The sequence below is a fragment of the Pocillopora damicornis genome, chromosome 5 (assembly GCF_964200805.1).
Source record: "Pocillopora damicornis chromosome 5, jaPocDami1.2, whole genome shotgun sequence".
Classification (NCBI taxonomy): domain Eukaryota; kingdom Metazoa; phylum Cnidaria; class Anthozoa; order Scleractinia; family Pocilloporidae; genus Pocillopora; species Pocillopora damicornis.
This window is the reverse complement of record NC_142674.1, coordinates 9,448,227-9,565,766: the sequence shown is the minus strand read 5'-3', so window position 1 is coordinate 9,565,766 and position 117,540 is coordinate 9,448,227. Positions and strand designations below refer to the sequence as shown.

General features: G+C 37.6%; 8 protein-coding genes, 2 long non-coding RNA genes and 1 pseudogene across 17 annotated transcripts; 4 read left to right on the top strand and 7 right to left on the bottom strand.

Annotated features, from left to right (window-relative positions):
- Window positions 1-4,149: 4,149 nt before the first annotated feature.
- LOC113665619 (regulator of nonsense transcripts 2) lies at window positions 4,150-32,869 on the bottom strand. Of its 5 annotated transcripts, none has more exons than XM_089207632.1 (35): window positions 32,541-32,869; window positions 28,621-28,651; window positions 28,033-28,110; window positions 27,854-27,929; window positions 27,259-27,335; window positions 26,951-27,031; window positions 26,785-26,820; window positions 26,106-26,234; window positions 20,012-20,407; window positions 19,429-19,521; window positions 19,254-19,293; window positions 18,531-18,595; window positions 17,703-17,789; window positions 16,419-16,509; window positions 16,158-16,232; window positions 15,515-15,624; window positions 15,052-15,137; window positions 14,720-14,828; window positions 14,519-14,576; window positions 14,326-14,381; window positions 13,522-13,638; window positions 13,052-13,153; window positions 12,557-12,640; window positions 11,709-11,750; window positions 10,860-10,961; window positions 10,367-10,426; window positions 9,654-9,792; window positions 9,038-9,174; window positions 8,365-8,548; window positions 7,273-7,556; window positions 6,830-6,991; window positions 6,298-6,430; window positions 5,559-5,693; window positions 5,128-5,248; window positions 4,150-4,766 (listed from the first exon to the last, which is right to left on the bottom strand). In XM_089207632.1, the coding sequence occupies exons 1-35, from the start codon at window positions 32,729-32,731 to the stop codon at window positions 4,757-4,759; spliced, it is 3,777 nt and encodes a 1,258-aa protein (XP_089063758.1). In that variant the 5' UTR covers window positions 32,732-32,869; the 3' UTR covers window positions 4,150-4,756. The 5 variants fall into 5 exon arrangements, with proteins under 5 accessions (XP_089063758.1, XP_027037137.2, XP_089063759.1 ...); XM_027181336.2 differs by having other exon boundaries at window positions 6,830-6,946; XM_089207633.1 differs by having other exon boundaries at window positions 28,621-28,648.
- Window positions 32,870-32,903: 34 nt separating this feature from the next.
- LOC113665620 (uncharacterized) lies at window positions 32,904-38,849 on the top strand. Its single transcript, XM_027181338.2, has 4 exons — window positions 32,904-33,882; window positions 35,779-36,042; window positions 36,435-36,824; window positions 37,437-38,849. The coding sequence occupies exons 1-4, from the start codon at window positions 32,929-32,931 to the stop codon at window positions 38,388-38,390; spliced, it is 2,562 nt and encodes an 853-aa protein (XP_027037139.2). The 5' UTR covers window positions 32,904-32,928; the 3' UTR covers window positions 38,391-38,849.
- A 565-nt stretch (window positions 38,850-39,414) lies between these two features.
- Window positions 39,415-41,161, bottom strand: LOC113665622 (mitochondrial intermembrane space import and assembly protein 40-B). Its single transcript, XM_027181340.2, has 2 exons — window positions 41,022-41,161; window positions 39,415-40,949 (listed from the first exon to the last, which is right to left on the bottom strand). The coding sequence occupies exons 1-2, from the start codon at window positions 41,041-41,043 to the stop codon at window positions 40,507-40,509; spliced, it is 465 nt and encodes a 154-aa protein (XP_027037141.2). The 5' UTR covers window positions 41,044-41,161; the 3' UTR covers window positions 39,415-40,506.
- On the top strand, window positions 41,156-54,769 carry LOC113665621 (G-patch domain and KOW motifs-containing protein). Its single transcript, XM_027181339.2, has 14 exons — window positions 41,156-41,321; window positions 41,482-41,609; window positions 42,845-42,978; window positions 44,149-44,255; window positions 44,769-44,892; window positions 45,130-45,214; window positions 45,698-45,759; window positions 46,054-46,113; window positions 47,421-47,490; window positions 48,133-48,199; window positions 48,694-48,853; window positions 49,186-49,255; window positions 49,901-49,986; window positions 52,083-54,769. The coding sequence occupies exons 1-14, from the start codon at window positions 41,164-41,166 to the stop codon at window positions 52,209-52,211; spliced, it is 1,440 nt and encodes a 479-aa protein (XP_027037140.2). The 5' UTR covers window positions 41,156-41,163; the 3' UTR covers window positions 52,212-54,769.
- A 1,318-nt stretch (window positions 54,770-56,087) lies between these two features.
- On the bottom strand, window positions 56,088-70,066 carry LOC113665629 (uncharacterized). Of its 3 annotated transcripts, none has more exons than XM_089207630.1 (12): window positions 68,206-70,066; window positions 67,654-67,722; window positions 66,837-66,970; window positions 66,357-66,431; window positions 65,885-66,043; window positions 65,471-65,593; window positions 64,713-64,874; window positions 61,408-61,478; window positions 60,510-60,753; window positions 59,514-59,748; window positions 58,786-58,879; window positions 56,088-58,455 (listed from the first exon to the last, which is right to left on the bottom strand). In XM_089207630.1, the coding sequence occupies exons 1-12, from the start codon at window positions 68,432-68,434 to the stop codon at window positions 56,484-56,486; spliced, it is 3,567 nt and encodes a 1,188-aa protein (XP_089063756.1). In that variant the 5' UTR covers window positions 68,435-70,066; the 3' UTR covers window positions 56,088-56,483. The 3 variants fall into 3 exon arrangements, with proteins under 3 accessions (XP_089063756.1, XP_089063755.1, XP_089063757.1); XM_089207629.1 differs by having other exon boundaries at window positions 58,786-58,882; window positions 68,206-70,064; XM_089207631.1 differs by lacking the exon at window positions 64,713-64,874 and having other exon boundaries at window positions 58,786-58,882; window positions 68,206-70,061.
- A 5,730-nt stretch (window positions 70,067-75,796) lies between these two features.
- Window positions 75,797-77,564, bottom strand: LOC149045063 (uncharacterized). Of its 2 annotated transcripts, XR_016187302.1 has the most exons (3): window positions 77,399-77,564; window positions 76,322-76,994; window positions 75,797-76,153 (listed from the first exon to the last, which is right to left on the bottom strand). It is a non-coding gene; the product is annotated as an uncharacterized LOC149045063 (long non-coding RNA). The 2 variants fall into 2 exon arrangements; XR_016187301.1 differs by lacking the exon at window positions 77,399-77,564 and having other exon boundaries at window positions 76,322-77,339.
- Window positions 77,565-77,668: 104 nt separating this feature from the next.
- On the top strand, window positions 77,669-82,627 carry LOC149045062 (uncharacterized). Its single transcript, XM_089208409.1, has 4 exons — window positions 77,669-77,915; window positions 79,703-79,749; window positions 81,322-81,480; window positions 82,427-82,627. Exons 1-4 carry the CDS (start codon window positions 77,894-77,896, stop codon window positions 82,625-82,627), a joined length of 429 nt encoding a protein of 142 aa, XP_089064535.1. The 5' UTR covers window positions 77,669-77,893.
- Window positions 82,628-89,494: 6,867 nt separating this feature from the next.
- LOC149045061 (uncharacterized) lies at window positions 89,495-96,519 on the bottom strand. The gene is made up of 13 exons (XM_089205835.1): window positions 96,390-96,519; window positions 95,654-95,892; window positions 95,141-95,319; window positions 94,604-94,703; window positions 94,400-94,496; window positions 94,070-94,302; window positions 93,820-93,937; window positions 93,517-93,612; window positions 92,717-92,824; window positions 92,304-92,480; window positions 91,590-91,763; window positions 91,244-91,311; window positions 89,495-90,641 (listed from the first exon to the last, which is right to left on the bottom strand). Exons 2-13 carry the CDS (start codon window positions 95,717-95,719, stop codon window positions 89,706-89,708), a joined length of 2,352 nt encoding a protein of 783 aa, XP_089061961.1. The 5' UTR covers window positions 95,720-95,892; window positions 96,390-96,519; the 3' UTR covers window positions 89,495-89,705.
- Window positions 96,520-98,586: 2,067 nt separating this feature from the next.
- Window positions 98,587-99,865, bottom strand: LOC149045060 (uncharacterized; the record flags this gene model as incomplete). Its single annotated transcript, XM_089205834.1, has 1 exon — window positions 98,587-99,865. A coding segment is annotated over one exon (540 nt), but the record flags the coding sequence as incomplete, so codon positions are not given.
- A 430-nt stretch (window positions 99,866-100,295) lies between these two features.
- Window positions 100,296-101,936, bottom strand: LOC149045059 (uncharacterized). The gene is made up of 2 exons (XR_016186566.1): window positions 101,354-101,936; window positions 100,296-101,102 (listed from the first exon to the last, which is right to left on the bottom strand). It is a non-coding gene; the product is annotated as an uncharacterized LOC149045059 (long non-coding RNA).
- Window positions 101,937-111,417: 9,481 nt separating this feature from the next.
- On the top strand, window positions 111,418-114,751 carry LOC149045058 (uncharacterized; annotated as a pseudogene).
- Window positions 114,752-117,540: the final 2,789 nt, after the last annotated feature.

Genomic DNA, 117,540 nt, shown 5'->3' with positions numbered 1-117,540 from the left:
TTTCTATGCAATAACTCTAAAGGGAAAATCATAACATTTCTGGCAAAAGTAGGTTGTATTTCAATCTCGAAAACTGTAACCTTCAAGAGTTTATCTGTTGTTGGTATTCAGTTTTAACCTTTTCTCCCAACTGTTAGGATAATTGGTCTATAACGTTTTTTTTCTATCTTAAAATTCCTGCGATTTTGAGGATTTACTTATCAATTTCTTTGATAACATCAAGTAAAACTTTATTTTGCAAGAACATTGTCCTGTTCCAATAGTTAAAACCGCGTGCATGATCAGCCAGTTAATTTCTATGTGGGTTAAGTCTCCGAGACAGTTCGTTGTGCAAAGAGAAATTGCGGTGCCTATCTGGTTGAAACTTACCCGTCAAAAGTGAGGGCGGCTACACTTCACTAACGAATCTGATCAGTTGGGGTCTGAAGGTTCATTTCATATCTAGCTTGGCGTAATTCCAAAAGATTGTAGAAAATTAATTACGACTTATAGTTCGTTACTTTAAGGCCTTATTCCCTTGTCCAGATATAGCTAGCGTTTTCTCAGCAGTTTGGTCAACATCTCTCGGAACTGAGCTGTGCGTATTATTTAAAAGGGAAAAATTACCTCCGCACGTAAGTTTCATTTCACGTAATATCTGAAGAGAAGCTAATAATTCAAGCTCCAACAGGATTCGAGCACGCACCTTAATCGCAGATAGAAGCTGGGCTCTACTACTACTACTTACTGTGTTATATTAGCAGCGAGGCAAATTGCTGTAGTTTCGTTGTTGCTGTAATAGAAACTGATCCCAGTCTAGTAAAGTAAAGAAATAGCCTTCATAGGTACGCAGAAATAACAAGCATTTCTGAGATGAGGCCAAAAAAAATTCACGCTTCGACGTTATTGTAATGGAGGTCGGAGCTCGAATAGTGTTTTAGATCGCTAAATCTAAATTACAAACAGAAATTTCAGCAAGATCATAGATGTTATATTTGGTGTGTTAGTTATTTTGATGCGTGCGTTTTCTTTCAAAATGCTTCTTCATTTACTCATCCTTCCCTTGCCATTATTATTTAAATCCCAGCTGGTTCAGTATAAACGGGGTGGGCTAAAATCAAGTTGAATCTTTTTCATATTCCTTGTAGGGTCGACCAAAATACTCAAAGGTACTTTTATTTTCATTTAAACCGGGATTTTCAAAACAGGCCATGTGTAAAACTGAAAGAGATTGCTCCCACAATGAATGCTGGGCGTTTATGAAGACGGAAATCGTAATAGTAACCAGAAAAATATGTTTGTCTGGAGAAACATGCAATCCATACAAAAAGGTGAGGACTCCTTTAAATTTGGTTTTAACTTAGTCTTTACATTTCTTTTTAATATGAAAAGTAAGGATTTTGAAAGTCGCAAGGTGAAACAGCAGTTTGCCTTATCGTACCTGGGAACTTATACTTTTAAATTATGTGTTATATTTTTCGAGTCATTTTTACATTTATAGCTGTTGAGGCTTGGCGCTTTCAGGAAAAATCGGGTCGCTATGTTTGCGATTATTTTATGTCATTGAAATAAACAGCACAGTTTTGCTAAATAAAATAAAAGTTTAACAAGTGTTTGATGTCTGATGACATTTGGAAACAAAGGTTGATGGTAATCAACCGCAAAGGAATTGGTTCAAAATTGAGGACAACATACATAATTTCCACAAGCTAACAAAATACACACATGCACTTACACATGTGCAAACTTCTCAAATTCTTACTGAATGACAGATGCACAGCTGCTACCATTATGTTTCGATATTATCGCAAACTATTTGCTGTTTCTTATCTACTTTAATAGGAAGATATTACCAAATAGAGAAACAAACAAACAAATTATAGCAGAATAAAAGAAAGTTACAAAACAACAATGAAAAATGAAATCGCGATCAAAATTAAATCTATAAATCTGGAAGAATGCTGGTTGCTTGTTTTTTTTTTCCTTTGAATTTCCCCCAAGTCCAAGTTCTCCCTCTGTTTGCAAAATTTCCTGACATTATGACTTTTCCCAACAATATGAAAGCATCTTATTCAGTCTCCACCTTAAGTTCTTAATCCAGGGCAGCACACGGTGGCACATCACTCCCTCTACAATCCCAAATATGCTTCTGTGATTAGTGACTGATAGTGGGATTAAAATTATAGACCAATAAACATAAGGTCCTCAAGGCGTAATGTCGTCTTTGAAAAGTAATGAAATGATGAATGCATTATCAGTTATGATAATGAGGTGTCACCGACAATATCGTTCAGCCCGAGCTACAGAAGGCCTTTTAAAATAGACAGAAACAAAACAAAACGATACAAATGAAAAAAAGGTTTAAAGAAATATGTTTTTCATTTTGTTACGAGTGTTAGACAGAGATATTTGAGTCCCCATGAAGAATATAATCATAGACCTTCGGATTTCGCGCCCTATTACAGAGCTAGGCCATTGCTACCTGTAGGTTTATAAGTGACACACGTCTCGCATGTTGCTCGGATCGACAATGTCGAAAGTGTCGTGTAAGTGGTAATTGGTGAATTCGCAATTACCTTTGCGAGATCCCCCCTTAATATAAAATGAGTTCGCCCCCAAGTCATTCAACATCAAGTTACGGGGCGAACTTGCAGGGGTGGTTGTGGGCGATTTTGCATTGGGGCGAATTCACCATAAACCGTGTGGGTTTTGCCTTCATTCGTTTGTCCTCATGATTAAATCTCGCTGAAATTCATTCAGGCATCCCTGAATTCTGGCCACCTCTTTAGAAGTTCCTCGGAACACAAAAAGGATAAAAAGAAATGCAGTCAGTTTTCGTTGCGTCATTTGCACTTCAAAATATGAATACCATCTACATCAAAACTGTCTTCAAACATTTTCATTACCGCTGAAAATTCAAAAGCAGGCCCAGCCTTAATGATAAACCTGTTAGTCCTCTAACATCGTATTTCTAGTAGTTGATTGCCAATAATGCACTGACCTTCTCTTTACCTATTCCATTTTGTTTACCGGATGGAAGTAATGAAGAGATAAAGACCAGCTGAAGGATGAGAATTTATTTGATTTTAGTTCCACTGCCATAAATAATAAGCCCTCTGGAGGAAAAATATATTGAAAGCTCAAACACTCTATCAAGTGTATTTGAAATGTCTTTTTTTCTGTTTATGGCTGGCGTCGAGGGTGCGCTCTGATTGCCTACTCAAACTCCGAATATCCCAGTTATTCACCTCGACGAAACTTTGTACGTCTCATTTGAGTTAAAATGAAATTTTTGGTCCCTCGTTTCGATAGGCACGAAGAGCTAACAGCGAAATGCACTATCAGTGGAGAACTTAATACGGGTTTTTAATACAATGTACATAAACAATTACCGCGCTTCTGATTGGCTGAAAGCGATTGCATTCTCGTGTAACACGAGTGCAAATTACAAACAGCGCGCACACTCTTTAAAAATTTCTTGACTTTCTGTGACGTTTATTCGTGTACATTATTAACAAATATTAAAATGATTTCTCTTGCAATTTGGTGCAATAAGCACTTATAAATTTTTGAAAGATGCCGAACGGGTTCGCGCAATTTTTTTGGTGTCTTCGAAAAATTTTCTTGCGCTGATTAACATCAAAATGCACTTTAAATCATGTTATTACCAATACAAACTTCTGATGAGCACAATTGTTGTTGGACCCATCAGCCATCATTAAAATTTTAAATAAGGGAACACTGGAACTGGCTGTCGTAATAGAAGAGGCTTCATGACCAGAAGTTACTTTGAAAATATTAGAGTTTACAACGGCGTCCTACTGTATCATAGCCACCTCTCAAGCGAAGGGGCTGCAATCGTGTGGTTTCACGCGGGAATCCATCTGGGATGGGACAGTGGGACGGATCTAACCAGTAGGAGAGTCTCTACACGGCTGAGTAGTTTAAAATTTTAAGGTCAACGAGCGAAGAACACTTAGAGCGCCTTTTGCGAGAGCCACACTGCTAAACTCTACGCCGTCTGGGACGACACGGCAGTGACGAAAATCTGGGTCTGTAAGCGCCAGCAAGCTGAGGAAAACAGCATACCATATCTCCGAGGCAATTCCTTCGAAGACTACGATCTATTATTTCCGAGCAATGTCGAGTGTGATGTATCAACCAACAATGTGAAATGCAGCGTAATCAACCTTACGCACATTTATTTTCTTTACAATTTTTACATAAGACTAGATCAAAAAACAAGTGCATTAACTCAGAAATACGCTAATATATTTTTTAGACAAACTATAACTCGGCTATTAATAATGGTTAAATACGATATCAAAACGTAGGAACGTAGTCAAAAGTTTGTCTTATGCTCCTTTTATAAAGAAATTTTCGTAGCTCAACCAATTAATATCAAGACAAACACGAAAAAAGTCTTGGCAGCTAATAAGTATCCAAAACGTTTGAACTCAAAGCCTTCGCACGTTCAAAAGACTTTATTGACTAAAATGAACGCAAGAGTGACTACGTTCTATTTCATACTTAGCAGTTTGCTTTTGACAGAGCCCCTCTAAAATTCTTCCTGCGAACGGCATGAATTTTGGTAATAGTTTGCAGGCATTCAAACAATTCCCCCGAAGACTTTGTATGATATGACAAACCACGAACGGATAACCTGTGGTGCAGACTGAGTGACTGACCAAGCCGGGAGACATGGGTTGCTCTCGTGCTGCGCCCATGGGGAGTCACTTCAGTGGTTACGCGCCACACTTCACCCCTTCCATTGTGCTCAACGTCTCCTAGAACACGAGAATTTAGAAGGAATTTATATCCGTTGACTACAAGACGCAGTCATCAAGCATCTTACGGGAAGGTTCTACGCTTACTATAAATGATTTTTCCTAAAGCAGTCCGTTGTAACACCATTAACAGTTGCCTGAGAACAGAGAGCTTGACTACGAATGAAAAACCGTTTAACAAGGTTAAATCAGGTAAGTGTAACTTTGCACATCTTAACGGCTTAAATATTCTTTACAAATAGATTAGGAGGTCCTCTAAAAGGAATGCTTTATCGTGGTTACATTTCTATCTGAAAACATTGCGGTAAAAATTGTTCATTAAATTCCTAGTGCTGTGTTAAAATAATGGAACAATTTCTACCTGGTTAAGTTTGCAAACACAAGGCTGGTGTCATTGCCCTCTGGAGGTCGTCTCTTGTTATAGCGATGGTGAGACCTTGACGACTGTTCAGAACCAGCCTGTCTTTGCTGAGCTAGCATCTCTACGGAAAATCAAAATACAGCCGTAAGAAATACATTCAATCAGTATTCTTGAATTACTTGGGAATCTTATGCCACGCAGATTCAAGTTTTGAAGTAAATTGAGCGGTGTCAAAGCACTCCATTCAGTGCTTTCGTTTTTCGCTCTTTTCACAATATTAATATTCTCAGCAGGTCTTTGTCTTGTACTGCCATCTTTGACACGAGTCAAAAGTCAGATTTCCCGGTTGCCCCGAACAAGAACTAATTCTTACATATTACAACTGCCACTAGTGTAAGATGGAGAATGATAGCAGTGGTTGAATACAATACCATTATAAATCTCTTCTTCTTGTCTCTGATTGTAATCTAACACCAATCTCTTGACCTCTTCCTGTTCCTGTTGTTCAGCCATTTGTCTGTCCCGGATGTTTGCCGCCAGACCAGAACTAAGAGGAATCTGAAGATCTGTTCATTCGGGGAATAAAAACCTTATTATTGTAAGGATCCTCTTATTATAAAGACTACGTCGAGTTCTATAGGGCAGCATTGGTGAATTGCCCTTATACGTTAAAATATACGACTGAAGATATACATAAATAGACGGCTGAAGCAATAGCAAAATGGAGCAGAAGCAAACACTGAACAGCCGCTGATTTCACTAATTATTAATTAAAAAAGGTGTGTTGCCAGGCATTTCTATAGGCATTTTCAATCTAATTCTACGGAATAATAGTTCGGGTCTTAAGCTCAAAAACCAGTTAATTCTATGTCATTTCCTAGTATTGCATTTCAAAACTCGATTTTGAATGAGACCCAGCAAACAAAATTAAACTTTTTGGGCCCTTAAAAGATAAACGAGGAAAAGGGCCCAGCTAGTAACCAAGTTAGATAATAAGATAAGACATTTTGTCAGTCTGAGCTCGGCTGCTAAGGTAATAACGTATTCTTTAAGGTATGTGCCATTTCAATAGAATCACGGAAGTGAAGAACCTTAGTATGAATCCAAACTTGAAACGCGCTACAACTTTTAGATAAATAAATATAATTCTCACGAAAAGAACTTGCTTGCCTTTAAATTGTTGTTTATTTCCCTTTTTCAGCATGACAACAAAGTTTAGGTTTTCGCTCTCTTCAGTCAAACTGTTGTGACGAGCTCTCTGTCCTTTCAGGTGCATTGGAACTGCTACATCCAAACTCGGCACCTGAGAGATAATAAAGCGAATTAGGGCGACAACAAAAAGAGAAAGAAACAGCAACAGCACGACTGCAAATGGTTCAGTTATGGTCTCTTTGAGCCTTGCAGATAACACCAATTTCTTCTAACCTTGAAAAGCCCGCTACAATACCCGTTTACAGTTTGTCTTCTCGCCATTTGTCATCTAACAGGGTAACCAATATGGGATAGGGAAGGAGGAGAATATTACCGTACTCGAAAACGCGAAAACATCAATCGTTGAGTCAGAAGCAGAGAAGACTGACAAAATCAAAAAAAGATGACACATGTAACTTTAATTACACTTTCTACAGGCTTGGTAGGTAATTGAGCAAAAGGTGGAAAGATAAAAGGACATTGCAGCTGGTGTTTGCTTCATTCTAAATACCTTGGGGTTTTCTTCCCGGCGATTCTGAATGTCATCTAACATCAACTTATCAAAGGCTGCAAGAAACGCCTTGTCTTCGACGGTTTGTTCCTGCTTTGGAGGACTAAGGACTTTCACCTGCAGGAGAAGGCCACGGAACGTAGTAAGGTTCACACTTCTCAACTAAGAAAGTAGGATGATCGCAAAATTACATAAAAATCGAAAAATCTACCCGACGTCTTTTAGAGCAAACTTGGAGAAACACACGGCTCAACTGTTTTGTTCTTCAAGGAAGACGATGAAAAGGAAACAGTAGCCTAACCCTACTTTGCTGGTCGAACGGCTCAGACGTTTGGGGTCTGACCTGCTGATAACATCTATTTGACCATAAACAGTTGTTACATCTCAGACTACTATTTTTGTACAGAAGTTATTCAGAATTTGAAGCATTTACGGCAAAACACCTTGTTCATATCCACATCATTTATGTCCACTTCAGTAATTTCTTTATCATTTTCCGTCCCATGGGTACCACGTCCCTCATCGTCTTCTTCGTCTTCACCTTCACTCTCCCCAGTCTCACTGTGTTCATCTTCTTCGCGCAGCATAGGGGACTGGCAAGGAGAGTTACTTAGCGAGGCAGCTGGAGATTCTGTGACAACTTTGCTGTAAGACATGCTAGGAATTGGCATTGGAGTTGAATCGTGTTCTGGGATGTTAGTGTCTTGCTCAATGGGAGTGGCTTTCTCTACAGAGAAATGAAACAACAGCTTGAATCAGCCATATTAAACATTGATTTCACGGCCTTCATTGGAATAAAGTGCGGATGATCTAAGGCTTCGTCTATCTCGCAAATAAGTTTCTTGACTGGCAGGAAAATAAGAGCCGTGCCGAGCCCTGATGACTGTCTTAAATATAAGGGCCATAGGGGTATTTGCTCAGTTGATTGAGCACTGGATTAATATCGCGGAAAACCGATGGGTTTTGGTCCCTGAGTTGTTTTTATAGGTTTCTTTCACTCAACTGCTGAAGTGTCAAGAACTAACCAGTCGTATACTACTACAAAAAAAATCTAATATTTTTTTCCGTCTACTCTTCTTATTTCAAAGTTGACCGAACTCACAGTAAAAAAGATCTTTTTTCCCCCGCGGACAAGCGGACAAAAAAAATATCACGTTTGCTTATTTTTGTAAGTAGCCTTATACCTGTTTATTAAAACATACCATAAGAACTCAAAACGTTCTATTTTTGGAGCAACTTACAATTGGGTGTCGAAAAGGAAAAAAAAAAACCCTCGATACAACGGTTTTGCATCACTTTGCCCCTTGCAAAACTCGCACTAGCTACTCAACCAAACAGAGACAAACCTAATCAAATGCGACATTATTATTTGCGTTCCTCTCCACTTAGGTCGTTTACATCTGTGCATTTTAAATTCCCAATGGCTTCTTTGGATGTTGTTCCTTATTTTATAATATCCAATCGAAAAGCGCCATAAAGGCGATGTGAAATTTAAACAGGATACCATTTAGCTTGAATAACCACACCACACTAACCTATCTGTTCTTGATGCTCTTTGTTCAACTTTTCAAGAGTTTCAACAGCTTGCTCCAGGCTTGCAAAGATGGTGAGTTTGGGGCGAAGAGACTCAAGAGTGTCAGCAATCATGTAATCAACATCACGCGGAAATGGGTGTCCTTCATTCCATATGGGATCGGCTTTCTTCTTCAGGATGTAGCACTAGTAAAACAATCATGACGCTTTCTTATAAAGCTGTATGGTGCAACCACACAAGGCGAACACCTAACGTTAGTGTCCACCATGCGTCACAATCAATCAAGATTAACTTTCGATTGTAAAAAAATTCGAAACTCTTGTACTAAGCGATCACAGAAACTGACATTGTAGAGATTTAGCAATTAACACAGAGATATTTGATGACCAGCGCGCGCAAAAAGTGATTACGCTGTCCCACTAGGAACGAACGTGACAACCTACACAAATGGCTTTCTTGAATTCTAACCTTAGACGTCAGCTCGAACATCGACAGCTGAAATTAGTGATGTCTCGTCTCCATTCTACGTCATGTTGTGTTTCGTAAATGTACCAGTCACTTGCGAAAGGTTCACAAGGTATTTGAAAACGCAAAATCAACATATCTTTCAAAGAAAAAAAGATAATTAAGCCACTGGCCTACAATTGAAAAAGTAGGCTCAGCTTTCATCTTACTTGAAAGTAGACAAGAAAGCAGTCAAGTTTCTTCTTATAATTTCCATGATCAAAATACTGTCCACAGGTGTCGAGTAAAGTACACATCAGACGGATACGGAACAGATGTTCAGGAGGATCCAGCACTGAAACAACACCTGTTGTCAAGAAACAACACCGGATTTACCTACTGTAAGTAGACAAGGATAGTAAGCCCTAGAAAAGGATCAAAACCCACGGTAGAGAGAAAGGAAAAAAAATCAATTCAACCTTATTAAGCGTGATCCCAAGCCGCGCGTTTTTAATATTGCTCTTTTTAAAAATTCACTTGTGGAAGTCCCACGCAGTTGTTATCGCTCGTTGAGTTTGTTGCGTTTTTGGCACATAGCTCTGATAGTGATTGTCACGATGTTACAAGAAAAAGAATTTGGGCGCAATGAGTTTGGTGACAACACTGATAAGAATGAGAAAAGGAAGATGCGTGAAAATTTAAGCGCAAACCCCTAGAAAATAGCTTTAGAATGAATGCAACAAGTTATTTTATGACGTACTTTTTGCACCATATTCCTTCGTTGTCTTAGGGCAATTAAACTTAGCATTGTTTAGGCATTTATTTTAAGTATTACTTCTCACTGACCTTCCTGGTTGTTTCCAAAGGTGATAAAGGAATAAAGGGTGCTGAATATGACACGTGACTCCACTAATCTGTAGTTATAAAGCTCACCCAAAAACTTCACACAGCTCACACGACGCTGGTTCATCTTCTGCAGGTTTGTCTAAAGGGAAATCACGTTTGTAAAATGTGTAAAATGAACGACAATGTACGTATACTGTAAGCCGGGAATGAACAGGGACCGACACGCATAGCTGCCACAGCTTATACAACTGAGATTACGCAGCATTTAGCGACTAGGAAAGTGTTGCTGCTCCTCCAGGAAGGGATACTGGTTATCGCAACCCCCACTCCCCCCCCCCCTCAACATTCCGTCACAACCATTAACATTCCTACACGGAGAGAAAAGCATTGTGAAAGTAGATTATACCGCTCTTGAACACTGCTCAGCAGGGTGAACTTAAGCTTTTCATTAAGAAATGTTAAAGCACAAGGGAGGAGTTAAAGCCAAAGAATTCTCCAATCTGTTAGAGTTAGAGCCTGAAGAAAAACGAAGATAGTGGTGAGGATTCTGTGCCATTTAGTAGTCCGCTCTTTGGAAACGAAACAAAATAAGGGCTCTTACGAGGGTGTGAATTTCTTGTTTTTGGTGCATATTAAAAAAGACCCTGCTTCTCGGCATTTCAACCGCACCAATAGAGCCAACTCATTTTAAGGCATTTAGACTGACTTTTTACCTCCATTCCAAGACGAATCTCTTCCAAAACTCCATCAACGACATACAGGCCAAAGTCCTCCTAAAATTGTGGTAAAATTACTTTATATGAGATAGGCATCAATCATGCCCAAAATCATAAGCAGGAAAGAGGGGTGGTTTAGAGAGTAGAGGAGACCAGATGAACAGAGGGGACAAGAGAAAAGCAGCGAGGAACAGAAGAAAACAAGGAAGGTACACCAAAAATCAGAGTCAAGAAGATAGCGAAGGAAAGAAAAACTCTGGTTGCCACGAACAAACTGACTTTTTTTCAGCTGGCAATAAAAATTGCAAAGCAGCAAAATAAAAAAGAAAGAAAGAAAGAAGAAAAAAAAAGATAAAAAGAAAACTGCTGTCGAAACATCTAGAAATACATATAACAGTCATAAAACTATTTGGTTGTTGGCTTTGAGTGTATTTCTCATGCAAAAATGATCATGAGACAAATGGATAAGATAAGATCAATGGTTACTTACATAATACTGTGCTAAGCCTGCCAACAGATTGGCAGCGCAGTGTACACTGTTGTATTTGATGTTCCACACACGAATCAGACACTTTATTACGTACAAAGCAACCTGAAAAGTCATCAAACCAAACAAAATGCACGGAGTAAAGAGGATTCATTACAAGAAAAAAATTTCATATTCGATATGATACATCCTACTGTAGAAGATACTGAAGAATAGCGAACATAAACAAAAAGTTAATCTAACTTTGTATCGTACTCCAAAACGACAAGACAAGTTTTGCTCAGCTTTCATTATGTTCTTACTTACGCGACAGAATGAACAGAATGCAGTTTAAATCAAACCCAGAAATTAATTGACACATACATTTATTAAAAAAAACACCCTTCATCCCACAACGAGCAGGCTTCTTTTTTCTGACTATTTTGAATGTGAAAAACGAAATCTAACGAGTACAAGTATGAATTCATAACTTCTCCGAACATTAATCGCTCTTATGACATCAAACTCATATACAAGAAACGGTCATCTGCAGCACATTCTTCTCAGTTATTATTTTTAATATCCCAATCGTTCATCTGTCCTTGGGCTCGGAAGTGAAGATTCAAACCTGGTATGTAACGCTCCTAACCCCCAGCAATTACTGAGTCAACTGTTAAGTTGGTAAGCATTAATTAGGTTTTGAACTCCAAGCCACATTTCAGCTCCGCGCTCAATTTTTCTCCACACACTGCACGGTCCAGCTCCTCGCACTTATCACAGTTGGCTCAGTAAATGAATATATATTTTTTCTATTATTCAAACTTTTCTCAAAATGTTCTGATAACGCCTCAACAACCAGATTTACAGATATACCTGTGGTTCATTCCAGGGTAGTTTTCGTATTTGTCGTAGTACCTGCCGGAAAATAATCAAAACTAACGTAATCAACTGAGTATTTTACCTCATATATCTAAATGAATCAGGGCATAGTCACAAAGACTACAGCTGAGTAGTGCTCATGTCACAACTCTTTTCATATGTTTAAACCTTCTCGATCTTCTGGTAAGTTGACAGCGAACTTTTGATCCTTTAACAGAATTTACACTTTTTTAAATTTCCAAGGTGCGTAAATAATCTTGAATTAGCAAAAATCTTTTTACAACTGCATTCATACCAAACCTTTAAAGGAAGTCAAAGCTTGCCTCTGTACAACTATCTTAAGTTCTTTATGGTAACATCAATCTAAAGAGCTGCTTCAGCCGATCGATTTCTGTGATTTTATACCGAGTGATCCTGAAAAGTACTGTTTTTATGGCGGCTTCGACAGTCTAAGCAGAAGTAAACTGTAATCACCAAATTTAAATGAAAAACTGTCTGTCAGTCGAGGTCTGGTTTATGAAACTGACTTGTGCCTTTTTCCGAGATAATCATGTTCCTTGCATTAAGACTGTAGCAGCGTTTGTCAGCTGTGATTACCCAGCCTTGAAAGCAAAATTAAAAAATCTGACAAAGAACCCTTCAATTTACTCTGATAGTGACTATCACTGACTTCCAATCATCAGTCACTGTCACTAACAACACTACTTTTCAAAACGATTCTCACGAGCACTATTATACCCCTCCACCTCACACAGTGTACTCTATACCACTATACCTTCTCTTAAGAAAAGTCTTTATTTCATTACTGAACTCAAAATTTCCATCTTTCTCATTCTATATACCTTCTCTGTTGTGGTTTTGGAGAGGTCTTTGTAGAGTAATTTACGGATGTACTCCTGCATCGGAGGACGCTCTTTCTGAGCAACCTATAGACAATAAACCATATCTTATGATTTTTATTAATGCCAATTGCTCAAGGAATTGAAACTAACCAAGCAACGAGTTGTGGTTAGCAAAGTGACATAACATCAGCTGAAATTATACGAAATATTCTTTCTTTGACTGTTTTGTACAACAAAGTACACTTTTAAATTTATCATACTCGACAACGAATATATAAATATCAATAGGAACAGCCCAATACCCTGGGCAGTTATTATTTATTATTACGGTCCTAAGAAAAACAAAGATGGTTACAGGAGAAAATTAAGCAAATTATAACACACTTAAACTATGTATATAACATGTTGAAGACCAGCTTTAAAATATGCGAAGATTAAACTTCTCTCATATGAGGCACTAAGATGTGAGGATGAAAGCTTTTTGATAAGAATCACCTTTTGCCTTTCTGGAGGGTTACAGTAGAAGAACGCATTCTCAATCAAGGTCAACTGACGACTGTCCAGATTCTGGACAGCTTTCTTTCTCATCATCAGCTCCTTGTGTATGGAAGGGAGACAATAAGTTACGGACGGTAAGATAACTTCATGTAACTTAAAGAGTTATGGCTTTATGTGAAGTCACGTTTATTCAAAAATACAAAAAATGGAGGTTTATGAAGCTCAAAAATAACAGCCAGCTTATTTGTTATATGATTACATGCACCTGAAATAATACATATTCCTAACCTTATCAACATTTGTCCAAACAAATGAATTTTATCAGTACAATCACGGATAGGAAGGCTCATTCATTTCCTCACAAAAATGATAAATATTATATGAATCTAAATAACTGAAAAATAGATAATCAATAAAAATCATTACTATTACAATTACCCAACAAAATCTTGCAAAACTGAACTCACCAACAAGTTTTTAGTTCTGATATGCGAGTCTGGTGAGCGGTACAGAAATCTGCCACACACTTCCAACAAGTTACAGGCCATCTCAATGTTATGGTGGGTAAAATCTTCCAAAAGCATCTAAAATAAAAAATCAAAGAGTTCATTTCATGTAACTTAGACAGAAAAAAGTTTACAATTGAGAGGAGACCAAAAATAAAAAATCACTATTACCCAGAAAGCTCACCCAATTAAATTGTTGATTGATGAGAAGTGATCAAAGGGCTCTGTAATTAAAAACCAGCTGACAGTGACCCTTCACTATGTAAATTTTTACTCAAAGTAAATTACATTGTTCAAAACTTAGCTTACCACGGAAACCTGAATAAAAACTGTTTCAAACATCAAACAGTTTTTCATTCAATAGTAAGAAGTTTCAAGTGGCTGATTTTCAAACCACAGAATGTAGTCTTATACACAATCATGACTCTTACTGAGCTCTATTTCCTATCTGTAAATGGCAAGCTCAGGTTCTAGAGAATCATTATCTTCTTATTTATATGATTTTGACAACTCTTGACGGCAGTGACCAACTGCTGGAAATCTAACGTTGAGCAGACCTGAAGCTGTTTAGACAGGAGCAAAGGATTTAAGATAGTCATGAAATAGAGGATTAAGAGTCTTCATATATTAATCAACTAAGTGACTGATGTACCCTTAAATTCTAGGAGAGGATGGATGTTGCAAGAAAAATATCCTACTGTTAAAGCATTTGGCAGAGTGAGGCAACAGTGGGGTACAAATGGGATGAACAAAATTTCATCTCACCTTCAAACAGTGTAGAGCTTCTCCTTTTGGGAACATATGGAACTTAGTTAATTCACCTACAGGAATAATGAAAGAAAGTGCAAAATACATGGTACTATACTATAATTATATTTGCTAATAATTATCTTAACAAATATTCCATTTTGGAAGGGTTGCTCTAGAAGCAGTATGTGTTAACATAAATAGTTCTTACCTATGAATCTCACGGTCTTTATTTTTGACTCAACATTAATCTGATCCTTTTTACGCACCTATAAAACAACATGGAACCGCTAGAGTATCTAAATAAAACAAAGAATAAATCACTCAACTCATATCAGTAGTCAAAGTATTTATGAGACATAAAAAGCTGCCATAATTTTTTTTAAAACTATTTTTCCTTCAACTTGCTTACACGAAATTTGAATTCTCCTTTCAGCTGCTGCATAAGCTCAGGTGCAAGATCAGGAGCACAGGGATCAAGAGTGGCCACCAGGCGAGCGTACATTGGTAACAGATCCAACCTTACAAGGAAAAAAGGCATTGGATTATATATGTAGTACTAATTCTAAAACTTAGAAAAAACTCAAGCATTTAATGGTCTATTTCATTTCTCAAGACAACATACTACAAACAGAAAACAGGTTTCAAATTTGTTCTTACTCTGTATAGATTTGTGCACACTTGACTAACCTTAACATTTCCCCATTACTTTGCAGTCTTTTTCATTAAACACATAATTCTTACCGTATCCTTGGAACACCAAAAAGTGCATGGCAAAGCCTTTTTCTGTTTCCCTTGGTGTTGCATGTTTGCATAAACTCTGTTGCTACCTAAAAAAACATACAACATATGCAAAAGACATTTATTTGTTCTCACATAGCAGGTAGTTCCAAAGGTATTGTTAACCCAAAGTTTTGAGTTTGGGTTCATGCAGGTCACAGCAAATTCATCCCACTCTGTTTCACAAATTTTTATGGCATGCCTAGGTGTTAATCAGAAAATTAAATTTCACGAATTACTGTTGGGGAACTACTCTAGAAGTTAACTACGAGCGGGGCATAATTTTTGTCAAAATGGATGATTAAGATTTTGGATGGAACATCCACTTGCAAGGTAACAACCAATGTGCTTACACAGTGTGATGATTAAACATCCAAAACAACGACTTAACATTAGTAGAAAAACATGAACTGTGCATTACATGTACCTCATCAATAAGGTCCTTGTTGACACATGTGGGTAGTCTTTGTATAATTGCCTCCAGAGCTTGTCCAGTGGATGAGCTTAGTGTTTCTCCAGATAAACTGTCATCTTCATCTGATATTAACAAAAACATTTTTGAATTCTAATAAGTTCTATCCCCCAACAGTATTAGATAATATATGCCTGCATGGGATGAAAAGATAGCAAACTCTTAATTTCCAAAAGTTAAGAAACCAAACCCTTGTGCTATATTTTTAGGAGGACCAATCAGCTCACAAAAGGTAAATTTTTTTTTACTAGGAGTTGTTCACTGTCAATGTAAAAGTGTGCCCTTACTACTTATGTGACATAATGAAAAATATCATCACTTTAAGTTCCCTGGATGTTGAGCATTTCCACACCACCATCAGATATTAACAATAAAAAGAAGCCTAATGGTATGGAACATGTACACTAGAGTTAAAGTACATGTTACAAGCTAACCATGTAGCATCATTACTGCAAATAGCTTTGATAACCACTAGCTAAATAGAGCTTATATTTTTATGACATCAGTCTCATAGTCATAATTATGAATGTGTGAGTTACAGCAGCAAAGGAACTTATGAATGACTCTAATTCAAAGTTAAGTGCATGTAAGTATGTACCTTCTTCACTTTCTTTTCCACTGAATTCCTCATCACCAATGTCATCACCTAGCTCTTCAAACTCCTCAACTTTCACTAAAAAAAATCAGAAATATGGCTGTTGAAGTTTTATGAACATGATACAGGAAAATATCCTCCTACCAGCAAGGGGTTAAGAGTAAATTTTTCAGTAAACATATTTACAAAACTAATAATCAGACCTAAATACCCAAAACTGCCTTGCTGGTTACAAATGTCAAGAACACCAGAACTAAAATTTACTTTCCAGCTCTTGCATGTCTAGTTTTTCATCTGCAACTGAATTTGTTTCATCATCTTCTTCTTCATCTTTCCCAACATCTTTGTACAAGATCTGACAATAAGATACAGAAATGTACTGTTGCTGGTGAAATCAATAGCTTTCATTTACTTGCGGGTGTCCTGTTACTAATAATCATGGTAACTTCAAAATGCATTTGCCAATTATCCCTGCAATTAGTATGACCTGAGCTTACCACTTGCCTTACTACCAAATTGATGGCTGAGATCTCTAACATTTCTAAAAAGGTGCCATTCACAAATAGACTACATCACCAACACTGCCAATTACTATGCACAAATTACCTTTTTCAATAACAAAAAATGAAAAGTGTTCTTTGATTGAATTAGTCAGTAGTTTGAAATACTAGGTGTATATATATATATATATATATATATAGATATAGCTCTTTGGCACACAAAGCTTTGCTTTCATGTCCAAATTGAGCACTCTACTAGGATGAGTCATTGCTGCTGGCATTATGCATGCTCACTAGTTTATCTAGTTTGAGCACTCTGGCATGGCTTAGATGATACCACACGTGTGAGATCACTTAGGGTGGCTATATAGCCTTACCTCCATCCTAGCATCAGCACTGCACTGATGAGGCCCAGAAGGCCGAAACAGTACTGTCTGCAGTTAGTTGTATGTATATATATATATATATATATATATATATATATATATATATATATATATATATATATATATATATATATATATATATATATATATATAACTGCAGACAGTACTGTTTCGGCCTTCTGGGCCTCATCAGTGCAGTGCTGATGCTAGGATGGAGGTAAGGCCATATAGCCACCCCAAGTGATTGCACACATGTGGTCTCATCTAAGCCATGCCAGAGTGCTCAAACTAGATAAACTAGTGAGCATGCATAATGCTAGCAGCAATGACTCATCCTAGTAGAGTGCTCAATTTGGACATGAAAGCAAAGCTTTGTATGCCAAAGAGCTATATCTAACTGCAGACAGTACTGTTTCGGCCTTCTGGGCCTCATCAGTGCAGTGCTGCTGCTAGGATGGAGGTAAGGCCATATAGCCACCCCAAGTGATCGCACACATGTGGTCTCATCTAAGCCATGCCAGAGTGCTCAAACTAGATAAACTAGTGAGCATGCATAATGCTAGCAGCAATATATATATATATATATATATATATATATATATATATATATATATATATATATATATATATAGTGTTATCATAGAATCAGTTTTTTCATGTACCTTTGGTAAGAAAGCCTTGAGGTCTCTGAGGTTTTCATAAAAGATCCTTGTTTCCTCATCTTCCCACAGGCCTGCACTTCCATCATACTGTTTAGAAGATCAGTAATTACTTTTTTTAAATTAAAGGTCTGAACTGATCTATATTAAGTTTATACCTTACCAATACTGATTTTTATTGTTAAAATGAAGTAAAAATAAAAAACTTATCTCAGACCAAAGCTTTGCAATTGGGTAGGAAAATTGTCTTGAGGAAACTAAATTTCCCTACTCTTTACACAAAAATTCCACCCTGATAACAAATGAAAGCAATGCCATCTAGTAACTAACTATTTACACACTTTCAGCAAGACTGAAGTGGGTTTGAATCTCTGAACTGTTCCTAAGTATAATTTTAAGTAATTTTCTTGGCTTTTTACATGGTGCATTAAGTTCAATACTTGTCACCACTGAAACAGTTAGCTCCCAGAAAACAAGAAATTTTTACATGACTGTATAAAACCCTGACATTTTCTGCCATGACCAAGGAATTCCCCTCAGAAATAGGTCAGACTCAAAGGATGGGCTGAGAATACTTCAATAAGTCCACTTGGAAAGCTTTTAAATATGAGCTGATAATAACTTTATCTACTGTAAAAAGTGTTATGGTGTAGTAGCAATTGAACAAAGTTCCATTAGAGAAATGTTAGGATTTGTTTCAAACTCTATAATTTCTAAAGATCAAGCAGTGAACATTTATTTAATCAACAGAAAGATGGAAGAAAAACAGGGAAGTCATATGGTGAATGTGAACTGTGCTCGACTTGAAGTTGATTTCATGCCACACTGTACCTCTGATTGTTTAAAAGGGTTAAACACATCGATTGTGCTTCCCTCAGCCTCTTGCTGGACAAACTCTATACAAAGATGAAACAAATAATGAAGTCTTTGATTCTTGAATGAGAAAAATAAGAAAATATGAAAGTTAAGTGCGTTCCACACCTTACTGCTCAAAGGTTATATATTACACCAGAGCTCAAACTACTGTATATTAAGCAGATGTTCATGGAATTGACAGTAGGGGCCTTTCCACACTAGCGACAAAATTGTTTATTTAGACAAAGTTTCTGTCATCATCAACATTTTACAAGTGCAGATGGTTTGTTGCAGCTTGACAAATTTTGGTAAATGCACCTTCAAATGCACCTTCTACAAAATTTTTCATGCATAAAAACCTGGACAAAAGCGACTTAATAAACATAACCATGATAAACTTGTTGATCATTAATTGTCCTAAAAGCTATGACAAGCATGTAATTGCACTGAAATCAGTTAACTAGAAAGGCAAAAATTGTCCCTTGTTGCAAAACTTGAGGTTAACAGAAGTTAATTTTCCATCACAATAACACACTCTTCCTAACAAGCTTCTAACTGAATAATGTCCTGAATTTACAGGGAGAAGTTACAAGTTACCCAATTTGAGGATTTTAAAAGTTAATAGATCACTTCAGAACAGAGCACAGCAGAGTAAAACCAGAATAAAAGGAATAGCTGTTGTGACTGACAACCACTTACCATTCTGGGGCAAATCAGGCATGTCTTCATCCAGTATATCCTAAACAAATCATAGCAAACACACAAAAGTCATTAGCAAGGTAAGATAAGCACAGAGGTATAAGGGTCTACACTGCTGTTTATGTCAATACAGAAAAAGAAAAACATCTAGCATGTTATGATTAAAAATGCTCACTGCTAAAGAGGATGTATTGGCTAGCAGCTTCTCATATGCCTTCTGTGCCTTTTCAAATGCCTCCTTTCGTTCAGGGTGTAATTCACCTTTTGTCTGTGGGAAAATTTGAAACATTTGATAAATATATTTTACAACACTGTGTTTCACAGGTAGACTACTTCAGTCTACTTTTAGCTATTATAAAGAAGTGCACTTTTCATCTTCCCAATTCATATCTCTGGTGACGTGAGGTACTGAATGAGAGTAATTTTCTTGCCTTTGCAAAAACACAATAAGTAACAGCACTGTATAGCTACAGTACAAGTGTGATCATCATTGCCAATATATTTTGTTGTGAAGAAATCTGCACTGAACACTGCTGAAGCTTAAATCAGAATTTTTTAAAAAATTCGCATTAGACCATGGGATATTCTAGGGTGTCAAGGTCTAAACATTTGCTTGAATGTGAAAAGCTGAGATTGAGGTGCTTTACATTTACTGGTAATTGTATTTAAGTAATCAATGATAACTCCAAAAGTAAAGCAATAATGGAAAACAGAACTACATTTTAGCTCAAAAGCAATAAACAAAGTATAACACCAACCATTAAAGTTTGGCGATTCTGCCTCTCCCTGTTTTGAAGATCCTTATGAGCTCTAAGTAGATGGATGGAAAGTGACTTGTAATAAGATAGAAAGTGTTGATGAATAACTGCTTGATCCTCATCAGGCACTATACCACACTTTGGAAATGTTACTTTGTGTTTCTCAGACATCAACCTTTGTTTCCTGGATGTGAAGCCTGCAAAGTCTTCCCCACAATGACGAGCAAAGCTGCTTATCACCTGTACATACACATGGCTTTCTTTATCACAGTTTACCATGTTACTAAGGATTGCACTGAGTGTCTTAATGCCTTCAGACAATTTTGGAAAAACTCCACCAATAATCAACTCCCCCAACAGTCTCATGGTGACACGATACTTGCTTACATTTGCAAGCTGTGGAAACAATATGGACAAAATTATCAAATAAATACAGAGACCTTATTAATAACACACTGTTTGTTTTGTTGTGTTGATGTCCCATAACAGATAAAATCATTGCACTCAGAATTATTTTCTCTTGAAATTTGATCACACCTATGCCTGTCTGCCTACACTGTAGTTACTTTCCATAAAGGAGAAGCACCATATCTTGAAAGGATCTAATGAGATCCAAAATGCTAACACTTTTGCTGCTGTTGATATTGCTTTTTATTGGTGTTTTCGAGCCTAAAGCCAAAGGGTTAGTCTCTGTAATCTTAATATTGCTGATTATGTAAACTTGGTTCATAAGTGTCTGGTAATAAAAGAACAATTCCTTTGATCCATCTGCTTTGGAAGTCAAGAAAGTGCAACAACATTTTGGTGAAACAAAGTCAAGAACAGACGTAATAATAATAATAATAATAATAATAATAATAATAATAATAACAATATTAATGGTACATTTAATATCCACATTCTTGCATACACATGAATTACAATGTTCTTACATTAAATTTTAAAACCAGAAATAATTTCACAAATCAAATATAGAAATATGCTCTATAATTAAACAATGTAATATAATTTTGATTATTAAAAGATAAAATTGCACTTGAGAAAAAAACTATGACAATCTTTTAATTCTATGCTTTGGTATTGTTTAGTGCTTTGAGTTTCTTGTTTGGTAATGGTGTGCAGATGCCCTCATTATAGGAAGATGTTTGAAGAGTGGGCCCCCTCTTGGTATCTTCCATTTCATTTGGGTAGTTTAAGATATTGGAGAGCTTCTCTGTATGAAAGTGCAGGTACAATGGTCTTCAAGGTGCATTTCTATGTACAGTCTTCAGAGTCGTAAGAGGGAAGGGTGCAGTGCCATACCACACAACAATATTCAAGTGCAGATCGCAACAAAATACTGAATATTAGTAAGTGACGGCTGAAACAACTATTATTTAGGTCACATTGCCATATTTTTGAGTAAATTTTGGCATCTTTTGCCAATGCTTATTTTGCACAGTTTCTACATACACTGTTTGCTTCCATAGACAGCTTTTGAGGTCTTCCCAATCGAGGTAAATTTACCACGAAACTGGTGAGATGCAACTTTCAAATGATGCGCGTAGTAAAACCTAGTAACCCATCGCGTTTCAACGCTTTCGGTATTTCAGCTGGATGGAGGCCTTGCTTGTGGAGGGGCTTTTTTGTTTTTTTTGTAGAATAATTTGAAACTTTGGCCACGATAACTACCAAAAGTAGAGTACGTAAATGATCCCAAACGCATCGACACAATTAATACACTGAGTGTTGCCATGGTTGCAAACAACATAGGTCACGCGGAGGACTCAAATCGTTGCGGGAAATTCCATGGGAGTTTTACATAGAGCAGTACTGAACCACAAATTCAGCCAAATCTTTTGGAAAGAATAAACAATTGCAACGAATTATCGCCCTAAATATTCGCTGCATAGAACAAAGTTTCGCTCTAAATTTTGAGTCGCATTCGAATATGTCGCCAAAAGTTCAAGCCGTTCAAAACAATACATGCCTCGAAAATTCGCAGAAATGTTGTCGAAGTTTCGTTTCGGTCAAGAATTCGTTGAAAAGCTAGGAATTTCGTCGAATTTCATCGACAGGTGTTTGCATTACTTTTGCACAATACTGTACTTTTTTAATATCTGCAATTTTTATTTACTTTTAACAATTTAATATTATTTTGGATTAGGACCTCTCTGTAGATCACCAACAGGTGAGAGAGCTTCCTGTTTAAATATCATCATCTAATTGTTGACCATCACTAGTGACAATACTAGACCAAGTTTTGATCCTTGAGGAACACCTACTTTACACCTTTTGCTGTTCATTTATACAAAATGTACATTTATTTACATCAACAGCTGAAGCTATATGGCAAATATATGTTCATTAGCATTTTCATGCATAGTATGACAATCAATGGCATATTAGAGAGATACAATAATACAATTTGCACGGAGAAGCACAATCAATTGCACCTTTGTATAAACATTAAATTCAAAATGGTCAATTGTTAACATGAACTGACAAACACTGGCGTTTTTAGAATAAACAATTGAAAGAAAAAATATTCATTAGTGTCATTCATCATAGTTACATGTATATTAAAATACTGAACAAAAATACAAGAGTATGTACATTATCATTTAAATTTTATGTTTATTTTTTCACAACATTTTGCTGAAGCAGATATTAAATGAAGAACATTTTACATGTGCAGTTCACTGTAAGAAACAGAGTACCCTGTATGAACAAGTAACAACAATTGGAGACAGAAATAACCGAAGAAAATCATGCCATCAAGAAACAGAATCCAACTTGAACAGCGACAAAGAATTATTCAAGCCTTCAAAGATGGTACTGAAGATTACTTGATGGTTGCCGCTACTATCAGAGTGAACCAATCAATGGCAAGAAGTATCATTGCACAATACTTGTGAGAGGGAAGGATTGCGGAGAGACCATGAGGAGGAGCAAATCATGTTCGAGTAGATGATGAAATGAGGAATTGCCTGAATAACATTTTAGATGAAAATTGACTGCTAACACTAGCACAGATTAATCAAGAATTGAGACAGCATCTTCCAAGAAAACCAACAATCTATGACCGTACACTGTAGCAAGAACACTTGAAGGTATGTTGTATCGTGTAAAATTGGCAAGGCCACTCCCAGTTGAATGAAACCACCCTGATGTCCTGCAAAAAAATTGACTATGCCAACTGGTTCATGCACCATTCTGTAGTGAATCATAGAATATTTGTAGACGAGTGCAGGTACAATACTTGGACAGCAAGAAGTCATGGATAAGCAAGGATGGGAGAGAGGGCATATTGACCCATATGTGGTCAGCAAGGGAGAAAAGTTACTGTAGCACTGGCAATTTCACCCACTATTGGACTCCTTTTTCACTCAGCATTTCTCGGTGGAATGAATGGACAAAGATTTAATGATTTTCTGTCACAGGCAAGGCTAACTCTCAACCCAAATGAACATGTGATTTTCATTTATGATGGTGCACCAGCCCACAACAATCCTGCCATTCCTGGTCCTAATTCTGAGCTTAAAAAGCCACCACCATACAGCCCCTTTCTAAACATTGTAGAGCAAGCAACAAGTGTCTTAAAGCAGCCATAAAAGTGGACATAAGTTATCCAGAGCAGCAAGAACAGATGAATGACAGAGCAGAGGAAAGACGACAAGGAATTGCATTAGGCAATTACAGCACTCAATTGCTACATCAGGTCCTGCAGAGAAACATAGGCACCAACACAGCTGCTAAACATGGGCAGTGGTACAGATTTATGCAAATGTATATTCCAAGATGTTTAAATAATGAAGAAATTGAAAGAAAATTACAAAACATTACATTACAGTACACTGTGATAGAACAATTTTGAAATTTCTTTTTCCCTAGTTGATTGTTATTACAGTCTGTCACTTCACATTAATGATTGACCATTTTGAATAAGTGATTGTATGAAGGTGCAACTGATTGTGTCTCTAAGCAAATTGTATTATTGTATGTCTCTAATACACAATTGATTGTCATACTATGCAATTGATTTCCTGTGGGTGTTAATGATCAACCATTGCACAAGATTGAAAGTATATTTGTTATGTTTGATTGTCCAAAGGTGCAATTGTTCATCTGTTGATGCTATTGAATGTTAATACATAATGCAAATTGCATTATTGAAAGTTCGTTCACATTAATGAAGTTCATGAAAGTGCTAATGAATGTATATTTGCCATATAGTTTCAACTGTTGACGTAAATAAATGTACATTTTACGTAAATGAAGAGCAAAAGGTGTAATTGGAAGCCAGTCAGAGATCAAGTTAGGTACCTTAACTCTTTTTCACCCATTAGTCAAGAAACTTATGTGTGAACTCCTAGGTCCAGAATTTTTTCAATTGGCACATTATTGTGTCCAATATGGTGGACTGCTTTGGAATATCAAAAAAGCAAAGGCAAGGATGGTACCCAGATGAGTCAAGGTGCAAGAGCCAAATATGAATCGTGTCAAATAGACAATATGCTGTGTAAGTTCCCTTCAAGAAACCAAACTGTTTTGGATCAGTTTCATCTTTGATTTCCTTCATCAACCATGTCACTACCTTCTGGTATTGCCCTTATGAGAGGAAACCTGAGCTTCAAAACATACCCTTCAAAAAAGACCCTCGTAATTGGGCTGCACACTTTGACTCCATGCTTCCAATACAAAGGAGTCATGAATTATGCAGTCATGGATACAGGTATATTATTCTAGGAGTAATAACTGAATACATAAACATGAACCATTGATGGATGTTATTTTGAGTTTCAGCAATTTTGAAATATATGTAATTGGGGTTATGTAGTTTTTATTACTTTTTACCTCTTAATCATTGTTAACTTACACATTTTGTTGATGTATTTTATCTTTTTTTCAGTCGTTTACCCACACGGCCGATTACCCGCACCTGCCGATTATTGCATATGGCAAAAAAAAAAAAGTCAACAGATTACCCGCACTGGTGGATAACCTGAACATTGTGTTATTCAACTTTTTGGTGGCGAAAACGTGACATTAGGGTGATACATTTCAGTCTTTTAAAAGTTGTCTGATCCAACTTTCAAAAACTTGAAAGTATCTTTGTCAAGTTTAAAGGTCAAAGAAATTCAGACACGTGCACAGTTCTGTGTCAATATTAGCATGTACTTTATTGATAAAATTATACAGTAAAAACACTAGTGGCCCATGCCCAAATCTCAACGTTTCATACTTGACAGAATGCGAATTTGTGGCCACATTTTGTGCGAGTGATTGTTCAGCGCCATGTTCATTTGTTGAAAAAAAGCTGGGTGAGTGTTAATACTTGAATTAAAAAGTACTGTTGGCAATTTCTGAAAAAAATCGATATCTCTGGTTCTATTGGGCCTAACAAGTTCCTTAAAACGGGAAAATTCTCTTTAGCTCAAGCTATTGTTAAATGGAAATTTGTTACTGATGCGCCAGATATCTTTGGATTATTTTTGTCAGCATCAAAGGTTTGGTTTTCACACGTGCCGATAGCAATTTGTTCATCGTGCCACTATTTATGCATGAAATAAACTCGAGTCAGCATCATGTTTTCATGCCACTTTGCAGCACTCTTAATACAATAAAATTCATTTGAGAGGTGGAAATGCATGTTGGTGATAATTTTTTTCAATTCAACTACCAGTAGATTTTAAAATTGTCACATAACCTGCACCTCCCTATTACCCGCAGTGGGGTGCGTTTAATGCAAAATCAACAGATTACCCGCAGGCAAATGGCCGAAAATTACGGCATCTTCATCATCATCAAATGTACTGAAGTATCAGTTTAATACGTACTCATTATCTGAGTGAGAGGGCAGTGGGAAAATATTTGGCTCCAGGTTAAGACACAGTGTATGGATCAAGCACAACCAATGACCAAGGGCCAAATATTTTCCTGTACAGCCTGACCAAACTCAGTCAATAAGTAGTTTATGATATGACCACCCCAATTTACCAATTGGCTGTTGAGGAAACACAATGTTAAGACACTATAAATTTGAAGTACGAAAGGTTAGTGTCACAGTACTAAGTAACTAATATAAAACAGTTGTAATTGCTCTAGGAAATACCTTTTCCTCATCTTTGCCACCATATCCATCAAATATCTTAACAAGTCCCTTTTTCAGTGGTTCACTGAAGTCACCATACACTTGATGAATTAAGCCACAGACATGACCTGCACATCTCACATCAGCTAGCTTTAAGAAAATAGAGAAATACATTTTATTTGTCTGTTAACAAAAATCACACTTCTGAATTAATTTATGAATTAATTCAAGTTTTGGAAGGAAGTCTAATCCTTCCACATTATTTGTGTGTACCAGAGATTTTCAAATTAAACCAATTTCCTTTACACCACTAATCAGATGGATAACAAAAAAAAGACAGATTGTAAGGCATTTGATATAATACAGCTAGTAATGCCTTTGTTAATTAATTCCCTGGCCTTGTAGCTATGATTTAGTGGCTTTAGCAATTACTGAGAAACAATTTGAATGTTTTTGATCCACAAAAATATTTCTCAAAGATTTATTCAAAGAGAGGAACAAGGACTAAAACTTTCAAACATTCTGAACTCATAATTATCAACAGACCAGTGTTCTGTCCATTTGTTGCTTGTTCCTTTATTATATTTTTTCTTGAACACCAATTATCAAAATAGAGTTTTTTCATTTTAATTCACCATCATGTAAATTTGGATCAAAGCAGTTCTATTCAAAGATAAAATTGTTGGTAAGATACTGGTACCTTCAATTTGGGTACACCATCGATAACTGCAGCAACCTGTTGAAAGAAACAGTAAAGAACCTTTCAGTCTTTCAGACCAAAGAAAGCTGCACAGGAACAATAAACCTCACTGAGGGATAGGATTAATATTATTGTGTTGATTTATAATGAAAAGTGGAATGCTTACCGCTTCCTGAACATATCTTGAGAGGTTCAAACCAGCAAATTCCTGCTCCAGAGACTCACGCTGGGCTTCTGTGATTGTCCTCTATAATCAAAACACCCCTAACTATTATTCAAAGTAGGATAAGATTCACACTTTGAGCTCCTGCAAATGATTTCAGTTGGATTTTGAAAAGCTAGTAACCAGCTAATATGAAATTTGTTCAGGCTCTATACCTTTTTTTATTCTTTTCATAAGAAAAAAAGGAACAAAATAACTGTATAAAGTTAACAATGTTGGATTACTAGTCTATATAAAATGAAAGACCATACCAATTTCTTGATGAATGCAGAATTTTTCTTCACAGAAGAATCTTTTCCTTTAAAATAAGACTCTTCAGGTCGTTGGACTGACAGAAAAATGATGTTGCAAAATTTAAATAATTAATACCCATAATTCAACAAATAAACTATTTTACATAAGCTAGAATAGCTTGTGCATATAAATAATTAAAACCAATTATATGCTGGCGACTTTTATAACTATTAAATTAGCTACACCTTATAAGTAATTGAGAGATGTGTCTATGAAAGATTTGAAATTAATTAGTGTGCACTTTTCAGATCATTTCAGTGCAGCCTTCCTACCATAATTACATTCATTGGTATAGTACATGTAATACAGTGTACTAAGCAAGAGCAAATATTGGTTAATCTAACTGATGTACATCACAAGTTTGCTTAGCCATTATTACCTTGCTCTGATATCTTATAATTCATTGTTAAACATTTCATATATCTGTGATGTACTGAAAAATAAAACTAATGCAAACTCTAATTTATTCCCCAGAGCCTTCAATGTGCAGAGGTCTTTTGTTTAACACTAGATTCTAAAAAGAAGAGCTATAATTCAAGATGCAGCACTAACCAATGGCAGAAAGATTCTTCTCCCGCAGCGCAAGTTTCTGATCAACCAGTTCTTTTGCTTCTTTCATAGCTTGTTGCTTGTTTGGTAAACAATAAAAATAGTCCACTATATTTTGTTAAAATAAACTTCAAATAAACAAAGACTTAAATCAAGATCAGTAAGAGTATCATAAAACAAACCACTTCTTCCTCTTCCTTTCTTAATTCTTCTTCATTCTCATCCTCCTTTACTTTATTACTATCCACTTTATTTTCATCCTTGAAAAATAATCATAAAAGTAATACCAATTTTATAATAATACACTGTAATACTTTTGTTTAAGGGAGTCCTGGGTGAAAAACAGGTTTAATACTAAACCAACACTGTACTCTCCACATCTCGATAATATTACACAAAGACTATAGATTGCCAACTTACTGGTCTCTATTTCAATGTTGTTGACCAATTGACAGATGTTCAATTCAAAGTATTATTTGTCAGGATATAGATAAAAACCAATGCAAACTTTAAATATTCATGTTGTTCTTTTTTCTTCGCCAATTCAAAACATGATATGAAGTAATTATCAAAAGTGCATTGATTGTTAAGAATTTTACTTCTATTAACAGTGCACTTAAATAGCAAGGGTAAAGGATGGGGCCTGGTATTAATATTGTAAAATGTAATCCTGAAATTTCAGTAAATGATATTGTAATCAATAATCATTTAAAAACAATTAAGATTGGATGATTAATCTATGGTACTCAAAACAGCAAGTTCTATTGTACCTTGACATCTTCCTGTTTCAGCTGATCTCTGCTGAAAAATAACAAATAGAAAACTAATTACATCAATAAAATTTAAAGTCAATACATATAACTTCAAGATACTAAAAAGAGGTATGAATTACCTGACACAACACTTACTGTGTTATAAAGCAATGTCACAGTAAATAATTGCCATTTACAAATAAACAAGTATCTTAGTAATTAAGAAATATAGTGCTATTAGGGACTAGAATAAAGCATATTAAAAATATTGCCAGAGATCAATTCCCAGGATATCAAAATTAAAAAAAACATTCTCAGACATGATTGGTTACAGGCTGCCTGATTAGCTCACTGACAGGACAGTGTACCAGAAATGCTTGAAAAGGAAAGTAGGGCAGTTTAAGTATCAGCCCTGTGTAGTAAGACTGCATAGCTCATTTCCATGCAGTGTTAACTAGAATATTAATTTTGGCTCACTTTTGCATGGAAACAGTCAACAGATTTGTTTCTCAAATTTTGACACAGTTTTAATTAATAGATCTCTCTCACTTGTTCATTTTTTCTACCGATACCAGGTCTCAAGGGAATTCTCAGCTTTATCCTTTTTAAGAGCTAACATCAACATGCAGCAGACAAACAGCGGCAAGTCACCCAAAATTTGCTTTCACTCCTACTTTCATATTTTGTAGCCCAATATGTCCTAATAATTGTGGTGTAGTTTTTTTTTTGTGAAAATATATTTTAGTTTTTTAAAAATCTTACCTTGTTTATTTATGATTTTATGAGACCAATAAGCTGTTTTGGTTATTAAATTATGCTTGGGTATTACTTTTTGCCAGGAACCCAGGGTTTATGTTGTGTTTTCCCCTACCCGATTACATCATAAGCTAGTCACGCAATAATTGATCCCAACACAAATGAATATTTACCCTGTATGAAGATTTTTGTTTATGTTGAATTAACAATATTTGCATGTCACTTTTGTGGCCACTAATCGTTGTTTCAGTAGCAGCGTAGCAGTTAAAAGTGGGTTGTTAGGTGCTGACAGGGCGGGTATTGACCAATTCCCAATCGAGACTTTACCTCTCTCGGGATGCGTAATTTTGCACAAGGTGGTAGTATGAATTTTTTAGACATCATGTGTACTATCTGTGGTACACACTTGCCAATTTCCCAATCGGCTTTTGGAATCAACTTAACCCTACCTTTACCACGGCCATACACTTTAGGCACTCTACAACTACTAATAGAACCACAACTCCACCCAACACTGGTAACAAGATTTGATCTATGAGTGGGGCAGATTGTAAAATCATCCATATCTTTTGACATCTTGAAGATGCAGGCTCGCAACAAAGTAAGATCAACTTCAGTTTCTGGATCTCCCCAAGTGACTTGAAATGTATTTTTTACAACTACACAAGGGAACGGCCTGAGATATGCAACATAGGTCTTCACAATAACTATACCCAACAGTCCCACCAGTGAACGATTTAAATGAACAGCAAATCTCCATGTTGGCATGTAAGATGACATGCTTGTATTATATCATGCAACTGATATAATAATGTGGAGAAGATTTATAATCTGGCTAAAATGTGGTAGGGCATAACTTGGTCATCAAAACAGCTAATAAAATCATTAATAAATAAGGTAAGAGCGCTGTGTTAGATATTTTTAACAAATTGTAGTGATTTATGCTAGTAAACAGTGGTGACAAGTAGGCACACAATGTATATTTCATAGTCACTAGCCATTAAATTTTGCCAGACTTTGAGTTTGTCTCACAATAGAACAACACAAATACACAAGGAAATTTTTACAGTAACTTTGTAACCATCCTTTTGTCTTTTAAACGCTAGAAGCTCAGTAGATTCTGTCATATTGGTCATTGTTAAAACCGTCTTTGTTTTGGTGCTAATTTTTGACATTGAAAAAGTATGTTGGACAAAATATTCACCCAAAAACAAATATTTCTTTGCCAGCTACAATAATGACAGGGGATTAAGTTTGGATGATGAAACAAAGGAAAGGTTGACAGAAATATTAGAGGTCAAGTAAATTCGTTACAGGAGGTCACACCACTTGGGTAATATTCACAGTGAAAATTTGCATATTTGAGCGGTTGAACAAAAAAAATAATTTCTTGAAAACTAAAATATATTTAATCACAAAAAAACTACACCACAATTATTAGGACATATTGGGCAACAAAATATGAAAGTAGGAGAGAAAACCAATTTTGGGCAACTTGTCACAATATTTCAAATTTGTTAGATGGATGCTGACATCCTCTCTTATATTATTTGTACATATGATCATGAATAGAAGGAAACTTAAAAGAAACAGTTCTCTAGAGAACAGTGGAGCCTCAATTTAACAAAGTGCCAAGTGACTGGGGATATTGGATCATTGTCCTGAGGGTTCATTATAATGAAAACCTAATTTAATGAATTTGTAGAAAAACTACCAAATTGTTCATTTGCTGGTTGATAACTACCTTTTTAATTTTTATTATTTATTTCATTTTTTTGTTTGTTTGGTGGTTTGATGTCCCCCCTCCCAGCATTTTGGGATCAGAGCAATTTCTGTAAATAACATTTGTGCTTTAATGTCTAGTTGAAGCTAGAGTAACCTATACAGGTTGGTACATAGCCACAGCAAAAATTTCAGTGGAAGTCACTGGCAAACAGTGATGGATTTTGATTCTTGGTGGTCTGCTCACATTTATCTCATGTCACATAATGAAATTTGCTTGTCATATTGTAGTAAATTATTTGTTTGGGCTTCTAGATTGTGTTCATTAAAATGAGGATTTTGTTATACTAAGGTTCTTTTCCATACATTTTACTGTAACTTTGGTCGGACTGAAGAGTATCGTTCGTTATACTGAGGACTTTGTTATGTAGAGGTTTGTTAAATCAAGGTTCTACTGTATTATTACATGACCTAAAATTGGTAAACAAAGAAGCTAAAGAGGTCTACTGAGAGCAGGACTTTACTCTGTCCTCTTTGTCAGCAATCACGCCAATGATTAACAAATTGGACTTTTGCTTAGTTAAGCCATGTAATTTTGATTAATTTTTCATTCATTTCATAACAGATCAAACTGAAATCCACTTGGTCCCATTACCTTTAGAAATGTGTCTGGTTGAAAATGATTTCAGATGAATCGAGACTAGCTTTTAAATTTAAAAGAATTAACCTCCTCTGATGAATCATATCACAAAAAATTTCAGTTTATTACCTAAAAACATTTATTTTCATTGGTTACATTTTGGAAAAAAAGCATTTGTAACTATCTGCACCGTGACCCTGCACCATTTAACTCATGTTACACTTGATTGACAATCACTCAAAAGTGATGAAAATAATTTTAGACTGAGCTCACAAATTCTCGTCATGCCAACAGCAACAATAACCAGTTTCGCTGTACTTTAGTGAATGCAAACCTTTATATTTTCTATAGAAAAAGAAACAACCCATCCACCAAACACCCAGTTTGATATTGCATTTCTAGAAAATTTTAAAGGAAGGATGAAAATCAACAAACGGAAAAAATAACCCAAACAGAAAGGTGTTTATTTTTTAATTTTTTTTTTTTGGAAAGCAATCATCATTTGAAAAAAGCCATATTTTCGTAAGCCATACCGAATTTGCATTGTTGTTTGACTTCTAATAATACCTGCAAGATTACCTTTGAAAAGAAATTGTTTCTCAGTGAAACATCTTCGTCATATCAGCGCACACTGGTTCGTGAAGGAAACGAAATGCGACTTACAAGCTGGAATATAATCATTTCAATTTCAAAATCCAGCCGCCACATTGTGGCAGCTAACGACGGCGAGAAGTTTGTAAGGACATGACCTTACTTTGAATTACATGCATTACAGGAAAGGCTCATTTTTGGTTAGAACCTTACTCTCATTAATCAATACCTTTCATTTTTCTCCATATGTGCACCACGTTGATTTTCTGGAGCTGAAAGGCCCTCTTGATTTTGAGCTTTCTCTTCTTTTACTTTCCCACTGTTTTCCATCGCCTGGCGGCAGTTTGCCAGTGCACAAGCTTTGCCCCCAGAAAGTTGCTCCACTTCCCCGCATTCTTCCTTCTTTTTTTCCTCATTCATGGAAAATGCCTAACGCTTTCTTTTCTTTCCACATCGAGGGAGAATTGGGTCAGTGCGCTAGTAATGACACTAGTGAAGGAAAAAATTTTCCGCCATATTTTCACGCCTCCGCACTGAAGATTTCCGTGAGTTTAAAGCAGTTTTCGTGACCTGGTGCCGCATTGAGTACCAGTCCATTTTCAACATTTTCACAAGTAATGGCGGCGGGTAAACGAGAATTCCAAGGTTACAATTTTCCCTTCTCTGGACAAGAGAATGTTTCTCAGTGGTTTGTTGACTATGGTAGTCCTTCAATGCTAAACTTACACTTGGAAGAACATGGCAAAGAGTTAGTCATATATTCTAACCGATCACACGACTCACAAATACAACAGCTGGTTGCAACCCAAACAAGCTTGCCATTTCTTGATCCTAACCAACGTTCTCCGGCAGTAAAAGGGGAAAGTTTTACTGATTATGAACTAAGTGTACGCTCACACAAAAATTGGGTCAGTTTAGAAAAGGCTAATATTCATGTGGAAAACTTCGCGGCAGATCATACCGGCGTTATGTACTCGACTTTGACGAACCTTGCCCAAAATGAATTGAAGCGTTCTCCGTGGGGAACTTGTGGTGCGCTCAAGTCAAATTTCTTTTTGCCGTGGAAGGTTAAAGAGGCTTGGTGTAGATGTGAACTGTGCTGTTATTTTCGGCAAGGTTTTGCTAACCGAAAGAGTAATGCTGCTCGGGTTATGAAGGATTTGGAAAGTGCATTGCCAGATATCTCACCTTTTTTGTTGTATGATCTTTTCCAAGAAAGTAATGCGTTAGAGACGACACGATTTCAGTACGATACTTTCCTAGGAAACTGTCTTTCCTGTCATCCTTTGGGGACCAACAATCAGGGCCTTCTTATGTATCCAAGTGGTCGTGGCTTAGATGTTTTGAATTTACTACATATCTCAATGGATCCTACTCACCTGATGTTTGAAAGAAAGGAGAGTGGTGCAGCGTCTCTTACATCAGTACTTTCAAAGCAGCAGTTTGCAATTCATGGTCAAATAAGGCAGACTGATTTCTCTGCCTACAATCAAAGTGACATCATAGTGGGAGTTCGCTCACAATATAATTGCTCATTCTTCCAGAGTAATCTAAGCACGTATAGAGAAGGGGTGAGTAAACCATTGCGGGTACAAATTTTATGTGATCTCTGAAAAATACTTGTGCCAAGTTGGTGGGAGTTCAGTTAAGAGGGAGAGTGAAAACTAAACGACTGACTGGTGGGTTTATTCCAGATTAGTATAATGCTATGGTTCAATTTTATTCATAGTTTTAAATTTATTTTCCTTTTTCACTCTTATTCATCATCAATTACAACACCAAAAGACAAAAGAAATTGTAATATTTAAATTAAGGAAAAAACTAAACCAAAAAATATACATGAACAAGAATGAATAGAAAATGTGCTATAAACTGTTAAAGTGAGAGAGACAGCATAACTGATATTCAAAGTATGCTTGCAGCTTGTTGAGTCACAGAAGGAGTTCATTCACAGGATGGGTAGGGAAAGAGTAGCAAGTCCTATCCAACCAGTGGGTCAGCTACTGCATTATTTGACACATCACCATGCTCCCTGATACATTGGTTAAGGCTGGTTTTTCTTAATTCCATTCTGTATGAGTTATTGGGAAGGCTTAAACCAGGAACTACCAGATTATAACTTCAATAGGTTATTAATAATGGTAATAGGATGGAGTGGAGTCCAGTTCAGTTTGTAATCATACAAGTGATTAATGAAATTGAACAACTGCAAAGTGGGAGTCTGATTTGTTGATCACAAGTATGATTACAGACAGAATTGGACAACAAGAAGTCTTGTTACCAATTAATCATGACCATTTCAATTTCCCAAAACAAATACACCTGGAACAAATATCTCCAGTGAAACCAATGTCTTCAGTTAAAAATTCCTTCATTTTGGAAATTCCCCAGTTTTTCTGAGAATAAGTGGTTGTTGTTAGGGTTATTTTGATCATTTCTGTGATTGATGGATTAGCTGAGTGGACTTAGTATGATTGGCTGCTTCAACTGTTCAATTACAGGTATTCTATTACAGCCAACTGTTTGATTACACTGTCCAATCACAACTGTACAGAATGATTGGTGAAAACGAAGCTGGGAATGCACCAATAATATTTGAGGAATTTGTTATGGTTATGATTAAAGCCATAATCAAAATTATCACAAAATTCTTGAATGTGATTGGTTATCACTAGCCTGATTTAAGCACTAATGAGAAAGTATACGCATCATGCTTGCAGTTGGACAGTGACACGTAGTGGTGACATGTAGTGGACAGTACTTGCATCATTTGCATGTTGTCATGCATTTTGCCAAGTCAATTGTAGTTTATCTATGAAAATGTAGAACCAATGCCTGGTTTTTTTCTCAAATTTTGTCATAGTTTTTATTAAGTGGTAACAAGACTTCATACCATCTTCATGCCAAATTTTTTTAATCATTCATATGATTACTGACTGAATTAGAATCCACCCAGTCCTATTATGGTAACCATTAATTATGATGCAGTAACCATAAGGGTACTAACAAGAAGGAGAAACAGGTGCTCTCCCATTCACATAGTTGATAAATTCACCTTTCCAGGTTGGTTTGAGTCATTTGGCTGATATGAGAATTATAAACTACCTCAAGCTTGGGTATGCATGAATGACAAACTCAAAACTGGTCAACAACGTGGAGTGAGAATTTAAGACCAGTTTTGGTGCACAAAAACAAAATGAATTCACTCCCAGATTGTCTACAGCCCTTATTAGCTATCATGCATGTTTAAATTGCATTGGACTGGTGAATTTTAACTATGAATTATTCCCCAAACACTGATACCAAAGAAATTCCTACATGAATAATGCAAGAAAGTGGAAGACATTCATAACAATGAAGTGGCAGCAAGGCTTAGGGGTGATTTTTTCATAAAATGAGATAATCAAGTGTTCGAAACTTGTTCTGGATGAAAAGTTTAAAACTTAATGTTTGTGTTTTGTCCTCAGCTATCTATAAGGCCTTTAGAGACATTAGCTCTCAGTAAACAAGCCATGTGTATTGCTGTTAACCCCTACATTCCTGGAGAAGCCATCATTGTGACAGAAACTGGTGGAGTGTACTTGTGGTCATGTGACCACTCTCTACAGACTGTTCATCAACCTAACTCTCCCAACAGTCAAGAGTTGGCATGGTACCAGTGTGTCTTTGCTGCAAACCCTCGGTGCATAGCATTGGCAGATGCAAAAGAGATGAACTTGATGGATTTCAGGGTAGGATGTAGTAAATTTTTCATGTGTTTAGCATGATTATGATAAGTGATAATTACATGGCAGGCCTATGGCAGATGCATCAAAAATGTGCCAAAGTGTGGTCATAGTCAGATTTGGACATTAGTCACATGCTTGTCGAAGTGAAGCCCTGTTGACCAAACATAGTATCCCTTGTTGCTGACATTTTTTTCATTTTTGAACAAGGCAATGCAATAAATTTGTTGTTTTCAGCATATAACCAAGGACTGTAGGTAACAATCAAGGCATCCCACATTAATGCCCCCAGGCATAATGTTTTTTTATCATTGAAATACATAATACAGACTTACAATTTTTCATCTTACTTTTTGTGACAAATGATACCTAAACAACATTTTTGTTTCTTTTCATAGGCTGGAAAATTGTTCCAAAAGTTTTTTTTCTCCATCCCATCACCCGAAGTTGACTCCTTTGAATGTGTGTCGGCAATTCAGCGTCACCCACAGAATACCCACCACTATGTATTGGCCACTGATCAGTCACTTTTGCTTCTAGATGATCGATTTCTTCGACACCCAGTCTTAAAGTGGAGACATCACAATGAAGACCCAGTTCAGTTCATTAATGTTAATTGTGATACAATTCACGGGTGCAATGACACACGGTTGGTGATTTCTGGATCAAATCATCAACAGACTCACTGCTTTCAGTATTTTGAAGGCGAGTCCCAAGCAGGAGATGTCATCTCTTCAAACAAAGAAGAGTGTTATTTGCCGCCTCAATCAACAACTCTTCCATGGAAGGTAAGTCAAACCTCTTTTTTAAGAGCTGCATCCATGAATGGGGTAATTCTGAGCAAAGGTTTGTCTCTTTAATGGTGTAGCACAAAGACATTATTGGGCTTTTTTTTTCTCATTTGAGACAAAGTTGTGTCCCCTGAATAGAGAAGCCTAATGAAGTGGCTTTCTGTCTGCACCAGGGCCTAGTTTTCCAAAGGAAGGATAACCCTATCAAATGGATGAATTATTCTTCAGAGGATAACTGTTAACAAGATGCACTGCACTGTCAACCAAATAGAGATTTGTCCAGTGGAATATTGTTATCCACCCCTCAAACAACCAGACTACAGTCCTTAGTAGGGTTGAGGGTAAATAGTTATGCACAGGTTACATTTGTGGTACTAGCATTCTCTTAATGCCAGTTGTGGCTGGATAGGTTTGATGCATCAAAATAATCTTGTAAATGACAAGTGGTTTTTTTGTGAATAGGGCAGCAAGAGGTTTTGTTATAGACAAGGTTAGGGTTTTAGGGCCTTGGTAGTACACCCCAAAATATCCCATAACTGAACCCTTGGAAGGTAGACCCACAACTATTTCAGGATTTACTGAGCCTTAAATAGCTTCTTCTTGTTGAAGGTATCATCCTATAGTGAGTGGTATTACAAAGGGCTCAGGAATGGCCTCACCGCCTCACCAGCAAGTGCTTTTCGCTTGTCAAAACCTCTCATTGGCATCTGCACCCTGTTACACACCTCCCATCCTCAAAAGGGTTTCACTGTCTTTCAAATGTCATCTGTTGGTGATTTATTCTACCAGCCATTTGTTGTACGAGATGGCAAAAATTCAACAGGAAACTTTTCCTCTAATAATGAAAGTGCTGCAATTGCTATTGATGACCTTGGTCCTAGAGCTAAGATTCTGTGTCAAGAATGGATTGATCTTGCTAATTTTCAAAATGAAAACTTTGTAAAATCTGCTCAAAATCAAGAATGCATTGAGGTTGACATTGAAGCTCTTTGTGATGAAGTAGCACTTTTGCCAGAGTCTCATCCCTGTTGTGTATTGTGTAATAACAAGCAAGTTCCTAACACCATGCTGCTGGAGCTGACAGATTCTGGATCAAATATTTGTGAAAGATGTGGAGTGGGGTTGAGTCACAGTTTAAATCTGGTAAAGAATCAAAAGAACAAAGGGGTTCTTACAAGAGAGACTCTATGTATGCAATTTGAACCAAAAGAGCTGGGAATTTTTCCAGATAAAGCTACAGCTACAGACCCTCTCAGTAAAAGTCTCTGGTTAAATTGGGCAAGTTTTGAACCAATACCGGTTTTCTCATCAGAGGAAAAAGGATCAGAAAATAATGAAACTGAGAAGAAAAATGAAAAAGGAAACATGGTGCCATCGCAGGCTGCAAGGGTCTCAAAATCAAAAGATCTGTTGCATTCTGTTAGACAGAGCAGTGAATTTGATGGTACTCTTCCTACCAATTCAGTTCAAAATCAGGGCACACCATCTTCACCCCAACCAAAACAAGTGAAGAAACAATCAAAAGTGAAGAGAAAACAAACTCACCATGTCATGGGCTTCTAGACTTAGTTTGAGCACTAATTTTGAGTTATGCTAAGACATTTTGAAGGTTGGTCATTTGAAATCATCAACAATGATGTGCAAAGTGTATCATTTTGAAGACAGTAATCTTCAAACTTCTCTGGTAGAATTGTTTTCATAAAAAGATCCAAGCATTATTTGATAAATGTCAGATAAATTTATCTTTGAATATGAGAGTGATGTTTGCAGTTATGAACACTACTTAAGCAGTAGTGAAAATAAAGCATGAAAGCAAAATTCATTCCTGTATAGGAGTTAAACTCATGACCTTTGTGATAACAATGCTCTACCAACTGAGCTAGCAAGCCAACTGGGAGCTAGTAAATTCTCTGGTTCATCATGAACCCATGAAGTAATGAATAAATGACTGTGAATTTGTGAAAATCATATAACAGTATGTGAACCACAAATTGATAAATAAATATGGGAGTAATCTTTGCAGTAATGAATGCTATTGTACTTAAGCAGTAGCGAAAATACAGCCTGAAAAAATTCAGGTGTGTACAGGAATTGAACAGGAATTGTACCCATGAACTCTGTAATACTGGTGCTTTACTCTTACCACCAACTGAGCCAGCAAGCAAACTGGGAGCTGGTCACTTTGTTGGTTCTTAAACCTGTGAAATGATGAATTACTATATCACTTCACTGGTTTATTATCATGGCCAAATCAAACATAAAACTCATAAGATTAGAGAAAATGATGGTCGACTGTAGCTCTTTACTGTTTAACAAATTCTCCTGGTCAATAACACTAGAACAGTAAAGAGAAGAGTGACAAGAATGTGCAGGTGTGGCCTAAGGGTAGGAGAAGATGGTACACCACAAGTCATACTACACCACAAGTCATACTACACCACAAGTCATACTACACCACAAGTCATACTACACCACAAGTCATACTACATAGAGCTTGGCAAGAATGATGTGCAACTCAAATCAAAAACAGCCCTTTTAGTTGATTTTGTTAGGTCCTAAGGGGTATGAATTCTTCATCAGTGTATGGTTTTGGGGGTTAAATATTTTATTCAATGTGAGAGTGGTGATGATTTTTACAACCTTGCCCGTTTTCAATCTATACCTATACAAGGTAGCATAATGTGTTTTTTTCACTTGCAGTTTTGGTCATCTTTGTCATCAGTTTCTGCACTTGCAAGTATGTTTTCCAATTTTGGTATCAATTGTGGTGTTAGAGCCATGGACTCATCACTCTATCTTGGTTCAGATCATAACTTTCAATGGTTCCTCTTTTTATAAAATTAATGTTAATTTTTGGTTTATATAAAAACACTCTCCCTTCACTGACATCATTTTAGAGATCAAACAACAGAAGAATACTACTGTTGAGGGACACACTGGTGCACCATTGTTTGAAAAGAAATTTGTGTGGGCATGCTTAATTGTCACTGCATGGGGCATCATGCTTGTGGACAACTCCCCGAGACAGTCTTGTTGGGAAAGCATATGCACCAGGCTTATCTAAAGCAATCTGATTTTGTATGCACCAGTTTCACAGCACTGCATGCAACAGTCAGCACTACAACCATGCATGGTGAGTTCCAAAAAAATCAATTAAATGCTAGGTGGTGCATAAGGCTGTGGACACACAATATCCTGTTGAGTAAGCTATTCACTGCAGATCCCTCAATGTGTAGGAAATATTTATAGTGCAATCTGACCCTAAGCCAAGGTATCGTCACCCAACCATTTGCTTTTCCCCTAGGGCTAATGCTTGAAGTGTCAGCTTTAGAAACTCTTTACTATGGCCAGTTTGCATTACCAACTCCACTGATAAAATCAAATTATCTTGTTATAACCCCTTGGATGCCACACCACAGTTTCTTTAGAATCTTATCCCCTTTGATCATCTTTCCACGTAGTCTTGGATAGGGGATGTGGACTGCTAACATGGAAAAAGGCGTTAGAGATTGTAACTTCTTGGTACCTAAATAAATAATAAACTTGCAAATGAACACACATGTGACAACACTATTTTGATGGCATCAAAGGAGTGTGAAATTCAAAAACATTGTTACAACAACTTCCTCCCACCAATGTGGAATACAAACTATTAAAAACAGCCATTAGACAAGAATGGTCAGCTTGAAGTTGAGTTTGCATCGGAACTATCAACAGAAACCAGCGCTGAGTAATTTTCTTCGGACAACATGGTATTTTCTTGTCCATTAATAGTCTTTTCAGTTTCTAATTTCATGTTTATCGAGTCATCTTCTTCATCAAATTCATCATCTTTTCCATAAATTTGAGGAAACTTCACAAAACACTCCTGCATGTCACGAAACTGTGGAATACAGTCAGAACCCTTTGGATCCGCTTCGCTGTAATGAAAGCATGAGAATGCGGCTTTGAATTGTTCTCCACAAGGCCCGTATGCCATTCCCTGCAAACAAGGGCAATCCCAGTTTATTTCGCCGCTTTCTGTGATCAGACCTTCTAATTCTTCTTCGTCATCTTCGCCCAATGTCACAGAGCTTGTGGTCGCATGGTCTTCCTCAGTCACGAAAATCACTTTATCTTTACCTACGATTGGAAATACGAGTTACTAGATATTTATTAAATAATTATTTTAAATTCATGACAACACTTTCTTACCCTCTTCTCTGCAGTAAGACATAATTTTGGAGGATGGAGTCGGCTACGAAGTTACGCCAGGAAATATGGAAATATGCCATGTGCGATTCGATTCCAGTACACCTCCGTTATAAAATGAGTAGGCAAATATGAAGCAAGGAACATGGCGGATAGTCGAAAGAAAGGTGTATCGTTTTCTTTTTCCAAGAAGGTTTCTATAAAAAACAAGTCCGAAAAAAATGCCTTAAATTCAGATGATGCTAAGGCTAAAAAGGAAGAAACTGATTACATTAATGCTGCTGAGGGGAAAGAACTGAAAAGGTAAACTCAACATTTGACAATTACAACATCTTCATCTGTCTTCATGTAATCAATTATTCTGAAATATTCAATCATGAACAGAGTTGACGATAATTTGAATATGCAGTTAAAAAAACAACAACAATTAAAACAATTTATTAGTCGTTTTGCTATTTTTAAGTATCAAACCTGAGGAGAAACCAAAAGAGAAAGTTATTCCTTGCAAAACCAAAAATCGATGGATTCTTCCAGAAGATGCCAAGTTTGTGGACAGTTTGGATAGACAGGCTGCTGAGGAACTTTTAAAAGGTGAAACAAACGGTGTAGGACTTTAAGGTTACTTCCCACCTTCAGAGGCCGAAAAAATAGATTTTTCTTTTATCTGACAAAACTGAATTCAAGCATTCAACCTAACGTTCCCATTAAAAAAAATTCTGAAATCTTTAAGAGCAGCCGAGTTATTTAGAAAAACGTATTTTTAAATAAAAGCTAATAAATCTCAGGCCTGGGCGAATTCCCTGAGGGAATTTTCGCGGCAACCGCTCATGTTTGGGCTCGATTTTCATGTTACTTCTATATTTTGTTTACATCATGCACTTTACAAAATTCACTCGTGGAAGCTCTTTGTTTATGGAAAAATCTTTGCTCATGAAGCAATCTAAAATCTTACATTTGATTTAGGAAGGAATACAACCACTTTGAGCGAATTTATAGGGTACATTGATTTGACCAATTTTCATGAAACTTCACCAAAACATCCTAGGAATAATGACAAAGGAAAGTGTGTTGGGAAATTTTGATATTTGAAATATTTGTCCCATGGCATCCATTTATGCAACACAACTCGTGTATTTCTAGCTTTTCCAACTTTAGATGCCAATATCTAGACAACCAATCAGAATATCAGAAAAGCCTGATATACTTTGGTTGATCGATGCCTTGTGAATGAGACTGTGCGGCCATTTTGCTCGTGCTGTGGTGTCCAATACCCAATAAATAAGAACCTTCAGTTGTTTCACGTCTTACCAGCTCCTGACACTCCCTTAAAGAAAAGTCCCTTAAATTATATTTTTATTGCAAATTTCAGTTATTAGGCTTTCTTCCAAAGTATGGTTTGCTAGGATTTAGTGAAACTACTGTGTATACAAGTTTTTTCGTTAAGGACACCCAAGAAGGTGGGGAGTAACCTTAACAATTCTACTGTCAATTGTATTCTGGTATGAGAAAATTTTATTTGCTCTGTTTTATACTTTCAAAGAAGAATAGCCATAAAATAGCCTTTAAATCATGTTTTGGCCAAGTTCCTGGGGATTGAAAGCTTTGTTTTCAGATTTTTACCCTCACAGAGTAGACATGTAACAAGTGTAGACATGCAAAAAGAAACAAACACCATCTAAAGGATGTTAAATACCTGTCCCTTCATACAGCTCTGTCATTTTTGAAACAAGCACAAATGACTGTCCATAAGATTTTCAGGCAATCAAAACATGTTATGCATGTGTATCAGTTATTTGACCAGATTTTTTATACTCTTTCAAATGCAGCTGTTTCTGGAGAGGATACTGAAGGTAATGAAAATGAAAATGTAAGCATTCCACTGTTGATGAGAAATCCTTTACCTGACATTGAAGGATATGAAAAGAATGAGAAACTGGACATCGCATTACGGCCTGAACAAGTTAGTATTGATAGGTTTCCTAAAGGGTATATGAAGACTGACCAAGAAGCATAATTATGTGTTGTAACTTGATCAGTAGCCTTCTCCTAGCGCACAATGATTATATAGAACAATTTTCGATATTAACCTGTACAGCAGTTTTAAAAGTGTGCAGCATGTATCCTTTAGTACTAGGTGCAAGCCTATGAAACATGCAGGGAATATGAGGAAAACAATATCTTCTTACAAATGTTTTGGTGTTAAGTGTTGCCAAGTATAAGCACCATGTAGGGGGATGTTGTCTGGACATTGCATTTACATATAAATCATAAAATGTTTTAGAGGTCTAGGGGTGCATGATCCATCCACTTGTTTGAGGGAAAGTCAGGGCTTCAAGTTTGACTTCTTTCAAAGGACCATTTGGTCAGCAATAACACCTTAGAAACAGAAAAGCCAAATGTGAAGTTAAGAGTCCTTTCAGTTGAGCCGTTGAAATCTTACTTGAAACCAAAGGCATTGTGTGAGGTCTTTTGAAAAGGTGTACAAGCAAGTAGAAAATACTGAGAACAAAGGTGCTCCAAACTTAGGGGTCTAGCATGGGGTTAGGGGCATGCTCCCCCTGAATTTTTTTAAATTTAGAGTTTTGGAAATGCCATTTCCTACATTTTATGCAGGGCATTTTCAGTAAAATGATACAAAGGAAAATTTATTAGTAAGTGTGCCTTGGTTTTTTCCCCATCTCCAGTGTTATTGGTACAGTTTTAGTTGATAAAACCTCAGCCAGAAACAAAGTCTTCTAAGGACTAATTTTTCATTCCCACACTGAAAAATACAGAGGCTGATCAATACAGCCTCTGATGACATTTGACGAGACTTGCTTTTTTCGCTGAAGAATTTTGACTGTTGCAGTCGGCAAGATACTGAAAAATTCATTCATGACCTATCGTGTAACCAACTTTCATAGGTATCAAATTCCACCAGTATTATGCTGTTTTTTTCAGCCTGAGAAAAAATTGTTTACTTGCTTGTGAAATTTTATTTTGGGTACTGGCTTTAGACTGGATGACAAGCATTAGCCCTCTCCCACCCCCTGTTCCCCTCCAATTAATAGATACAGCTTGCTGCACTGACAGCTAGTGTCAACTACCTGGTACATAGCATCAATGAGTTAATTTTTTTTTCTCATCACAGAGCTCAATGCGAGACTATGAGGATATGCCTGTGTCTTCATTTGGAGCAGCCATGCTACGTGGAATGGGTTGGAAGAAGGGGGAAGCTATTGGAGGCACAAACAAAGGGTAATGATATACTACATACCTATTGACATTTGAAATGTTCAGATGTGAGTGATTTCAAAGTATATGTAGCTTATTATTACTATAATAATAATAACTATTATTATTATTATTTCTAAGGATGATTTAAAATGCTGTATCTGGGGATAAAACCTTTTGAAAGAAATTGCTCTCATGCAATATGAAAGTTAAAAACAGGCTTCTGAAAATTCTACACCTTGAACTTAGAAAACATCCCCCCTGTCTTGTCAATGTTCCTGTATCTTTGTTGCAAAAAGCATTTAGTCACTGATGTACAGAAGTACTATAAGATGTGGCCAATACGGATACATACAGCTGCATATCCAAATGATGTCAAACTTTGCAAGAAACTTATGTCCAGATTTCAAAAATACCCCATTCCTCAGAACTTTTGGCAAATCTGGAACACAATTAAGTCAATTTGACAGTAATCCCCCTTAGGTTTGTAATTATACTTACTCTTCGATGACATGTTTCACTTACTATTTATTTTAGGTTTACAGAACCTATAGAATATATTCCAAGATCTAAGGGTTTAGGGCTGGGGGCTGAAAGAAGAGTCATGGATGACGTGATACTTGGGAAGAAGCAGAAACCAGGAGACTCAATCACAGAAAAGGTATGGTTCTACTTATATACTATGTTTAGATAGAATTTCAGCCTCTTTGGCTTCTCTAATACACATTTAGTGCTATGAAAGTCCTTCCAACTTTTTGCTTATAATTTTCTCATGGTCTTTCTTCACTGAATCTGTCATACTAACTGTCGTAAACAGTTCAGGAAACAATCAGAGGAGAAATTATAATCTAGGCATAGAATTCTTCTATGAAATTTATATGATGTTGTGCTTAAATAGAGTTCTGGTGCTATTAAAGAAAAGGATGGTCGTGTCAGACACTTTAAAGGAGTAGGAGAGGCACTCCCTCAGGAATCATCTTTAGGTAATTATTTTGAAAGAGATGAAACTTGCATGTAATCAGTGCATATTCACAAATTAATGGCCTGCTGGCCACTACTAGCACAACCAAATCCAGATTGAGTTTTGAACAATGGTGATTGGAATCGTGATTAGAGTAGTTGTATTGTGTTCACAGAAATTGACACCAATGCTCAAAGTGACTTTTACCTCCCAAAATCACAGTGGTACATGCAAAAAATGAAGAAGAGTAGCAATGATTGTTGCCACTTGATGCTATCAAAATAAGAATATTAAGCTTTTGTAGTGTAGACCATCTGGCTGGTTTAAAAGACGTCACCTTTGACTGTTAAGCAGCCATCACAATGTTTCTCCTTACTTTAATATTTCATTAAATTTTCATGAATATTTTTCTAAAGCTGACTTCTGTAACATATCAGGTAATATATTATATCAGGTAATATATTCTAATGTGTGGAGTTTGACAGTTTATATTTTCTGAACTTAGATTACAGACCTGGTGTAGGAGTTATAATAGAGAAAGGTCCTCATCAAGATATGTGTGGAAAGGTGAATAAAATGTCCTATTCACTGCAACATCATCACATCTTAATAAAACTGACCAATAGTCTTTTTAATCAGAATTGAAGTATTTTACTGACATAAAACTCTTGACTTGTCTCTGATAATGAAGATTTCTTACGGATATATGCACAGGTTGTTATAAAGTGCTGGAGTGTCACCAAAAACTGACATTTTTAGGATGACACTCTCCTAAAAGATTTTATTGAAGGAATGGTTTCTTCATGTACAGTGTACACTGTTTGACTAGAAATCAGCATGCTTTTTTTTTCGGTTTTGTAGATTGTGGCTGTAGATGTTGATACCTCAAGAATTACAATCCAATTTCATTTAAGTGAAGAGGTTAGTCTTTGTCTTATGTTTCATAACCTTCTCCAGTGGTTTACCTTTACACTCCCAACATCAGATTTACATTCAAGTCACTTTCAGTAGCCTAACATTTTCTTTTTTTTTTTTCGGTAAAAGTGAACAATAGCTCCCATGTTCAGCTGTTGGTAACCTGTCGGCCAACTGTCGGCCGACATGATACTGCCACGTTATTGACAGCCGGCCAACAGTGTTAAACAGACCGTACGCACCAATTTTGTATTTACCTTCTTCCTAACTTGTATTTTTATAAAAATAGGCCTGTTTGGTCTATAGCAAAAAGGAAGTTTTTCAATTGTCCCATAATGCATTGCAAAACCATAGTTTACAATACTTCATGTATGTCTGATAAATCTTTCTTTTCTTGTGACAGGTCGCGATCATCGCCCTTTTTGGCGTATTGTGACAATTAAAATATTAAAGTATACCTTTTTTTGGCATTTTATTAGACTTCATTCAGGAGTGTTTTGCCTTTCTTTTAAAACCATCTGCATGCTTCATGCACATTCCTGCCAGGATGCTAGCAAGCCGTGATCAGCGAAGAACGCGAAAATGCTTTGAAAACTCTGGATAAGAGCAAGTAACTGAAAATGATTCATGAAATTGAACCAATATGGGCATGTTTCACTAGCCAATGCAAGCAAGTTAGGCAATAGCCATACTCACTATCTCTCTGTGATTAATTTTTCCCGTTTCAACATTGAAGTGATAAATATTAAGTAACTGTTTGTGATCATTTCAGCGCACAACTTACTGACACGTTACCAACAGGTCATCGACAGGTTACCAACAGACGGCCAACTGTTGGCTGATGGTTGGCTGATGCTTTAGTCTGCAACATTATGAAAACTGTCAGCCGACTATCAGCCAATGGTTGACCAACAGTTGGCTGATGGTTGGCCAACAGTCAGCAGACAGATGGCCAACAGTCGGCCAACAGTTGGCCGATAGTCAGCTGACAGACGGCCAACAGTTGGCCGACTGTTGGTCGACAGACAGCTGATAGTATCTTTTGGGAACTGTTCTTTACTTTTACCCTTTTTTCAAGAAAATTTGGTACACATTAATAAGTTATAGTCAAATAATAATGCTTGTTCATTTGCATAATCTATTTGCTGGAGTGGATAATGTAATGATTTTAAAAGGAGAACTTACTTGTTAATCACATCTGAGGGTGAAGTGAGGTAGAATATTAGAGAAACTCATAAGATGAGTTGTGGGATCTCCCACCATATAGGATGATGTAGCTACCTTTAAAAATGTGAAATACTTCTTTCTTTCAGAATATCACATTACACCAGTGTAATGCTAGACTATTAGATGATATTGAATATAGGGCCCTATCAAGACAAGGTGAGAATTTTGATAGCACTACTTGCTGGAGCTAGATTAAAAAATGTTGGTCACTTTTCATTCATCAGCTCTAACTACATCAGCAACATTGCTTCTTTTCAGTGTTATTTGAGTATTAAGGGCTATTTTTTTTACAAAGAAAAGCAGTGTAGAGAGTGGTTTTAACGTCATGATTCACTGTTAAGACAGACATTTAGGTTCAGTTCCTACTTTGTCCTTCTTAAAGAGTGCTGACTGAGTATGCATGTATCATAAGCAAGCCAGTAAATCAATGAAGACAGTAGTTCGTTTGTTTGTCTCTTTTAACATGCTGTGGCTAGAAATCCAACAAACTGAAGGCAAATTAGACCTTGCATTTAAGACCATGAAAGACCTACATGTGTAATTTATATGGAGATCTCTTAGAGTAATGCACAAACTAACAGGCAACACTATTTTAATTGAGTAACTGATAAAAACTGCCTGCCCTCTGTTTCTCAATTGAAATGTGGGCAAACTAAATTCTTTCCCTATGTGTGTTATTCTTATTCAGAATATCTGAAAGAATTCTCAAATGAAATAATACTAGTTAAGTAATACTAACCATCAGGTATTTTTTATAATCATTTGTTTATGTGACTTAAGTTTTTATGTTCCTATTAGACAAACTAAAACAAAATGGACACGAAATAAGAAGTAACAAGAGAACAAGAAATGATGAACAGGAAAGGTTAGAACATCCTAATAATTGTTTATTGTCTTGTATTCAGTTCTCTCTTAACTTGTAAGATATAACCCTTAAATAGCTTAGAAAGTGATTTTAGGTAATAATTATAACCTCTTCAGATGTACGTAACAATCAGACGTGGCTACAATCAGAAACAAACCATGAGATGCTCCATTCAGCCTTCACCACCATAACTCACACCTCAACCTTCCGCAAGGCAGACTGATTTCAAACATCCCCCAATCATTGAGAAGTGCCACCTCCTTATCCTCTCCTGCCTAATATAATGCAAATGATTATACAAGCATACCAGCCATCAATGAGCAGAGGCTTCCCCCTCTCTGTAACACCACCCCCCCCCTCCTACATCGGAAGTTAATAGTAGTTATTGAGATCATATATTAGAGCAACTTAAAGAAGAACAGAAATTGTATTATGCGACAGAGATTGAGGTTAAGCATTTAGACTGAAATGTATTTTTCCTTGGTTAACTGCAGTCAAAAGTGCAAAGATAGCAAATATTCCAAGAAGAGCAAAGAAGGTAAAAGTAATTCCAGTTCACAAAAGGGAAGCCAAACCAAATGTTGGCTGTATCCACAAATAAAAGTGAGGATCATCAGCAAGAATTACAAGAAGGGCAAATATTACAACAAAAAGGTTTATTGTCTTTCTTTAACCATATAATTTTTTAATGTCCAAACTAGTAGTAAAGTTGCTTTTTTAAAAACCAATCAGGAATAATAAATAGATACTGTTACCCATTCCACCTACTGTGTGATATTTTTGTCCATCATCACACATGTTGCCTGGCAACCAAGTGATTACCTCTTTGTACAGTCTCCTGCATGTAGATTCTTCAACATTCAGATGAGAAGTAACAGAGTGGGGACCATTTAGAATATGGAAGTACTGTGAAACTAATTGAATTTTATGTTTTGGTGGAAATAAATAATTGTAATCTTATGCAAAGTTTTGCTTTTATTCTGTAGGTAAAAGTTGTTGATGTAGTCAGTAGGGACAAATGTGTTTGCCAGACAGAGGAGGGAAGACTTATTGAAGGTACATGTGCAGACTGAGTCAGAATTTACAAAGTTGGTCTAAAAAGTTGTCACTGCGGACCCTCATACTAAACATAACATTGGTAAAATTAGAGGCTGTTCAGCAAAGAGCCACCCAAGGGATTACTAAGTCTGATGATGATTATGATACTAGATTATCTAAGTTAAAATTATTGTAATTAATCTAATAAGAAGCTCATGAGAGATGTTACCTTTTTGTTCAATATACCGGTAATTAATCTTCATTATGATAAAGATGTTTCAAACAAGCTCCTACTTTGTATGACAGAAATATAAATTACATCTTGAGAAAAAGTGACTTTGCTCTAAATTAAAAAAATCAAGACTGAATTATTAATAAATGGAAAAGTTTACCCAATCATGTTAGAGAATCAAATAGTGCTACAGCCTTAAAGAGGAATTTTTTTTTAGGATAATTAGAACTTTTATTTTTTATATTTGTATATACTTTTCTTACACCTTTATTAGTGGGACATCCCTAGCATGGTGCATCAGCACTTTAAGTTGTCTCCTTCTCCACAATGTTTCTTTACTGTCGTGATGAATTCAGTTTATTGTCTATTATTTTGTAATCTACAGGAGTGAATCCATAATAATTAACTTATGTTTATGTTTGTTTGTTCAGATGTACCACAATCAGCATTGGAGACAGTTGTGCCTAAGACTCTTGATTCTCATGTCCGAGTTGTTGGAGGTGATTCCAAGGGACAGGTTAGTTCCTAACCCAATCCAACCCTATGTTAACTAAAGTAAACAAAAAAATTACTTCTTTTTGAGTCTTTCAAGCCTTCAAAAAGCCTTCATATGTCATTATTGGACAGAAGCAAATTATATCATGAGTTTATTGTATGCAGGACATGAGAGTGATTATGCCTTTGGTTGTCAGTGATTATATGGTGTTGTATATAGGTTTTAGGTTTGGTGAGGTTTAGCTCTGTTAAGTAGCGCATTGATGTTAGTGTTGCCACAAACATGACGTATACACCAACTCTTATCACCCAGTCACCAAAGTGTGAGTGTAACAGTGAAAGTAGTTGACTTTACTTTATGTTAATTTAGTGGGGCTGAAGTTTGGTGTCCATTGTCTGTATAGCAGGGGTAGATGTTCCAGAGGTGTGGTGCAGCGGTAACCGGTCAAGTCGCCCGAGAGTCATCTCGCCTGATGTCATGTCGCCCGAAACCTGAGTCATGTTGCCCGAAATTTTAGTAATGTCGCCCGAAAAAAAAAGTCAAGTCGCCCGAAGAAACAAATACTAAAAAGATCAGAATTTCAGACTGTAAATAGGCAATAACGTTGCGAAATTTTTTATCACTAAAGCGCTCTTTGTTTCCGACAATACCATGAAGATTCTTAAAGCGCTGTTCGTTCCTAAGAACAAAGGGAAACGTTGTTCGTTTCCAACAACAAAATACAGCGTTGTTCGTTTGGTATGTAATCGTTTCTTACTCACGGACGTTTCGTAAGCCTGAGAAACTCTTTCTTGGTTTCTAACGATACCATGAAGACTTTGACTACACAGAAATCGATTATATGTTCGGAATTGAAATATGTTTGAGTAATGATTTTAAAAGCGTGGTTCGTTTCTAACAACTAAGGGAAGCGTTCTCCGTTAAAAAAAAAAAAAAAAAAAAAATGAAGCGTTGTTCGTTTGGTGCCTACTCGTTTCTTACTCACGGACATTTCGTAAGCTTGAGAAACTTTTTCTTGGTTTCTAACAAAGCCATCGATCATATGGTCAGAAAGGCCATATGAGCGACCGTAATCATCGCTCTAACCTTGACGTGCTCTAACTTCATCATCACACTCAATGCAAGGATGAATGCTCATTTTGATCAGTTTGTATTCGTATTGTAGCTAGCTCTACCCCTTTCACATATACTTTGATCGGATCAAATATACATGCGACCGCCAGAGGAAACAGAGCACAACTACATATTTTTTTCCTATTATGATCCTAAGGGAAATGATGCTATCAGACTACTGCTGTGAAAAAAGTCACAAGCATAAACAATAGCCAGTTATCTTAAAAATATCACACTTACCTTACGCAAGGCAACAAGTTAATTTCATTTGTATGTTACTCGCTTTACCTTTTACCGACTTGTCGAACGCGTTTACCAGGTGTTTTTATCTGTTATCGTTAAGAAAGTCACAAATAGACACAACAGAACTTTACTTGTATGTTACGCTGCATCCATGCATTTGTTGTTATAGAAACGAACAACGCTTCCCTCTGTTGTTAGAAACGAACAACACTTTTAGAGTCGTTACTCAAACATATTTCAATTCTGACCATACAATCGATTTCTGTGTAGTCAAAGTCTTCATGGCATTTTAAGAAATAAGAAAGAGTTTTCCAAGCTTACGAAATGTCTGTGAGTAAGAAACGAGTACATACCAAACGAACAACGCTTCATGTTCGGGCAACATGACTCAGGTTTCGGGCGAGATGACTCTCGGGCGACTTGACTGTAAACCGGTTCAGCTTGTCTTACCAATGTGTTTTTAATTCCTTATGAGGATGAATGCTTAGTTTGGTCATATGACTTCTAACTTTTAACTCTTGAACTTTGCAGTTTCCTCATTTCCACTATCCTCTGTGTAACTTAATTCATAGGTATGAATTGTTTGTTCCCTGATTGGTTAAAGTTAGCATTTATGCCATCATCAGATCAAAGTCCGTAGGTTACTAAATTCTAGAAATCTCCCCAGCATCTATTTGGTGCATTATTAAAAGTACATGTTGTAAGAAATGGCACATTTATAATTGTTGTCAATTTTGCGTACTGCGTTGTTCTTCATTCAGCTTGCATTGTTACTGGAGCGGAATACAACAAAGTACAGCGCTGTCATTCAACTTTTGATGGACAAGTCAATTATTACAGCGGATTACGATGACATTTGTGAACATGTTGGTGATGATAATGAGTTTTGATGTTGAAGGAATGTCAGAGACAGCCTGCTCGGCAGAGCATTTGTTTATTTTACTGTCAGCAGGCGTCAATCCTGTTGAGCTGGTCTGTCTTGCAGGTTTGCGAGAGCTACAACCAGAAGATCCCAGAAGACATGATTTTCACAAATTCCCACTGGCCCACTGTATGCACGAATGCAAATGAGAACATGGAGCGAGAGCAGTACTTTTGACACGACACAACAGTTTATCTAGTAGGTGCGTGGCGTGGTTTGCCTGCACCATCACGTGTCTGTGATATACATCGCCATGATCGCTGTTAAGCCAAGGATGGCAGTGCAGTGAGGAATATTGAATGATAACGACAGAAGATAAAATGAAAATTATGAGCAAAACCGTTGGAGAAGATCAAGTGATATAATATGACGTTTTAGTCCAAAAAAGTTTACTTGGGTGCAGCTATTCCAAAGAATGACTTCGTGAGACTGAGCTTTTGTGACTACTGTCTTATATAGGAGGCAAAGCCACAGATGTCGTAGAGATGAGTGAATGAGTGAGTGTAACGATAGATTCCGATCTTGACCAAATATTTTTACCTGATGTTTTGCGGTGCTACTCATTGTTTGTTCCGGAGAATCTATGCAAAACTTCCTGTTACTGTTTTCTGCGTAGGGTGTTCTTTTGAGTGTTCTCTGGTTGGACTTTATGAACAAACAAATATTTCCCTTCTTCCGTAACAAGCAAGGAAACGCGCTCTCATCTTGAATTAAATTTTAAACAAAAACTTATCGTAAGGTTTGAAAATTGGGGAGTATCACTTGGGTGATATCTTCGGATATCTCCCAGTTTTAGCTGGGAAATATTTGTTAACATGATGCGTTTAAACCGGTTGTGTACAAGAAAAATATTTGATGGATCCTTATCGAGGAGGTTATTCCAAGTGATATTCCCTAATTTTCAAGCTCCACGTCCATTTGAGCATTTTTTGTTTTTTTAAAAAGAAGGGACATGTTTTTTGTATTCATAAAATCGTATTAGACAAGAATGAAAAGTGAACATCCCTTGCAGTGAATGATTAGCTGTTGGTAAATTTTGTTCCCCGTAATTTGCAATAATATTTGAAGGAAATATGCTCGTTGTTTCGCACTTTATGGACAAGATTACTCATGTTTGCGGAAAACCTTTGAAAGTTCAGGAGTTGGCTGCATACTCACCACCTATTCTCATGCAAAAGTACCACTTGAAACCTGATAGATTCATTTTCTGCTAGGCGCGTCTTATGGTCGTGAAAGTAGAATTATTCTTTCATGTTATTTTTCAGTTTCGCTGCAGTCACTAGCTTGAAAAGTGAAGCAAGTGCTTTGGCAGATCGAATTTTCTCTACTAAACAAACTCTATCACTTTTGAAAAATATAACGAAACCTCTTCAAATGGATATTCAACTGTTCGTTTGTTGTTCGGAGTTGAGTAGTGACTCGGACTCTGAAAAATTCGAGCACTCAACAGCTAACTTCTTTGAAACTTCCAATTGCTTAGTTTTAAAGTTAACATTGAAATAGCCCCCTTATCAATCATAAGACATTTAGTTTAACCTATCACTCGTTTCGGAAATGAAAAAAATTTGGTTTTTTAACATTCTGTAGGTGTCAGGTACCTTTTTTTCGTTATCATCAGTTTATTCCGTTCAGTAAATTTTACCTCTGAACGTTTTTAAAAGAAAGCGTAAATATCGATAATCTCCGCTGAAAAAATGTTATTCCATATAATGAAAATCAAATTTTAAAAAAATTTATTTCCCATTTTCAAATTCCCATTTTATTTTCCCATTCATCATTCCTTATCTTCCATTTCCTATTTCCCATTCATCATTCCTTATCGTCCATTTCCTATTTCACATTCATCATTCCTTATCGTCCATTTCCTATTTCCCATTCCCTATTCCTGTTCTTTGCAACATCCTGCGAGATACGACGTCGGAGGAATGACGGAATATATTAAGAAGCTGAATGAATGAATGAATGTTCTAAAACGCAGAATGTCGTTTTGTTTGAAACAAAATCTTCAAAAAATGGAATTGCAATAAAAGAAGAAAATTATTTATGATTTACAGGCGAAATTAAAAGAAGCATACAATTAGGTGATCTTTGTTGGAGCCCGGAGGTAGGGGCACCATTAGGTTTCCAAGCTAGCCCCTTTGAATTATTATTATTATTATTATTATTATTATTATTATTATTATTATTATTATTATTATTATTATACAACTATTGTTATCATCATCATTAGTGCTTATATTGTTATTTGTTGCCATTTAATTATTGGTTGAATGTCAATTGGTTTATTCTTGAATCTACTTCCTCTTGGGAACAGGGTACTCACAACTATGTAGGATGCGCAAGGTTTTCTGTTGCACGAGACAAATATTCTGCAACACCACCTTTTAGCGTCATTATAAAACCTCTTGTTCTTTACAATGCTCTAAAAATTGTGCTATATCAGTAGCCATCTGTAGTCTTTGACTGTCTATTTTATTAAGTTGTGAACTTTTAATAAATGACGTTGTATGTAAACTGTATAGCATAGCCTAGAGTGTCGAAGTAGTTTTCAAAAGATAGCTTATTCTGCACATAAAAAGTGTAAAGTATACAGAATCTGAGACCAAAACAATTAGTGACGAATTGCCATTTTGAAATGGCTCAGTTTTGCTAGGTTGGGTTGTATCGCTTATAGAGCGTGGAATGTGTGTCCTCGTGATGAGAGCTTATTCCCCATTCACGCCAGCTAAACATGCATGCCAAAATCAAAACGTCACAACCGTCAATCTTTAATCTGAGTGCTTATTTACAACTAAAATGTGGACCCTCTAAGATGAGCATACAGGCAGGGTCAGTTAAGAAAAAGAGAAAAAGGCAGGTTTCCTACTGGTCAGAATAGAAGTTTGTGGCTTCTGTTTTTATTTCATTAAATTTAGGAAATGCAAGTATGGTGACTTAAGTCCGAAGTTTAGTAATTGAAAACTGTCATTTGGTAACTCTTGAAAAGGGATTATTTCATAACTCCAATGAACTAATATGAAGAAAAGAAGAAAAGTGGTTTTCCCTCCTTTGCTCTTTGAAAATAAACCTTGGAAGACCTCACAGACTATATTGAAAGGTATGTGACAGAATACTAGTATGGAAAAAAAAAGGGCTTTAAAGTCGAAAAGGACAATGAAAACGATACCTGTTGGATCTCGAACGATGAGAAATATAGATGGTTAAATGCTAGGCGAGAAAGTAACAGAGTTCGGGAACGTATTCTCTGTGGAGAAAGTGGATAGCTTTAGTCTGCGTAAATTGCACGAGAAACTGGTACAAATTACCTTGGAGCATTGTGGTCGTTTGAACGCAGCATGCCATATTGGTCAGTCAATTGCTTGCAGCAGGCAGAAAGAATATGATCGTGGAAAATCTAGGCAGTAATCCCAACCGAATACTGAGTACATTAAACAGAGATTATTACAACCGACCGAATAAATGCATTCTTTTAAGTTACATGGCTTGCAAGCAGGCCCTCATCATAAGGATGCGCGTTCCCCACCCTACTGATGTGTTTGAAACAAGTCGAGGAGAGTTTCGCTGAGGATCTGGCACTAATAATGATTCGGAAGCAAGAGCTCTAGGAGACCTCCTCGAGATGTTAATTGGGGTTGCATTATTATAAAAATTTAGAGTTTAACCGACCTTACATCAGCATGGCTCCAAGGAGCCTACGATTTGTTGCAGATATCGGCTTGGAGAGAAATAAGACAAAACTCATCAAAATGTCATAAAGTAAAGTTTAGGGCGACCCTCCTGTCTCCTTCCCAAAAGTCTGTCATTCTCACTTTTAGAGGCACTGATTTCAATCTTAACGGGCAGCTTTTAGGAAATATCTATTTTAATCATTTTAGTCAACCAGCAGATAGAAGTTCCCATAACTGCTAACAAAAAACAACAACAACAAAAGGAACAACAACAATAAATGCGAATAATGGTAGACCTGAAGATAAACCAAATAGTATCCTAGATCTTGCGAAGGAAAGAAACTAACTCACATCAAACAGTGATTAATTTTAAGTAGTTTTCACGTCAATGTCTAATATTTGCATATCGCGTTTCTAGAAGTGAAAATTTCAATTTGTAACTATCAATTCGATTATCTTCCAGTAAAAGAAAGAAGTCCATATTGCTCCGTCCGCGTTAGGGTTCACGCCGTGGCACGATTGACCCTTAGATATTTAATCAGTCACTTTTCCTCGTCTTCGAGCAGACGACGTCAGAGAGTACCATCCGGATGTGAAGATTGAGAAGGGGCTCTTCGGTCGTTTGACTGTACATTAATAGTCGATTCAGCTGTCTCATAAGGCCTGAATGGAGCTCTTAGCGCGGATAAAACTCTTTGCAGAAGTGTCAGTTCAGAAGCTCCTGTCGACCTGGATGAGTGTTCACCGATTTCGGTACGGTTTGAGATTCGAGAACGAGTGGAAAGGTTTCCTGGAAATACTGACACAGAAGACATAGAGTTCAATGAAACGTTACGCGAGCTGGGTGGATAGTTAATTGCTACATCACTCAATGAATCAGAGAGTAAATCAGCAACATCGGACGTAACTGTCGAAGGTGAAGTAGGATACTCAACTTGAGAAACTTTAAACAGACTTGAGGATGACTCTCTTGTTGAGTCCCTTATTGATGTTGCTTGGGGCTTGTTTTCATACGACAAGCCCCTCCATAGGTTTCTTAGGGATTCTGGTGTAAGCGAAGACACAGATTCTATCTCCGTCTCACTAGAGGTTTTATCTAAATCGTTAGAATACTTTGATGTTGGATCTATCACTTTCACAACGGGTAATTCTGCATCACCGAATCTTGAAGCAGGTGCTGAGGGAGAAGACGCCTCCATTTCAAACATTTTCGTCGAACATTGTACATTTGATGGTGAATCAGCTTGCATGTAACCATGATCCCTGCTAATTCGAGCAACCTTAACAGAACTTGGGGGAGGCTCCTTTGTTATATCCCTTGTTGGAACAGCGGAGGGCTCATTTTCACACGACAAGCCCCGCCAAAGGTTCCTCAGAGATCCTGGGGTGAACGAAGACACAGATTTGAACTCCGTCTCATCGAAGCTAGTGTCTGAAGCGTTGCTGTAGTTAAGTTTTACATCTGTCACTGACCCAACGGGTGAATCTAGATCACTGATTCGTGATGCAGGTGGTGATAACGTAGGGGATGGCTCACTTTCATACAACGGCGCTGAACATTGTGCAGTTGATGGTGGTAGATCGGGTTTCTTATTAATGCGATTGAAGTTCACTTGAGAGGCGTTAGCTGAGCTTAAGGGAGATTGTCTGTTCATATCCCTTATTGGTACAGCTGGGGGCTCATTTTCACACGACAAGCCCCGCCAAAGGTTCCTAATAAATCCTGGGGTGAACGAAGATACAGATTTGAACTCCGTCTCATCCAAGCTGGTGTCTGAAGCGTTGCCGTAATTCAGTGTAACATCTGTCACTGAGCCAAAAAGTGAATCAGGATCACTGAATCCTGATGCAGGTGTTGAAAGCGGAGACGATGGCTCCATTTCATAAAACTGAGGTGGCCAATTTACAGTTGACGATGAATCATGTTCTCTGTAACTATGATCCATGCTAACTTGAGGATCTTCACTGTGGCTAGACAAAGGCTCGTTTGCTATTTTTCTTATTGATACAGCTGAGGGCTCACTTTCATAGCCCAGCCAAAGGTTTCTCAGTGATCGTGGCGTAAGTGATGACACAGATTTCCCCCATGTGTCGCTAAGACTAGTGTCTAAATCGTTACAGCGGTTAAAAGTAACATCCGTTGCCGAGCCGATGGGTGAATATACGTCACTGAATCTTAATGATGGATCGGGATCCATGTGACAGAGGTCCACGCCAACTGGTGCAGATATGAAAGCTCGAGGCTCTATTTCGGAAACCTGCTCTGTAGGTTGCAGACTTGACAATAACTCTGGTTCCATGTGACAAAGTTCTACAACTACTTGACAACCCTCTACAAGACGGACCTGTGAGTCTATTTTACGTAATTTTGTCGATATGGTTGGTGACTGACTTTCAGACGAAAAAGTACCAGATAGCTCCGTTGGAGATCTTGGTGTGCAACTTGTCACAACAGCACTGTTCATTCCAGAGCAGGTGCGTTTTACATCTTCCATCTGGAGGTGATCGCTAGTACCTCTTAAATACCGTTTCTTTCGCCTTTTCCTAACGGAAAAAAACACAACAAAACAAAAAGCAAAACAAAAAATAAAATGAAGAGAAATTAGTAGCTTTCTTGATGTAATTATTTCCTAGCCCTATCATAAGATTCACGTTTCACACAGTAAAACTAGACACTGTATTCCATTAAGAGAGAAGCCATAAATTATACCCATCCAAGCTCTTTCATGAACTTTATTTTCATGATAAGGTGAGAGTAGTGGGCTGATAATCAACGCAATTGTATTCACAAAAGTGCAGACACCCAGTCATCCTTTCCGAAAATTGTCATTCGAAAAATTAATGTCAAAAATAAAGGATTTTTTTTCTAATTACCATAACAGAAGAGCAACGACAGCTAAAACGATGATAAAGACAACGGTACCCACACTTGAACCCACCGCCGTAAGTGCCGAGCTTCTTTTAGCATCTCCTTTGAGAAAGATACAGAAAACTAGTAATGTGAAGGATAAGCATACTGATGTTTACTTTATCCAAGCGTACATTTTCGGTTAAAAGTAGAAAGCCTTCGTCTGAATCTTAAATCGATGAACAGGTACAAGGCAATTTTCAGCAACCGCGCCAACAACACTGCCTAAGAAGACTTTTTCATGTGTGTTCCACCTCTAATATATATATATATATATATATTGAGAGAGAAACAGCTACTTGCAGCTGACAGATGCTATGGCTGTGAAGTAGATAGACTTTCTCACGCCAGTTATCAAACTCGTCACGAGTCAATCTAGTCGTGAAAAATTGGACGAATGGAGCAATAAATTTTCAATCGATCTCAGTCCCTGAACTTTCTTTGAATTATTCATTAACGAATAATAAAAAAACCACCACAAAATATAGTGTTCGATTTTGTAGCTCTTGATTGTTATTATAAGACCTAATTATTAGCCTTATAACGTTTCATGATGCCCCACAGCATTCTAATGCGTCACAAGTGTAATACAAATATCGTGATGAGATGATTCACTGCACAGATAACCTGTTTCAGTCAGGTGAGGTTGACAATGTATGAAAGTTACATAGGAAGAAGAAATATTAAGTCTAACTTGTTCCCCTATCGTAGAATGACACCCTCACAAGCGTTGTGTCTCGTAAAGCATTTGTGGTAGATGCGTCACGAGCCTCTACGACAAGGACAACAACGTCGCCTGCGGTAAAGGTTATTGGTGCCACGAGAAACAAATCCCCGCTTGAAGAATTAATCCAAAATAGCTGCTTTTCATTTCCATCTGTTATTTCAAAGGCCACCTCTGCATTTTCACCAATATCCTTATCACTTGCCTGAAAGAAAAAATAACAGCACACTGACTACGACATGAAATTGGGACAAGTTTAATTCTCAGCTCACTTAGTATCTACTTCGATTCATCGGCTTTCTCTTGTTTGTCTGCGTGACTTTGCGTCAAGATATTTTTTGTCTTATCAACTCAGTTGATAATACAAATTGGCCAACGTAAATTCCAAAGCTGACGTTTTGAGCGTTAGCCCTTTGTCAGAGGCCTAATATCGAAGACATAGGCCTGCCAGTCTCTTTTAAAAATTTGCCGCCACATAATGAGACTATTTGCCTTGGGTATTTTTTTCGCTCTGCCAGCTTACATATCTACACATTCTCACCTAGGAGAAGGTAGTATAGCCTCCATAGTTTTGTTCTCAACATATTTGAACCGTTACCCTTAAGGTTTCACAACAACTTCGCAGTGTTGTGTAAAAATACGGAGGGGTAGTTGCCAGGATGGCCATGCTCAATAAGAGACGATCTCCAAACAGTGAGTTTGGAACAAAAGGACTCTGACAGACTTTTACTGGAAAGAATACCTCATCGCCCAGATAACAGGCAAGAGCCGCTTAAATTCGCGTTAGAGCAAACAATTCAAAACATTCCGCAATGGGATTGTACCTTCGTCAATTGCAAAGAATTGCAAAAGATTTTCATAGCAGACTTAGACTTGCAGCTATAGGAAAGATTTAAGATTGACCAATACCATTAAACCCTGCACAGATGCTACTTCAGTTGTTACACATCCTAGGTTAATACTGACATTTAAGTTTAACAGTAGACCAGGCTTGGCATGCAGGCTCAGTGAGATGGTGTACTCCTCTTTAGCTAGCACTGGCGGATTATCATTGATATCTTCAACAGTAACCAATACTTCTGCATGGCTGTTGTAGGACCCGTTAAGAAAATGAAGACTTGCCACCACAGTAAACTGGTGAAAGTCAGCAGTCTCACGATCAAGGGCTCTCGCAGTCTTAATCTCACCAGAAATCTGATTCAAATCGAACCTGGAATTTAAAGCAACACAAAGGTAATTTGTTATATTAGCTCTCAAATCAAGTTCACGATCATGATTCAGAGAGAAAGAAATTGCACGTGTCTGCTTGTCTAAGACGAGATACTTGTTGCTCAGAAGAGTAGATCTCACAAAGAAACCGTTAGACCGATCGAATAAGAGGTTGTGTGGTTGAAAATTTCTCCCTAAACTTTCAAGACAAAATGATATCTTTAAGACGTGCTTACCCACTAAGATGATTGTTGTCAGCGCTAAAACAAGTCATTCACCCCGTTTAACTACTTTATTTGCCACATATCTCCAGATTAACTTAGAAATGTGGAAACTATTCTCTGATTTGAATTGGAATCAAATCAGATACCAGATGAATCCAAACAAGTTTCCCGAATCTTCAACAAACTAATCAATAAACGAAGCAAAGAAATAAAAGCAATCCTGATTTACGTTGGGCGTTCAGTTTTAATAACGTTGGTTTGCATTAGCACAGTTGCTGTGATTTCATATTCCGGCACAAAAGAAGATTCTTCGAGGCTAAAGGCAACAAAAGGCAAGATTCTAGAAGTGTTGATTCTAATTTGGCTGTAAGACGATACGAAACTGTACAGGTTATAGAAAGTTATACAGAGAAGGATGACTAAAAACTTACAAATACTTGGAGTGTTCATTCTTTAAAGAGTACGAGATACTTTCACTCAAACCAGTATGGCGATTAACTGCCTAGAGAAAAAAATACCAGAGGATTAAAAAGTAACTTTTGGTTAATGTAAATTGATTTATTAACAACGTAATTAGCTATTCACCGAAGTTGAGGTGGCGTAGTGGTGAATATTTACCGAGCCGCGACACGGATATTTGCCCGCAGACATAATCTATTTCAAGATCCGATCAGTTTTCCGAGAGCGGAGCTCTAGGGGAAACTGTGAGCTTCGAGGAACAAATAATGTCCAAGGACGAATACAAGCATGTTTTTGCGCAAAATAGAGGTTAATGTGTTTATTATCCGTCAAATATTTTTTAACACGCTTGATAAATTGTTTACGAACAGCTTAAGGGAACGGAAACTCGTCACAATTTCCTGGTACACGGGACCTGCTTCGGCGGACTTACTTCGGACTTCAAGGATCAAATTCAATTTGGTTCCGACAAAAGTTTACTCGTTCATGCCGACAACTTTAATGACCTCTAGCGTACTCAATGATTTAATCGCCTCACAGACATCAATGTAATCCCCACACAGTCACCAATGTTATCCCCACACAGTCAGCAATGTAATCGCCACACAGTCACATCTGTAATCACCTCACAGTCACTCATGTAGTCCCCCAAAGTCACCAATGTAATCTCCACACAGTCGCCGATGTAATTCCCACAGTAGCCGATGTAATCCTTGGTGTAATCCCAATAGAGGGAGAGTGATGCAATCACCACATAGTCATCAATATAATCCCCACACAGTCACCCATACAACCCCACACAGTCACCGATGTAATCCCTGTATTGCGCAAAATTCTAATTTCTTTGCGCATTATAATTTGATGACGTAACAGATATAATTGTTAAGATTTTCTATCGCTAGACAGTGTTATGGACACCTAGAACCAATGGGTAAATATTTATCTTGATTTCTTTTGATATTATCGATATGAACTGAAACTAATTTGTTAACGCATTACTTTACAGATTTCGAATCTTCGATCCATATCCATGAATTTTGTCATAACATTCATCCGCTATTTATTGTAATAAAATATCGAGGTTTGGAACCTTTGGTATATTAATGTCCTAACACACCGTCACAATCCCCACACAGTCACCAATGCACTGGCAGACCATACTATGTGTTAATGATTAATAATTGTTAATAAAGCTCTGAAAATTGCACAACTAAATTACATCTCGCTTTGAATATCTCAAGAAAGTTAAATGAAAGTTAAATCGACGCATTTGTGGTATTTTTCAGCCTTCATCGGCCGTTTGAAGCGTCTTTTATAAAGTTACTTTTGGCTGGAGTCAACGTAATCGAAAAAGCAAAAGCTTCACAACGGGTTGTAGCGAAAACGAAGACTCCCGAAAACAAAGACCTAAGACCCGAAAACGAAGACCCCTCATTATCTTGATCAATATTGATAAAGGATGTGATAAAACGCGAACTAAGTGCCAATAAGAACAGTGTTCATTTATTGGATTCTTCTTAATACTCACTATACCTTTCTAGTAAACACAAGTTAGTTCAAAATGCTAAGTTGACGGCCTTTCAGTTGAATCCACTGACGTCGAAGCCCGCTATAATTAGTTTTTTCTTTTGCCGGCTCCTTTTCTGTAATTCAAAATTCCGTAAGAAACCCTCTCCAAAGCTTCCTCGGCCTATGTGCTTTTTCACATGCAGCCGTTATTGCATGTCCCGCACTGCAGAGGCCACCACGTGCTTTTGGCCTAGAAGCGTTGGCAACCGAAGTGGTGCAGACATTGCGAAAGCCGTTTTGCCAAAATCAAATAAAGAAGCAGGTAGGAAACCTGCCTTCACGCAACACTGAAAATACTAAACTATATGACATTTTTCCTGCTAGACCGGCATGTATGAAAGAAGAGCAGCGCCGTGACAACTACTTGCGTCAGCCGGGTCAAAAGTTCACATCGGCAAGCTTTGATTTTTTTTTTTAGAAGAAGGGCGTCAGGGGGTAGCGGTTAAAATGTTAAGGGATACGAAAAGACAAATTTAGAAAACAACAAATAATAAAAATTGAAGGAAATAAAGCGATCTGCGGTTTAGCGTTTAATGTAAACGTCAGGGATTTCGCTTTTTTTGACAGATGAATGATCACGTTGCGAGCAAAGAAGTTGCCAAGCTTTTAGCTGTTTTTCATCGGTGAACCCGATGAAGCTTGACGCACTTTCCTATATCAATATCGTGAAGGGGTCCTCGTTTCCGCAACAATCCTTTACAACGTACTTCCTTAAGTGCTATTGCGCTCGTGGTTCTATTGTTTCCTAAATTTACAATATTTGAATAGCATCACAATAGAAGCGAAAATGGCTCTTTGAAGTGTCGATTCTACTAAAATACTCCATCTGTTCGGAAGCACTAACTAAGAGGACGGAGATTAAACTCACAGCTTCAAAAATAAAAATACATAATTTAGCAACGAAGGATGTAACAGTAATAAGTCAATTAAAATGTCTTCTTATCAATGCGATGTTGGTGTTAAGTTTGAACAAGTGAAAACAAGGAAAATCATCGTATGAAGAGAGCTAGAAATCATTTAATTTTCCCGTAACATTTGATACCCCACAGTATTAGCTAGGGGATATTCAGTCGTGTGATGCGTTTAGACCAATCGCACGCGAGTAAATATATTTGATGGAACATAATTATTATCATATATCGGCAAGTTTGTGATGCGTGATGCGTTTAGACCAATCGCGCGCGAGCAAATATATTTGATAGAACATAATAACATATAACGGCAAGTTTGTATGTGCCACTGAGTTATTATTGCCATTCATTTATTTACTCGTACTGGCGAAAGCCTTAAAGAAGATTATACACATCCAGGAGGTTCCTTCTCTAAAATGTAGCACTAATGGTTTCATCTTTGAGTTTTTTCCTGCATTCCTAACAAGCCATCCTTAGTAACTATGACTATACTAACTTGAAGGTAAAATACTGCAGAGCAAAACAAATTGCCTGCCTAAACTCCTATTTGTGAGCAGTACCCTTAAGCCGTGAAACAAGACAAACACTGTAAAAAAAACTCTCTCAACTTTTTCTGATTAATTTTCTCAGGATGAGACCCATTAAGCGTAAACTTGATGTGCTTGACCCAGTTTCCATTGCTCGTTTCTAGGCGGAACTATATAAAACAGTAATGCTTAGAGTATCGTGATTGAAAATACTCCGTAATTCTCAATCGGGCTCAGGAATACAGCAAAAAAACCATTGCAACGGCATACCTTAATAAATCCAACAGTAAGCCCGCTTTCGCCTTCCCTCACGCTAAATTTGAATGAAGGATCTTCAAATAATGGAGGGTCAAGGAGTCCTGAAAGATCCACAGTCACCGATGCAAGCTCTACCAACTGTGACCTACCGGAATCTTTAGCTGTGACTGAAATCTTATAGAATAAATTGTCTTTTAGATACCGCCGCTATCAAAAATAAATAACCCAGGAAAAAACGTCAGCGGATGCAAACAAATACAAATTGGAATATTCCCCTGAAATATTTCCAGCTTTTCCATCACCCACTTGCCTGACTTTTAATTTCAATTAAAGGATTAAAAAAAATCCAAAGTTTCCTTTCTTTTCCCTCTCCTGAAGGGTAATTAAAGGATTTTAAAAAATCCAGTTTCCTTTCTTTTCACTCTCCTGAAGGGCAATTTGAAGGAGGAAATTGAACATAGTCTAGATATAGCCATTTTAAGTACGCTTGTTCTGCAGCTAAGTTAAGATCTTAGCTACATGTACCTTGTTTACCAAGGCTGTATTTTTGTTCTTCCCTAGCTTTCAGTAAGAAGCAAAGGATTTGCAATGGATTCCCTGATTGATTACCATTCTGTCAACCAGTGGTGTGACAGAAACAGTGTATTTCTGCTTTTACAATCAGTTACCTTATGATGGTTTCCTATTCCTCAAATACACGCTGCTTACTGCAGCAAATCTGGTTAAGCAAACTGTAATGGTAGGTAACAACTAGAGGAAAATTCAACTACCTCTACAAAGTGATATGTAGCTTCATCTGCTACCAAATTCTTTCTGGTCCGTAGGGTACCAAGATGGTCAACAGAGAATAGCCCCAAGGAATTACATGTTAACACAGCAAAGGACACATTGGACTGAAACAGACAGAATATTAATCCACTGTTATCTCCAAGAGCTATTAAGAATCACATGAATAAGATTTCAACTACAAATGAAATCACAAGGTCACAAAGTGACAATTAAAACTAGACACAAACATTTTAAAAAGTTATTTAGTGAAAAAAGAACTGTCACTTGCCGGCACTCCACTGGAAGTCTGCTATTTGTGCAAAATTCAACTTCAACCAATTTTCAGTATTATAGTTAATAAAAAAGTGAAATTTAAGTAAACAGTCATTTCCTTAACTATGGTTATTGATGCTTACTATATTGTGCACGCTTGATGTCTGCAAGGCCAACTGCATCACAGCATAGCCTGGTGGAATATGGTGAGTTACATTTGCTTGATAAGAGTGTTGAGATAACAGCAATTTAGAATCATGACAGGCTTCATTTGCATTACCCACACAGTATGTCACACAGTACTATGAAAAAATAAACATATAAAACCAGTTTAACATTGTGCATATTAAAAGTGTGATTTTAGCATTGATGATGAAAAACACTGTATACTTAAAACAATCCACACATGTATGCACATTGGCTTATTGAAATGAAAAACAAAGGAAAAGAGCATAAGGCATGAGTGTGAAAGGTAAAAGACACAAAGATAGGAAAAATGGTTGGGACAAACTTGAGAGAAGCATTTAGATGACATTTTTTTTTTCCATTATTAAAGGGTTTTCAGTCTTTCACCAATGCTCAAATAAAATTTTCATTAAAATGCATGATCTTTACCAAGGTGTCCACAGAAAATTGATTTGAATCTTTGCTGACTGCCATCAGAAATGTGCCCACATAATATGCATTTGACTGTATGAAAGAATTATCAAAAACACATTTTTATCATATTTCAGTCAAAAGTAGTGCTAATTGGTCAGTACTGTACTGGGGAACTCAATAATGTTATATACCAACTAATAATGCTACATACTAATAATGTTATAGACTAACAGTTTCAAGACATACTACATCTTTAATCCACTCTACTTATGAGCTTGGACAGGCGCTTCCTTTAATGGAGGATCCTCTACCATATGTTTGTATATTGTCAATTTTTTTGGTTTGCTAGTCATTTGGCCTGTGTGTTTTAACTGAAATAGTGTTCATGAATGTGGCAGATATCAACTAGGTTTCTTCATAAATATCCATTGCCATTCATACCCATTTCAGTGAATTACATATTGCCATCTATTGTTAACTCCAGTCTATTCTTACCTGTGATATGTTAACAGTTTCTTTGCTGTAAAGATTTCCTGTTTTGTTGCTAAGACCAAAAAACCGATTATAGGCAGGATCCTGTTGTACATACCAAATGGTATCTACGCTGAAGCTTAAGTTTATGAGTGAACCTTGAGGGAAAGAAAAAATATCAATAAGGTTTTTACAATTAATTGCTAATATCTTTAGCAGCAGTTTTTTAGGAGATTATTTTTCAAGAGTTACTTCTAACCTCAAGGTAAAAAAGAACTTTTAAAATAGTAAGGCTGTGACAGTGAGGAAAGAAAAATACTGTAATTATAAGGAAGTGAGACAATGTGGTGAAGAAGTTGCATAATGTTGACAGGATCTAATCCAACATTCCTTGCTTGCCACTCAAATGTACACAGAAAGCTGAGATAGAGCAAAGATTTTGCACAAGAATCAAACTTGTACTCAAACTCGACCCAGTATATACTTACAGTAGGTATAAAGTTGTTTCAAACAAACAAGTAAAAAAAATAGCCCTTTCAAAAAATCTACGGCTGTGAATTTGACTTTTTTCTATGGAGATATTTAACCTAGTATCTGATCAAGTTTACCCGCCCCCCTGGATCTTTTTCTCAAGGGATTACTTGCTTCCCTATTCATTTGCAATTCCATGCATCCATGTTAGAGTAGTTACACAGGCTGGTTATTCAATACAAGCCAATATAACTGATGGCAACTATAACTATATTTAATCTCAAAAGGTGTATGTCTCCAAAGCTAAAAGGTCCATCAAATCGCCCAGTTTCGAGGTAAGTGGCCACCAAAGCATTGTCTCACAGATTACCTTCTGAAAGTCCTCCAGATATAACCAATGTCTCATTCTCAATTGGTATATTAGGTTGCAAGTTGCCACCTAGAAAAAATATCACGCTACAAATGAGGTCTTTTTCGTAAAATGAAAAAAGAGATGGTTTAAAACATACCACAGTTGCATAGTTAAATACAAAGTAAGAAGCTATTACTGACAGATAAACTTGATTCACCCTAAATAAAAGTATTTCATCACCTTACATGAGAGGCTTTTAATATGTTTTCAGGCTTATAAACTAACCAATTCGCCGCTATAAGATTCAGTGAAAATCCTACACGATAGAGACATTTTAGGAAAAGGATCCCCTTTATTTTTAACTCGTGTAGGTCTCTCATTTGAATACTTATTGACTTGCTCCATTTTAAGTGCAATCTTGGCCATACAAAATTTCACTTCGCGTAGGTAAGGCTAAATTGGATTACAAAGATAACGAAATCCTGATAACTGGACAATTTACCCGCTTAAAACAAAGTCATTAAGGTGAAGTTCTAAGTAAATTAATGTGTTCTAATATCCCGGACTTACCTGACTTAAGTGTGGAGTTTAGCTCCAAAATAAAAAGGGACACAACTGCTAACGGGCAGCTCAAACCCATTATGAACAATTGAATCACCTTTGCCTTGATAACGTCAGCTACGCAAACAGAAACGAACAACCAGTAAAAACGTAGAAGCCTCGTTCCCAGGAAAAAAAAGACGACCCTGGGAGAGAGGTTAGGTATAATTTCCATCATGGCAATGTAAATAATGACCATTAATGATCGAGAAAAACTATTTAGAACTTTTCTCTGAGCCTTGGGTGAATAATTTCACAAGTATGATTTTTCAGGTGCAAATTCCCAGAGGCAAGGACTGCATCTAGATTCAATCCTGCGAATATCAAGAAGTTTTCCCCTTGATTTCTCAACAGCAATCTTTGACTACTTGAGGAGTGCATGAGAGAAACTGTAGGTGTAGATTTTGATGGACGTGAAAGAGATGTTTTGAAACTCTCTTTGGCGTTGATGAGAGGGGCGAGGACCTATGATATTTGTTTGCAAATCTATTACTTTTGCGCTCCGTGATGGCATTCATTTTGCGCGTTTCAATGTTATTCGCGGAAACGACTGTGACTGTTGTCGCTGTCAAGACATAGTTTGTCAGATGAGGAACGAGTCGTGCTCAACTGTTTGAACGAGGTGATAGATAGACTTCTTCCGTAAATGTTGATATTGGTAACGAGATGGATGCGAAGAACCATGCAGTATGAAGCAAAAACTCGTGAATCACGAGGGTCGAAATTAGTTAACTCATCTTCGTTATACAATTACCTGATGGCTTCACAAGTTAGTGGATTTTTATGAAATGTGCCGGCCATTTTATCCCTCTGAGGCAGGTTGCTTCAGGTAGGAATTGTGTGTTTACTGAATAGGTGGTAACCCCAAATGAAAAATTTTGGTATGTTGCTAAACGATAAAAAAGGGGAATATATCTAATCTAAAAATATTGTAAGGGTTTCCTATGTTGGTGTTGGGAGAATGAATGGAAATAATATATTATAGCATAAGCCATTCCGTAAACATTTTAATAAGCCAGTTGATCATTTCTTATTCCTTTTGGCGGTCTTACCTTAAAGATAGAGTTTGGTCACCTTTTCCTTATTATGATCGTGAATTTGACATGGAGACAGATGTTTTTGCGTAAACTGCAGTTTGCTGCTAGTTACCGGTACCTTTTCATGATGTTGCTCAAAAAAATTGATCCGGCACAGGAGTTTCCTGGAAATATCCCCTCTTTATACTTTCATCTATTTCATACTCTCGTTTTTAGGCTAAATCCATGTCGAATTCCCCATCAGGAAAATAGTTTTCAGTTTTTAATTTAACACGTTCGACACTCTTTTTCTTAGAGATGATTTAAGGTGTAAACGTGAAGTACTTTCATCTACCGTACTGAATTTGTAATTAGATAACTTATTCGAATAGCACGTAGCTCTCTTGGGGGCGGTACCTCGGGTACGCCCTTTCTTCTCCGAATTTTGTGTTTACTCTGCTGTTATGCAGCAACCTTCAAGGACAATTTTCTTCTAGGATACCTTTCTAAGTATGATTTTAATTCTGTTAATAATTTTATCATAATTTTTGTATTGTCAATCTTGTTTATGTTTTGCCTAAACTTGATTGTAAGACCAAGAAATTTAAGTTAGAAAGACATTTCGTAAGGCGTAAACATCGCGAAGGTAACTACTTAGTATGCGAACTCCGTTCTACGTAGCCCAACGTGATTCGCTATTTAAGTGTAAAAATATGACGAAGGTTAGAAATTGACAGCTCTGTAAGTGTCACCTTTATAAACGGTGACCCTCACTTTCCTCGAGAGGTCAGAGCTAGTCCCCGTTGTGACAACTAGTGTAAAAGGGTAGAATAAAGAAAAAGTCAACAGAACGAGTGTTAAAGTAAATTTTACTCTTAACAATGTCGAGAGCCATGAAAAAGCCATGATGGATGATGGTTTCTGAAATGGACTGAATAATAACAATAAGATCACTCCAAGTAGTGTGCAAAGTCACTGGTGATAATATGAGTTAGATAATAAACATTAAGCTTGTCTTCACAAACAATAGTCAGCTGAAAGGCTTTTTGTCTTTTTCCCGCGAAAATTGGATTTTCGCGCGGTAGGAAAGAAGCAACTCGAGGAGTTTTTTTTTGTCATGGCAAATAAATAAGAAAATACTCTCAAAATCTCTGTGAGTGTTTTTAGAATGTTTCTGTCTTCGAAACAAGATTTTTAGGCTAAAATAGAGAGAAGACTGATAATTTATGTCTCCAACATATGTTTTTTTCACCCGGAGTGGTGCGCGACCGCAAGCATTGAATTTTGACGGCGAAAAAAAAAAGAACCTTTTGATGAGAACTGTACTCTTGTATTTTAATTCAGTTTATCTCTCAGGGATATATCAATAGAATGAAAAAAGTTTCGGAAAACATGAAATCCATTTTACTTAATATGCTTTGATCTAAATAGTTCGTATCAAAATATTCGCATCGATGAGAAGAGGCGACAGTCACGCATTGTTGTCAGATTTTTTTTCAGTTTTCATATGTTTTGAACAAAAGAGTGTAGTGGCTCACAAAAATACGCTAGTTATTTCACATGACAAGAAGAAAACAAACTGTTCAAGCCGAGTGTTTTATGAATGAACGACAGCCAAATTTACTAGGATATGAAGATCACTCGGAATGACAGCGCCATAAAACTCGGCTGCAGTGACTGACGTGGCCTTCCACTCAACGCATAGGAAAAGTTATCAGAGCAAGCTCTTGTTTTCCCATTCGAAGGGTAGTCGATTTAGTTCCTGGGGCTAGCTCCACTGTGATGACCGATAGACCTCAGTATGATCGTAGTCGCTCTGACACCGTCATGATTAGTATAAATTTCAACAGTTATGCCAAGTTATATTTTTCATCACTCCTGTTTTTTTAGGTTTTGTTTTTGAACTCGAAACTTTATGTACTAAACAAGTGTTAGTTGTGTGTGATTTTTATTACCGTACGTAAACTTGCAATCTAACTGAGCGTGAAAACCTTTAAAACTCGGATTGTCCATTTTGTTTCGTCTCTGCTCACGCCACAGTAACGTAAATTACTGCGCCTGGCATTTTTGCAGATCTTTGCTCGCTTGTTCCGAAATTTCACTTTCAATTTAAAAATTTAAAAAAAAGAAAGAAAAGCTAGAAAGAAGTGTCGGAAAAGGTCGGACACAGTACAATTTGGCAGATGGCGCGACAGCTTCAGCTCAGTGCTATGCTCTATACTCTCATAGAGCACGCTCTTTTAACCAATGACAGCACGTGTTACATTCGAACTTTATTATAAAGTGCGTTAAATGAGCACATATCTGTTGATCAATATGAATATGAACATGCAAAAAAGGTATGGAATATGTTTAATATGAGATCAATTGGAGGATATCATGATTTATATCTTGGATCTGATGTTTTCCTGTTATCAGATGTGTTTGAAAACTTTAGAAATACATGTTTGCATTATTACAAGCTAGATCCGTGTCATTATTTTACATCTCCTGGATTGTCAGGGATGCTATGTTGAAGATAACTGACACTGAAATTAATGACAGTTATCGATATAAAAGCTAAGTTTTTCGTCTCACGATATAGTCACGTGTGATGGGGAGTTCGGTTTCCACTGTTACTGCTAACCTCTACATGGAGAGTTTCGAAGAACAGCCGATAACTACATCATCCTACGAGCCTAGGATCTGGAAACGCTACGTGGACGATACCTTTACCATCCTGGATCGCGGAAAGGTAGATGACCTCTTACAGCATTTAAACAACCAGCAGCCTTCCATCCGCTTCACCATGGAGAGAGAAAAAGACAACAAACTCGCTTTCCTAGACACCGTAGTTTTAAGAGAACCTGACAGCCGCCTCACCATCAGGGTATATACAGAAAGCCCACGCACACCGATCAATACTTAGCGTATGATTCACACCACCCTCGATCAGTAAAACGCGGTATTGTTAAGTGCCTTTACGAGCGCGCCAAACGTCTCGTTACAAAACCCTCCGTCATCTCCGAGGAGAAAAAATAGGTCCGCAATGCGTACTTGTGTGGGATTTCATTGACAAAGTGTTTGCAAGGGGTTTTTGAGCGGAAGCAAACCTGTCGCTCACCGTGAGTCAACTGTACTACAGGGGTGATATTAGGCCTGGAATCAACAGCCTGAATAGTAATTTTTGTGCGGGAATTATTTGAACAAATACAGATTCACAGGAGAGATCTGGGGTATTAACTTATACTTTTATCAAGTAATATGCCTTTCCCTCCCTCCCTGGAAGCTTTTTGGTGTGTTTTTGAACGTTTGGTAATCGTCTTCAGCAATTAAATTACCTCTTGGTGGCTTAGGCTATTTATTTGTTTATACAGCAATACTGGAAATACTTGGAGCAGTGAATATTTTCGTAACAGTCATTGAAAAAAAACTGAAAAAATTTCTGCTACCACTGTTTAACTCCTCGTGGATACACGATAGCGTAGAAACGAGTTCTTGTGGACTCTTCGTAATTAGTCGTAATTAGTCGGCTTCGAACTCGAGATCTATCCTTCCGAAGAAGTAAGTCCAAAGTCCTGGCGCTATTATGATTGCACTGATCGTTGCGATATTTATTGTCTTTACACGCCTGTTTCGACATTTACTATATTGATATGGACTTCAAATGTTTCAGATTAGTGCTATGATCAACTTAAAAACCAAATTTGAAGGGTCTTCGAATCGTCCATGCGCTAAACATAACGAGAATCACGAAGACTTTGTGAATGACAGCAAGCTGTTGACACAGAAATTCCCACGGAAACATGTACCCATGACATAAAAAAAAATGGTAATTTGCAGCATTATTTCTTTCTACGCCAATTTGGGTCTTTCCGTTGTAATCGTTTCGTTTTGTTATTCTTCTATGCAAACGTGACTGATTTGATGGTAAGAATGAAAGATGATCGCTTTCAAGAAGTCGTTGCCGAGCACGTGACTATAATCTGGCCGGTGTTGTTTTGATCGCTTGACGATCTTTTTCGCTGAAAATACAGGACGACTTCCTATTTCAAGGAATGCTTTTCCAATTAATTTCTATCGCATCGGTGTAAAAAAGTACAGGTATATGGGTGTTCTGAAAAACAAAAGGGAAATTCAAAACTACGAGAAATTGCGAGTAATCGGCCTCTTCTGCTACACGCGGGTTTTTTTGGTGTAACATGCGTGTGTTTCCCATAAGTTACAAGCACTTTACGCACGTGGGAATGCTGCAATCACGAATTTTAGATTACGTGAAAGTCACGCATGTGGTTGTTTGCTCACTTCACTAATATGTTTGTTTGCTTGTTGTTGTTTTTTTTTTGGTATCCTGGAGTATTTCAGGAGGGGTTGCAGACTTAACTGTGGAATAATTGTTTAATGCAGGGTTGTCAATAAAGGTTGCAGTTAGAAATTAGCCAAGATGCTAAAGGAGCTGCCTTGCAATTTCAAGACTGTGTGTTATGTAGTTTATTTTTGTCTTTTGTAAATGGTTGTTAAACTGGACAACTCTTAGAAAGATGACTTCAAACTTAATTTTAAAAGGCCTGTTCTGGTACCAAATTAATAAGCAGCATTTCCCTATTAATAGTTTTGCGAGTTTCTTATTACAAATTCCTCTGAAAAAAGGGAAACAACTCTTTTCATAACTATTTACTGCTTTATTTTGTTGCTCTCTTAACTTAAAAACAATGTACATCATGATAAAGTAATTTGTTAGAGGACACCGTGAAATGAGGTCCAAACAGCTTTATTTACATATCTTGAGAATTAAATCTTGTTTCTGTGAAAATATTGATATCAGCACTTAGATAAATTAAGTCTTTACGTATATCTTCTATGTGTTTGTGAAGAGACCTTACATTAAGATAACACAGTTTAAGAAGGGAAAATGTTATGTCATGGAGAGGGGAGATGCAAAGCTTAAGTTTTGCAGTTGTTAATCTCTCCATCTGGATTAACAGCAATCTTGCTTTCACACAAATCAGAAATATATAGGCCTTCTATAGCAGTCACTCTACTGAGTCCCACATAATGTATGTGGGGAATAGTATTTCTGGTACTAAAATCCACAACAATTCTACTGTCAGTATCACCTTGTGACCTGTGAATTGTTTTTGCTGCTGCGGGACGCAGTGGAAATTGTTTTCTAACAACTTGTGTTGTTCTGTTTCTACCTACCGCAAACTGTGTAGTCACAGGGTTTACTGGGGTCCATGTGTGTTCAATTCCTTGTACATACAAATGTCTTTTTTCATTCCTTGTTTTCTGACCTACATCTGAGTGGTCAAATTGTACCCATACAATACCAGATGGTTTGGTTTGTTGATGTAACTGAACTAGTTTAACAATATTTCCAGCACCATTTGTCATGCCATCTTTGGTTCGTACATTCATGACAAGGTGTGTTCTTTCACCCTCAGCAAGACAAAGGGTTGAGGCTAACTGTTTTGTTTTTCTTGGATCATTGGGTATTTGTCTTAGTATTTTGTTTCTTAGCTCTGGAGAGATAGCTCCAATAACACTATCTAGAGCATTTATTGTGGATTTGTTTCCTGTGGCTGCATTATGGGCCCTTTGATTAAATTCATCTACTTTAGCATTCTGTATAAATGAGGTGCATCTATTGGGTTGTTGATGCCTTCTTGTATAGCTCTCTTTAAGTTTTGCAATGTCAGCTACTGTGTGTTTACCTTTACGCAACCTATTAAGTAATTCCACAAACAATTTGCTGTCCCTTTGACCCATGATTTCATTAAGTTCAAACATTTTAAAGTGTTTATGCCATAAACTGGGAGAAAGAACAGCATAAATCTACATTTTTGAGGTCTTTGAAAATATAAGCATCCATAACAGATTCTAATTGGAATAAGTCACCAATAGCAATTATACTTACACCTCCAAAATCCTCTCTACAGCCTTTTATATCTTTAAGCCTATTGTTTAGCTGCATTGCAAATTACCATTACCATTTCCTACCATTGAGATTTCATCAACAAAAATCAATTGACTTCTCAAAGTGTTTAGTCTACTTGAATCAAGCTGTTTGTAATGTCTCAGTGATTGACTGACAGAAATGGCCAGAGTGCTATGAAGAGTGTTACCCTTAAGCTTTACCAGTTGGAGCTAATAGTATAACTTTGATCTGATGAAAATCATCACCAGCTCTAGTATTATAATACTTAAGCACTGCCTGATACAAATCTTTTGTTAAATGCGATTTGCCAACACCAGCCCCTCCACTGAGGAAGCAGTAGAAAGGGGTTTCTGAGGTTTTAATCTGATGTAAAATGTGATAAAAAATTCTTTTTGCTCTTTATCGGGTGTCTGGACCATTTGACGAAAATCGAAATCAGGTAATTCATTCAATATCAGTGGTTCATTATTCAGTGATGTTGATGGAATGTTGAGATCATCAGAGAGGTCATAGTTTTCACTTAAATCAGGATGTAAATCTTCATGAGATCCAATCCTTGAACGGAATTGGTCAATGGAGATCCCCATATTTACTTATGTGCTTGAGCGAGCAACAACAACAATCCAACTAACTAGAAACTCAGTTTATTAAAATTGATAACACTCTTGACAGTTCAAGGCAAACAATAGTTTCTTTCAGTTTGTGACACTTTGAGACACTCGTGAGACATTTTGAGACACTCGTGAGACACTTTTAGACACCCTGAGACTCTTTGAAGCGCAACCCGCACAAATACATTCATGCCGACAAATGTTGGCTTGCGAGAGTACAATGACTCCTTTCAATCTGGCACAACCCGCACCGAAGGTCCAAGCCGATAAATGTTGGCTTGTGAAAACGTAAAAGCTCCTGTGCAACCTGCACTGAACACAAGCCGCGTTTCAGCGTGTTGACTTACGTGAAAAAAATCTTCTGTTATAGACACCTGAAGAAATAACGAAACAAACGCCTCAGATTATGAAAGAAAGAACGCAAACCAGGTGTACAAACGTAATCGCCTTTCGTGAGAGCTTAATCGTGAAGCTCCCACGACAAAATTGAAAAGTTAAAGCACGCAAAGAACCCGTGAAAATATGAAATGACTTATCCTTACCTTGGAAACGAAAATCCCCAAGAAACAAATATGAAATTCCGAATAAGTTCTCCAAAACCCAACGACTGAGAAGAGAAATGGCCACCGTACAATACACGAGGAAAAGGGAGTTACTACATCACGGGCGACGAGCGGGGATAGAAAAAACGACCCAAATACGAGTGGTCAGCAGTGAAACAACTTTAATACTTCATATACAGACAGATCATTTGTAGTATCAGGAAACAATCGTGTTGTAAAGCCGAAGTGTAAACAGTTTACTTCGCTAAATAAAATGTTAAGCAATTTAAAAGTGTTGATTGTACATAAATCTTTTACTGCTTTAATAAACAATGAAGGCTTCGGTGGTATCCGAAAGGTACCAAGAAGAATTAAATGTACGTTTTGTAGTTGCAGAAAACAATCGTGTTGTAAAGCCGAAATGTTACCAAGTTACACTTCGCTACTTAAAAAGTTAAGCAATTTTCCTCAAGCTTTAACTAGAACAATACTTTTAATGCTCTATTAACCAACGGAGGCATCGGGAAAGGCATTGGTGACACCGGGAAAGGCATCAAGAAGAATGATATTCACGTTATGTAACTTGTTGTGTGACGAAAAAAAAAGGATCTTGACTTGTTCAAAGCATTAATCACAGTTGGCTTCCTTTTCACTTGAATTTTGTATCCACAGCCTAAGATGAGAAATTTAAAATTTCTATCAGCTGAAGTTCTTTTACTGCATATTATATCTATTCAATCGCCCCAAATTCACGTGGAAAAAAGGCAAGTAGGAAAACACTGAGCTTCGAGAAACAGCCATGTTAAGGCTAATGTATTTATCATTCCTTAAATATTTACAATCAAGACCACTCGTTTAGGAGACCTTTTCTCAAAAGATCCACACGTGCAAATAATGCTGTTTTCCGTTCGAAATGTTTTTCTTCCTATTCAATTGAACAACTGACTTAGCGTTTAAGCCGAGAAAAAAATCACAAAGTTTGAATTCTGGGATGTTGTCCACTGTTGGCTCCATCAAGTTACGACGCTCGTGAAAATCTATCTTAACGTCATGCACGTCACGCAGCTAGCTACAAACCATATATATAATTATTCTTGGTGCCTTTCCAAATGCCACTGAATCCCTCTCCGAAGCCTCCATTGTTTATTAAAGCAGTAAAAGATATGAGTTCAATCAACACTTTTGAAAAATTGCTTAAACTGTGAGGTAAACTGTTAACATTTCGGCTTTACAACACGATTGTCTCTGGAACAACAAATTATATATCTCTATATGAAGTATAAAAGCTGTTTCACCGCTGACCGCTCATATTTGGGTCGTTTTTTCTATCCCCGCTCGTCGCCCGTGATGTCAACACGATCTCCACTGCAAATGAAGGATTATCATAACTTCTCAAATGACATAAAATGAAGTATAATCATTCAACATTGTGATGGCCGTGAAGCTAGTGGTAGACTGGATATGAGAGATGGATCAAACTAATTTTCGCGGGCCATTTCGGATTTCCTCGGTTCTGTACTTGTTCGCTCTGTTGCCTTTCTTACAGGGAAAATTAGCTTAACATATTTATTCATGGCGTCTGCTGATTCGGAAGGTAAGAATATTTCTTCTTTTTTTTTCATTTTAGTCTAAGTTATGAATAATTCAGACTTGTGGTCCTTGTGAATTTTCATGAGACATGAGTACGTGATGTGGAACAAATTCGGTAAAAAAGAACTTGATAAATATGCATGCTTGTCAGAACTCCTGAGGCAACTACAGAATGCAGGCCTATAGCAAGGGGTACCTTTACTGATGTATCGGTCGACTGACTCTGCTGCTCGGATGTCAAGGTCACTACCGAGCCAAACCAGCCACCTAGGCACTAACACTTTTATACACATTATATCACAAACACTAACTCCGCCTGGCCGCCGAGCCACTTCACTCCCTAATACAACGAGCTAAAGGATTCACTGATATCTATTTCTACAGAAATGACCTCGTATTCTGTAGTTGGCTTTATTTTGTACTCGGAAATCGCTCAGTTTGTTCAGATTTGTTGTACATGGTGTTAAATCTTATGGCGCCATCCTTGTTTCTCATATCTGATTTTTGCAAGTTATAACAACTGTGCTGAGAGCTTTAGATTGTGGTTGATTACTTTGAACAGCTTGAATTATTTAAGTGCAGCTACGACCGCCACGTTTGATGCACAAGTGCTTCCTTATGACTTAACAAATTTGTTTTACCAGTTCAGATGACTTAAATGAAGCTAAGTATGTGACCAGAGGCATATAATTATGCTTGTGATGTTACCCAACAAGTGAGAATATAGGCTAGTTCCTAACCTGTGATCATACCCTCTCTCCAAGAAAAATGGCCGCCTGATCGCATGTTAGTGTTTTCCACGATGCCTTCACAAGGGCACAACAAGCTCTTTGAGAATATACCAGAATGAAGTATTTTTTACCATTCACATGCATGGCCACTTTCTGTGTTGTTTTTCTCGAGTACATGGCAGCACTGCTCAAATTTACTGAGCTGCTTTGCAGGCGGTGATCTGAATTATCTAATTGTTTCTGTTATAGGTACAACAAATCAACATAGGAGGCAACTCTTTATCAAAACAATTTTAACATGGCTTAGTCATACGCAAAATAACTTTCAACTTCTTTCTACTTCCCCTTTTGCAGGAAAAACAAAACAAATAATTGCAAACAAAAGCTGGATGATATGCTATCAGACAATTCTGATAATTTGAGCTTTGTTAGCTTTTTCCCTACATTTTTTTGGCAATAGTTGCGATTTTTTGCACGAACACACATCTCCAGCTCAATCAGCTGACAAAGACTGCACTATCTGGAAATTACCTGAACTTGTCGCTCAGTCATATTCAAGACTTTTAGGTTAACTTCTTTACATTGTGAATTTACTACGAATGCTGGCAAGTGTTTGTAAAAAAATAAGAGTGGTAGCATATATAGCTGATTTTATAACTGATTTTATGTGGCTTGTATTAGCTCTTCCCCCCCCCCCCCCCACCTCACCTTCCCCTTGATATACATGAGTCAACTCTCTCTAAGACAGACACCTTCGGGACATGCATCAGCTGTCTGTCCTCAAGAGGTGTCCAGCTTATAGATAGTTCAAATGTACAGTAAATGACTGAAAAAAACAAAAACAGCATTCAGGGAGCAACACCAGGTGTCCATCTTATAGAGGTGTCCGTTAAGAGAGAGTTGAACTGTAATTAGCCTCCCCCGATATAAGCCCACTAAAAAACCCTTGCAAATCTGGCTACTGGTTTATAAGTGGCAGTCTAAAGATATGTTGCCAAATTCAACTTTAAAAGTATTTTGAAGTGAATAAACAGTGCAAACACAAGTATTTATTTTTCAGAAGTAAACTCTGAAGAGGTGGTCAGGCCAAATAAAAGACCATTCAAGGTAAGAAATGCAGCAAAATCTTTCAAATTTTACATATTGAATCATTTTCTCTTAATAAGGTTGCTCCACATTTTAAATGTCACCCACCTTTTTTAGACAGTTGGGTTAATTAGTTTAGACATGCAATTAAATCAGATGGTAATGGACACATGTTTAATCGTGACTGATTAGGTCAGTTAGTATATTTGTGGACAACATAGTTTTTTTTTTTCATGTTTGAGGCTTTTCTGTGATTGAACAACAAAAAATAGAAATGAATCGACTCACAGAGCCTAAACCATTTTTGTACACGTACACTGTGCCTGTGACAATTATGGTACAAATTTATGTACAGGGTATGTGGACATTTCATGCAGGAGACATCCATCTGAGTGTGAACAATATGCGAGCCAGCAAGGCATGCGAGCCAGAATTGCCTGGTCCTAAAATAAAAGCTAACCATAAGGTACATAAGCCAACTATAGGCTAACGAGAGTAATTTTAAGGCTAACCAGAGTGTTGTTTTAGGCTAACCAAAGGCTAACGTAGGCTAACCACAATGACTTGCATGCAGGTTCGCATTATTCATGACCCGTGAAAGCCATGCTAGTCAGAAATCCCCAACCATAAATAAAGGCTAACCTCAAGCCACCTAAGCTAATTGTAGGCTAACCTAAATACTATTTAGGTTAACCATACAACTATTTGCCCCAACAAAAGTATTATTAAAGTTAACTGAAATGGCTCACATGCCTTGCTGGCTCGCAATTTGTCAAGACCCTATCCATCTTCAGCAACAACCATGCTTGAAAATGCTTTTATTACCTTAAGTGTTGACAATCTTTAAAGTAATTAAGCTAGTGAAAGTTGCATTTGTTTTTCTTTTATGATTTATTAGGCACACTAAACTGTCACTTTAACCCCCCCTGCTGCTAACAAAAACAAATATTCTGTTTACAAGTAAGATTCCTTCCCTAATTGCCCGGCGGGGGGTACTCCAGATATTTTTGGGTAGGGATGTGCCGCTGGGACTTTGATACCCTTGCCCTATACTAGACCATGTTCAGCTGCATTTTGCGACCCTATGCTAGACTAGATGCGAAAAATTCGTACCCTAATTCAGACATTTCTTAGCAAATTGAACGGTTCCAGGTAAACTATAGCCTATTCTAGACCAAAATTCTCTGATTTCCATACCCTATCCTAGACTAAACTGCTCAAAAACCCTGCCCTTCACAGCGGCACATACCTATATAGCTTATATATGGGAGAACCCCCCGGGCCTAATTGTAGGCGTAGCATCCTATTTGTAGCACACCTGATCCCTAATAATATTAATAATTATTGTGGCTCTCCTGCAATACATTCCAAATCAGAGTCTTAAAGTCATAAGTTTGTTTCTGAACTATTTTTTTATGAAGCTCTGGAAGCCCCTCATGATCATATGAGGTTAATGAAGCTCCCCAAGTCGCAAGCTCACCCAAAATTAAAGCTCTTAATTATTATAATTATAAAGATCAGGTTACAGTAGTTAATAAACAGTTGTATGACAACAATTTAATTGTCTGTTTTTGTTGCACAATTCTATCTCAGAAATGCGACACATGTGGTGGCCAGAATTACAATGCAGCCAAGCGTTGCAAGGTGGAAGGGTGTGGGGCCAAAATCAATATTAAAACCTTTGACTGGGAAAAACTTGCCAAGAAAAAGAAAACACATGTCACTCAACAAAGGAAACTTTTGGAGTATCGGGTAATTACTGCAATGAATGACAAGTGGATTTGTTATGTTCATCCTTTAACTGCATGTAGCCTACATAATTAATGTAACAATGCATGCATGCATGCATGCTTCATCAAAGCTGTGAGCTGAGTGAAAATTCTAAACACACTCTTAGCCTTATATTCAATACCTTTTAATTAATATATTTGCTTGTGGATTACTCTGCTTGACTCCTTAAAAACTGTTGGTATATAATAATGTCCCCCCTTTTTTTTCTTGATGAACACTTTCTTTGTCAATTCCCAACAGACTGTAGGAATGAAAGAAAAAGACTTTTGATAACCAGGGAGTCTAATGATAAAAAAAATCCATTTTAATACTAGGTGGCACCCTGTTGTGCATGCAAATTGCTCTTGTATGTCTCTCACTTAATTACCACTGATATATGAGATAAGTAATTTGCATTTTTGGCAGACTGCAATTTGCTGTTATGTGACTTATATGGCCATATTAACATTCAGAATGGGTAACTGCTGCATGTGTATGCAAAGCCATGTAATAAATTGTACATACTTAGCAAGAGGATGATCCATGTCACCTGATGCCATGAGGGCATGGCCCATTAGATGACATGATCACCGTAGTATTTTTTAATATAATTCCTCCTTTACTTTTCAGTTATTTTATAACAATAAATTACACACCTATTTCTATAAATGTTGCACCTGTGATCCATGATGCATGTTCCATGTTGAAAGCCAGCGGTGCACTGTGATAGACTTTGTTTGTAAGCGGTTTGTTCCACCGAGTTCAAACCAAAGTAATGATCATGATACTAATGATGATAACCATACTGTGAAATGTAAAATGTTTATGGAATTCTCAGTTTTACTCCAATTAAGACCTTTTCCTAATTTTCTAGGATCTTTAATACATATATCTGTAAGTGACATATTTCTTGTTGATTGAATTTCAGGCAAATGTTTTATACCAACATCATGGTTGGGATGTTGTTGTTCTATACTTCAACAGACATGGTAAAGGTACATCTGTACACACTTATGGCACACCTGGTGCTGGCCAAAAGTTTGTTGGAAAAAACAAACAAAATGCATCAAAATATGGTCTTGTGACTACAAGACTTTACAAACAGTTTTCTAAAGGTAAGTGCAACTGACAATCACCACTATATTCGTTGTCTTGATAATTTTATGATTAAAACAGTACATTCCACCCAAAAGAACTTTCCATCCTGATCCAATAAAATTTCTTGTGCTCTTTTGCAACATGTCATAACACATGGTTTGTGGCAAAATTTTCCAAATGGTTTTCCTAAGGAAATAGAAAACCTCATAAATATACAAGGTAAAAAAACACTAGTCGTTTTACTCAGTAAGATCATTATAAGCATGAAGTCTAAGAAGTCTGGCCAAATTTTTCATTGTATTTGACATTATTGTCAATTTAGGCTGAGAGATTGTTAATCATTATAACCATAATGATGGTGATGATGACTGGGGGATTACCAAAAAAGATGGGATGTGTCATTAAGTATACATTCAATATTTGTTTGAGTTTATTGTGAAAGAGCTAACAAACTGATAGCAGAATTCATTTATATAGTGAAACATGTGTATCCCTATCACTGTAATCTCAAATTCAAACTCTTTGATTTTAATGTGTATCACAATTTGACTGTAACTAACATATTAGAACCTTCTTAAATTTGCTTTGCATATTTTTCGGTATTTAATTTCTGCCAGAGGGTTCTTTCACATGTAGTTTAATGCATTTGATCTATGTACTAAAAGTTTTCTGTTTTACTAAGAGTGATCAGGATTAAATAAAAAAATCTGTGTCTCCATTATAGAGTTTCATGGCAGTGAACACACGATTGATGACGAGCCAGAGGATCCGTCCATAACTGTTTCCGTCAAAAATGGCACAATGTCCGTTGTTTGTACGGGTGTGAAGCCAGTATCACAAGATGGGAATGAGGCTAATGAAAGTCAGGAATGTAGTGCTGAACAACCACAGCAGATGGCTGGTGCGGGTGGTGCCACAATCATCAATCAGGTCCCGGCAGATATTGCACAAGAACAGCAGTTGGATGGTGTGGGTGATGCAACAACTAGCAATCAGGTCGTGGCACAGAGAGCTGGGCCTGAACAGGTTGATGAGGATGGTAGTCGGGGAGGTGGAGCTAGGCATGGGCAGCTGGATGATGGTAGTAGTTGGGCGGGTAGAGCTTGCAGTGGCCAGGTTGATGAATGTGGTAGGGTGGCTGGTGGAGCTGGGCCTGGACAGTTAGATGACAGAAGTGGCCTTGGGCAGGTGGTAGACACTGTTAGTCAGGCAGGTAAAGCTGGAAGTGACCAAGTACATGAGGGTCAGACTCTGGCAGGTAGAGCTGGACGGGGGCAGGTGGATAATGGTAGTAATCAGGCACGCAGAGTTGGGCATGATCAGGGGGATGATGTTGGTAGTCGGGTAGGTGGAGCTGGGCGTTGTCAAGTGAATGGTAGTTGTAGTCGGGCAGGTGGAAATCAAAATGGGCAGGTTGATGATTTTGAAGGCAGGGGAGTTGTGGCTGAGCGGGAACAAGTACCAGTGGGGAAAGAGAGCGACGCAGTTGCCTATGTCGTTGATGGCGAGATTCTTTCTGTTGGCATTGTGGACAGAAATCGTGATACTCTTCACGGTCATAAAATTGAGAAAGGGATGGTCTGTGTTTTGATAACATACCTCACAAAGCCCCTTGTCCCTGCACCACTTATTTTAGGAGATCCCGATGAAAACCGCCACTTGCAGAAAGGAATGTTCTTCGTTTTACCTGCTGTTAATTTGTTCAAGTGTGAGAAGTACATTGCGGGTAAAAAAGTTGTCTTACGTAAATATATCTGCAGCAACAATCTTGGACAAAACTAATTGTGACAAACACATTTCATACATGATTTTTTCGCTAGTGTCTATAGTACTTGAAAACGGATAAGAAGTATTTATTCCCTATCCTTCTACTCAATGGTGTTTCTTAGGGTTTGCGATCCACCAGGCTTTGTTTTTACTGCACGACAACGTTAACAACCTTGAAATGGGGAAACCCGTAAGGGGGGGGGGAGGTTGAAAAAGTGAACTGTTGTACCTTAATAAGTGGAAATGTGGCCAAGTATCTCAACAGTTGCGTCCAAGATTGTAGCTTGTTTGGTTTGAAACTGTAACAAGTGGAAGCATATTGTAATGCGCTTTACTTGTTGACAGTTTTTTTACTTTTGCTGTAGCCGACGGTTTTGTTTTTTTAGCTTTAAATCATGCGATTGTTAGCGGGAAAGCGAGTGGCGTAACACAGTGTCAGTGGTTTATTTAAAAAGGCTCGAAGCAAAATAAAAGGAAACTCAACATCTTCCAACTTTTCTTTCCTAGTGATAACCTGGCCTTGAGGTGATGTCTCAATTTTTTGTTGCCAGAATTGTGTTTCCTTAGAATCAGGTTTGCAATAAACAGCAATTAATTATAATAAGTTGCAAGAAAGTAATAAATCTCGATTAAAGATAATGTTACTGAAGTATTAAAATAGTTAACGAACATTATTATCCCTCCCTTGTTCAAGTGATGGATATTGTCAACTGCGGCCAAAAAAAAAATAGTTTCGTTGAACTATTTTCGACTTAAGTCCCGTATTATTATTATTATTATTATTATTATTATTATTATTATTATTATTATTATTATTTTCTTCAGTTGCATGCCAAATGCTAGTACATCGTTTGGCCTAAATATATAACCTTTGGGATGCATATGATGAAATCGGGACTCTATTTGACAAAACCGTTTTCTCGGCGTAGTTGTTCATAAAAGACCTTTTCCAACCTTGGCCTAGATATATAGCCTTTGGGTGCGATATGACGTAATACGATACTTAATTCGCTCACAAGTTCAACAAACCTTTTTACAGGTGATGATAGCAAAAGCAAACAAATAGCAGAAATTGGCCCAGATATGGCACCTCTGGGAGGGACCTCATCGTTCGCAAACAATCCATCAAACCCGTTTATTAGCGCTAACGATGATAGAACATTTGGTCGCAAAGGGGGGCGCATTTGCATTTATTTGTCTAATTCAACAACGACTGAACATGGAAAGGTATATTTTCTAACTTCCACATACACCTAATTGCAACAACGTTGTCGTAGAAAAAAGGGAAATAGGAATTGGTTTATCCGTCTAAGTTGGCCGCATTTACGTTACATTACATACATTTACAGAAAACTCACGAGTTTTTCTCTGTTCACATATTCCTGTATAGTAAGATAAATTCATTTACGTGTGTGTTAAGGCCGTTTCTTCAGGCGAATTTCAAACTTTTATTTATAATGCCTAACTTTAATTCCTTTTGCTTTTTAACCTTTTTCTTTTTTCTTTGATAATGTCATTGCAACTGACTGTAATATTGCCAAATGCCACAAAAGACATTACACTAGACAAAAAGATCCCACCAAACAAGAAAGAAATTAACGGGTATTTTGAGCTAGTGGTACAGGACGGCAAGGATGGAAGTGGATTATATTGCAATTAATTTTTTGACAGGAATCCTTTATACCATCTGTTGCTTACCATCTGTTAGCCTTTCTTTCTATCTGTTGATACTTCTTTGCTTTCACCACTTTTAGCATTTTTCTCCTATCCTAGTGCAACACAATAGCATCACAATTAAAGCAAGCCGCAGGCTATGCGTATAAAGTTATATATATCTTGCGTGCAATTGTCCCTTAAGGTCGCGGTGGATACCTTGACCATGAATATATTCATTAGGCAAAATATTGGCAGGGGTATCACTTTTAAATTCCTAATATCATGAACAGTTCAAAGCCGATTTCGTCAAAACTTAGCAGACATATTGAAGAATTATCAAAGTGCATAAGAATTGATTTATATTGAGTGGATGGCGTCTGAGGGCAATGCAGACAGCAACTTAAATTAAATTTGTTTAAAATGTGATTTTGTGTCCAGGTTTTCACCCCGAAGACGAAGACACAGACACAGAGAAACTTGATTTAACCACTGAGTGATCTATCACAACATCTATTGTGTCAAGTCAGAGCCCGATTTTTTAATTTCAAGTTTCTTTAAAAGATATTTGCCTTTAAATGCGAGAATTTAAAGGCTTCAATCTTACCTTCTAAGGCTTATTTTGAAAATTCGGCCTCTGATACGACAATCTACAATATGTCTAGTTTATCCCCCTGCCGCGTCAGCTCGTGAAATTCTCTGTCAGCGCTATATTCTTGGACACAAAATTGCTTGTTTTTACGCTTCCGAAGGCTTTCCGAGCAAACACGAGGGAGCTGATTAACTCAAATTGTGATTATGGTAATTTTGGTAAAATTTTGCTGCACGGACCAAACCAAGATAAGTGCACGCAGAAATCAGCAATACTTTGAAATTCGCTGCACATATTAATAGAATACACCACTGCGCGGCGTTTTGAGAGTAGTAGCTGAATACATACAGTAAGGATTTTTTTTATCAACTCATACTTTATTCCTACTACCAGTATTAATTACACGGTAAATCATACAAAATAAAGACTACTTTCGCTTGGAAATTAAAATAAGATTTCACTATAACCGTATGCGAATATGGCCCAATATTGGATAAAACGCGTCTACTATGCTACCCTTTCGCGGCAAATATTCCAAAATTAAGACCATTTCGCAAAAAATTAAAGTCAAGTTTTTCACAAAAACGCAAGCGAATATGGCCCAATCAGTGGATGAAGGGCATCTACAATGCTTCCATTCCACGGCAAATCATACAAAATCAAGACTACTTTGCACGGAAATCAAAATAAGATTTGATTATAGCCGTATGCGAATATGGCCCAATATTGGATAAAACGCGTCTACTATGCTATCCTTTGACGGCAAATGTTCCAAAACAAAGCCTGTTTCGCATATAAATTAAATTCAGGTTTTCACAAAATCGCCTGCGAATATGGTCCAATCAGTGCACGCAGAGCATCTAGAATGCTTCCATTTCACTGCAAATCATACAAAATCAAGACTACTTTGCATGGAAATTAAAATAAGATTTGATTATAGCCTTATGCGACTATAGCGACTAGTTCGCATAAAAATTAAACTCATGTTTTCACAAAAGCGCATGCGAATATGGCCCAATATTGTATGAAGCATATCCAAAATGCCACCATTTCACGGCAATTGTTCCAAAATCAAGACTATTTCGCATAAAAATGAAAGTCAAGTTTTCACAAAAACGCCTGCAAATACGGCCCAATATTGGCAAATGTTCCAAAATCAAGACTATTTCGCATGAAAGTTAAATTCATGTTGTCGCAAAAACGCAGGCGAATATGGCCCGATATTGGATAAAGCGCATCTAGAATGCTGCCATTTCACGGCAAAAGATCCAGAATCAAGACTATTTCGCATGAAAATTAAAGTTAGATTTCATCATAGCCTTATGCGAATATGGCCAAATGTTGAAAGAAACGCATCTAGACTGTATTTCGCGGCAAATCATACAGAACCAAGACTATTTCGCATGGAAATGAAAGTAAGATTTCACTATAGCCGTATCCGAATATGGCCCAATGTTGGAAGAAACGCATATAGTATGCTGCCATTAATTGCGCTGCAGATGATCCAAAATCAAGATCATTTCTCATGAAAATTAAAGTACGATTGGACTATAGACTTATGCGAACATGGCCCAATATGGGATGAAAAGTATCTAGAATGCTGCCATTTTACGGCAATGATCCAAAATGTTCCAAAATCAAGACCATTTCGCATGGAAACGAAAGTACGATTTGACTATCTTCGTATGCGAATATGGACCAATATTGGATAAAACACATCCAGTATACTATCATTTCCCGGCCAATGTTCCAAAATCAAAGCTATTTCGCATGATAATTAAAGTCAAGATTTCTCTAAAAACATAGGCGAATAAAGCCCAATATTGGATGAGGCGAAACTAGAATGCTACCATTTCACGGCAAATGATCCAAAATTAAGACTATTTCGCACGGAAATCAAGTAATATTTGACTATAAAAGTATACGAATATGGCCCAATGTTGAATGAAACGCGTCTTGTATACTACAATTTCTCGGCAAATGATCCAAAATCAAGGCTATTTCGCATGCGAATTAAAGTCAAGATTTCTCCAAAGACATGCGAAATAAAAATTGTCCTGGCGTTTGGTCTAGATACATGGCCTTTGAGAGGGATATGGCAGACTTGGACAGCCAATTTGCACACAGTTTAACGAAGCATTTTTTTTTTGAGTAGATGGCCACTGTTGTCAATGTCCACCGTTTGGGCTAGATATGTATAACCTCTGAGAAGGATACAGTCTAAGCTCTCGTAAGCGGACACCCTCGGTACGCGAAAAAAGTGTCCGTAACTGGAGCTGGCCGCTTACGAGAATGGTTCTGGTAGGCGGCCACCAGATGAAATGGCCGATTACAGGAGCTTGCCAAGCTAACAATAAATATTGGAAATATACCAAAAAATTTATTGCGCCCTGGCTATACAGTGCTACGATAGTGGCGATAACTAAGTACTAGGACTGTCCCTTAGTGATTTACAGTTGTAACCAACACTGAAACAAACAGTAGCTATGCAGTTTACAATATTTAGGAGTGCCTTTCATGATCAGGCCCAATTTCTCTGTATTTCTTTTTTAGGGTTTCCACTTACGGGAGCTGAAAAACAAAGGAACCGTACAAGTGTATCCGCGGCCGCTCACTGGAATGTCCGCTTACGAGAATGTGAAATTTGCAGTGTTTGTATGGGAGTTAAGCTGTCCGCTTACAAGAGTCTGTTAAGAGAGCTTCCACTGTATTATAGAATAGGGCACCCAATTCGCACACAGTTAACTAAAACCTTTTTGTGAGCTGATAGCCATTGTTGTCAATTTCCACCGTTTGGGCTAGATATGATGGCGTTAGAAGACAACTTTCATCAATTGGACTAGATATATAGCGTTTGGGAGGGATCAGACGGAATACGGCACCCAATTTGCACAGTTCAACAAAAGGTTTTTATTAGCTAATGGCGATAGGAGACAATTTCCATTATTTGGGTTTTATATACAGTCTATGTGAGGGATACGACAGAATGTCTGACTTTTGCCTTTATTGGAACCATTACACTTAGTCTTGAGCGTAGTGCATGAAAGATGATTAACCACTTGTATTAACCTATGTACATCGGGGATACTTAATGTCATTAAAAAGAAATAAAACACAAATTAGCGTAGGTGTCATCCTGTAGATCCAAAACTGTTTGGCAGACACTGACAAACTGATTCAAGCTGATTTGATGGCCCAGTAATAATTCGGCACCGTGGAGGCCATGTCGGTGTGTATCCACCAAAACAATGGACGAATTCCCGACTGGTATAAAGACAACTGTCTTCTCGTTCACTATTACCAGGGCAGCATCACCGTGGTCCCGTGCACACAGCCTTCTCAACTGGAACAACAACGTCGTGGGGCCATGTTCATCAAAAACGCGAACTGGCAAAGGGGAGTCAACTGAGACGCTTACACACGGTTGCGCGACGGTGGCAGCCTCTGACGCAGACAAGAAGCGTTGCGGCAAGCTTAGACGACAGCGGTCGTAAAGCCGGTTTCCTACTCTAATAGCGGCACAAAGAAGTTTGACCCACAGAGGAGACAGCACAAGTGTCGGTTGGAGATTAAGACCTTGATGCCATGCGCCATGTGCAAGGATAAGGGCTATAACACTGCAAGCCGAACTACCATTTCGGCCGTCAAGTGTTGATTGGCTAACTTCAGGCGGGAATTTCCATACGAACAAGTCATTCTGAGTAATGCTTTCCCCGAGGACTTCAAAATTGTCATCTGTTGACGTGTCGGTGTCAACGGCATCATTGTCGGAATTAGCAATATAATGCTCATATTCCTCTTCGACATCGTCATGGTCAGAATCATCACCTCCATCCCAATTGTCATTGTCATCCTTATTGTCTTGGATATTTAACGAATCCTCATAGTCACTACCAGATAGTGCTGTTTGAAATTTAGAGGCTGCGCTGACAAGTTGAAGCTTGCAGAAAGCGATCCCTTTTTTAGCATAGGCCAACTTCCCTCCGATAATTCTTGCGTCCACCGACACAGTTCTATAGCTGCCGATCATTTCCTAAAAAAATAACAAAAATGGGCATGTTATATAGCCAAAAAGGGTTGAACTGTATGTATTGTGTACTCGAAATCGCTCTATAATCATACGCGTCATTAAAAAGGACTTACACTTGCAAAGCGACAGACTGATTTGAAAGTCAATACTGTTACAGCAGACAGAATCGGACGACATGAACTTCGGTTGTCATGAAGTCACTTCTACGACAAAATGCAAGAAAGGGAAACGATTGGATCAACGTTTTAGCCAGTAAGGTGACAACAATTTAGATTGTTTTCGAGATACACCAGAAGGCAGCCCATTCAAGTGCTACTTTCTTGTTACAATGTAAGTATCTGTCAGACTACGCAAGTACGTGCTAATTCTTTTATTGTAAGGTCGGACCAGACCTCATCATTAATTAAAAGGTCGGGACCCAGTTATTCGAAGGTTGGATAACACTATCAACCGGATAAATCGTAATGCAGCTGATGTGACAAAGCAAAGCATGATATCCACTGCATAAACTAACTGATTTTTCCAGTGCAGAGTGTTTTCCATCGTTTAAACACTACGCTCAAGGCTTTGCGCATATGACAAATAAAAGTTTTTCTCAGTCCTACATTCTCCGACTCCACAGATGCTTCTTCGATTTCTGGTGGTCCACGGGCATCAAGTGGCCTGGAAAGATCTTAAAAGGAGTAAAGAACGAGAACAAATCAAATAAATCTATTTTTTCGGTGAAGAATGGTTCTCAACCGAAAACAAATTACAGTAGAACCTCTATTAAGCGGCCACCCTCCATTAAGCGGCCAATTTTTAAAGTCCCAAATTATTTCAGTGTCTCTAAACTGCAGTATTCGATACCTTTATTAAACGGCCAACCTCTATTAAGTGGCCAGTTTTCAAAGTCCCGAGGGTGGCCGCTTAATAGAGGTCCGACTATATTTTCAACTGATATTTATTAACTGTCTAATTTTCCCTGCAATTCCTCTGCGATCTTTGTTAGGTGGGGAATGCTCACGTCCATGTAATACGCAATGAAGTTGGCCATCTCCTTTTTTACCAGAGCAACTTCCTCGTCCCATCTCTTCGCTATCTCGCTCTTCTCTACAATTATTCTCTTGATCCGTATCGGTGTATCTGCGATAGCATTATCATTAAAGAGAGAAGCAGGTAAACAAAGTACAGTTTTTACACAAATTAAATTGTAGTGAAGTCTTAACAATTTGAGAAATGTCCCGACGCGACTGCGTAGCATAAAACATTACCGTACGAACATAACAGAAGATATGGATTGTGAACATTAGACAATCGCTGTTGTAAGTGCTATAATTGAAGCGCAATAGACTATGGAAAAACGGAACAAATATTTAAGTTAGCGTTGAATGCTGTTACTACGCAAAACAACTTCGACTAACATTGTTGCAAATTATCACGACCATGTACAGCTGTTTCGGCCTATTTGGGCCTCATCAGCACGGCGTAGCAAACCACCCAGTGTGAATGCACATATATTAGTAACAAACTATTTGTTTACTAAAATATGTTTACAAAAGTAAAAGCCTGAGTAATCGGCAGCCGTGGACAGCAATCAGTACATGTCTTCAGCAAATTAAACAAACACAACCACATAACTCAATTGAATGGAAATTTCATAAATGAATATGGATCATGCTTCACCTGCATTTCTTCCCCATGGGAAGTTTCCTTTAATGACTTCAGAGACAGAACATGTACACTGCAGGTTGGCACCTTGAACACCCTGTGTCTCTTCATTATACCGTTGTATTTGAGAAGAAAGTTTGGCTTTATCTGCAGAAATTTTACTACGTAATCGTGTGCGTTGCTTGGATGATCCTGAATGGAATTAAAACAATTGAAAGGAGGCAATATGACCCCAAATCAACTTAAAGTGCTTATAGTATTACAATGATGTTTAAAACAAAGATGTGACCTCAGCTTAAAAAATAATAAATCTAAGCAAACGAGCGATCGAGCGAGCGTGCAAGTGAGTGGGTGAGTGAGAGACAGTGAGTGACGGAGTTGGTAGGTTAGCAGGTATAGTATGGATGGATGAATTTTACCAAACATACCAGCCAGTTTGTTCATGGATTGAGTAGTCTGCTCGATAGTTGAAACCATCATCTCTATTTCATCTTGAAGCCGAAGACGGCTAGAAGTACCCTGCAAGGCTTCCACTTCTGTTTTAAAAAAATATATATATTGTCATTTAGAAGTGACAGAATTTGATCAATCAGTTACCAACCTGGGTTACCAAGTAAACCTATTTTCATAACCTAATCTGAACTTCAAATAAAATAATTAAAAAACCTGGAGAAAAATGGGAATTGGTAAGCAGTATATTGAAACTTCTGCTCCTGATTTCAGGCTAGCCTAAATAGCAGAAATGGTTAGGCTGAGTAGCATTTAAATTGGCCCCAAGATCACTGACTAAAAAGGTGATAGCTACTGATAAACAATTGCAAACATTGCATGATAGCTATATATATAACATGATACAGACATTTGTTTCAGAATTGACTCTTATAACGCTTGACTACCATTAACTTGCTAAATAGAGAGCTACAGAGCACTGTAAACAGCTTTTGCCCAGATTTCTTCAGTTGATCACGGTGTCTTACAATTGAATTTTGGAATCGCAGCATCTCAGGTTCCGTTTTTACAAAATAGCTAAGTCTTTGTCTCGGATTTTAAACGAGGGCCTTAGCGTCTCAGCTTGTCTTGGATTTTACCATTCTACACCCTTTCATCTGTACACCACATTTTCCTTACTTATAGAAAATTAGTGTAGAGCTCTTTCCACCACCAACAAAAAAATTTACAGAAAAAAAAATCATGTCTTCATCTGTACACCACATAATATACATTTTACCCACACGAGTGTATCGCCGCACAAGACTCTGTACCATTCCAACAATTTTTCTTTTGTTCCACCTCAGTGCATGCTCAGTAATGAGCTCTTCTCGATCTTGAAAATTGTAATAAAAGAGATTCATGGTAAAATAATAAAATGATTTAGATTATTTTCAATTCGTACTGTATACTTGAAAAACTTTGCACTGTATAAGATTAACCAAAATGAAAGTAAGCTGCTACTAGCTAGTCAACCTCGTAAGGAAAGGAACTGTTTTAAACACACTTTATTACTGCATTATTGGTTAAAGTTTCAACTCACTCTCAGGAAGCATGTACTTTGTAGTGTTTCCACAACGAGACATGTGGGAATTGATCTGTTCCAATTCCTCGCCAGTGGAGCAGGCACTTCCATCTTGCCATCGGCCTCCCCATATGACCTGTCAACAAAAATTATAATAGCAAATTTTACAGTCAGCGCAAATCATTCAACATGATGTAACTTAGAATTTGCTGTCCCAAAAACAACCCCTTTCTGATATCACATTTAATTTCTATTTTTGATATACTACCTGGCATGTCCAACTATGAGCTTTTGCATGCATCACAGACAAGGCTGGTTTCACATCACAGTTTTCAAGCCCACCAGCTTTTGTAGCCCACTTCCAGTACTTGTAGACAATGTCTTCCCAGAAATACTTGACACCAGCTGGTATCATTTTTTTCTGGTGTACAAAGTTTGCATAGCCATACAGCTCTCCCTGGAACATGTTCACTGCCCACTGAGCCAAGCCATGTCTGCAACCTATGTGATTATATAAACAGAACTCTCGATAATTATTAGTACATCAAACACACCCTTATCAACCACATGTTTTCAACAAGTTACATTTTATTCTGACCTGCAATTTCCAGTCCAGTCTCATCCAATTTGGCTGCCTTTCTGCCATGATTGTTTGCAGCCCTCCAATGTGAGTCACCACATCTATTATCAACATCCTGTACATTGAAAACCCATAAAAGCATCATGTCATGAGAATAAACTCGAACATAGTGACCTAAGTTTTTATTTTAAAATTTGGAACAGAAAATGCATTTTCTAAAACCTTAGATTTGGACTTCTTTGCATAAACTGCCTTCAGGTGGCTGTCAACGTCGTGGTTCTTGGCAATGAACAGGTCTCCATAATATGATGGCCTTCTTTGACTAGGTAAAAGACAATTCAAACACAATTTATTGTATTTAATTTTAATATCACTTTCTCTGAATTGTTATTCTGATTCCAACACACACAATTTTAGTACTGCATTAAGATATACAGAAGGCAAAGTGTTCTTTAATTTTAACATCAGCGAACAAGGTATTTAATTAAAAAGGCAGCCCTTGATATGCTTCAGAAATTCAATAATAAGGCAGCCATTAAATTAATGTTGAAAACGCAGGCTTGCATTAAAAGAGATTGTATTCAAAAGATTCATCATAAATTGAAATAAGCAATGACCGAGACAAATCACATTGCATTAAATTTTTTTCAAAACTTGGAATTAATAAAGGTAGCATTTCACTATTACACTACAACATACAAACATTGGTTTTTCACTATTTAAATAAAACAATTCATCACATCACTATTGAATATTTACCTTCCTGATGTATTGTAACGATGAAGTTTTATATTGCCATCAACATGGCATGAATGCTGAAAAACTGAACAAGGAGGGCACTTCATCCAATTTAGTCCTTGCAAACAATCTAACTCGTATTGCAAGAACTTCCACTCTTTGAATGAACGAGAGAACGCAGAATTATTGATGGTTGGTGCCTGTCAAAGTGAATAACTTACTAGTTAAGTTATATACAAAAATGGATTAACACTGTCCTAGAATAACATGTGCAAATGAAGCCATGTATTTTTAAATGTACATTTTTAAAAGAAATAAAAAATAATGTGTAACATTAAAAATTATACATGTATGACAAACCCTGATTATGACAAAACATCGGTTTTTATGATATTCTAATACATGTAGTTTATTTTTTACCCTTTTATATGGTATCTTTACATGTTCTATGGCACTTAGTATCACTGCGAGTGACTTAGTATCACAATGTAGCTATTATTTAGTTTATTGAAAATAAAAAGTGGAATCATGTACCCTTCCTTTTGTTACAGATACATCCTCGAGAGCTCTGATAAAGGAGCTTTCTGAGCTCCCAGGCATTCTCTTTTGAATGGCATCCCATAGACGAAACAGCTGCTGATCAAAAAGATAGCTTGTGTCTGTTGGGCTTCCTGGCCAATACCCAGCCTGAACCACGTCACTAATGGACCCAGATGGGATAACAGCATCACATCGGCTACACTGAATGCTGAACTTGTTTAAATCAAACCTTCCTGAAAGAGAGAAAATATGTGCTAAAGTAAAAAGAAAGCTAAATATATAAATTTATTAAGAATCAAATACCTAATGTTCAGAGGAAGGGTTTCTATCATGGTTCAGATATAATGGGCACATTTAATGTCTATGAATGTGGTTTTACCAACTTTCCCCAAAATCAAAGATTAGTGTATAGAACAAAGTAAGAATCCATCTTGCCCAGGTGCACAAGCCTATTGCCCTCGTATATACAGCCACGTTCAAAGGAAAGCTTATTTGAGCATTTGAAAAAATCTTTCTTTTAAGCTAGAGAAGAACCTACATAAAAATAAATATTATTAAAAGCAATTGTTTAGTGCATTTAAGACAACCACATGGCATGGTACCAATTTTTGAGAGGATACTTATTACTTACAATGGGTGGGTGAGGGGAGTTGTTTTAGTTTTTAGGTTTAAAGTGTGAAAGACTCGATGAAGAAAAAAACAATGACTTGAAACTTGTTCTATACACTACCTTTCTCGTTTATGACAATGATTGTTCCTGTAGTTGGTCGCTGCTCTAATACTCCAGCCTCATTACAGCATGGGCAATTTTCAGGTACACTGATGACAGGTAACAGTTTAGCTAACAAATAAAATGTCAGACATTATGATAGCAAAAGAACCATTTTAGTAATAACATAAAAATAAATGTACTATTTGGCAAGGAATCAAATAGCTGCATTTCAGGGTAAAAAACTGAAAGTAAACTGAAATAACAATTCTACATAAAGAAATTTATTCAAAAAATAGGAAAGCAGCACCTGCCAAATATCTAATTCATATATCTGCTGTAGTTAAAATTTATCTTTGGTTGAAAATTTTCAAACCAGCCTGATTTTTATTTCCCTTTGCTTCAGATTATGTTAATGGAGACAATAAAAACATTAAAATCATAAACTGTTTTCCTCTAACACCTTAACAGGAACCTGAGTAATTATATTTAATCAGACATTTTGCATAAAAAGTTAAAAAAATGAAATCAATATCACATAAAACAAAGAAAACAAAGTACATAATTTAAAAAAAATTGAAAATTAATACCACTGTTTGTAATCCTTAATTTAATGCCTGATAATTATTTATATTGTGGTTACTGTGTTCAGACCGTTAGTTTATACCTGCCTACTTACAATACGCTTTATTCCACTTTCATCAATTGTAATGGTTGGAGGGATAGCCTGAAGGAATCCATTAACATAACCATCTCTGTCATGAAAAGGTAACAGAGAATGCACATCTTGGTCACATGAAGGACAGAAAAATTTCTTTGGGCAGTCACGGCACCGTATGCGAACTTTTCCTTCTAAACACATATGACAGCGATTAGGTGAAGGAAGCCCCTCACAACTAAGGACAGCCTCCAGTAGAAGTTTTCGGATGTTATCCCAGTTTGTTGACAAGTTCACCATGCGTGTCTCCCAGCTTTGAGATGAAGCATCGAATGAGCTGAGAAGCTCATTGCATCTTGCCAAGGCAGCGTCAAGATTGTCTGTGGAACAAGTGTTAATATTTTTGTTCATTAAACCAGGAACATATGTAATTCCTGAGTTTAGATTGGTTTACAGGCCATGGTATATGAACTCATATACCATGGACCATAAATACAGAGTCTTTCACAATGTTGTATTAAATTTTCAGAAACTTTTTTGAGGTTTTAATAAATCAACTACTCCACTCGCATTTGTTTAATATGACAGAGTTATAGCCATAGCACTGAGTTGGCTATACAGGCTATCAAAAGACGTGTCATCACATCCAGTGGGCTTATGGTATGATGTTAAATATAACCTTGCCAAACAAACTTCATATACAAAGAGTCTTATATGAAGAGTTTCTGTCTATAAACTTACCTGTTTCGTCAACATCATCTGAATCAAACTCATAGCCTGCGTCCAACCCAGTTATGCCAGGAATCGGTTCTAAAGAAAGGCATAAGGAAGGAGTTAGGGGCTTTTGAACAACGAAGGATTATGGACTAGGTCATTATGTTGTGGTTCAATTTTATCTTTGATTAATTTTTTTTAACCCAGATTGATTTTGATTTTAATAGTCTCATACTAATATTAAATCATAATCTGAAACACTGGGTAATGACTTTCCTATTACTTTGAAAAACTATAAATTAAACCACAATTGATAGTTAAGCAGCAGGTTATATCACCTTATTCTCACTCGCTGATCTGAGTTAAACAGTTTACGTGCATAGTGTAATCAACAAAATAATATCAAATCACCTTCGAATTCCACTGATGTATTAGCAAAGGCATTATTTGCCTCAGTATTTATGCTTTTCTTTTCACGAGGCCGATACTCGTACTTGTATTCCCTGAAACCGGTTGTGGAGTCCCTGTAAAATTCGGAATCACTCTCGCCTTTCTTCCTCTTTCGCGATTTTTCTTTTTCTTCTAGCAAACTTGTTGCTTCCTGGAGCAGAACCTCAAGATCTTCTTTCTTCTTGGAGGCCTTCTTCGCTGCCATTTTGTTTTTGGTGATTCGTGTGCTTTTACTCTCTCCAGTCTTCCACTGGCTTCACGGCCATCACAATGTTGAATGATTATACTTCATTTTATGTAATTTGAGAAGTTATGATAATCCATCCTTCATTTGCAGTGGAGATCGTGTTGGTGATGTAGTAGGAAAGCACTATATAACATCGTCCTAAACCAGAGGAGCCCACGACATATCAGCGGCATCTTGTATGAGTATCCGCAGTTTACAATGTGACTTCCGCTTTTTCTTGTTGACGCGTACTCACAGTGTACTCGAGTGTTAGGAAGTTCGCGTAGTGCGTCTGAGCCAGTTTTTGCCAGATTTGAACAGAAAAACAGGTCCTTTGTTGGACTGTAATGATACTTTGATGGCGCCGTTAACGAAATGTTGGCCGGTTCGTAAGTTGTCAACCTGGTTTCGGTCGATCTGATTGATTGGCAACACCTCTTGAAAATCCTACACACCATCGACCTAAGCCTCATAGCTGCCAAGTGAGCAGAAGAACAATGACATCAAAATACTCGAGAAAGATAAGTATTAATTTTAATTGCATTTGTGTTAAACTTATATGTACAGAAATTTCTGAAGAGGTACTTAATCAGAAGTTTATCACATGATAAGCCTTCAAACTTGTATTAAATAAATTGATGTACATATTTCACAATTTTAAGATGATTGTGTTAAGTATTTCAATTTGAACTTGTAGAATATAACCTATGGATTAAATGTGGGTCTATAAGTATCATCCATGAAATTCTTACAGGCAATTTTCATCATGATATTAAAGCACCACAAACTCAAGAACAAGGAAAAATAAGTTACGCAGAAAACTGAGTTAGGCAGAAAACTGACGGAGAAATTCATAGTTTTCATAATTTTGAATTACAAATCATTCAGAGCATAGCCACATATAGACTTTTAGATTGTCACTGCTTTTCTTTTGGTGATTGCATGATATGGTACCCGTCTTGACGTTCTTGGGAAAGGAACCATATCATGCAAGTCCAGGCAGTTGATGTAGTGTTTGCGCATTTTGTCTTGGTCATATGACTGCGCTGTGGGGCCTAGGCCATGGCATAAATCTGTAGCAAATGCCAGTGCAAACAAGCCACAGTCATTTGAATTTGTTTGCTTTTGCACTCTTTCATTACAAAAAGTGACTGTAGAACCAGTATACAATAGCATGCGACATGAATGATCAATGGCAACCGCACTTACATTTTGATATAAGCTGTCATACACCTTGACAGTTCCAGGACTAGTAGCTATTGTGCTCAGGCAAACCCAGTGTGAGCCAGTGTTTATGATCTGTACAAACTCACTAATGGCTGGAGTGACTAATGCACCCACAATAACAGGGTCCCTTAGACCATCTACAAGAGGGAATTTTTGTTTTAGGAGGATCTGACCAGCATGTATCTCAGAATCACACAGCCATGTTTTCTTCTTTAAAATGGATCACCTATACTTATTTTAATTACATCAGTGCTGTCTTCTTCCTTCAGTGACTGTGGTTGTTGATAGGACTCACTATCACTTGTAAGGCAGTAAGGCCTGAAAAAGAAATTATCATCTGGGCTTTCTTCTTTCCACTTCTTGATTTTTAAGTCAAGGTTTTCTTGATCAATTTGTGAATGTCTGCACACCACTGTGGCACAATACATGTGGTTCCTGACATCCATGGTTGTTGGGAAGAACCGTCTGTTGGTTAGATCTGGAGGCTGTTGGCCTGTGAAAAGTTCCTTCTTTACATAATGATGCAGGTGCCGTTGCATTTCAGAAACACAATTGACACCACTTCCAACAAGCTCATGAATTTTTTTAACCAGTGTCTCATCAATAGGCTGAAGTAGCCTAGCAGTCTGATTACACAACAAGAAAGAAAGAATAATTGCTTTATTATTTATTCATTTAAAAAATTACACAACCTCATCCCCAGGTTTTCTTGGTCAACGGTTCAATAACCTGGAGCCGGCTGCTTTTGATGTCATTGGTTCAATATGAGAAAATTTTTTCCAAATTTGGTCAACAGCAGCTGGTTATGATGAAATATGTGAGTGGTTTTAACCTTTCAGAAACAGGGAAATATTTTGAATGAATAATAATGCAAATTATACCAACATTACTATCGGCAGTCCTCTGGTAGGGCTTTTCAGTAATAGTTACAGAATGTTATAATTACAGAGTACTGAACACTGTATTTTTTAAGAAAATCCATTTAAAAAGTCCATGACAGCATTCCATTAAAACAGTGCCAGTGGAAATCCCTCTCCGATAAAATTGTGATATTATAGTCTTGACATTGAGTTTGAGGAATGAGTGCCAGTGTAGCTAAAAGAAGCTCTACATGTAGTACATTTTATTGGTCTTTTGTTGTGATGTATAATCTTTATTCATTCTTTATATATATTCGACATGACAGTGGAAGCAGCACAGTCTACAGTAGACTGATGATCTGTGTGAAGTTAAGTCACCTTCAATTCCCCACCAAACTTCAGTTTCCTGATTCCAAAAAAAATTTAATTGATGGCCAAGTACTTACCCTCCCCATGGGGTGAAATAAGTGATCCGTAGGTTTAGGAAGTAATATGTAAATACGCTCCTCTGTAGCTATTGTTTGCTTCTTTTCTGACTCTAGGGATGTTCTCAGAAATTTTGACATTGTCTCCCTTCTACTCTTTGTGTTCTCTGAAATCTAACGATACAATGTTTTAATTAAAATAATATTTGAAAAATTGGTTTCTAAAATATTCACTCTGTTTCCATTACAGGTAAATTTGTTTCAATTCTACACAACGAAATGTCCAGGTTGTCTTATCATATGTCCACTTCACCTACATGTAACACAAGGCCCATTAGGATTAAGCACCCTTTATTAGGCTAGTGATCATTCATGTTAATGGTAGTGCCCCCTGAACCCTTATTCAATAATTAAAATAAACTGACCTTATTTTCAGGATACTTGATTATTTTCCTTAGGTGGATCTTTGCTGGACAGTCACATTTCTTCGTATCCTGTACTATAAAGCGCTGTTTGGTGTTGTTATAGCAGTGATCAGCATTCTCCTTCTGAAACCAAATAGATTTATTGGATTGTTAGATAGAGCAGTCATATGGGAATAGTCAAGTTATCAATAAACTTAGAAGTAATGAAAAGTATCCTTTAAAATAGTACTTGATTCCTACCTTGTAAACTGCAGTCACAGTGGTCCTTTTTTGCGACTTTGCTTATTTTAACAAATAAAATGTGATATGTCCTTTTACTTGCAAGTGGTAAAAAAGAAAACATTATTGCCTGCTATTAGCCCTGAGGGAGAGGTGAGTGCCCACCAACTTGCTTAGAAAAATCAGTTGGGACTTACCACCTTGTTAGCTTAAGAGCAAATAGGTGAAGGTAAATCAATAACTATGTAATGCCCTACATATGATATCCTCTTTGGGAGTCCTTAAGTAATAATATCATCTTGTTTACATTCTTATTTAGTTAATTATTATGCATGCTTACATCTTTTTGTAGTCTCTTTTGAGCCTCCTTGCTTTTGAGTGCCTTAATTTCTGTCTGGCCCATTTTGGCATTCTAAAACTTTGACTCCCACAATTTGGAATGGGATGCCATCAAAACTTAGTCTGCATTCTGTCATCTCCTGTGAGTCAGCCCATTGTAAATGGTGGTTCTTAGCATTTTTATCTGCATTTTCTTTTATGTGAGAAGAGGAACCAAGCTAAGTTAGCAATACGATACATGTACACAAACACATACGTACATATGTACACATGGGTGCTTAAAATGGAGGGCCTGAAAATCAAGCCTGCCCCACCCAGATGTAGCCCAAGGACTGGTGTAATGGATGGGGATGCTGGCAGCTGTGTGTCAATAGCACTGAGTAGGGTTTTGACACTTTAAGCTTGATCTTAATTAATTAAGCATTTCTTGCCAACTCTTGCTGCAGGCTCACAGTAAATTGACACTTGAAGCTAAGTTGAATTTTAATTACATGTTAATTTTGAAAGTCTAACTGACCAGGGTAAACCGAAGAATAATGATGTGTACATGTATTCTTAAGATATCAATAATTATTGGAAAAAAGTTAAATCCCTTTTTTTATTTTGATTTATCTATATTTCATGTTAATAACACGATCTCACACGCCCCTGGCTTTAAATACCTATAGTGTCTAAATAAAGTTATACTTCACTTTACTTTACTGTCAGTATGGTTTATTTTGTAAATCTTTACATGTGAGCTTACTTACCCAGCCTACTGCAATTAGAAAATCCTCCTGTTTGTTTAAATACAGTGAAGCGTGTCGTCGTAGCTATCTCGTACTGTTTTATGAGTTCGTCAGCGCTGCTTTCATCGTTAACATACCCGGAATAAGGGTCAAACTGTACGGTCCATCTTGAAGCCCAAGGTGTACTGTTATCAGCCATGTTTGTTCTTCTACCAAACATTTAGATTTCCCGCCAATATTTACCCGCGAGCCGCAAAACATAAATGCACGAGTGTTAAATATTAACTGGACCACCCCTTGGCAAATATATTTATTAGTAGCAAATAAGATGTTGAACAAAAACCAAGAGATCATGGTCAAATAAAACGTAAAGATAATTTATTACAAACAGAAAAGAACTGTATGTTTGTTCCAATCGAAAGATTTTACAGTGCAAAGTTATGCAAATGATCTTTGACCTGAATCTGCTTTTGGTCGATGATAGCGAAGTCAGAGGATAACATCGACCGAAACTATTAGGCCGGTCATATTTAAATGTCGATCCTCCTTTTAACGCCTTTATAACAGGCTATATTTTTTCTTAAATATATGATCTAGACAGAAATTAGTTTGTACAAGTTATGGGAAGAATACTTTCGCAATAAAATATTGAAGAATACGACGCTTTATCGTCAGTCACACAGGTCACGGTCTCTTGATTCGCTGGAAACGAGCAGAAAAATAGAAGACTCTCGCTACGATTCTGACGTGTCATGGGCTCATCTGGTTTGGGACGATGATATGTATTGCCCTAGGGGTGTTGTCAATTAATCAGATCGACCGAAATCAGGTCGACAACTTACGAACCAGCCAAACATTTCGTTAACAGCGCCATCGATGAAAATGTCATTACACTCCAACAAAAGACCCGCTTTTCTGTTCAAATCTGCCAGAAACTGGCTCAAACGCACTTCCTATTCCATGAGTAAACTGTAAAATACGCTTTAACAAGAATAAGCGGAAGTCACATTGTAAACTTCGGATACTGATATAAGATGCCGCTGATATGTCGTGGGCTCATCTGGTTTAGGACGATGTTATATAGTGCTTTCCGATGTAGCAACTCCCCGAGGAAAAAGGCTGATTGGAATCCAGTCTTCACGGCTCACTGAACTCAAATAGAAACCACGTGACAAGCACTTCTCTCTCGTGGACAAATAAATAAAGAAATAAAGAAATAAATTTCGCGGGCCTTGACTAAGTGTGGGAAATCCCATACAAAAACATCTGTCATCTGTTCTGGTTTCTAATGGTTATCCTTTTTCTTTCTTGCAGAAAGTTACAAGACCGGAAAACTAAACAACAGTGCCGAGCCCGCCAACGAGTTTAAAGCTACTGCGGTTTTACCTTATGTCAAAGGTCTGTCCGAACAGCTTCGCCGTTACCTACAACAACAAGGCGAACGCACTGTTTTCAAGTCGGACACTACAATAAATAATAATAATAACCTTTATTTATTACCTTTAGCGATAAGAATTACGGTAATATTACAATAAAAATTCAAAACACTACATATTATATAATGATATACATATCAAATCAAGTTAAGTTTAGCACCTCTAGGAACAAATGATTGTTTGTGCCTAACAGTGCGTGATACAGGTATTCTGAGGTGCGCTGGGTTAGTCTTACAAGATCTTAGATTATGGCCATGATCCACTGGCTTTTCTAAAAAACGTTTACAAGGATGTGCTTCAGAGATTCTAGGATACGTTTAAATTCTTTCCTCGTCAAATTCTGACGCCTAGTTACAAGTGACTCAACAGTATCCCTAGGGAGACCAATGACATTTAGACATCTATTCTGCACTCTCTGTAGATCTTCTTCGAGGTAAATGGGCAGCCCTCCCCAGACAGGCGAGGCATATTCTAAAACAGGTCTAATCTTAGTGATGTAAGTTGTAAGACCAGTGTCCCTGGGGAGATGGGCTCTTCTAAAGACCCTAAGATAGTGGATCCGTTTACACGCTTTGCTGACAATACTTGAGACATGTATATTCCACTTGAGATCGTTCTGTACATATACACCCAGTAGTTTAAACTCTGAAACCCTCTCCAGTTCGGTAGGCCCGATATTAATAGGAGCAGGAATTGGACTGGACTTTTTGGAAGGTGATCCACACATCTTTGGTCTTTTTACCATTCAGCTCCATTTTATTCTGCACAGCCCATCTTTCCGAGTGAGTCACAGCATCCTGCATTTGACTGAGAGATTCCTTAAAAACAAGTTCGTATAGGGTGCAGTCATCAGCGTACTTGCAAGTGGATACAGGTATTCCCCTGGGGATGCAGTTCTCAATATCGTTGACATGCGCATTAAAAAGTGTAGGAGAAATGACACCGGGTACACCAGCAATCACCTCACCATGTCTGGAGAGGACTCACGGGAGCTTAACCTGCTGTGTTCTGCCTGATAGGTAGCTCTGTGTCCATTTCCAAAAGCTCATGGTGATGCCCATGCCAGCGAGTTTAGTCAACAGAACGCCATGAGCCACCAGATCGAAGGCTTTTCGGAAGTCTACAAAGACCACTGTAGCGTTATACCAGTCTTGTGTGATGCTGGCAAGCGCAGTCATCAGATCAGTCAGCAGATCTTTCCGCCGTAAAAGCGTGTTGGGAAGCATTAAGACTTAGGTCCTTTAGGTTTAGCTTAAGCTGGATCCTCTCCAGTACCTTGGCGACTTGTGGCAAAACTGAAAACTGCCTAAAGTCATTGTTTATATCCGTCGGATTATCAACCTTGGGTACCGGGCTGACTAAAGCATGCTTATAACCAGTAGGATACTTGGACTGTACTAGACTGGCACAAATAATATCGTGTACAACAGGTGCCAGTTCTTCGTGAAACCGTTTAAGAAGCCACGCAGGCACACCGTCAACACTTGTTGCTTTCCTCGGATTCACATGTTTGAGTATGGCTTTGACTTGCCCAATGTTTGGAACAGGCGGAGGTCTGTCGTCCAATTCATTGGCAACCTTGCTGACTGACAGTGCGGTGGGCTCTCGGTCCTTCCAAGGAGCAACAAAAGCATCAAGTAGAAGGTCGCTGTTTTCTGTAGTTCAGCCTTGTTAGGCGCAGTTGAGGTTATTGATAACTGCTGGGCACCACAGAGCGAGTAGATATATTTAAACCACTTGCTTGGATTCGTTTAACGGAGATCGCAGGCCTTCCTCTCATAAAATTTACGCTTAGCACTAGATATAAGGGCTGCTACCATTCTAGGATGCAAACGCACGTGACGCAGGGGAGTACAGGTGTCAAGAGAATCAATTAGTAAGCTATTGAATGCCTCAACTTTTTCATCAACATCAGATGCTTCGTAAACAGCACTCCAGCTTTCCAAATTAAGTTTAAGCCCCAAAGAACGTAGATTATCAGGCTTAAATGTCCTTACAGATCTAGATATTGCTTTCCCATGCCGCTGCTGGTTTAAAGGAGAGAATAGGATGCACTGATGATCAGATCGACCAAGCGGTGGTAGAAGTTGTGCTTCACAATATAGCTCACCCATTTTCGAAAGAAATTGACCTAGAATATTCTGTCCACGAGTAAGCATTTTGACCAATTTGCGTAAGCTGAATCTTTGACACAGTTGACCCGGGTTGAGGTGGTTAAAGTCCCCGGTAATTATTATACCCACCGAAGGTCTCTCTATCAGCAAGTTGTCTAAGCGCTCAGTGATGTGATCAATCAATTCTCTCTCCCCGGTACACGTTTTCCCTGGCGGAAAATATAAAGCAGCCGTAATTATGCAACTGAAAGGTCTTGAAATCCGAGGTGGCGTATGAAGTAACCACAGAACCTCTTTGTCACTGGCTTCGATATTCTCTAGGCGTATAGTTGGAATAGAGCTGTGGACATAAGCCAACACACCGCCGCCTGGAGTAGGTCTGTCTTTGCGAAACACATTAAAAGACTGGCCAATGCTAATAGCAGTTGATGGTACACTGTCCGTCAGACAGGACTCGGTTACAATTGCCACGGTCGCATTGTTCATTTCGACGACTCCGTGCAACTCGTCAACTTTATTTGAGACATGACAGGCATTAGTTATTAAGAACTTAGGTACCTTGGAGGTAATCCTAGTCCCTGTAGGGATGTTTATACAGTTCGTCGCTAAATGCCCAGCTCCATATTTGGCTGATTGTACGCGCTGATGGGTAGTGAGACAGGCATTAGTTATTAAGAACTTAGGTACCTTGGAGGTAATCCTAGTCCCTGTAGGGATGTTTATACAGTTCGTCGCTAAATGCCCAGCTCCATATTTGGCTGATTGTACGCGCTGATGGGTAGTGATGAACGTGTTAATACGTTGCGAAGACAACATGGCAGCTCGTTGTTTTACTCTTGCCCCGGCTCGAACTCCTCTCGTAACCCTAAGGATATTGATGGACGTCAAAGTATTCTATAGAGTTGATTCAATACGAGGGCGCCCATTGGGTCTTAGCGACAAGAGGAAAACAGACGAATAAATTCGCTTCGTCAGGGCAGCCATCTTGGAAGTTGTCGCAGTCACAGGTATCGATATTCAAGCTGGCACAACTTCTCGACGATAGAAAGAAGAGAGATCAGGATGAAAACCTCACTGAAGACTTGAGAATACTTGGGAGGAACACAGCGTTTGAGATGAGCAGAAAAAAGTGAGATAATTTCGCAGCTTGAAAATAGACGTGCAGCCATAGCCGGCGCTATTCCGTATATACGTTAAGATCTCAGTTAGTACGACCAAAAGACGCTGTCGACCCAGCTAAACAAGATGGCGTAGTTTACAGGATTCCTTGTGAATGCGGCAAGGTATACATCAGAGAGACTGGAAGACCTATGCAAGACAGAATTAAGGAGCACGATCGAGACATTCGACTCGCCTGTACCGAGACCTCCGCCGTTTCAGAGCATGCCCACAACACCGGATACAAGCCACTCTGGAACGAAGTAAAGTTTATTGATCGTGACCCTTATTATTACATGCGCAGGGTTAAAGAGGCAATTCATATAAGACTTCACCCTAACAACATCAACAGGGATAGTAGAATAGAAATTCCAGAAGTGTGGATGCCCACGATCGAAAAACAAAACAACAGGAGAGCCGTGCGACAGCGGACCGCCGAGGGAGCAAATCACCGAGTGAACAGCAAGGATCGAAATGCACCAATCAGAGCTGTTGAAAAACAAATAATTACAGCAGAGCATAATGCTTAATAAGATCACGCATGACCAGTCGACCTCATCGCCTGAAGAAGACTAGAAGTATGCAGTCGAAACGTCGCGATCTACATCACACGTGACTACATCGAGAGAAAAACGAAAAACTCAGCTCTTATTGTCATTCACCACGATGAATAACCACAATCTTTTCTACAAAGTTATCAATATGTTTCTATTTATTGTAAAAGGTATGCGTGGTGGAATCAGTAATATTGCGAACAGATATGGAAAAACTAGGGATAAATATATGAAAAACTATTACAAAGATGATCCATCAAAGTATGTTATGTATCTAGATGCCAATAGCTTATGCGGATATGTTATGTTACGATTAAGTGGATGAGTAAATAACGATTGATAACCTTAATCTGTATAAATACAAGAAAGTTAGTGAGAAGGGTTTGATTCTCGTAGTTAATCTTGAATACCCCAAAGAATTACATAATTTGCATAATGATTACCGACTAGCTGCTGAAAAGATTACTGTCAGTAATGAAATGCTATTAAAATATTGTCAAGAAATTAAAGAAAATGAAGTGTAATATCAGCATTGAACAGGTTAAAAACTTATTCCAACATTATCTGAAAAACAAAAATATGAGCTTTACCATAGCAACCTGCAACTGAATCTAAATCTTGGTCATAAAATAAAGAAGATCCATAAAGTGTTGAAATTTAATCAATCTCCATTGTTAAAGCAACATATTGACTTTAATACAAAAAAGAGAACACTAGCCAAAAACTCATTTGAAGAGGATTTTTTCAAATTTATGAATAATAGTGTATTTGGCTAGACCATGAAGAATACCAGAAAGTGTGTAGATATTGAATTGATAACAGATGCTAACAATCTTGTGAAATATACAACAAAACCAACTTTTGTAGGCAGTAAAATATTCAACAACAATCTGGTTGCAGTTAGTAAAATTAAAGAAACACTAACTCTCAAAAGGCCAGCATATGGTAAGATGTGTATTCCGGATCTTAGCAAGACATTGATGTGTGATTCTCACTGCAACTATGGCAAAGATAAGTGAAACCTAGCCTATCCTCCATATCATTTGAGAGGAATGAAAATTCCTCCACAGGCAAGCAGAGTCCCTCAAAATCTACAACTGTTGAGAATCTTCTATCCATTAATATTTGGGCACAATTTTATTATCCTCGAGTTGTTGCTCTGTTGCAAGAGAAGCTACAACAGCTACTGTGAATTCCACATATCTCATGATTTTAGAACTCGGATCAGAAGTCACTGACTCTTTGATCACCTTCTTTATGATCCATCCATATCCAGCTGTGATTCAGTTTTACTTGTGGCATCGGTTACTGTTTTCATGAGTTTCTTATCAGAAATTTATTAGTTAAGACGGTAATTTTCGATCCATTGGTCTTACTCCTGTTGTCAGTCTTCGACTGACGGGAACATTGGGAAGCTCTTCAGCGCTTCCAGTGCGCCAAAGATGCACACGATCAGTCTCAGAGTTACTACAAAGCGTTTTGGTGTTTATTGGAGGTTTTTTTTAAAGAGAGCCATCAGCTCTCTTCTTCCGAGATATAGTCCAACCTTGAGTGAATATGAACGACGTCTCGATTTCTTCTCAGTGAGCCACTCACGTTGATCAGACACTAAACTGTCACCTGAGTTTACATCTGAGCTCTACTTCTTTTCCTCTCCCACTCTTTTGTTATATCCTTCACGTTTTTGCCAGCTTGAACCCTTCCGGGGTCTTTCTTTGGTTTTGCTCCATTCCTATCTGCTGAGGTCACCTGTTGAGCACCAGGGGCATTGATGCTTATTCGGTCGTGAGCTCTTCATTATTCATTTTAAACTTTGATGGATAATTTTTAAGTTTTGAAAAAAGTTTTTACACAAGTTTTTAGTAAAGTTATGATTCAAGTTCTTATCAAGTTCTTATTCAAGGACTTGTCAAGCTCTCATCAAGTTCTTCTTTCTCTTCAGGAGGAGGATGTGTCTGATCATATCTAACATTCTTGACAGTGTGAAGAGCAGCATAAATTAAAAGATTAATTTATTTCCGTATCGCTCTAAGAATCTTTTTTGACCCTTAGACCAAGATCGAGATCTCGTTTGAGGTTTTTGTGGTGAACTACCTAAATGTCCTTGTGATCCTTCAATGATCTTAATCAGCCATTTTAAGTACTCTTGTGATGCAACACTTGAATCGCTCATCATCATCTTTATTTCTCAGGTACATTATCGCCCTCTTAGTTTATACTCTGTGAAACATGTATCAAGTGACATTACTCTCTAGAAACCACCAATTACTTCTATTTTTGTTGAAGTCCTGAATCAGCTCTCTAAGCGTCTCCTAGAGGATGTTAAGGGACTCCTCTTTCATCATTCGCCTAAATTTTATCAAATAATTTGATGTGGACATGTGAGAACTAAACTTGACTGATCCATCCTCGTTTTTTCTCACCATCTTACAAGAGAGAAACATCTTAGCCTTAGTCTGACGACTTTTTTCTCAGGAGTCGCGAGAATTCACGTTTAGCTTTTTCCATGGACTCTTAGAGACCTTATCTTTAAAACTACTTCGCACTCTAAGCGCCAGCTGATTCGAGAGCCATAATTTGAGGACGTTTTCACATAAAAACCTCTCACTTCATTTATTCCGTTTACAAGTGAATCTTTTTGTTACATTTACAGAGTACTGCGTTTCTTCTTATTATTATTTTTAAGGTTATGGTTAATCACTCTAAGCTTCTTAATGAATCATTCGATCTTTCCCTTTCTCTCTTCAAGAAAGTGTTGGTTTCGTTCTCAGCAATGGGATTGGTTTTTCCAAAAGATCAATCAATTAAGTCTTTCATTGTTTTGAGTAAATTCTCTGTCCACGACATTTTGCTCCCGCTATCAATTGAACTATTGTCGCCCTCTCCATTTTATGTAACGAAAAAGATAAACTTTTCTCAAGTGAGGAAAGCTTCATCATCTTTCAAATTTATAATCATTTTCATTGACAGTGTTTTATAATCATTTTCATCGACAGTGTTTTTACCATCTTTAATCGTCTTGGCAAGTTTGCTACCATTAACACACACAAAATGGATAACTTATTCACGTGCCTTGAACTCAAGTCTCAGCACCACTGGTTAATGTGTATGGCTTTGGTTTGGATTTTTCATCCACGGTCTCCAGCTGAAGTGCTTCACTCGATTCTCTTCGTGAGGCATGAGAATTTTTTTAATAGTAGAGCTGAACGAGGAGGATATTCCTGGAGCAAAATTATCAAAATCGGCCAAAAGCTAAGGGTTGTTCCTACCTTTGAAATAACTACAGATCTAACAGATTGATTTGTGCGTAAAGAATGCTAAAGGTTTGTAAAGGACAGTGAGCAAAGATGCCTAAAGAATATTAAAGACGGGTAAAGCGTTAAAAGCGAAAAGCGTTCCGGAAAGAATTTCCAACCATAATAAAGGGAAAGGAGTGTGGCCAAAAGGTGAAAGAGGACTGGGTAAAAGGGGATCTGAGGTGATCTTACGCTGTTTTTCTGTTTTCTGTTTACTATTATGGTCTATACAGATGTTGAATTTGGACAGCTAACGGATGGCCACCTAACTGCGTTTCTTCATCATTCAGTTGTAGGTAGAACGTGTAGAGAGAGACTGAAGGAGATGATCGATACTGAAGTGCAAGAAAGAATGACGTTGGTCAGTATTATTCACAATGTAACTAAGTGATGCGAGTCATCTCGACTTTCAAAGTTAAAATTGGTTCTCGTTAATTGCTGGATTGATCAGCTGTTTTTCGATTGTATGTAGAGCAATGGGAAATCACGTGACACACATGCGTCATCCGTAAGGGATATGATTGTTCGGCATCCATTTGTTTGTTTTATTTTTAGATGTCACACATTCGTAATAAGATCTTTAGTAATCCATCTCTAGTGAAAGATGACTAAATATAATTATATTTATCGCATAGATCATTCCGAACGAGTACATGTCTGGGTATGGGACGGATAAGATAAATATAAAAGTCTAATCTTCGAAAATCTGCTGCTCGTTATTTTTTTTTTATACAGAACCTCATAAACAAAATAAGCTACTACTAAATCCAAATTGTTTTTTTATTGGAAGTATTGTTTTATTTATTTATTTATTTTTTATTAGTTATCACTGTCAAAAGATGGATCCCTAATCTGTCCAGATATGGATACAACATTACGCGGCACCATGTGTTACTCCATGGTAGAGGCTCAACTGTTCCTTTAAGTAACAACACAAGAATGAAAGTCTCACCACTGAAGCTTGACCACTTCTCAACATTTATTACCAGTGCGTATGTAACGCAAGATTTTCCATTCGGCGAGAAAAGCTTGAAGTTATCCTCAAACACCGAGACAAAGATCCCAGGACCACGATCCCAGAGCAGATTGTCCAACAGTACCAGATTTACTGTTATGAGACTAGGTTTGTTTCAATGAGCCACAGTACACTGTGTGGGATTCTTAAAGTTTGTTCGGCCTCTGTGCGCGTCTTTGCCAGGACTCAATTACGCGTCAGCAGAGGGAGCAAAGGCCTTTGAAGAGTTGGCAGATGTCATTGACAAACTGGGGGACAACCATAGCAAAGGGCTCTCCTGGGCAAAAGACCAAAATGAGAACTGAAGCTGGCAAAACGCTATTTTAAGCGTGACCTTAAGCTAGGTGTACGTAAGTTTAAAACAGAATAAAAGTTCTTTTGTGAGCTTATTATTAGATTTAGATGAAATCAGATATAACTGAATTGAAAAATGACTTATTGCGCTGTTATGTATCAAAAGTACGTGTACATAAATCCTAGGTGGAAAATTTCTTAGAATAAATTGTGCTATTACTTTTCAGTTGCAGGTGCATGTATTACCAAGTTGCAGACCATTGTCGGGCCTTCGCCCTTAGCTATCAGGGAGACACGGATTATGTTAGTGCCTGTAGTCATGATCACGACCTTACATGTGATCGATGCGACTTATTAACAAATGTTGTCTGCGCAATTGAGTTAGCTCTGGAAAATATCGATATTTCAAGTGACGAGAAAGGTGAGATGAAATGTTTTATATTCTCTGGCTAAGAAAAGAATTGAACCATGGAAAGCTCAATTGCTCCGATCGATCAATCAAGATGTGGCGAGACTGGATGCCATCAACAATTTGGACGCTCATTCTGTACTTTAAGTCATGGATTGGGCTATGAAATACCTCCGAAGTAAATATCGCGAGAGTCAAGGCGATTGGTTTGGAAAGAGAGGAACTTCTTGGCATATAGCCACTGCTATGAGAAAGTCCGAAGGTCAACTATAAATGATGACGTTTGTGCATATTTTTCAAAGCTGTAATCAAGACAGTGTCACAGTTTTGGCTATTGTAGATGACGTCCTGAAACAGCTCAAAGCAACAATGCCTGAATTACATCGCGTGCACTTCAGATAGGATAATGCTGGATGCTACCACAGTGCGTCCACATTACTGGTAATTGAGCAAGTAGCAAAGAAGTATGACATCAGCATCACAGTGGACTTCTCAGATCCACAAGGGGGCAAAGGTTCGTGTGACCGCAAAGCAACCACCATCAAAAGCCATATGAGGAGATTCCTAAACTCTGGTCATGATATCGAGACTGCCGAGCAAATGAAGAGTGCCATGGAGTCCTCTGGTTGTGTACCTGGAGTAAGAGTCATGCTATGCAGTTCACAAGATATTCCCAAGCCCGTAGCTGTAAAGTGGGAAGGTGTGAGCTTTATCAATAATATTGAATATGGCAGCGACGGAATGAGAGTCAGGAGATCATATGCAGTTGGCCCTGGTAAAGTTCTACCATGGAATCACTTCAATCGCCCAGAACGCTACTCCGCATCAGTGCTTAACCTACTTGGGGATGCTACTTCTCCAAAAGCTATGTTTACTGCACTCACACCAACGCAAAAATTGGCAAAAACGCAGCAAGAGCAATTCGCATTGAGTCAGGCGGAAGCTGTAGATCAATCGGATGACGAAGAAACAGAGTGCCACGATAAACTGTTTTCATGTCCTGAAGAGGGACGTGTAAAATCCTTTCGTAGATTTTCGTCTCTCCAATACCATCTTGATGCTGGATGACACTGCTACGCTTTAGAGCATGAAACGTATGCCGAAAAGCTAGAACAGGGTGTTGCCACAGTTTAAGCCCCTATTGATGATACTGGAACACCTCAGTCATTGGATTTCTCTTCGCCATTGCAGATGGGCTGGGCGTTGAAATCATCCAGAACTCAAAGGACTCGGGGGACGGAAAGCCAGAAACAATATCTCACTGCTGTCTTTCAAACCGGCGAACAGACTGGGCACAAAGCTGTTCCCAATAATGTCTCTAAGTTAATGAGAAAGGTTAGAAACGCAGATGGCTCCTTTACTTTCGATGCTTTAAGCTATCTTACTTCACAGCAAGTAGCACGCTTCTTTTCACGCCTTGTTGCAAAGAAAGTTGTTCCAGTTCAATATGAAGAGGATGAAGATGAATATGAGGGAGAGACTGAAAGAATGCAAGAACAAAGTATTCAATATTTAAGCACTAAAGTCATGATAGAAATATCCCTTCAACATCCAATCATGTATGATACACATAACATTTGTGAATTAGTTGCATGCTCGAAACTCTCAAAGTCCCTTGAACAGATGTTGCAGAACATCTGCAATTATTATCAGCTTGACATTTCGTCAATAAACATTAAACGGAAGAAGCCCTGTATAGACCTCTTGGCGACTTTAGTTGACAGCTGCAGCTGCAAAACTCTACTTAAAAGTGAGAAATCAAGGAAGAGAAAACCAGTTCAAAAGTGCCTCATGTCGACCGAATCAGGGGCAAGATGTCGTAGCAAGCAACAATGATTGTGTTTACTACTGAACGTACAGAAATAATGGTCTAAACGTAAGATGAAAATGGCTATTTAGTAACATATAAATAAAACGTATTAATTCCTATTGACCCACCTAGATTGTTCGCATTGTCGGGATCGGCTGCTTTCGTTCGAGTGGCCGCCATGTTGATTTCATACGCCGAGCCAAAGCTTGGGAGAGTACAAATTGCCTGTGGGGAGGGCCGTTTCCTCCCGCCTCCCCAACCCCCCATTCCACAGGCGATTTGTATTCTTGCTATATGAAATCAATATGGCGCCGAACGAAAGCGATAGATCCCAACAATTACACGGAAAAATAGGGGACGGTGAACTGTCTATGGCCCAACCATCCGTCATGATAAGTACGCCGGCTGCTGTATTTAAAGAATACCCAACAGTCGAGAAGAACTGGATCCCATACACTTGTCAGAAGGAAGAGCTACCGTCCTGTATAAAGCCGACCCATCAGTAAACAACTAAGTTCCGCTGGTGATATAACTGTCGCCGATTAGTTGAGAATCGGCGGAGCACCCTATCTCTGCTAGAGACCCCGCGCGCCAATTAACACAAGCGGCCTCTGTGTAGTTTAGGGTTTTAAACGGTAGTTGCGTCTGTTAACAGTGGTTAATAGTACCACTCCCTTTTACAAGCCCCACCTATTGGCCACGATACATAGCATCCTTGCCTCACATAAGCCACAGATCCCCACCACTGCGTTTTGTAGCATGGTGCTGTAAAAATGTGCAAAAGGTTCTCTTTCATGCTATTAGGGTATTCCTTGAAATTTTAGTGGAAAGGAAAACACCCCTAATAAGTACGAAGGGCAGAGAGCGCCAAAAGAATAATTCCCTGCAATAAATAAATGTATTTTACTGTTTGTCACCAGACGAAGATGACACTGTTACAAAAGTGTTTACAGGATAAAATATTTTGTAGGTTCCAAGAGTTCAATTCTGATAGTGCTTATTATATGGAGTTTTGCCCTTCACCTACCCCCTAAAGTTCTTTTGTCACCGGTATTGCATGACAACCCAAATACTCAAAGGGCGTACATTTTTGTAGTCAACTCAGGTTAGCATTTAATTAGACTGTCAGATGTAATCTTTTACTGCATTGTAAACTGAGCAATACTCCCAGTGAACTGAACCGTTGAATAAGATGCCACAGTGAAGAAAGATATCGAACGTTTGACAACAAGATGGTGTTCGACAGGGTTGGTGGTTTCATCGGACGTTATCATTTATACAGACCTAAATACGACGAACGATAAGAGAATCTCACTAAAATGGTCTCTGGATCGGTCGTCTGCGGCAAATGAGGCTAGAGCATTTGGAAATATGTTGCTATGTACATTTTTCGGCCTCATATGGGTTGAAACATGTTAAATTATTTGGGACTCGCGACTGGAATGTTGACCGCAAAAGGTCAAGTAACTGCATTTTAATGGACTTTGAAAAGCTTTTGTATCGCTCTCAATCATTTGCTCAAACAAATTTTTACAGTTATATTGAGAACATCTTTCGAAATTCAGTCACCAAAAGCTTAATCCATTTGAAGGTCTAGCACATGGTGAAAATTAATTTTATTCACGAAGTATTTTTACTGAAGAGAAATGCATGCTTTCGAAATTAAATTATCTTAAGCGCAAAGAAGAGCGCAATGTTCACAAAAATCATTTTGTGAGGTCTGAGCTGGCCGCCATATCTCCAAAAATAGAAGCCAACACACACATGTCAAAGGAGCCGATGGATGAGCCCGCGCAGTCGGTAAGCCATGTGAATATTCCTTCTAATGATTCACCTCAAAGTCAAGCGCATGATGTAGGCTCTCAAGTTAAAACTCCTGAAGTTAGTCTTAAAGAAATTCAATGGAGATATTTCTAGGTGGTGTTCATTCTGGGACACATTTGAGGCAGAAATACATAAGAACTCTAAGCTAGTGACTGTTGACAAGTTTTATTATCTCAACTCTCTCCAGGAGAAAACCGCTTCCGAGGCAATTGCAAGTCTTGCCATTACAAATGCAGCTTATGAAGAGGCCACTGCTATTCTGAAAACCATATTTGACAACAAACAGATGATTGTAAACAGACATATGGATGACTTCATTAACATGGCACATGTTTATTCTAGTTATGACCTAAGGGGCTTGAGACAGCTCTATGACTTAGTTGAGGTTTATGTTCAGGCTCTTAAGGCTCTTGGAGTACCATCAGAATTCTATGGTAGCTTGCTTTCATCTGTTTTGATGAACAAGGTACCACAAGAAGTACGTTTGATCATTAGTAGAGAGGTCAGGGGAAGAGGCTGGGAATTAGACCCCCTTTTGGCAGTTATGCATCAAGAACTGGAAGCAAGGGAGAGAGCCACGCAGGGAAATCACAATCCACGGCCAGACCCACCATTCCGAAGGAACAAACCGCATTGAAAAGGCCCACTCTCTGCCTATTCACTGTTTTCTAAGTCAAATAACCAGCCAGCTCGTACCTATTGCAAGCAGCCTTCTTCAGCTAATAGCTGTGAGACCATTTCTAATGCACAAGCCCAAAGAGATATTGTTAAGAAGACCGCAAGATGTTGTGTGCCTCAGGAAGGACCATCTGAGCCGAGAATGCAAATCTAACAAGAAATGTTTCACTTATGGTGGCCCTCGTCATGTCAGCATCTGTGAGAGCAACCTGCTGAAAACTGGAACAAGGGAACAATGTGCGAAACCCGAGAAAAGGGAGAATGTACACCCAGAAGATCAGCCAAAGTCCGATCACTCCCAAGTAACCATGTT

Bases quoted from the DNA above. Each gene is read 5' to 3' on its own strand.
- LOC113665619 (XM_089207632.1), bottom strand. From the start codon at position 32,731: ATGAATGAGGAAAAAAAGAAGGAAGAATGCGGGGAAGTGGAGCAACTT. The intron at 18,596-19,253 runs GTAAGTGGTTGT...ATCTTTGTATAG, and splicing joins GCCTGATTTGCCCCAGAATG to AGTTTGTCCAGCAAGAGGCT. The intron at 15,625-16,157 runs GTACATACTTAC...TGTTAATATCAG, and splicing joins TGGAAAAGAAAGTGAAGAAG to ATGAAGATGACAGTTTATCT.
- LOC113665620 (XM_027181338.2), top strand. From the start codon at position 32,929: ATGGCGGCGGGTAAACGAGAATTCCAAGGTTACAATTTTCCCTTCTCT. The intron at 33,883-35,778 runs GTGAGTAAACCA...TTTTGTCCTCAG, and splicing joins TAAGCACGTATAGAGAAGGG to CTATCTATAAGGCCTTTAGA. The intron at 36,825-37,436 runs GTAAGTCAAACC...TTCTTGTTGAAG, and splicing joins CAACAACTCTTCCATGGAAG to GTATCATCCTATAGTGAGTG.
- LOC113665622 (XM_027181340.2), bottom strand. From the start codon at position 41,043: ATGTCTTACTGCAGAGAAGAGG. The intron at 40,950-41,021 runs GTAAGAAAGTGT...TTCCAATCGTAG, and splicing joins GTCTTACTGCAGAGAAGAGG to GTAAAGATAAAGTGATTTTC.
- LOC113665621 (XM_027181339.2), top strand. From the start codon at position 41,164: ATGGCGGATAGTCGAAAGAAAGGTGTATCGTTTTCTTTTTCCAAGAAG. The intron at 41,322-41,481 runs GTAAACTCAACA...GCTATTTTTAAG, and splicing joins GAGGGGAAAGAACTGAAAAG to TATCAAACCTGAGGAGAAAC. The intron at 44,893-45,129 runs GTATGGTTCTAC...GTGCTTAAATAG, and splicing joins GAGACTCAATCACAGAAAAG to AGTTCTGGTGCTATTAAAGA.
- LOC113665629 (XM_089207629.1), bottom strand. From the start codon at position 68,434: ATGGTCATTATTTACATTGCCATGATGGAAATTATACCTAACCTCTCT. The intron at 60,754-61,407 runs GTAAGTTTTTAG...TTTAAATTCCAG, and splicing joins AATGAACACTCCAAGTATTT to GTTCGATTTGAATCAGATTT. The intron at 58,883-59,513 runs GTTAGACTTAAT...TCTTTCTCAAAG, and splicing joins ATTCTACGATAGGGGAACAA to GAGATGCTAAAAGAAGCTCG.
- LOC149045062 (XM_089208409.1), top strand. From the start codon at position 77,894: ATGGCGTCTGCTGATTCGGAAG. The intron at 77,916-79,702 runs GTAAGAATATTT...TTTATTTTTCAG, and splicing joins GGCGTCTGCTGATTCGGAAG to AAGTAAACTCTGAAGAGGTG. The intron at 81,481-82,426 runs GTAATTACTGCA...ATTGAATTTCAG, and splicing joins GGAAACTTTTGGAGTATCGG to GCAAATGTTTTATACCAACA.
- LOC149045061 (XM_089205835.1), bottom strand. From the start codon at position 95,719: ATGCCTGGGAGCTCAGAAAGCTCCTTTATCAGAGCTCTCGAGGATGTA. The intron at 94,704-95,140 runs GTAAATATTCAA...TCTTTTACCTAG, and splicing joins CGTTACAATACATCAGGAAG to TCAAAGAAGGCCATCATATT. The intron at 91,312-91,589 runs GTTAATAAATAT...ACTCCTTTTAAG, and splicing joins ATTGCAGGGAAAATTAGACA to ATCTTTCCAGGCCACTTGAT.